Raw genomic sequence first — 127,247 nt, 5'->3', positions numbered from 1 at the left:
TTAGAGATAAAAGACGAATGGTTCGAGAGTTGAACCTTAACCATGATCTCACTGGACTAATCCCTGACTCGTTAAGATGAGCTTGTATGCCGTGGATGATTGGACCTCTTCTGACAAGTTAGGCCTACTGTCACTGACTTCTCAATGACTTTGAGAACAAATATGTGCAAGCTGTTACCATCTGTCCCGTCGTATTTATACAAGAGGACATCGAAAGCAAGGATGATCATCGTCTAGACTTAGCATGTTTGTCCTGGTTTTTGTAACTAGTGCCTCCTATAGGAAGCGCAGCTGCGTATTTTTTCGAAATGAGTGATGGTAAGCATTAATGCCGAACTTCACCCGATTTTGACCCGATGTCACTCCTTGTTTATTTCGGAGTATCTTCGAAGATCGACATGCGCAATAGAGATAATTAGGCGCAGCATACACTAAACGGAGAATAATGCCTTTGAAATAAATACTTTTGTGCCTGAAAAAACCCCAAGATATCATTTTTTAAGTTCTTGCCGTGACACTATAAAAGACGATTCACAATCATTTCGGGATGGCGCGTGATTAAAACCAAAACTTTTCCTTGCAGAAGCATACAAATGGTGTAAGAGAATATCAACATATTCTCTTGTTGGTGTGATCGGCGCATCATGCAAACTTAAAGGAAAATTTTTTTTCTTTGAAGAGAGAATATTTTTACGTTGAAATCCGCGATTTATGACCAGTAGATAGAAGATGTAATTTTTCAGTTCTTGCAGTAACACTACAAAAGACGATAAATATTTAGAAATAATTTCACAGTGGCGTCGTTACAAAAATATCTAAATAGGTGCGATCTACACATCTTGGAAACTTTGGGCAAAAAAAAAGTTATTTAGAGAGAGAGCATTTTACCATTTGAATTAGCGACCGATGCCTAAAAGAGCCACAAAATTTGCGAAGCGAGCAAGGTCCGTAGTTTAGCAGAGTCATCCTCTTCGATGGACTGATGAAAAGGTGGAATAACGGAATGACGGAATATCCTTAAAGTGCATATTACCCGAGATTTTTTTCTCTTGTTTCTTGAAGTTGGATATTTATAGAAAACGTTTCGAAGCTTTAAAATGTAAAAAGCATTTTTTTGCTATCGAAATACGCGCAATTTTCCTTCAAATTTGTCCCGGAAACTGGGACCTAGTTTATCGCCGTCGAAGTTGTTCGTGACGTCACATTGTGAACCTTTGCCGCGCAGGTCTGTTGTCGCCAAAAGGCAGTACTTCGTAGTAGATAGATAGTGCATTGAAAGGCAAAGATGTCCAGTGATTCCAATGATTCCTTTGAGTCCGACTCTTCTGAAAGTTCCATTGACTTCAAAGAATGTGGAGATGAAGTAGAAGTAGTTACAGGAGAGCACGCACCATACCGAGACGAACCGCTCGCAAGCGATGGCGAACAAGACGAAGAAGGCGAAGATGCTGACCTTGATGGACTGACGCCTTCAGTTTCGGAGGCCAGATTTGAACGTCGCGTTGCAGTCAGCGAATGGTTAGTGAATCATGTTTATCATGGCTTTTTGTGAATATTATAAAACAGCGAAACTGTAGTGTAATCATAGCTCTACCTTACCTTAGGTGCAAATGTAAACAGTGCCGTGACGAAACCTTGGCAGACGCACTAGAATTCCGTTGTTGCCTCGAGGTCACAAATGCCAGAAGACAGTTAAATTTCGATGGTTACATCGAAATCATAAGCTGCATCACGCAACACGAAGATTACAGTGCTCTGACAAACAGGACCTTGCTCTTACAAGCTGCTCTTTTAATTCGCGATCAGAATGGGAGGGCATACAGGCGACGAACTGGAGTGCATGAAAATGAGTCAGTAACGTTTTGTAGGCGAGAATGTCATATTTGATGTTGCACTGAGGTACACAATGTGACGTCACGTTACGATATCACGTGCGACTTTGGCCGCGCGATGACCGGGACAAATTTGAAGGCAAATTCCGCGTATTTTGAAAGCAAAAAAAAACAAAAATTGCTTTTTAGACTTTACCAGCACTTTTAAGGCTTTGAAACGTTTTCTAAACATATCCAACTACAAGAAACAAGAGAAAAAAAATTCGCGTCATATGCACTTTAAACACTGAATGACGGAATATCCTAAAACGCGGAATGCCTTGCTGTATGAAACAAAGGTCTCACAAAAATGGAATAAAAGTAACAAAGAAGGCTAGAGGTAAAACAGCCTAAATTACATGTAAGAAAAAAAATACCGTAAACTTGAAAAGTTCGAGAGCTAAGATGATTAAATTACAAATATCAAAACTTATATATGTCCTATAACAAAACGCGCAATGAACGCCATAGCGGCCATAGCGGCTATAGCTAACAAACCAATAGGAAATATTCACATTCTCTGTCACTGCCATTTACAGTTTAGTTTTGCCGAATGTAAATACATTTCTTCAGCTAGCCCCTATTAAATATCTTTATTATTACTGTTGTTGTTGTTATTATTATTACTATTATTATTATTATTATTATTATTATTATCATCATTATTATTATTATTATTGTTATTATTATTACTATTATGGCAGTAAAAACTTCTGGATGCCCAGATATCCTAAACAATGATTGGGCGGCAAGCCGTAACCAATCAATGCAACGACCAGAGTCCTTACAATTAAAATTCCTTTTGCAATTCCTAATTATGAAACCCTAGAAATAAAAGTCTTAGACTTAATTGCTATGTAATAAAAACCTCAGTCAAAACACTAAAGGTTCCATGCGTCACTATCGAAACGCTTAAATGTAATAAAACATCTAATACAATTATTATTATTAGTAGTAGTAGCAGTAGTCGTAGCGGTAGCGGTAGTGGTTGTGGTAGTGGTAGTAGTAGTGTTATAGTTAACATAATTATTTGTTACCATTTAATTATTGGTTAAATGTCAATGAGTCACTATATTCTTGAACCACCTTTTTCTTGTGGAACAGGGTACTCATAAATATGTGGGATGCGTCAGGTTTTCTGTCTTGCATGTGAGAGAAATATTCTGCAACACTACCTTCTGGCGTCATTATACAACCTCTAGCTGTTTTAAATCCTATAAAAATGGTGCAATATCAGTAACCACGTGCAGTCTTGGACTGTTTATTTTCTCATTTCGTTGTTTCAAAGCTCACACTTCAAAACGGAGTTGTAACATCACGAATGTGCAGAAGAAAAAGGCTAGGATTAGCAATGTACGAAAAACAGCATAGCTCTAAAACTTTCTTAACTTGCAACATTGCATCTTAAGATAGGAGAAGCAGCTTTCAAAGGTGTAATTTAATATTCGCTGACACTCTTTTCCGCATGACATAGTTTGCTCTTGTACGGCATGTTTACCTTGTTTAAATCGCCCATTTCCGAATTACCTTCAGCCTCTTTTACAGAGCGAGTCCTGGGACTCATCCTTACGTATGATGATAAGTTCTCATCGACATGCAAATTAAGCTCATTTTCACAAGAATGGTCAAGCATCAGGCCTCGTTTTGAAAAAGAGGCCAACGGTAATTCAGGAGTGGCCTCCAATCTCTACCTAGTTCTGTCCAGGACTAATGAGTTAATTTCTACAGAATGGCACCAACTGTCGGTTTACCTACATCGAAAATTCCACGTGCCTTAAATTATATCGTCACCATTAACCTGAATGACCGTCTTGATTGAGTTTATTTCTCGTTTCATAATCCAACAGAATAATCGCATGCTTACTGAGTGTATTTTTAAACTTCTTGAGAGTATCAGGCATTTCTTCAGAAATGATTAACGATTCCAAGTTTACCAGGCTTCGTTTTCCATAAAATTGAAAATAAAACACCTTCCTTCTGGAAAAAACATTTAAATGAAGCTCACAAAATAACCTATTTCGAAAATTGACTACAACCGCGGCATTTATGATTAAAAACGAATGCAAGTTCCAGTGTTGACTTCTATTCATTAATTTTTTTTGCCACGAAATAAATTCTGCAATACGCCACAGTCAGAGAAACAAAGCAAAAACCCAAAATGAAACCGACCACGATTACTATGTGCACCCAAATGATCCTCATCACTGAAAGCAATGCACTGAACACCCATATCAGCAAGACACCTGCAACGGTTCGTTTGTGAGTTACAAGTTCCTGATATCTGAGATGAAGATGGACGGCCAGGAACCTGTCTACACCTACAGCAGTTACACTGAACAAAGAAGCATACAAAATCAATCTAACTATAAAATCCATAGATTTCCGCACACTGAACGTAAGATCGTTTTGCAGCAAAAGCGCAAGTAGCTCTTCAACGTAAAACGGCTGCACCAACAAGCCAACACCAAGATCAGAAACAGTAACACTTAACAGTAATGTTTTCAAAGTCTCTGGTAAGGACGAAGTTTTCCTCATCGCATGGATTGTTAAAATGTTCAACGTTACAGCTGCGAAAGAGGAGACAACGTTCAATACAGCGTTAACAATGAGAGACGAATACAACTGTTCTTTTGTATCTGCCATTGTAGAACTGTGACTTAAGTTGAGGTCGGGCGTTCTGCTGATAAAACCAGTGAGACTGTGCGCTTCATAGACTCCGATCTTCAAGGAGACTCTAACTCTTGAATTGCATGAACCACTTTATAAAGTCTATTTTATCAGCGAAAGTAAACAAACTGCGAGTAACTGTCATGGACTAATGAATGCAACGTAAAAAAGATCAAAACGTAATCTCATCTTTATTACTTATTGAATTTCGCTTTTGACGAAGTTAACAATTGTTTAAGTTGGTAAGAACAAATGAATAAATACATTAATAAATAAATAAATAAATACGTCGAGATAGCAATATTTTTTTGTCCAAATTCAGACCTGGGATATTTCGAGCTTTCATTTAGTTTGCTGGTCGGCAACTAGAAGAAAATACTCAGCCCTTACTCTTAAATTTAGAAAAAAAATGGCTTCATCTCCTTATTCCGTGTCAATATTTGGTTGGTCAACGGTTTTACGTTTCCATTTCCGTTTGATGACACCGGTGTTACCCGCAAGCGCTGTCCTCCCTAAAACGTTCGTTAGCGATCCAATAAAATAGACAATGAACGTCGTCAACAGGCAAAGATCATCGCTACTTTGCAAATATTTCCTTTGAGTTACGAAAAGCCGGAAAATGCACTCCCGCCTCCATGTTTCCACACAAAAATACACAAAAAGATGAGATCCTGACGTTAAAATTATTGTCATTGGGTAAAAGTGATAAAACAGATTCTCATTTCTTTTATGAAAATATTCACAGGAACTCATTGGAAATGAAGTCTTAATTAATCTTGACATAAGAGGTCGGAAAACGCATCATTCGTAATCAATGACAACAACAAAATGTGCCATCGCCGTCATATCAACAATTTAGAATTAAAACCTGTGTTAGTCCTCCCTTTTGTACATAAGCATTAAAAAAAAAATGGTATTAGGAACACTATGCGTCCCTGGATTAAAAAAAAAAAAAGGCAGCCAATAAAAAAAAAATTCGTATTATATTCCATCATGAAATTGTTAATCATCTCAAAATTCTAGTTTTTCAGAAGAAATGGAAAAACCCCACGTACTTTGATTATTCAATATCTCCGTGTTGTACAAAATGTCAGTTGAAACTCAAGTAACAATGATAAACTGTAGAGCGAGACGACACGCCACGATTATTAAATGTTCATTGTTGATAAAGGTAAATAAACTGCGACCAAAAAAATGGAACATCTGGCGTTAACAGTTCGTCAGAGCATATAACTTGAGGGCTGACGTAACATCTAACTTTAGCTACTGACCAGCGCACCAACACAAGCGCTACAATCTGATTGGCTCCATCACTGCAAATCATGAATTAAACAATAGAGTGCACTATGGGCTGATAGTATCTCTCCACGGATGAACACTATCGCGTCACGTGATCAATTTAAACCAATAAGAATCGGAGAAAATTTAGTGGCGAAACCACTGAAACGAAACGACCGAAAAAGCGAAACGATTGGAAAAGAAAAAAAAAAAAACAGAAACAAACATGACCGAAACATTGGTGCGGAAGAGAACAAAAGAGATCACCGTTAGTGAAACAGGTTTTTATTTTGAGCTCTTAAAATTTCTCAAAACCAGAATATTCTTAAGAGGATAATGACTTTTGATGTCGATAAAAGGATACTTCGGCATTCAATCACTTCCGTGAGGAGATCCTCTACTGAGAAAGCCCTGAAACTATAGCCCTCTTAAAAAGCCTCGCTTCAAGAGACCATCAAAAGGCATTTAAATACAACACAAAACAAATTTACATATCTGATTATCACATTATGATGATTATGATGCACCAGTATCGCAGAGGTCAGTGGTTCGAATCCCGTACAGGCCTGATTCTTTTCAGGTCTGATTTTCGCTATTGCATAAATAGCGCTATCTACTGCGAGGATCGTGCATCATACGTATCTAATACCGCAGTTCAAAATATATGAACTTCATATATTCACCGTATCTGATTTATCACTTTCACGGGTTTCTTACGAATCAACTTAACGGCCTGCTCCCAGTTGGCTTGTTAGCTCAATTGGTGGAGCACTGCACCAGTATCGCAGAGGTCAGTGGTTCGAATTCCGTACAGGCCTGATTTTTTTCAGGTCTGATCTTCGCTATTGCATAAATAGCGCTATCTACTGCGAGGATCGTGCATCATAAGTATATCTGATTATGAAGGGCAGAAGTTAAGGGAGTTGTTTTTGGCCGTTTGAGGAGAGGCTTAAAGTTCTAAATGTGAGAGAACATCTAAAGTAAAATGTACCTTTTCCTCGACATTCCATCTTTAGCTCACTCGGCGTGGGCTTATTTTGGACGTTTCACTCGTTGCGAAATTTCTCTTGGTTATTGCTTTTGTTGTTGTTGTTTTGACGGTTGCGCTTGTCTCAGTGGTTTCAATCTAATGTGTAGGTTTAAAGTCCATTCGATTCAGTTTTGTTGATTATCATAAGAAGTTTTTACTTTTGTATTCAAGCGTGCCAAAGACATCATTACGGTAATTTATGTTTTTAATAAACAAAGCTGGTAGATCTGAGTATATAGCATTCATAGTCTGTTTATGAGCCACGTGGCCCATCAGGCCGACGCTTAACTCCGGTTCCTGTAACATAAGCGACTAGGAGTCTCTAATGTAGTATTCGTACTTCTGTTTTAAAACCAATACATGTAACAAGAAAATTACCCTTTGCTTCCGACGAAAAAGAGGTAGAAAAACATTACATCTGCATGTTATAACTTCAATTAACTTAAGCTGTCTAAGCTGACAAATTGAATACAAATATAGGTCTACATTTACATATGACCTGTAAGCAAACTACAATGACTTACAGTTTCTCTACTGTGCAAAACACATTCGTTTACTTTCGTTGCGAACTATTCATAATACTTGAAGATTGCCTCCGAAGTGCTCGGTTATTATATAGCTACCTTAAAAGTTTCTTCAGTTTTAACGACGAAATATATTTCGAAGAATGCAAATGATAGATTGCCGAATGTGTCTCATTTTCCAGCCGTATACCAAAGGGTTTAGTGACGAGTTGAAAAACAAAAGCGTTAACGTATAAATAACACTTGTATGAAATCTGGTGGTTTCTTTAATGGAAGAAAAACCCCAAATATAAACACAGTACCAGGGTAAATAACACAACAAAAACACGAGGTATATGTAGAAGGTACTGATAGCCGACCTCCTCAACTTGGCGGCGTTCATTGTCGTTCCACCCCCGTGTGTTAGTTGCAACACTTGGATTACCTTTCTGTGGCGCCTCACCGCTAAATATATTTTAAAATAAATGATTGTTGTACAAATAATACAACAGCCAAAAGTAACAGTGAGTACGATTCTTCCAGCGTATTTGAGCCAGAAATAATCCAGCACTAACAGCAATGAAAACAAGAAACTAAACGTCCATATCATCAACACCGCAGCAACAACACGCTTGTGAGTCACAAGTTCTTGATATCTGAGATGAAGGTGAATGGCCAGAAATCTGTCTGTGCTCATAGCAGTAACACCGAAAAGTGACGCACACAAGAATAAACTCGAAAAAAATTCAGTGATGTAGGTAAATATATTTAGCTCGTGGTAGATATAGTTTCCACTAGTAGCGCAAGTAATCAGCCTTGCAACATAAACAGGTTTCACCAGCAAACCAACACCAAGATCAGAAACAGCGAGACTCAGTAGGAATGTTTTCAAATTCTTTGGGAATCGTGACGTTTTCCCCATCGCATGGATCGTCAAAATGTTCAACATAATGGATGTGTAGCAAAAGAAGGAGTTCAACACGGAATTAGTGACACAAGACGAGTAATACGGGCTTTCGCTTTTCCCCATTTTATAACTGGTAGTCAGGAGGCTGGTTTGTCAGCAAGTTCACCGAGTACGCTCAGAAGAAATGGATTTCATGAGACAAACATGCTTCATCGTGAATTAATGGAGAGTTACTTCGAAAAGCCTCATGATAAACTCTGGCAAAAGCCAGGATTAATAAATAATTGGAAACCAGAGACTTATAAATAAGTTGATGCACTTGACAGCTTTGTCCGGTGCCAACGAGGAAATCGAAAGACACGCGTGCCCATGCTGAAGTGCTTTTTTTTATCTCTGTTCTTCCGACGTTATTCACTGTACTGATAAATAGCTACTTTCCTGTTATGTATTTGTGGCCCATATGGTCGATGTTTAAGCCGCCGAAACAGCGTTCGCCAATTCATTTCACGTTTTCCCATTTAATACACATCGAAAGTATATAAATTATGTGTCAATTCACATATCAGTAATCAGAGAAATCGATCTCATATCCGAGAAAAAATTTGTCATCAGACTTGGTAAAAACTAAGGTCGCCACACACGAGGGGACTAGTCCCTGCGACTAGTCCCTGCGACTAGACCGTGCGACTAGTCCGTGCGACTAGTCCGTGCGACTAGTCCGTGCGACTAGTCCGTGCGACTAGTTCCGGCGACAAGTCCGTGCGACTAGTCCGTGCGACTAGTTCCGGAGACAAGTCTTTGAAGGGTTTACACGAGGGGACCGGTAGCAGGGACTAGTCCCTTAAGGCGTTCACACGAGGGCATTCAATTGCACAAGAACATGGGGAAATTAAGAGGCAACAGATATTCCTTAGTCTGGGGCGTTACACGAAAACAATGAAAATTTGGTAACTTTTTATTATGGCACTATTAAACATCAACGCAAATGAACTACACTTATTCAGTCGGATTATTCATGCTTTTTCATGTTCCGTTTTTGTTAATTTTTTTTTTTTATTATTTTTAACAGAAACAGAGTCAAATAGGGTAAAAATTCCATCAAAACGGCTCCAAGACATCTGTATATGTTTACAAAACCAGAAATAGTTTTTTATTCTTCAGTTGTAGAAATCTAGAATTCAGGGAAAATTCATAGAAACTGCAATCTTTACAAATACCGGAAGTCACGGATCATACTGACCCATGATTGGCTTATTTACCGTTTAGTCCCAGGGACTGGTCGCACAAACAGTTCCCACGAAGGGACCAACATATGTTTCATGCGACAAGTCGCTGCGACTGGTCGCACGAATTCAAACCAGTTTGAATTCGTGCGACCAGTCGCAGGGACTAAATTTTGGTCCCTGCGACCACAGAAATGTGTAGTTCACACGAAGGGACTAGTTGCATGAAACTGGTCGCTGGGACTAGTCGCAGGGACTAGTCCCCTCGTGTGTGCCGACCTTTAGACTTAGAATTGGTAAAATGTTCGCTTTCGTCAGAAAGATAGAGGTTGTACTTAGGAGGCGGCGGCGTGTCACTTTCAGTAAGCGGAATTTTGGAAAAGAAAAAAATAACACCTCTTTACATTCGAAAATTCCGCGAGTTATGGCAGTCTAGAATGACAGCTATAGCGAATAACTGAAACGAAGCTATTAAGAGAACAACAGATTAAACATAATAACTCCTCTTTGGCGCGAATGCTCCAGCCTCCATCGACAAAAACTTTAATTTGTTTACTCTGTTAAAAGCGACAAGACCTACGTTTAGACAATTACACGAGACAAACCCAATATCGAAACCAAAAAAACTTTAACAGTAACTTTTCGCTGTTGAAGCGGACATTGAAAAACATCAATGTTCATCTTCTAGAGATCTATAAAAATGGGAAAAAACCTCATTTACAATAATCTAGCACAACAAAAAAGGGACGTAAGAAAATGCATTTTAATTAAGTACAGAAATCAGCTGTCTCTAATATTGACTGTTTCTACCGAGGTCCGGTGTTGAATTTTAATCCAAAACCTTTTGTTTTCAAGAAAAAAATTCTTCAAGGGCAAAACAAATAAGAAGGGAAAAACTGAATGTGTCTACTTCCAACAGAATGAAAGTAAAATAAATGTAAAGTCTATTTTACACAGCTTTAATTTCATCTAGAAAACTCTCCGTAACAGGGAGAGGAACAAGAACCTCGAAAACACGCAGACAGTTCATAAGCTCCTCTGCTCTTCATCTCTATGAAAAACTTTGGATATAAAAAACAAAGCACAAACAAACATTTGGCAGAAAGCACGTTTAAAGTCTACAATAATATCATCTTAAGTTTTAACAGTTCAGTTCTGACGAATGATCACATTTCGCAGCATGCAAATGATGGATTGCCAAATGTGTCTCATTTTTCAGCAGTACATTTCAGTACAGTTCACCGCCATTTCATTGCTTTGTGAAACTTGATGGACCTGAAGGGCTTGAATTAAGTTTGGGTGGCGCCGCAGAGCGAAATAAATCAAATAATAAAAAATTATAGTGCAATTAAAACAACAGCCGAAATCGAAATACTGTTATAACCACAGCAACAATACGCTTGGGAGTCACAAGTTCCTCATATCTGAGATGAAGATGAACGGCTAAAAATGCTAATGCTTTCTGGTAAGTTCCTGTCAATAAACAAGAATTAATAAATGGAAACCGTCACCATCTGTCAAGTTTTACAGTGAAACAGTATATTTGAAAGCACGAACGATCATCGTCAAAAGTTCTTCATGTCCGTGTTTTCCGTTCTCCTTTCTCGGCTATCAACCATAGAAAGGGATGTGCACGATAAGAGGACGTTTCAAAGGGAATTAGCTAAGTACTTTAAATAACATAAGTGTGAAAATTTTTCATTTAACTTAATGGAACTTAAAGACAGCCTACACTAAGTATAATGTAATGTTCACTGAAATCCATCTGCTAATAGACATATAACTAAGTAGATAAGTCTTTGACCACTATCGTTTGTTGAAAGCAAGAAATATGTATGCGATCCTCGGGTTGGTGGATGAAACATGGACAACGAAACAAGATTAAGGTTTTTGTAGTTAAAATCGACGTTTCTGCGCAATTGCGCGTAATTTTCGCGTAACGAGGACGACTGGCCGATGACATAAGTTAAAGACAAAACAAGAGCAGTTCACAGAAAAAAACACCACGCTCTTCGCAGTATGCACATGATACTTTGTCCATTGTGTCTCATACCCCAGCTGTAAACAGAACGGTTTACAGGGTTTTAGTGTACTGATGAAAATTCCAAAACGTAGTATTTGCTTCATGGATAAAAGATCTTACAACAAACGCACAGTGCCAAGGTAAATAACAAAATAAAAACACGAGGTACATGTAGAATGTACATAGGGCTGATTTCTTTATCTTCACAAAGTTCACTGCCATTTCACCCTAATGAGAGACCTGATGGACTTGAAGGGCTTAAATACGGGTCGCGTGGCGCCGTACAGCGAAACAAATTCTACAATAAAAAAACTGCAGTGTAAATAAAATTACAGCCACATGTAACAGCTATTATAATAATTCCGGCAATTTTGATCGGGATGAACCCCGTTAATGAAAGCAACTTTTTGTAAGCATCTGCTAATAGACATATAACTAAGTAGATAAGTCTTTGACCACTATCGTTTGTTGAAAGCAAGAAATATGTATGCGATCCTCGGGTTGGTGGATGAAACATGGACAACGAAACAAGATTAAGGTTTTCGTAGTTAAAATCGACGTTTCTGCGCAATTGCGCGTAATTTTCGCGTAACGAGGACGACTGGCCGATGACATAAGTTAAAGACAAAACAAGAGCAGTTCACTGAAAAAACACCACGCTCTTCGCAGTATGCAAATGATACTTTGTCCATTGTGTCTCATACCCCAGCTGTAAACAGAACGGTTTAATGATGAATTTAGATACACCAGGGTTTTAGTCTACTGATGAAAATTCCAAAACGTAGTATTTGCTTGATGGATAAAAGATCTTACAACAAACGCACAGTGCCAAGGTAAATAAAAAAAAATAAAAACACGAGGTACATGTAGAATGTACATGGGGCTGATTTCTTTATCTTCACAAAGTTCACTGCCATTTCACCCTAATGAGAGACCTGATGGACTTGAAGGGCTTAAATACGGGTCGCGTGGCGCCGTACAGCGAAATAAATTCTACAATAAAAAAACTACAGTGTAAATAAAAATACAGCCACATGTAACAGCTATTATAATAATTCCAGCAATTTTGATCGGGATGAACCCTGTTAATGAAAGCAACGTATGTAAGCATCTATTCTGTTGAAACCGCAGCAACAATATGCTTGTGAGTCACAAGTTCCCGATATCTGAGATGAAGATGAACGGCTGAAAATCTGTCTGCACTCAGAGCTGTAATATGCATGGGCTGCCGTCACCACCAAAAATACAAGGATGTCAAATAGATCAGTAATAAAGGAATCGAATGGCCAAATTATAGACAGTCTAGGTTTCCTTAACATTACATGTAATATTCCCATCGGAATATTTCATGTAATGTTAAGCAATTCAATGTTCAGCTAGTGTCTGATGTTCTGCAAAGCTATTCGACGTAACGCTACACCATTCGTGTGTACCCTGTACCATTCGACATTACGCTGAGCCATTTCATGCAACGCTACACTGTTTGTATGTGCGCTGTACCATTCTACATTACGCTGAGCCATTTCACGCAACGCTACACCATTTGTATGTACGCTGTACCATTTGACATTACGCTGAGCCATTTCACGCAACTCTACGCTGTTTGTATGTACCTGTACCCTTAAAAAACAATCAGAAAAGACCAAGATGCGATCTGATCATAATCCATTCATTGTAAAGAACTTAGTTAAAGACATCATTGAAAGTAAAGAGGATCGTGATAAAGGCCGTTACTAATTCATCTTGGCCCCAAAATCACATTAAATCCTTTAGATGCCGGCAGCTGATTCGAGTTCTTCGTAATCGTTCCGCTCTCCACATGCAGGATATTTGGCAAATATAAAAAACGACGCAACGACTTCGTTTTGATGCAGCCGACAAACAAACTCGAGGTCGGACAAAAAAAAAAGTAAACAGTCGTCAGTTGGTTACGATCGCCCTTGAAAACTGACCGCTTCTCGGAACAGATCATTCCTGACGATAAATATGCGACAATACTTTTTGCATAAATGGAGACTACTGTGTCAGTTATTCATTAAATGCTTTTTGCTGAGCGTGGGGAGAGGCATCTACGAAGAGCTTGCCGTCAAAACGTTGACTGCCTGGGTCACAATTATTCCGCCGAGTCAGTCGAACGTTCTTTCCGTCTTGAGTGGATCATCAAAGGATAGGAGACTCATCATATCGAACCCAAGATGCAGTCCTTACCAGAAATTTCCCAGAACTATATAGGTTACCTGACGGGCCTACATCAGTCATGTGCGCACAGAAATATTTGACGATTAAAATGGATTATGTAAAATAAATTACAAGAAGTAAGCTGACCATTAGAAAAAGACTTGGACACTACAAAAATAATTAATAATAATAATAATCATAATCAACGAAGAAAAACGTATTTGACGTGTAGTCGATTAACCACGTTGCGGTTTATTAACACTATTTCTTTGGATAAAAAGGAATCTCCACAGTAATTCTTGCAATGTTACAGATCATTTCTTCTTCTTTTTTTGAAGGTTTGGTGCTGAAACTTTCACTTTTCCTGGAATGTAACGCGAAAGATCGTTGTCCTAGAAATAGAGTGGAAAACTAGTGAAAATTTAAAAAAAAAGAAAAAAAGGAGAAGCACTGTCAGGGATGGTTTGCACAAAAGCTGTGAAGTGCGATTGACGCTTAGAATGCAAATAATGTGATGAATTACTTAAAGTTCAATAACATCGTTGACTGCTTCATCTACCTACTAAAGTATCCCGAGCTTTGAAATTTTTACCTTGAGACTTTTAATTAAATCTTTCTCTCGCTGGGAAGCTTCTTTGGAAAACAGAAAAGTGCCCAACGCCGTCTTGGCAGCTAAGGAAGGAAACAAAACCTGCTAAATTTATATTTGTTTTACACGAATCACAGGACGAGGTGAAATGTATCATTCTCGATTTTGTCGCCTAAAAATTCTTATAAACTTGTGTTACAAATTACTTAATAGAACTCCCTCACCGAGTAAATTCAAATCCGAGTTGGCCAAGTAAATTCAGAGAAAATTCATAGAAAATTTAGAACTGAGCATCAGCAGAATATTTTGGGAAGAAAATCCGTACAGTTTTTCTAACCTTTTCCTCGGCGAGCTGTACCTGGAGTAAGTTTCACTTTAAACCTGTCGACGAAACGGAAAAGAAAAGACAAATAAAACACACACACATCTCTTATCTGAGAATTAGATGGGGGCGGGGGGGGGGGGGGCGGGGGAGGAGGGGGCTTTTCGATCGTCATATTTTATTCAGGAGCATACCAGGATGTTTTCTTACTATAAAAGATAACTTTTCCACAGCCCTTCTGATACAGAAAGATAGACTCTGGTCAGGGCTGATCTATCACCCAAACAACTTGAGCTTAGGGTGTCTTAGAAACTTAAAGAAAAAAAGAATAGAAAAAAGAAAACCGCTGTCTTACTTGTAGTTTTGTACCGCACCGTATGGAGCACACACAGGAATTGCAAACAGCAGTAAATCTTCAGACAGCGGACAACCTGTAAGAGAATCAAGCAGCGATACAGCTTCCTGCAAAGCAACGAAAAACGCCGAAAATTAGAAAAGTTACCCAAGCATGAAGTCAACGGTAATCGGCAGAGTTTGAGTTTCTCACAATCTTGCTTAACTCAAAATATTCGGATTGGCTGTGATCAAAATATTTTTTGCGGTTATTCTGAAATGGTGAACCATAAATCACGCTTGTAAGTAAAATCGGAGTTGACTTTTGCCGCAAGTTGCTGTGAAACCGTCATGCTCAAACCAACTATTATCGAGCAATAACAGCACATTACTAAAATGAAACAGGCAAAGAATAAACCAAGTTATGAGCTGGGATGGTTAGAATTTTGAGAATCGTTTTTTAAAAAAAAAAAACCTCCAAAAAATCTCAATTGAAATTATTTCATTGCGTACTTTCGGTGCTTCGTCTTCTGCTTCGTCATCTGATACAGCCTGAAGGAAAGAAAAAAAAAACAATTCATATTAACTCGCGAAGTAACGAGAAAAGAAGTACTGCCTGGGATTTATTAAAACATAAAGAAAACAAATAAGTGAGTGAAACGCAACAAATACGCTACAAATATAAATATAAACAAATTAATAAATGAGTTTCTTCTTTACATTGTCGTAAAATGTGTAATTTATAATCACCAAACAGGGTGTCATGTCACTTTTCAAGTGCGCATGGCATTTTGTTCACGACCTCTGACTGTTAATCTCGCTAAGGCTGTAAAGTTTGATAAGGTTTGAAGTATTTACAAAATACTGAAAAGTATATAGCACAGCCGAACTGTCTACTTACAATGTCTTTTTCTTTCTCAGAATTCCCATATTTCGCATCTGAAAATAGAAAAAGCTGACTTACACTTCATTACTTTCGGTATTTTACGGTTAATTACATAAAAAAAAAAATTCATAAAAAAATGATTGTTGTACCTTCATCTTTTGGAGCACCCTCTTTGAGAGAATTGTCTTCTACACTGACTAGTTCCAAACTGCTCGTTTCACCAGCTTGTCTATCAGAAGAGTTCATCAAACCAGTCGCTGTCTCTTTACTGTCAATATCGTTACCTTCTCTATCGCCTTTATCCTGATAGACGCTTGAGTTTTGATTTGTAAAGTTTGTTTTTTTGCCTTTGTTTTCTTCCAAATCTTGCCTGGACTGGAAGCTGTTGTCCTGATCTTGGTTTTTACCGCCTCCTGTTGCAGACAGATTATTTTGATTTGAGTATTGGTCTTTGCTTGTCTGGGTTTCCCTTTTCCCTGGTTTACCGCTGGCTGGCCTGTTGACGCAACTTCCTTTACCCGCCTTCTTGTCTCTTTTCCTCTTATCAGCTTTGCTTTCTTTCGAAGGCCCAGCAGACTATAAGAGGAAAAAAACCAGCATTGTTTAAGAGGAAAAAATAAAAAAATTATCATACATCTGAAGTATTGGGAAACGGCCGTGGTGCATTAGCTCACCATAATTCATGTCAAAATGTCTCGGGTCGGTTTACGCGCAATGTTTCTCCATCATCCACTGTTCATTGCAATCACCAAACTGTCCAGGAATCAAGACGTTATATTTGGGAGTACCTTTGAAGAATTCTCATTCTATCCATGAGAGTTGTAATAGACTTGCAGTTACTTGAGGCCACAGAAAACACTACAAGCTGTAGCAGGTATGCAAGTCAAACCTCATTTTGATGCAGCCTTGCCAGTGAACCTCGTTCCGATCCAGACTCATTTCACCCTTTACAGATTACGCAAGGGTAGGATAAATTCGATACTTTTTACATGCTAAAAATCATTACCGCTAAAATCTCCATTTTCATTTGTCGTTCCTCTTCATCCTGTTCGCCGTATTTCTCTTTTATTTTCCTAAGTTTGGTCTGAAAAGTGAAAAAAGTATAAATTGCTTTAAGCAAAGCCACTAAATTCTTCTGACAGACCTTAATTAACACGGGTAATTCCTTAGATTTGTTTTTATATCGCTCCCGTTCATTTAGATAACAAAAGGGTGTAGACTTGAAATATCCAATTTTTTGTCGCTAATTTCAGGCCGGTCACGCTGGAAAATCATTCGTTAGCTTCCAAGTCTGTGAATTGTTATTAAAATCCTTAATGTTCATTATTTATCACGCTGCACAGAGTGGTCCATATTTAATGTCTGTTGTTTAAAATGAACGAGCGGAACTAGAATGAATTCATTCTAACCACTTAAATCTACTATCATGCTCAGTCAAAGAAAGTGAATCTTAAACTTTCTCTGTGACATAAATAATCAACTAAATATTCACTTCTCCTCGCCGATATTAACAGTCTAACAGGGTTGAAAAAAGTGTGTCAAACCTTTTGTCCTCTCTTAGGTGGCTGCTGCTGTTGCTGTTTTTGTTTTTGTTTTTGGTGATGGTTTTGTTGAGATTTCTGTCGATAATATTTTTAAGGATCAGAAGATATTAGAAGCTGTTTCCCAAAATACTTTCAAAGCGAAATGCGAGGTCGAGCAGATATAAATGCTCTGATATTTTGTTGAATCCCCTACCATGAATTAAAACATAGGCTAATGAAGAGGATTGACAAGGGCTCATTTTCGACATCACCATTAAAAGCAGAATGCAAACGTACCTGGTCATATTCTTCTCCTTCCTCTGTTTCTTGCTCCTCCTCATTCGCCTGCAAAGAGCCGTCTTCACCTTGTCTGACCTTCTTCTTTCGATTCTCTTTAAGATAAATTCGATTGTAATCATTAAAAATCTGTGGTGTACCTTGGTCTCGCAATAAAAAAATATGCCAATGTAAGATCAATATTGAGCACAAAGTAGCTTGGTATTGCACCTTCCCTTTTGAAAGAAAAGTGAATACACCTTAATTTTATAAAACAGTCGCCGCGTAAATCAGAAGACAAGTGACAAGTGGCTGCACTTCATTCATAATACAGATTTGTGCTCACTGCAGCGTGTCATTAAGTGAGAGTCAAGATTTACATGCGCAGGATCATGGCTAATTATTACCTCCTCTGTTTCGCTGATAGACGCTGTTTGTTTGCGGGCTGAAAAGAAAAATAATGAGGAATATTAGGCGACGTTTCGATCGCTCGAGTGCTTGAAAACTAAAACAAAAACTATAGCAAAAACCAGAGTAAGTTCAGGCCACTGATCTCAAGCGCTAGAAAAAGTGAGTGACCAGGTGACGCGCGTTTTTTTTTTTCTTTCATCTGATTGGTTGAGGAAGTGAAGCAAGTTTTCTGGACCAGCTATAAAGGTATGGAAAGGAAAGCCAATCTATTTCCTGATGAAGTTTTTGATACGATAGGCAGTTTCTTGATAAGATCACGAAAACTGGCAAACTGAAACTCGGCTATAACTTGCGCTTTCTTGCATTTTGCTATTCATGAAATGCAAGGGCGAGGAATGACATCTCAAATTCTCAAGATACTTGTTTGGTTTCCTCAGGATCAACACTTTCTCCTTCTTCACTATCTCTTCGGCTATTGCTTCTGCTTGTACCTCGCTGAAGGTGTACTCTAGAAACGAAGATAAAAGCACGATAAATTTAGAGTTAAACAATAGACTTAAACATTGCCATTGAAAATTAATCTATTAAAAATACAAACAAAACTTACTTTCCCTCCTTCGTAAGCTGTATATCGATGCTTGTATCAGGAAACAAGCTGTCTTCTTCATCATCGTCTTCTAGAGTAGCTGCCCCTTCGACAACAGAATTCGGTGGATTTTCTGCCTCGCCTTCGTCACTTGGAATGCTCAGCTCTTCCTCTCCTTCAGCATCCTATGTCAAGTTCAAAGTGTTATATCATTGGATCGTTTCCCGATATATTTGGGTGGAAAAAATGCAAACGTTACTGTGTAAACAGTCTGTGTTATAATGTAAAGCTCTCATTAGCTAGTAATCAAAACAAAACAAAAAACAAACAAAACACGGTTGCTGGGAAATCAAGCACCGTTGAAAATCTCTCGGACCTTACCTCTACTATTTCAGTATCCTCCACAGCTCTGACTTTTCTCTCGTTCAAGTGATTCTCGATGGACGTTTCATCCAGTTTAAACAAAAAACCAAAGCCCATCATGAGGTAACATGGCGGCAAGAAGTTCTTTTTGCCCCTAATCATGAAGCTTCCTGTGGTAAGGTACTCTCCTGTGGGTGCCGTCTTGGACACCTGCGAATGATGCACCCACCAGGCTGAGGTCACAATCCGTGCCTCCCACGCAGCACTGTAGGACACCGCCATGCAACCGGCTTCATTTAGGGTCTTTGGCGGGACGGGCTGACCCGTAGGGTTCTTTACTACAACACTTGTTGCACCATGGAGATCTGCGTGAACGTACACGTCTCCTGAGGAGAAAAGATATGTGATAATGATACATGACACAGAAACATGTAACTGGCCCCAAAACATATAGCCAGTGACCGAGCACGGGATACAAGCTCCTGCTGTACCTCAGAGTCAAGAGCTGAAAAATGTAACCACTGCTAACCTCGAGAAATGAGAAACAAGCTGAGAAGCGCTGAGAAGCGCTGAGAAGCGCAGAGAAGCACGTAAGCATTCACCAGGTGCACTCTCGAGAACTGTCTTGACCAACTTTGACCGCGGGCAAACACGTGACTGGCGACATTCGTAAGAAAAACTTGGGAAGTTGACAAGTTCCTAAAACAGTGTAGAAATAGAATGCAAAGTGAGCCACAACAGACCTTGTTCTAGATGTCTTTTGACCACAAGTTCGTTCTGCTGTTGGTCTCGGCCACCAATTACCAGGTAATTCTCAGAACTGATAAACCAAAGAAACTTCTCAAACCTAAAAAAACAAACGAAATATTCATTTAATTCCCATCCCAGGAGATATATATTCATGTTATCTGCATCACTAATAACACATTCTTCAACATATTATTCCCTCTCTGTCTTCTACATTCATCAAGGCTCACTTCGGCTCAAGTTATCTAATTCACGCTTCTTACAACTCGTCTGCTTATCAGAATGGTGGTGTGTATGGCCGGCCTAAATTGTGGATAACTCTTGCTGTAAAACGTTGAAGGAAAAGTAAACGCTGATTGACTGTTATGACAAACTACTTCAAAGCTGCTTTCATTCTTACCAATATGTTTTCCGAGCTTTCTTAATTCTTGTTGTAGTCTCAACTTCTTTCAAGGTTTCCTTCGTTTTTCGCTCCGCTGATTTTAACGCCTGCGGTTAATAACAGTTAGATTTATCATGGGGATTTGCAAATTAAGCAACCAACAACCTGCGACACTGGGTAACTAACCTTTTCCGATGCATCAATTGTCTTCTGTTCCTTTTTGGAAGAAAATTTCTTCTTGTCATAAAAGCTGCGACGATAAGAGTGAGGATAAGTTCTACTGCAAAACTGGGGATACCACAAAGAGATTACATACAGGACAAAAAGGTCTTTAAGACACCATCATATCAGAACAGCGACTAAAATCCGTTAAGGAATGAAATCATTTTCCCTTCTACATGAGCCGCCAGGAATGGTCGTAAACAAATAGAAATATTCTCAGTACATAACTTGCCGTACCTTCGTGCATTGGCATATGCAGATAAAGCCAAGTTGATGTCAATTTTAGTAAATTTAGAGCCCTGCAAGATGGAGAAAGTGTACATGCATAACTAACTTCACGAAGGAGCACTGGGGGTTGCAGAACTATGAGAAAAATTTTGCGTGTCGAGAAAGCACAGTGCACAGCAGTCAGAGACATACCTTGGTTTTTTTCTTCCTTTTCTTTTTTGTACTTTCATCATCTTCTTCTTCTTCATCTGAATCAGGGTCTGATTCTGAAGAGTCGTACGGATTCCTACAGAATAATGTCGCAAAATGTATGTAATCATATTCACAAAGCAAGCAAACTCGGTTTTTGAAAAGAGAAAAAGTTTCTAGAAATCCTTCGCCAAGATTTTTGGGGTTGCCTCTGCGAGACAAGGTCTCCTTTTTCTTTTGCTGTCCTCATGAAATAAAGGTAACGAGAGACATTCCTGTGCAAAGCCAAAGGGGGTAACAACGAGGACGAAATGTAACCTACGCAATTTAAAGGAGATACAGAGATGGGTAGAACAGTGGATACCTAAAACCAGTGCAATAATAAAGTTTTGAAATGGTGACTTCTTGACGCTAAGCTGTGTCTATGGCACAAAAGCCTGTGGGGCGTAGCAATCAATCAAAAGTAATTTTAATGGATCAAACACCTAAAGATCCAAACTAAAGGAAGAGAAATCAGATGACTTTCAGCAACCAGGTCTAAGAATCCCACTTAGGCACTCAAAAATGCTAGCGATCTAAACATTTGGTTAGGAGCCTACTGAAAGATGCCTAAAAAAAGATATCAGACCTGAGGTGCATGGTGATATGATTAGTTTCCAGTTTTAGTGCACCAATAGCACATGCCACAGGGTCTCCTTGTGACTGTGCCTCTTTCACAATGTTGTTGATTTCAGACCAATCAATCTGGTTTGCTATGGCGCTGTTCACGATCAGGATTGCTTTATCCACCTAAAACATATAAGAAATCATCTTTAAAAAGTTGTAGTTTTGCACTTTGGTTAACATGTTTTCATTTTCGCGATGTAGTCACTACTGACGTCATTTCCAAATACGAGTTGTACTTTGACGTAATTTCCACATACGGTTAAAATTTGATGTAGCTTGTACTTTTAAAAACATGATGTCCCACTTTAAAACAAAATAAAAAACACGTCCATAGTTCATTTCCTCCGGAATCTTCGGGTGTCAGTTGAAACGTAGGGACGGATATAAACTGTAGGTTACCCTGACAGATAATATAGTCCTTCGTGACACATTACAACTTCAACATTCCTCGTTTAGGCTAAAGATTTTATTGGGAAACAATTTTTTTTTTTTTTGGGGGGGGGGGGGAAACATCTTGATAAGATGATAAAAGGCAGGTAAAATTTTACAAACATTTCATACCGGTAACGAGAAAAGAAGAAATTCGAGCGTTGAGTTGCATTGCTAATCTTACAACGGGAAAACCACGATCTTTCTTGCCAGGACACTTTTCTTTTATTTAATACTCAATGGTTAAGCTGAAACTTTAATTGTGAAGGAAAGAGGCGCCTTGGAGAAAAATTCAAAACGGGTCAATAAATTACACAATGGCTTTAATCACAATAAATTTACAAAATCGTGTCTTTCATTTTGCTCATTATTCTTTTAATTAAATTTTTAATTTTTACAGTTTATTTTTACTCTTGATTATGAAAGATCTCTCTTAAATAACTGACATGGATTCTGACAAAGCTGTTTTCATGCAGTTGACATAAACTAGAGGCTCAGTTTCAACGGAGCAACATGTTTCGCAGAATTTCTGCGATGCCCTTTCGAACTTGTCTCATCTTCCAACAATAGATAACAGGATTTAGGGATGAATTGAGATGCAGCAGTGAACAAGTGTACATAAGAAATAGCTCTAATGTGACATTTGATCCACGAATGAAAACAGACGCAACGAAACTGCAATAGTGGGGCAGGTAACAAAACAAAAACAAAATGAGGACGTAAGAAGTATTAACTGCAGTTTTCCTTTGCTTTACATCATTTACTAATTTTTCATCATCTTGTGAAACTTGTTGTACTTGTAACGGGCGAATTTGGTTTGTAAGGCGCACCACCACGAAATAAATTCTGCAATTCGCCACAGTCAGAGAAACAAAGCAAAAACCCAGAATGAAACCGACCACGATTCCCATGTGCACCCAAATGATCCTCATCACTGAAAGCAATGCACTGAACACCCATATCAGCAAGACACCTGCAACGGTTCGTTTGTGAGCTACAAGTTCCTGATATCTCAGATGAAGATGGACGGCTAGGAACCTGTCTACACCTACAGCCGTTACACTGAACAAAGAAGCATACAAAATCAATCTAACTATAAAATCCATAGATTTCCGCACACTGGACGCAAGATCGTTTTGCAGCAAAAGCGCAAGTAGCTCTTCAACGTAAAACGGCTGCACCAGCAAGCCAACACCAAGATCAGAAACAGTAAGACTTAACAGTAATGTTTTCAAAGTCTCCGGTAAGGACGAAGTTTTCCTCATCGCATGGATTGTTAAAAGGTTCAACGTTACAGCCGCGAAAGAGGAGACAACGTTCAATACAGCGTTAACTATGAGAGACGAATAAAACTCTTCTTTTGTATCTGCCATTGTAGAACTGTGACTTAAGTTGAGGTCGGGCGTTCTGCTGCTAAAAGCAGTGAGACTGTGCGCTTCATAGACTCCGATCTTCAAGGAGACTCTAACTCTTGAATTGCATGAACCACTTTATAAAGTCTATTTTATCAGAAAAAGTAAACAAACTGCGGGTAACTGTCATGGACTAATGAATGCAACGTAAAAAAGATCAAAACGTAATCTCATCTTTATTACCTATTGAATTTCGCTTTTGACGAAGTTACCAATTGTTTAAGTTGGTAAGAACAAGGGAATAAATACATAAATAAATAAATACGACGTCGAGATAGCAATTTTTTTTTGTCCAAATTCAGAACTGGGATATTACGAGCTTTCATTTAGTTTCCTGGTCGGCAACTGGAAGAAAATACTCAGCCCTTACTCTTAAATTTAGAAAAAAAATGGCATCATCTTCTTATTCCCTGTAAATATTTGGTTGATCAGCGGTTTTACGTTTCCATTTCCGTTTAATGACACCGGTGTTACTCGCAAGCGCTGTCCTGCCTAAAAGTTCGTCAGGGATCCAATAAAAAAGACAATGAACGTCGTCAACAGGCAAAGATCATCGCTACTTTGCAAATATTTCCTTTGAGTAACGAAAAACCGGAAAATGCACTCCCGCCCCCACGTTTCCACACAAAAATACACAAAAAGATGAGATCCTGACGTTAAAATTATTGTCATTGGGTGAAAGTGATAATAAATTAATCTTGACATAAGAGGTCGGAAAACGCATCATTCGTAATGACAACAACAAAATGTCCCATCGCCGTCATTTCAACAATTTAGAATTAAAACCTGTGTTAGTCCTCCCTTCTGTACATAAGCATTAAAAAAAAATGGTATTACCAACACCATGCGTCACTGGATTAAAAAAAAAAAAAAAAAACACAGCCAATAAAAAAACTTCGTATTATATTCCATCATGAAATTGTGTTAATCATCTCAAAATTCTGATTTTTCAGAAGAAATGAAAAAACCCCATGTAGTTTGATTATTCAATATCTCCGTGTTGTACAAATGTCAGTTGAAACTCAAGTAACGATAATAAACTGTAGAGCGAGACGACACACCACCATCATTAAATGTTCCTTGTTGATAAAGGTAAATAAACTGCGACCAAAAAAATGGAACCTCTGGCGTTAACAGTTCGTCAGAGCATATAACTTGAGGGCTGACGCAACATCTAACTTCAGCTACTGACCAGCGCACCAACACAAACGCTACAATCTGATCGGCTCCATCACTGCAAATCTAATTAAACAATAGAGTGCACTATGGGCTGACAGTATCTCTCCACGGATGAACACTATCGCGTCACGTGATCAATTTAAACCAATAAGAATCGGAGAAAATTTAGTGGCGATACCACTGAAACGAAACGACCGAAAAGGCGAATCGATTGAAAAAAAAAACAAAAAACAAACAAACAAACATGACCGAAACATTGGTGCGGAGGAGAACAAAAGAGACCACCGTTAGGTGAAACAGGTTTTTATTTTGAGCTCTCGAATATTTTGGGATTACCCGATAAATTTCTTAAAACCAGAGAATTCTTTAGAGGATCACGATTTTTAATGTCGATAAAAGGATACTTCGGCGTATAATCAATTCCGCGAGGAGATCCTCTTCTGAGAAAGCCCTGAAACCCTAGCCCTCTTAAAAAAAACCTCGCTTCAAGAGACAGCTTTAAACATCAAAAGGCTTTTAAATACAACACAAAACAAATTTACATATCTGAGTATGAAGGGCAGAAGGTGAGGGAGTTGTTTTTGGCTGTTTGAGGAGAGGCTTAAAGTTCTAAATGTGAGAGAACATCTAAAGTAAAATGTACCTTTTCCTCGACATTCCATCTTTCCCTCACTCGGCGTGGGCTTATTTTGGACGTTTCACTCGTTGCGAAATTCCTCTTGGTTATTGCTTTTGTTTTTGTTGTTTTGACGGTAGCGCTTGTCTCAGTGGTTTCAATCTAATGTTTAGGTTTAAAGTCCATTCGATTCAGATTTGTTGATTATCATAAGAAGTTTTTACTTTTGTGTTCAAGCGTGCCAAAGACATCATTACGGTAATTTATGTTTTTATAAACAAAGCTAGTAGCTCCTAATATATAGCATTCATAGTCTGTTTATGAGCCACGTGGCCCATCAGGCCGACGCTTAACTCCGGTTCCTGTAACATAAGCGACTAGGAGTCTCTAATGTAGTATTCGTACTTCTGTTTTAAAACCAATACATGTAATAAGAAAATTACCCTTTGCTTCCGACGAGAAAGAGGTAGAAAAACATTACATCTGCATGTTATAACTTCAATTAACTTAAGCTGTCTAAGCTGACAAATTGAATACAAATATAGGTCTACATTTACATATGACCTGTCAGCAAACTACAAGGACTTACAGATTCTCTACTGTGCAAAACACATTCGTTTACTTTCGTTGCGAACTATTCATAATACTTGAAGATTGCCTCCGAAGTGCTCGGTTGTTATATAGCTACCTTAAAAGTTTCTTCAGTTTTAACGACGAAATATATTTCGAAGAATGCAAATGATAGATTGCCGAATGCGTCTCATTTTCCAGCAGTATACCACAGGGTTTAGAGACGAATTGAAAAACAAAAGCGTTAACGTATAAATAACACTAGTACGAAATCTGGTGATTTGTTTAACGGAAGAAAAACTCCAAATATAAACACAGTACCAGGGTAAATAACACAACAAAAACACGAGGTATATGTAGAAGGTACTGTTAGCCGACTTCCTCAACCTGGCCGCGTTCACTGTCGTTCCACCCCCGTGTGTTAGTTGCAACGCTTGGATTACGTTTCTGTGGCGCCTCACCGCTAAATATATTTTAAAGTAAATGATTGTTGTACAAATAATACAACAACAAAAAGTAACGGTGAGTACGGTTTTTCCAGCGTATTTGAGCGAGAAATAATCCAGCACTAACAGCAACGAAAACAAGAAACTAAACGTCCATATCATCAACACTGCAGCAACAACACGCTTGTGAGTCACAAGTTCTTGATATCTGAGATAAAGATGAATGGCCAGAAATCTGTCTGTGCTCAAAGCAGTAACACCGAACAGTGACGCACACAAGAATAAACTCGAAAAAAAGTCACTGATGTAGGTAAATATATTTAGCTCGGGGTAGATATAGTTTCCACTAGTAGCGCAAGTAATCAGCCTTGCAACATAAACAGGTTTCACCAGCAAACCAACACCAAGGTCAGAAACAGCGAGACTCAGCAGCAATGTTTTCAAAGTCTTTGGCAATGCTGACGTCTTCCTCATCGCATGGATCGTCAAAATGTTCAACATAATGGATGTGTAGCAAAAGAAGGAGTTCAACACGGAATTAGTGACACAAGATGAGTAATACGGGCTTTCGCTTTTCCCCATTCTATATCTGGTAGTCAGGAGGCTGATTTGTCAGCAAGTTCACCGAGTACGCTCAGAAGAAATGGATTTCATGAGACAAACATGCTTCATCGTGAATTAATGGAGAGTTACTTAGAAAAGCTTCATGATAAATTCTGGCAAAAGCCAGGATTAATAAGTAGTTGGAAACCAGAGACTTATGAATAAGTTGATGCATTTGACAGCTTCGTCCGGTGCCAACGAGGAAATCGAAAAACACGCGTGCTCCTGCTGAAGTGCTTTTTTATCCGTGTTCTTCCGACGTTATTCACTGTACAGATAAATAGCTACTTTCCTGTTATGTACCTGTGGCCCATATGGTCGATGTTTAAGCCGCCGAAACAACGTTCGCCAATTCATTTCACGTTTCCCATTTGATACACATCGAAAGTGTATCAAGACATCTGTATATATTTACAAAACTAGAAATAGTTTTTTATTCTTCAGTTGTAGAAATCTAGAATTCAGGGAAAATTCATAGAAACTGCAATGTTTACAAATACCGGAAGTCACGGATCATACTGACCCATGATTGGCTTATTTACCGTTTAGTCGTAGGGACTGGTCGCACAAACAGTTCCCACGAAGGGACAAACATATGTTTCATGCGACCAGTCGCAGGGACTAAATTTTGGTCCCTGCGACCACAGAAATGTGTAGTTCACACGAAGGGACTAGTTGCATGAAACTGGTCGCTGGGACTAGTCGCAGGGACTAGTCCCCTCGTGTGTGCCGACCTTTAGACTTAGAATTGGTAAAATGTTCGCTTTCGTCAGAAAGATAGAGGTTGTCCTTAGGAGGCGGCGGCGTGTCACTTTCAGTAAGCGGAATTTTGGAAAAGAAAAAAAATAACACCTCTTTACATTCGAAAATTCCGCGAGTTATGGCAGTCTAGAATAACAGCTGTAGCGAATAACTGAAACGAAGCTATGAAGAGAACAACATATTAAACATAATAACTCCTCTTTGGCGCGAATGCTCAAGTTCCATCGACAGAAACTTTAATTTGTTTACTCTGTTAAAAGCGACAAGACCTACGTTTTGACAATTACACGAAACAAACCCAATATCGAAACCAAAAAACTTTAACAGTAACTTTTCGCTGTTGAAGCGGACATTGAAAAACACTAATGTTCATCTTCTAGAGATCTATAAAAATGGGAAAAAACCTCATTTACAATAATCTAGCACAACAAAAAAGGGACGTAAGAAAATGCATTTCAATCAAGTACAGAAAATCAGCTGTCTCTAAAATTGACTGTTTCTACCGAGGTCAGGTGTTGAATTTTAATCCAAAACCTTTTGTTTTCAAGAAAAAAATTCTTCTAGGGCAAAACAAATAAGAAGGGAAAAACTGAATGTGTCTACTTCCGACAGAATGAAAGTAAAATAAATGTAAAGTCTATTTTTCACAGCTTTAATTTCATCTAGAAAACTCTCCGTAACAGAGAGAGAAACAAGAACCTCGAAAACACGCAGACAGTTTATAAGCTCCTCTGCTCTTCATCTCTATGAAAAACTTTGGATATAAAAATCAAAGCACAAATAAACCTTTGGCAGAAAGCACGTTTAAAGTCTACAATAATATCATCTTAAGTTTTAACAGTTCAGTTCTGACGAATGATCACATTTCGCAGCATGCAAATGATGGATTGCCAAATGTGTCTCATTTTTCAGCAGTACATTTCAGTACAGTTCACCGCCATTTCATTGCTTTGTGAAACTTGATGGACCTGAAGGCCTTGAATTAAGCTTGGGTAGCGCCGCACAGTGAAATAAATCCAATATTAAAAAATTATAGTGCAATTAAAACAACAGCCGAAATCGAAATACTGTTATAACCACAGCAACAATACGCTTGGGAGTCACAAGTTCCTGATATCTGAGATGAAGATGAACGGCTAAAAATGCTAATGCTTTCTGGTAAGTTCCTGTCAATAAACAAGAATTAATAAATGGAAACCGTCACCATCTGTCAAGTTTTACAGTGAAACAGTATATTTGAAAGCACGAACGATCATCGTCAAAAGTTCTTCATGTCCGTGTTTTCCGTTCTCCTTTCTCGGCTATCAACCATAGAAAGGGATGTGCACGATAAGAGGACGTTTCAAAGGGAATTAGCTAAGTACTTTAAATAACATAAGTGTGAAAATTTTCCATTTAACTTAATGGAACTTAAAGACAGCCTACACTAAGTATAATGCAATGTTCACTGAAATTCATCTGCTAATAGACATATAACTAAGTAAATAAGTCTTTGACCACTATCGTTTGTTGAAAGCAAGAAATATGTATGCGATCCTCGGGTTGGTGGATGAAACATGGACAACGAAACAAGATTAAGGTTTTCGTAGTTAAAATCGACGTTTCTGCGCAATTGCGCGTAATTTTCGCGTAACGAGGACGACTGGCCGATGACATAAGTTAAAGACAAAACAAGAGCAGTTCACTGAAAAAACACCACGCTCTTCGCAGTATGCAAATGATACTTTGTCCATTGTGTCTCATACCCCAGCTGTAAACAGAACGGTTTAATGATGAATTTAGATACACCAGGGTTTTAGTCTACTGATGAAAATTCCAAAACGTAGTATTTGCTTCATGGATGAAAGATCTTACAACAAACGCACAGTGCCAAGGTAAATAACAAAATAAAAACACGAGGTACATGTAGAATGTACATAGGGCTGATTTCTTTATCTTCACAAAGTTCACTGCCATTTCACCCTAATGAGACACCTGATGGACTTGAAGGGCTTAAATACGGGTCGCGTGGCGCCGTACAGCGAAATAAATTCTACAATAAAAAAACTACAGTGTAAATAAAAATACAGCCACATGTAACAGCTATTATAATAATTCCAGCAATTTTGATCGGGATGAACCATGTTAATGAAAGCAACGTATGTAAGCATCTATTCTGTTGAAACCGCAGCAACAATATGCTTGTGAGTCACAAGTTCCCGATATCTGAGATGAAGATGAACGGCTGAAAATCTGTCTGCACTCAGAGCTGTAATATGGGCTGCCGTCACCACCAAAAATACAAGGATGTCAAATAGATCAGTAATAAAGGAATCGCATGGCCAAATTATAGACAGTCTAGGTTTCCTTAACATTACATGAAATATTCCCATCGGAATATTTCATGTAATGTTAAGCAATTCAATGTTCAGCTAGAGTGTCTGATGTTCTGCAAAGCTATTCGACGTAACGCTACACCATTTGTGTGTACCCTATACCATTCGACATTACGCTGAGCCATTTCATGCAACGCTACACTGTTTGTATGTGCGCTGTACCATTCTACATTACGCTGAGCCATTTCACGCAACGCTACACCATTTGTATGTACGCTGTACCATTTGACATTACGCTGAGCCATTTCACGCAACGCTACGCTGTTTGTATGTACGCTGTACCATTCTAAATAATGCTGAGCCATTTCACACAACGCTACACCATTTGTGTACGCTGTCCCATTCCACATTACGCTGAGCCTTTTCACGCAAAGCTACACTGTTTGTATGTACGCTATACCATTCGACATAACGCTGAGTCATTTCACGCAACGCTACACCATTTGTGTGTACGCTGTACCATTCCACATTACGCCGGGCCTTTTCACGCAAAGCTAAACTGTTTGTATGTACGCTGCACCATTCGACATTACGCTGAGCCATTTCACGCAACGCTAAACCGTTTGTGCGTACGCTGTGCTACTCGATATTACCCTGAGTAATTTGACGCAACGCGACACCGTTTGTGTACTGTATTGCAAATGAGTGCTAGCCTATTCGCAATTTAGCTGGTCCATTTCACAATTTCATGTTCCAACTTGACATGGGCAACTAGACCGTTTATCATTTGGGTAAACTGTCTATAATTTGGCCATGCCATTCCTTCATTAGCTATGCTATCCTGCAGCTGATTCTTAAAATTTACTGATCTATTTGACATCCTTGTATTTTTTGGTGGTGACGGTTGCCCATACTGCAACACCCCAAAAATGATGCCCCAGCGAAGAAAATTGAAAAAGAAATCGGTGATCTTTGAAAGTGCCTTTGGTGCTCCAAAGGAAAATTGTGGTCCTGGGTCGCAAGAGACCATCAATACGATATACAGAGGCTGCACCGGTCCAACACCAAGATCAGACACAGCAAGACTCAGCAGCAATGTTTTCAACGTCTTAGGTAATTCAGACGTTTTCCTCACCGCATAGATTGTCAAAATGTTTAACATGACAGCTGTTTTGTAGTAAAAGAGGATATTCAAATGCAGGAACGCTCATCGTCTATGGTTGTTCACCTCCGTTTCATTTCCGTTCTTCTTTCGCGGCTGTCAGCCTTAGAAAGGGATTGCAACAATGTTTTCTTTTTTTTTTTACAATAAGAAGACGTTTCAACGATGTACTATTAACAGCAAAAGTGTATTTTTTTTTTTTTTTTTTTTACTTATACTGCGGGAGCTTAGGACTGGAGGGGCAGCATACACAACGTATGATATTAATGTCAATTACATCTATCTGTGCGCGAAAATTACCGGACATTTTTATTTAAAGTTCGATTTGGACCGAATCTAATTGTCTGCCAATGACCAGATGAGTGAGTAGGATATTCGACCTCCATTTCTTACTACAAAATGTGGAAATGACCACTTTCGTCAATAAACCGTTAAAATGTTCATTATAATGGCTGTGAAAGAATCGAACGAGTTGAATGTAGCAGTAACTTTACAGCATGAGTAGAGCGGATTTTCAGTGTTTCCGATTTTCAAAGAGCTTAGCTTATTTATTAGTCGTAAAGATAAGTTTGTACCCTAGAGAACTAGAACTCTTGCGTCTTAAGTTAAACCTGTTTATCAAAATGCTTCCGACAGGTTCCTGTCAATAAAAAAGAACTAACACCAGCGAGAAGAAACCGTTGCCATCTGCCATCTCGAGTGAGATGTTAAACTTCTTCAAATGTTTTACCTCTTTTCGCGAGCGATGAATAAATATGCGTAGACTTATGTTATCTTCCGGTTTCCCCCCTTACTTGAAACGTAACAAAATTTTCATTTAGACTTCGACTCAAAATAACCTTATAATTTGGATATATCAACAAAGTTGAAATGGTAAATTGGCCACCGAAACGATTACAAAAGCTGACGTTTCGAGCGTTAGTCCTTCGTCGGAACGAATAAAAATAACCTTACTCTGGCAAACTCATCAGAGCTTCCTCCTTTAACCCGAAGATTGCATACATATATTTTGCTTTTCAACAGACAAAAGCGGTCAAAGACTTGTATACCTGTATGCCAATTACCAGTTCAATGAGAAGGATATTCCAGCTCGATTTCTGAGTAGAAATTTGTTAACGTTTGATTTCATCAGTGGACCGAGTTACCTTTACTACACAGCCTCGTTTTCTATGGATATAAAAAAAACCCTGCTTTACACTAATTTAACCCAAACTGAGGAGAAAGGACTTAAATAAATGCATTTTAATAAAGCTCGGAAGATCAGCTGTCTCTAAAAGTGACTACGAAGAGCAAATGCGTTTTGCAAAGTTTACCGGGTCTGGACTAAAACATAACTTTTACCACAGGCAGCCCAAGCTCTCTTTGAGAACCACACAAGGAACACAATTTGCATATCGATTTATAAGGATTTGTATGGGATTTTCTACAAGATAGCCATAGAGATAGTTAAAAGTGAAAATATTAAATAAAAATGGCTTACCTTATTCCATACGTGTATTGCTTGCTCCTGGTGTCGTTATTTTACCGATTTCACTTGATTTAATCGGGTTTTTTAAATCCTGGTTTTCTTAAGAAGAGAAATCAAGCGAAATCGGTAAAATAACGACACCAGGAGCAAGCAACACACGTATGGAATAAGGTACGCCATTTTTATTTAATATTTTTACTTTTAACTATCTCTATGGCTATCTTGTAGAAAATCCCATACAAATCCTTATAAATCGATATGCAAATTGTGTTCCTTGTGTGGTTTTCAGAGAGCTTGGGCCGCCTGTGCTTTTACTAAATGTGAAAAACTCGATGTAACTCAAGAACCTCGAAAAACCCAGGCAGTCTATACCTTCCTCATCTTTTTATCGATATAAAAAACTTCGTGTGTAAAGAAACAATAAACGAACAAAGATTTTGCAGAAAACGTTTAAAGTTGACAATATCCTTAGCTAGAGCTCTAGCAGTTCAGTTTTGACGAGTAAAAACATTTCTTAATATGCGAAGGATAGACTTTCGAATGTGTCTCATGTTCCAGCAGTAAATTAGAGGGTTCAACGATGAATTAAGATGCGCCAGGGTTGTGGTGTACAGAAAAAAAATTTCAAACATACTATTTGGTCCATTGATGAAAAAAAAACCTAAAATAAACGCACAATATTGAGGCAAATAACAAAACAAAAACACGTAGAATGTACACAAAGCCGATTTTCTTGTCTTCGCAAAGTTGACCGCCATTTCATTGTTTTGTAAAGTTTGAAGGGCTTGAATATGGTTTGTGTGGCGCCGCACAGCGAAATGAATTTTACAACAAAAAATTGTAGTGCAAATAAAACAACAAACACCAGTAACAGCCTCTATAACTGTTTTGACAATTTCGAGCGGGAGGAAATCCATTAATGGTAGCAAAGCACTAAGAATCCATAATGTTATAACAACAGCAACAACACGCTTGTAAGTCACTAGTTCCCGATATCTGAGATGAAGGTGCACGGCTAAAAATCTGTCGGCCATCAGAGCCGAAACACCCAGAAACGAAGCAAATAAAAAGGAACGATACAAAAACTGGAAGATTTTTGAAAGTGCATTCTGCGTGTCTTCGAGAGGTGCTTTCTCAGGGGTACACGAGACCATCGTAACAACATGGAGAGGCTGCACCAATCCAAAACCAAGATCAGACACAGCAAGACTCAGCAGCAATGTTTTCAAAGTCTTTGGCAATTCCGACGTTTTTCTCATTGCGTGGATTGTTAAAATGTTTATCATAATGGCTGTGTAAGATATAAACGAGTTCAACGCAGAGTTAACCATACAGGACCAATAAAGCAGGTCGCCAGTGTTTTCCATTTTACTAGTTTCTAACTCGTTCAGGTGAGTTCGAACGATCACGGAGATATAGAACTCATTAAAATGCTCTCTGGAAACTTCCTATCAATAAATAATTATCAATTAGCGCAAACCGTTGACATTTGTCACGTTTTGCAGTAGAAGAGGATATTCTAAAGCACGAACGATCATCGTCAAACGTTGTTTACGTGCGATTTTTCTGTTCTGTTAACTTTAAAAAGGAATTTTAACAATATGAATTTACATAATAAGAAGAAAAGTACCATACGTGGGACAGGTGTAAAATTTACCCACTTGCACTACTGAAACTTGGGACAAAAGGGGCAGCATACACAAAATAACTTTTGTACTCTGTTCTGTAATGTAAAAAGGTTTTTTATATCGGTGGAAAGTTTAGAAAGCTATAAACTGTTTGCGTTTTTAGAGGTTCTTGTTTTTTCTTTCTGTGCTACAGTGAGTTTGTTAGATTTAATAAAAGCTATTTAAAGTGACATTTATGTTACTTTTATTCTGATGGCAAGTGACTTGGAGTTGTCTTCCTATTGATGTACCGATCAAAACCGTATATCCCTTGCACGCTTTACGGTCCTATGTTTTATTCTCGACCCAGAGGATTCGCTTAAATGCATTTGGGCTGTCTCCGTTTGCTTCGCTCGGAAACTCGACTTTAAAGATTGGCAGACAGAGAAAATTTCTTCGTCTGCCAACACAAGGAGTTGAATTAAAATTCAAGACTGGACCTCAATAAAAACAGTCAATTTTAGAGACAGCTGTTCTTCTGTGCTTAACGAAAGTCCTCTTCTCTTTAGGGTTACATCAATGTCGATAAGTTTCTTTTTTCCATACTCATACAAAACGAGGTTGTGTAGAAAAAGCAAATAGGTAAACTCACGAAAACAAACGTTTCTGCAATTTCCACTAAGCTTATTAAAAACAATGGCGGTCAAAACTTTTAGAGCTTTATGTTAATCACCACATCCGTAAGAGGAATATTCGAGCTCCATCTCTGAGTGGGAAATGTGGAAACGTTCGCTTTTGTCAGTGAACCGATTCATTGAATGTATTTAATCAGTAAACCATCTTGTCAGCAGGGCAAGTAGTAATCTCTCTCTGGTGTCATGGTTGCCTGACCGCTTTTCATTCAAATCAGACTAAAAACACATGCTTAAACAGTTGTCAGCTGTCCTACTTATTTTCAGATGAATTTTGACTGTTGTGTTTCTGTCAAGCGGGTTTATGGCCGTGAATCGAATCTAACCGCTTTTACGCATATCAAATACAACACACTTGGTATTGAAAGGTTCGCTCCATGAAAATTGTAAAAACTGGCTTACGTCTTCCGCAGATGAAGGCTTCCTACATCTCGTATCTCCGAACGGGAAAGCTGCTAACGACAAAGGCGGAATATATGGAACGCTCTTACGCCCGAGCCTTTTCATGAATGTTTACGATACGGTTACATATATGTTTTGTAAGTGCTTTTATTATTCTGAGTATCAATCATACTGAACATCCCGCGAAGACCTATAATTCTTTTAGAGATAACGGTGTAGTAGCCATGACAGTAACAAACAGTGTAATAGTTCATCTTCTTTCACTAGTCCAGTTTTAATAAAAATCATTCTAAAAAACTGAGTCAGCATCTTTCTAGGAAAACTTCTGCGGATCATTAATCTTTCTACTCCGAAAAGTATATCTGGCCTCTTAAAAAAGATCAAACAAAATTTACATATCCTTATGGCTTCCATTTGTCTCAGTTTACCTTCATAAAAGGAAAACAAAAAAAATTGAAAAATACGGTAACTTCGTACATTTTATCCACTATCTCTTCTTCGTGGCTTTGGCCTCAGACTAAACGAAAATATAGATACACGATTAGTCTTCAAGCGAGCGAGAAAAAGTTCCTCAAGTAGCTTTTGTTCGTAGTGGAAAAAGATTATCTCGATTTCTCTTTCCAGAATATATATAAAAAAAAACCCAGCACATTGAATAAAAAACAAATATTCGTTCCATTTTGCATAAAGTTAACTCAATTAACCTCAAAAACCCAGCTAGAATATACTTTTACATTAATATTGACACAAAAACCCTGGTGAAGGAAAAAGTTCAAAGTTCCTTCAACTTCTCAATTATTAAAACTTTTGCTTCTAATAACAAAAATGGAGAAGTAAAAATGTTTCAGAATGCTCTTTCATGGTTTACAGCCATCTTGCCTACAGCTTTATCAGTTCAGTTTTGACGAATAAACAAATTTCGCAGAATGGAAAGTATAGATTGTCGAATGTCCCTCATTACGAAGCAGTAAACAACAGGGTTTAATGATGAATTAACAAACACCAGTGTGAGAGTATACCGAAGAAAATTAGCATACGTAATATTTGGTTTACGGATAAATATATCTGCAACAAGTCCACTGCAATAAGGCAAGTAACACAACAAAAACAAAACATACACATGGCAGGTGCACAAACCCGACCTCTTTATCTTTGCAACGTTCACCGCCATTTCCCCATCGTGGACCTGAAGGGCTTGAATTTGGTTTGTGTGTCGCCGCACAGTAGAATAAATTTTTCGATAAAAAATGAAACTACAAATAAAACAAAAACCAAAAAATACAGCCACGATCTTTTTGCCAATTGACGGCCAGAGAGAAGTGATTAATGAAAGCAATGCACTAACCGCCCATACTATTGTCGCCAAAACAACAACGCGTTTGTGTGTCACAAGTTCCTGATATCTGAGGTGAAGATGAATGGCCACAAATCTCTCGGCACCCAGGGCCATAATACTCAAAAATGATGCATACCAAAAGGCACAAGACAAAAAGGAAACGACAATCTTGAGAGCAGTTGGTTCTTCAGTGCGGCAAATAACCAGGAGGTGTACGACATTAATAGGCTGCGCGCATAGGCCAACGCACAGATCAGAAACGGCAAGATTCAGCATCAATGTTTTCAAAATCTTTTGCAATGCCCACGACTTCCTCATCGCATGGATTGCCAAAATGTTCAACATAATGGCTGTGTAGGAAAAGAACAAGTTAAGAACAGCATTAGAGATACAAGACGAATGGGTCGAGAGTTGAACCTTGACCATGATCTCACTAGACTAATCCCTGACTCGTTCAGACGAGCTTGTATGCCGTGGATGATTGGACCTCTTCTGACAAGTTAGGCCTACTGTCAATGACTTCTCAATGACTTTGATAACATATATGTGGAAGCTGTTACCATCTGTCCCGTCGTATTTATACAAGAGGACATCGAAAGCAAGGATGATCATCGTCTAGACTTAGCATGTTTGTCCTGGTTTTTGTAATTACTGCCTCCTATAGGAAGCGCAGCTGCGTATTTTTTCGAAATGAGTGATGGTAAGCATTAAAGCCGAACTTCACCCGATTTTGACCCGATGTCACTTCTTGTTTATTTCGGAGTATCTTCGAAGATCGACATTCGCACTAGAGATAATTGGGCGCAGCATACACTAAAGTGAGAAGAATGCCTTTGAAATAAATACTTTTGTGCATGAAAAAACCCCAAGATGTCATTTTTTAAGTTCTTGCCGTGACACTATAAAAGACGATTCACAATCATTTCGGGATGGCGCGTGATTAAAACCAAAACTTTTCCTTGCACAAGCATACAAATGGTGTAAGAGAATATCAACATAAACTCTTGTTGGTGTGATCGGCGCATCATGCAAACTTAAAGGAAAATTTTTTTTCTTTGAAGAGAGAATATTTTTACGTTTAAATCCGCGATTTATGACCAGTAGATAGAAGATGTAATTTTTCAGTTCTTGCAGTAACACTACAAAAGATGATAAACATTTGGAAATAATTTCACAGTGGCTTCGTTACAGAAATATCTAAATAGGTGCGATCTGCACATCGTGGAAACTTTGAGCAAAAAAAAAGTTATTTAGAGAGAGAGAGAGCATTTTACCATTTGAATTAGCGACCGATGCCTAAAAGAGCCACAAAATTTGCGAAGCGAGCAAGGTCCGTAGTTTAGCAGAGTCATTCTCTTCGATGGACTGATGAAACTGTGGAATGACGGATTGGCGGAATATCCTTAAAGTGCACATTACACGAGATTTTTTTCTCTTGTTTCTTGAAGTTGGATATTTATAGAAAACGTTTCGAAGCTTTAAAAATGTAAAAAGCACTTTTTTGCTATGGAAAAACGCGCAATTTTCCTTCAAATTTGTCCCGGAAACTGGGACCTAGTTTATCGCCGTCGAAGTTATTCGTGACGTCACATTGTGTACCTTTGCCGCGCAGGTCTGTTGTCGCCAAGAGACAGTACTTCGTAGTAGATAGATAGTGCATTGAAAGGCAAAGATGTCCAGTGATTCTAATGATTCCTTTGAGTCCGACTCTTCTGAAAGGTCCATTGACTTCGAAGAATGTGGAGATGAAGTAGAAGTAGTTACAGGAGAGCACGCACCATACCGAGACGAACCGCTCGCAAGCGATGGCGAACAAGACGAAGAAAGCGAAGATGCTGACCTTGATGGACTGACGCCTTCAGTTTCGGAGGCCAGATTTGAACGTCGCGTTGCAGTCAGCGAATGGTTAGTGAATCATGTTTATCATGGCTTTTTGTGAATATTATAAAACAGCGAAACTGTAGTGTAATCATAGCTCTACCTTACCTTAGGTGCAAATGTAAACAGTGCCGTGACGAAACCTTGGCAGACTCACTAGCATTCCGTTGTTGCTGCGAGGTCACAAATGCCAGAAGACAGTTAGTTTTCGATGGTTCCATCGAAATCATAAGCTGCATCGCGCAACACGAAGATTACAGTGCTCTGACAAACAGGACCGTGCTCTTACAAGTTGCTCTTTTAATTCGCGATCAGAATGGGAGGGCATACTGGCAACGAACTGGAGTGCATGAAAATGAGTCAGTAACGTTTTGTAGGCGAGAATGTCATATTTGATGTTGCACTGAGGTACACAATGTGACGTCACGTTATGATATCACGTGCGACTTTGGCCGCGCGATGACCGGGACAAATTTGAAGGCAAATTCCGCGTATTTTGGAAGCAAAAAAAAAAAAATACTTTTTAGACTTTTCCAGCACTTTTAAGGCTACGAAATGTTTCCTATAGATATCCAACTACAAGAAACAAGAGAAAAAAATTTCGCGTCCCATGCACTTTAAACACTGAATGACAGAATATCCTAAAACGCGGAGTGCCTTGCTGTATGAAACAAAGGTCTCACAAAAATGGAATAAAAGTAACAAAGAAGGCTAGAGGTAAAACAGCCTAAATTACATGTAAGAAAAAAAATACCGTAAACTTGAAAAGTTCGAGAGCTAAGATGATTAAATTACAAATATCAAAACTTATATATGTCCTATAACAAAACGCGCAATGAACGCCATAGCGGCCATAGCGGCCATAGCTAACAAACCAATAGGAAATATTCACATTCTCTGTCACTGCCATTTACAGTTTAGTTTTGCCGAATGTAAATACATTTCTTCAGCTAGCCCCTATTAAATATCTTTATTATTACTGTTGTTGTTGTTCTTATTATTACTATTATTATTATTATTATTATTATTATTGTTATTATTATTACTATTATGGCAGTAAAAACTTCTGGATGCCCAGATATCCTAAACAATGATTGGGCGGCAAGCCGTAACCAATCAATGCAACGACCAGAGTCCTTACAATTAAAATTCCTTTTGCAATTCCTAATTATGAAACCCTAGAAATAAAAGTCTTAGACTTAATTGCTATGTAATAAAACCTCAGTCAAAACACTAAAGGTTCCATGCGTCACTATCGAAACGCTTAAATGTAATAAAACATCTAATATCATTATTATTATTATTAGTAGTAGTAGCAGTAGTCGTAGCGGTAGCGGTAATGGTTGTGGTAGTGGTAGTAGTAGTGTTATAGTTAACATAATTATTTGTTACCATTTAATTATTGGTTGAATGTCAATGAGTCACTATATTCTTGAACCACCTTTCTCTTGTGGAACAGGGTACTCATAAATATGTGGGATGCGTCAGGTTTTCTGTCTTGCATGTGAGAGAAATATTCTGCAACACTACCTTCTGGCGTCATTATACAACCTCTAGCTGTTTTAAATCCTATAAAAATGGTGCAATATCAGTAACCACGTGCAGTCTTGGACTGTTTATTTTCTCATTTCGTTGTTTCAAAGCTCACACTTCAAAACGGAGTTGTAACATCACGAATGTGCAGAAGAAAAAGGCTAGGATTAGCAATGTACGAAAAACAGCATAGCTCTAAAACTTTCTTAACTTGCAACATTGCATCTTAAGATAGGAGAAGCAGCTTTCAAAGGTGTAATTTAATATTCGCTGACACTCTTTTCCGCATGACATAGTTTGCTCTTGTACGGCATGTTTACCTTGTTTAAATCGCCCATTTCCGAATTACCTTCAGCCTCTTTTACAAAGCGAGTCCTGGGACTCATCCTTACGTATGATGATAAGTTCTCATCGACATGCAAATTAAGCTCATTTTCACAAGAATGGTCAAGCATCAGGCCTCGTTTTGAAAAAGAGGCCAACGGTAATTCAGGAGTGGCCTCCAATCTCTACCTAGTTCTGTCCAGGACTAATGAGTTAACTTCTACAGAATGGCACCAACTGTCGGTTTACCTACATCGAAAATTCCACGTGCCTTAAATTATATCGTCACCATTAACCTGAATGACCGTCTTGATCGAGTTTATTTCTCGTTTCATAATCCAACAGAATAATCGCATGCTTACTGAGTGTATTTTTAAACTTCTTGAGAGTATCAGGCATTTCTTCAGAAATGATTAACGATTCCAAGTTTACCAGGCTTCGTTTTCCATAAAATTGAAAATAAAACACCTTCCTTCTGGAAAAAACATTTAAACGAAGCTCACAAAATAACCTATTTCGAAAATTGACTACAACCGCGGCATTTATGATTAAAAACGAATGCAAGTTCCAGTGTTGACTTCTATTCATTAATTTTTTTTGCCACGAAATAAATTCTGCAATACGCCACAGTCAGGGAAACAAAGCAAAAACCCAAAATGAAACCGACCACGATTACCATGTGCACCCAAATGATCCTCATCACTGAAAGCAATGCACTGAACACCCATATCAGCAAGACACCTGCAACGGTTCGTTTGTGAGTTACAAGTTCCTGATATCTGAGATGAAGATGGACGGCCAGGAACCTGTCTACACCTACAGCAGTTACACTGAACAAAGAAGCATACAAAATCAATCTAACTTTAAAATCCATAGATTTCCGCACACTGAACGTAAGATCGTTTTGCAGCAAAAGCGCAAGTAGCTCTTCAACGTAAAACGGCTGCACCAACAAGCCAACACCAAGATCAGAAACAGTAACACTTAACAGTAATGTTTTCAAAGTCTCTGGTAAGGACGAAGTTTTCCTCATCGCATGGATTGTTAAAAGGTTCAACGTTACAGCTGCGAAAGAGGAGACAACGTTCAATACAGCGTTAACAATGAGAGACGAATGAAAGTGTTCTTTTGTATCTGCCATTGTAGAACTGTGACTTAAGTTGAGGTCGGGCGTTCTGCTGATAAAACCAGTGAGACTGTGCGCTTCATAGACTCCGATCTTCAAGGAGACTCTAACTCTTGAATTGCATGAACCACTTTATAAAGTCTATTTTATCAGCGAAAGTAAACAAACTGCAGGTAACTGTCATGGACTAATGAATGCAGCGTAAAAAAGATCAAAACGTAATCTCATCTTTATTACTTATTGAATTTCGCTTTTAACGAAGTTAACAATTGTTTAAGTTGGTAAGAACAAATGAATAAATACACAAATAAATAAATAAATAAATAAATAAATACGTCGAGATAGCAATATTTTTTTGTCCAAATTCAGACCTGGGATATTTCGAGCTTTCATTTAGTTTGCTGGTCGGCAACTAGAAGAAAATACTCAGCCCTTACTCTTAAATTTAGAAAAAAAATGGCTTCATCTCCTTATTCCGTGTCAATATTTGGTTGGTCAACGGTTTTACGTTTCCATTTCCGTTTGATGACACCGGTGTTACCCGCAAGCGCTGTCCTCCCTAAAACGTTCGTTAGCGATCCAATAAAAAAGACAATGAACGTCGTCAAAAGACAAAGATCATCGCTACTTTGCAAATATTTCCTTTGAGTAACAAAAAGCCGGAAAATGTACTCCCGCCTCCATGTTTCCACACAAAAATACACAAAAAGATGTGATCCTGACGTTAAAATTTTTGTCATTGGGTGAAAGTGACAAAACAGATTCTCATTTCTTTTATGAAAATATTCACAGGAACTCATTGGAAATGAAGTCTTAATTAATCTTGACATAAGAGGTCGGAAAACGCATCATTCGTAATCAATGACAACAACAAAATGTGCCATCGCCGTCATATCAACAATTTAGAATTAAAACCTGTGTTAGTCCTCCCTTTTGTACATAAGCATTAAAAAAAAAATGGTATTAGGAACACTATGCGTCCCTGGATTAAAAAAAAAAAAAGGCAGCCAATAAAAAAAAAATTCGTATTATATTCCATCATGAAATTGTTAATCATCTCAAAATTCTAGTTTTTCAGAAGAAATGGAAAAACCCCACGTACTTTGATTATTCAATATCTCCGTGTTGTACAAAATGTCAGTTGAAACTCAAGTAACAATGATAAACTGTAGAGCGAGACGACACGCCACGATTATTAAATGTTCATTGTTGATAAAGGTAAATAAACTGCGACCAAAAAAATGGAACATCTGGCGTTAACAGTTCGTCAGAGCATATAACTTGAGGGCTGACGTAACATCTAACTTTAGCTACTGACCAGCGCACCAACACAAGCGCTACAATCTGATTGGCTCCATCACTGCAAATCATGAATTAAACAATAGAGTGCACTATGGGCTGATAGTATCTCTCCACGGATGAACACTATCGCGTCACGTGATCAATTTAAACCAATAAGAATCGGAGAAAATTTAGTGGCGAAACCACTGAAACGAAACGACCGAAAAAGCGAAACGATTGGAAAAGAAAAAAAAAAAAACAGAAACAAACATGACCGAAACATTGGGGCGGAAGAGAACAAAAGAGATCACCGTTAGGTGAAACAGGTTTTTATTTTGAGCTCTTAAAATTTCTCAAAACCAGAATATTCTTAAGAGGATAATGACTTTTGATGTCGATAAAAGGATACTTCGGCATTCAATCACTTCCGTGAGGAGATCCTCTACTGAGAAAGCCCTGAAACTATAGCCCTCTTAAAAAACCTCGCTTCAAGAGACCATCAAAAGGCATTTAAATACAACACAAAACAAATTTACATATCTGATTATCACATTATGATGATTATGATGCACCAGTATCGCAGAGGTCAGTGGTTCCAATCCCGTACAGGCCTGATTTTTTTCAGGTCTGATTTTCGCTATTGCATAAATAGCGCTATCTACTGCGAGGATCGTGCATCATACGTATCTAATACCGCAGTTCAAAATATATGAACTTCATATATTCACTGTATCTGATTTATCACTTTCACGGGTTTCTTACGAATCAACTTAACGGCCTGCTCCCAGTTGGCTTGTTAGCTCAATTGGTGGAGCACTGCACCAGTATCGCAGAGGTCAGTGGTTCGAATCCCGTACAGGCCTGATTTTTTTCAGGTCTGATCTTCGCTATTGCATAAATAGCGCTATCTACTGCGAGGATCGTGCATCATACGTATATCTGATTATGAAGGGCAGAAGTTAAGGGAGTTGTTTTTGGCCGTTTGAGGAGAGGCTTAAAGTTCTAAATGTGAGAGAACATCTAAAGTAAAATGTACCTTTTCCTCGACATTCCATCTTTCCCTCACTCGGCGTGGGCTTATTTTGGACGTTTCACTCGTTGCGAAATTTCTCTTGGTTATTGCTTTTGTTGTTGTTGTTTTGACGGTTGCGCTTGTCTCAGTGGTTTCAATCTAATGTGTAGGTTTAAAGTCCATTCGATTCAGTTTTGTTGATTATCATAAGAAGTTTTTACTTTTGTATTCAAGCGTGCCAAAGACATAATTACGGTAATTTATGTTTTTAATAAACAAAGCTGGTAGATCTGAGTATATAGCATTCATAGTCTGTTTATGAGCCACGTGGCCCATCAGGCCGACGCTTAACTCCGGTTCCTGTAACATAAGCGACTAGGAGTCTCTAATGTAGTATTCGTACTTCTGTTTTAAAACCAATACATGTAACAAGAAAATCACCCTTTGCTTCCGACGAAAAAGAGGTAGAAAAACATTACATCTGCATGTTATAACTTCAATTAATTTAAGCTGTCTAAGCTGACAAATTGAATACAAATATAGGTCTACATTTACATATGACCTGTAAGCAAACTACAATGACTTACAGTTTCTCTACTGTGCAAAACACATTCGTTTACTTTCGTTGCGAACTATTCATAATACTTGAAGATTGCCTCCGAAGTGCTCGGTTATTATATAGCTACCTTAAAAGTTTCTTCAGTTTTAACGACGAAATATATTTCGAAGAATGCAAATGATAGATTGCCGAATGTGTCTCATTTTCCAGCCGTATACCAAAGGGTTTAGTGACGAGTTGAAAAACAAAAGCGTTAACGTATAAATAACACTTATATGAAATCTGGTGGTTTCTTTAATGGAAGAAAAACCCCAAATATAAACACAGTACCAGGGTAAATAACACAACAAAAACACGAGGTATATGTAGCAGGTACTGATAGCCGACCTCCTCAACTTGGCGGCGTTCATTGTCGTTCCACCCCCGTGTGTTAGTTGCAACACTTGGATTACCTTTCTGTGGCGCCTCACCGCTAAATATATTTTAAAATAAATGATTGTTGTACAAATAATACAACAGCCAAAAGTAACAGTGAGTACGATTCTTCCAGCGTATTTGAGCCAGAAATAATCCAGCACTAACAGCAATGAAAACAAGAAACTAAACGTCCATATCATCAACACCGCAGCAACAACACGCTTGTGAGTCACAAGTTCTTGATATCTGAGATGAAGGTGAATGGCCAGAAATCTGTCTGTGCTCATAGCAGTAACACCGAAAAGTGACGCACACAAGAATAAACTCGAAAAAAATTCAGTGATGTAGGTAAATATATTTAGCTCGTGGTAGATATAGTTTCCACTAGTAGCGCAAGTAATCAGCCTTGCAACATAAACAGGTTTCACCAGCAAACCAACACCAAGATCAGAAACAGCGAGACTCAGTAGGAATGTTTTCAAATTCTTTGGGAATCGTGACGTTTTCCTCATCGCATGGATCGTCAAAATGTTCATCATAATGGATGTGTAGCAAAAGAAGGAGTTCAACACGGAATTAGTGACACAAGACGAGTAATACGGGCTTTCGCTATTCCCCATTCTATAACTGGTAGTCAGGAGGCTGGTTTGTCAGCAAGTTCACGAAGTACGCTCAGAAGAAATGGATTTCATGAGACAAACATGCTTCATCGTGAATTAATGGAGAGTTACTTCGAAAAGCCTCATGATAAACTCTGGCAAAAGCCAGGATTAATAAATAATTGGAAACCAGAGACTTATAAATAAGTCGATGCACTTGACAGCTTTGTCCGGTGCCAACGAGGAAATCGAAAGACACGAGTGCCCATGCTGAAGTGCTTTTTTTTATCTCTGTTCTTCCGACGTTATTCACTGTACTGATAAATAGCTACTTTCCTGTTATGTATTTGTGGCCCATATGGTCGATGTTTAAGCCGCCGAAACAGCGTTCGCCAATTCATTTCACGTTTTCCCATTTAATACACATCGAAAGTATATAAATTATGTGTCAATTCACATATCAGTAATCAGAGAAATCGATCTCATATCCGAGAAAAAATTTGTCATCAGACTTGGTAAAAACTAAGGTCGGCACACACGAGGGGACTAGTCCCTGCGACTAGTCCGTGCGACTAGTCCGTGCGACTAGTCCGTGCGACTAGTTCCGGCGACAAGTCCGTGCGACTAGTCCGTGCGACTAGTTCCGGAGACAAGTCTTTGAAGGGTTTACACGAGGGGACCGGTAGCAGGGACTAGTCCCTTAAGGCGTTCACACGAGGGCATTCAATTGCACAAGAACATGGGGAAATTAAGAGGCAACAGATATTCCTTAGTCTGGGGCGTTACACGAAAACAATGAAAATTTGGTAACTTTTTATTATGGCACTATTAAACATCAACGCAAATGAACTACACTTATTCAGTCGGATTATTCATGCTTTTTCATGTTCCGTTTTTGTTAATTTTTTTTTTTTATTATTTTTAACAGAAACAGAGTCAAATAGGGTAAAAATTCCATCAAAACGGCTCCAAGACATCTGTATATGTTTACAAAACCAGAAATAGTTTTTTATTCTTCAGTTGTAGAAATCTAGAATTCAGGGAAAATTCATAGAAACTGCAATCTTTACAAATACCGGAAGTCACGGATCATACTGACCCATGATTGGCTTATTTACCGTTTAGTCCCAGGGACTGGTCGCACAAACAGTTCCCACGAAGGGACCAACATATGTTTCATGCGACAAGTCGCTGCGACTGGTCGCACGAATTCAAACCAGTTTGAATTCGTGCGACCAGTCGCAGGGACTAAATTTTGGTCCTTGCGACCACAGAAATGTGTAGTTCACACGAAGGGACTAGTTGCATGAAACTGGTCGCTGGGACTAGTCCCCTCGTGTGTGCCGACCTTTAGACTTAGAATTGGTAAAATGTTCGCTTTCGTCAGAAAGATAGAGGTTGTACTTAGGAGGCGGCGGCGTGTCACTTTCAGTAAGCGGAATTTTGGAAAAGAAAAAAATAACACCTCTTTACATTCGAAAATTCCGCGAGTTATGGCAGTCTAGAATGACAGCTGTAGCGAATAACTGAAACGAAGCTATTAAGACAACAACATATTAAACATAATAACTCCTCTTTGGCGCGAATGCTCAAGTTCCATCGACAAAAACTTTAATTTGTTTACTCTGTTAGAAGCGACATGACCTACGTTTAGACAATTACACGAGACAAACCCAATATCGAAACCAAAAAAACTTTAACAGTAACTTTTCGCTGTTGAAGCGGACATTGAAAAACATCAATGTTCATCTTCTAGAGATCTATAAAAATGGGAAAAAACCTCATTTACAATAATCTAGCACAACAAAAAAGGGACGTAAGAAAATGCATTTTAATTAAGTACAGAAATCAGCTGTCTCTAATATTGACTGTTTCTACCGAGGTCCGGTGTTGAATTTTAATCCAAAACCTTTTGTTTTCAAGAAAAAAATTCTTCAAGGGCAAAACAAATAAGAAGGGAAAAACTGAATGTGTCTACTTGCAACAGAATGAAAGTAAAATAAATGTAAAGTCTATTTTACACAGCTTTAATTTCAGCTAGAAAACTCTCCGTAACAGGGAGAGGAACAAGAACCTCGAAAACACGCAGACAGTTCATAAGCTCCTCTGCTCTTCATCTCTATGAAAAACTTTGGATATAAAAAACAAAGCACAAATAAACATTTGGCAGAAAGCACGTTTAAAGTCTACAATAATATCATCTTAAGTTTTAACAGTTCAGTTCTGACGAATGATCACATTTCGCAGCATGCAAATGATGGATTGCCAAATGTGTCTCATTTTTCAGCAGTACATTTCAGTACAGTTCACCGCCATTTCATCGTTTTGTGAAACTTGATGGACCTGAAGGGCTTGAATTAAGTTTGGGTGGCGCCGCAGAGCGAAATAAATCAAATAATAAAAAATTATAGTGCAATTAAAACAACAGCCGAAATCGAAATACTGTTATAACCACAGCAACAATACGCTTGGGAGTCACAAGTTCCTGATATCTGAGATGAAGATGAACGGCTAAAAATGCTAATGCTTTCTGGTAAGTTCCTGTCAATAAACAAGAATTAATAAATGGAAACCGTCACCATCTGTCAAGTTTTACAGTGAAACAGTATATTTGAGAGCACGAACGATCATCGTCAAAAGTTCTTCATGTCCGTGTTTTCCGTTCTCCTTTCTCGGCTATAAACCATAGAAAGGGATGTGCACGATAAGAGGACGTTTCAAAGGGAATTAGCTAAGTACTTAGTAAATAAAAATACAGCCAAATGTAAAAGCTATTATAATAATTCCAGCAATTTTGATCGGGATGAACCCCGTTAATGAAAGCAACGTATGTAAGCATCTACTCTGTTGAAACCGCAGCAACAATATGCTTGTGAGTCACAAGTTCCCGATATCTGAGATGAAGATGAACGGCTGAAAATCTGTCTGCACTCAGAGCTGTAATATGGGCTGCCGTCACCACCAAAAATACAAGGATGTCAAATAGATCAGTAATAAAGGAATCGAATGGCCAAATTATAGACAGTCTAGGTTTCCTTAACATTACATGAAATATTCCCATCGGAATATTCATGTAATGTTAAGCAATTCAATGTTCAGCTAGAGTGTCTGATGTTCTGCAAAGCTATTCGACGTAACGCTACGCCATTTGTGTGTACCCTGTACCATTCGACATTACGCTGAGCCATTTAATGCAACGCTACACTGTTTGTATGTGCGCTGTACCATTCTACATTACGCTGAGCCATTTCACGCAACGCTACACCATTTGTATGTACGCTGTACCATTTGACATTACGCTGAGCCATTTCACGCAACGCTACGCTGTTTGTATGTACCTGTACCCTTAAAAAACAATCAGAAAAGACCAAGATGCGATCTGATCATAATCCATTCATTGTAAAGAACTTAGTTAAAGACATCATTGAAAGTAAAGAGGATCGTGATAAAGGCCGTTACTAATTCATCTTGGCCCCAAAATTACGTTAAATCCTTTAGATGCCGGCAGCTGATTCGAGTTCTTCGTAATCGTTCCGCTCTCCACATGCAGGATATTTGGCAAATATAAAAAACGACGCAACGACTTCGTTTTGATGCGGCCGACAAACAAACTCGAGGTCGGACAAAAAAAAAGTAAACAGTCGTCAGTTGGTTACGATCGCCCTTGAAAACTGACCGCTTCTCGGAACAGATCATTCCTGACGATAAATATGCGACAATACTTTTTGCATAAATGGAGGCTACTGTGTCAGTTATTCATTAAATGCTTTTTGCTAAGCGTGGGGAGAGGCATCTACGAAGAGCTTGCCGTCAAAACGTTGACTGCCTGGGTCACAATTATTCCGCCGAGTCAGTCGAACGTTCTTTCCGTCTTGAGTGGATCATCAAAGGATAGGAGACTCATCATATCGAACCCAAAATGCAGTCCTTACCAGAAATTTCCCAGAACTATATAGGTTACCTGACGCGCCTACATCAGTCATGTGCGCACAGAAATATTTGACGATTAAAATGGATTATGTAAAATAAATTACAAGAAGTAAGCTGACCATCAGAAAAAGACTTGGACACTACAAAAATAATTAATAATAATAATCATAATCAACGAAGAAAAACGTATTTGACGTGTAGTCGATTAACCACGTGGCGGTTTATTAACACTATTTCTTTGGATAAAAAGGAATCTCCACAGTAATTCTTGCAATGTTACAGATCATTTCTTCTTCTTTTTTTGAAGGTTTGGTGCTGAAACTTTCACTTTTCCTGGAATGTAACGCGAAAGATCGTTGTCCTAGAAATAGAGTGGAAAACTAGTGAAAATTAAAAAAAAAAGAAAAAAAGGAGAAGCACTGTCAGGGATGGTTTGCACAAAAGCTGTGAAGTGCGATTGACGCTTAGAATGCAAATAATGTGATGAATTACTTAAAGTTCAATAACATCGTTGACTGCTTCATCTACCTACTAAAGTAACCCGAGCTTTGAAATTTTTACCTTGAGACTTTTAATTAAATCTTTCTCTCGCTGGGAAGCTTCTTTGGAAAACAGAAAAGTGCCCAACGCCGTCTTGGCAGCTAAGGAAGGAAACAAAACCTGTTAAATTTATATTTGTTTTTCACGAATCACAGGACGAGGTGAAATGTATCATTCTCGATTTTGTCGCCTAAAAATTCTTATAAACTTGAGTTACAAATTATTTAATAGAACTCCCTCACCGAGTAAATTCAAATCCGAGTTGGCCAAGTAAATTCAGAGAAAATTCATAGAAAATTTAGAACTGAGCATCAGCAGAATATTTTGGGAAGAAAATCCGTACAGTTTCTCTAACCTTTTCCTCGGCGAGCTGTACCTGGAGTAAGTTTCACTTTAAACCTGTCGAAGAAATGGAAAAGAAAAGACAAATAAAACACACACACATCACTTATCTGAGAACTAGATAGGGGGGGGGGGGGGAGGGAGGGCTCTTCGATTGTCATATTTTATTCAGGAGTATACCAGGATGTTTTCTTACCATAAAAGATAACTTTTCCACAGCCCTTCTGACACAGAAAGATAGACTCTGGTCAGGGCTGATCTATCACCCAAACAACTTGAGCTTAGGGTGTCTTAGAAACTTAAAGAAAAAAAGAATAGTAAAAAAAAAAAAAAACCGCTGTCTTACTTGTAGTTTTGTACCGCACCGTATGGAGCACACACAGGAATTGCAAACAGCAGTAAATCTTCAGACAACCTGTAAGAGAATCAAGCAGCGATACAGCTTCCTGCAAAGCAACGAAAATCGCCGAAAAGTTACCCAAGCATGACATCAACGGCAATCGGCAGAGTTTGAGTTTCTCACAATCTTGCTTAACTCAAAATATTCGGATTGACTGTGATCAAAATATTTTTTGCGGTTATTCTGAAACGGTGAATCATAAATCACGCTTGTAAGTAAAATCGGAGTTGACTTTTGTCGCAAGTTGCTGTGAAACCGTCATGCTATAACCAACCATTATCGAGTAATAACAGCACATTACTAAAATGAAACAGGCAAAGAATAAACCAAGTTATGAGCTGGGATGGTTAGAATTTTAAGAATCGTTTTTTAAAAAAAAAAACCTCCAAAAATATCTCAATTGAAATTATTTCATTGCGTACTTTCGGTGCTTCGTCTTCTGCTTCGTCATCTGATACAGCCTGAATGAACGCAAAAAAAAGATCAATTTATATTAACTCGCGAAGTAACGAGAAAAGAAGTACTGCCTGGGATTTATTAAAACATAAAGAAAACAAATAAGTGAGTGAAACGCAATAAATACGCTACAAATATAAATATAAACAAATTAATAAATGAGTTTCTTCTTTACATTGTCGTAAAATGTGTAATTTATAATCACCAAACAGGGTGTCATGTCACTTTTCAAGTTTGCATGGCATTTTGTTTACGACCTCTGACTGTTAATCTCGCTAAGGCTGTAAAGTTTGATAAGGTTTGAAGTATTTACAAAATACTGAAAAGTACATAGTACAGCCGAACTGTCTACTTACAATGTCCTTTTCTTTCTCAGAATTCGCATATTTCGCACCTGAAAATATAAAAAGCTGATTTACACTTCAGCACTTTCGGTATTTTACGGTTAATTACATAAAAAAAAAATTCATAAAAAAATGATTGTTGTACCTTCATCTTTTGGAGCACCCTCTTTGAGAGAATTGTCTTCTACACTGACTAGTTCCAAACTGCTCGCTTCACCAGCTTGTCTATCAGAAGAGTTCATCAAACCAGTCGCTGTCTCTTTACTGTCAATATCGTTACCTTCTCTATCGCCTTTATCCTGATAGACGCTTGAGTTTTGATTTGTAAAGTTTGTTTTTTTGCCTTTGTTTTCTTCCAAATCTTGCCTGGACTGGAAGCTGTTGTCCTGATCTTGGTTTTTACCGCCTCCTGTTGCAGACAGATTATTTTGATTTGAGTATTGGTCTTTCCTTGTCTGGGTTTCCCTTTTCCCTGGTTTACCGCTGGCTGGCCTGTTGGCGCAACTTCCTTTGCCCGTCTTCTTGTCTCTTTTCCTCTTATCAGCTTTGCTTTCTTTCGAAGGCCCAGCAGACTATAAGAGGAAAAAAACCAGCATTGTTTAAGAGGAAAAAATAAAAAAATTATCATACATCTGATGTATTGGGAAACGGCCGTGGTGCATTAGCTCACCATAATTCATGTCAAAATGTCTCGGGTCGGTTTACGCGCAATGTTTCTCCATCATCCACTGTTCATTGCAATCACCAAACTGTCCAGGAATCAAGACGTTATACTTGGGAGTACCTTTGAAGAATTCTCATTCTATCCATGAGAGTTGTAATAGACTTGCAGTTACTTGAGGCCACAGAAAACACTACAAGCTGTAGCAGGTATCCAAGTCAAGCCTCATTTTGATGCAGCCTTGCCAGTGAACCTCGTTCCGATCCAGACTCATTTCACCCTTTACAGATTACGCAAGGGGTAGGATAAATTCGATACTTTTTACATGCTAAAAATCATTACCGCTAAAATCTCCATTTTCATTTGTCGTTCCTCTTCATCCTGTTCGCCGTATTTCTCTTTTATTTTCCTAAGTTTGGTCTGAAAAGTGAAAAAAGTATAAATTGCTTTAAGCAAAGCCACTAAATCCTTCTGACAGGCCTTAATTAACACGGGTAATTCCTTAGATTTGTTTTTATATCGATCCCGTTCATTTAGATAACAAAAGGGTGTCGACTTGAAATATCCAATTTTTTGTCGCTAATTTCAGGCCGGTCACGCTGGAAAATCATTCGTTAGCTTCCAAGTCTGTGAATTTTTATTAAAATCCTTAATGTTCATTATTTATTACGCTGCACAGAGTGGTCCATATTCAATGTCTGTTGCTTAAAATGAACGAGCGGAACTAGAATGAATTCATTCTAACCACTTAAATCTACTATCATGCTCAGTCAAAGAAAGTGAATCTTAAACTTTCTCTGTGACATAAACAATCAACTAAATATTCAATTCTCCTCGCCGATATTAACAGTCTAACAGGGTTGAAAAAAGTGTGTCAAACCTTTTGTCCTCTCTTAGGTGGCTGCTGCTGTTGCTGTTTTTGTTTTTGTTTTTGCTGATGGTTTTTTTCAGATTTCTGTGGATAATATTTTTAAGGATCAGAAGATATTAGAAGCTGTTTCCCAAAATACTTTCAAAGCGAAATGCGAGGTCGAGCAGATATAAATCCTCTGATATTTTGTTGAATCCCCTACCATGAATTAAAACAGGCTAATGAAGAGGATTTACAAGGGCTCATTTTCAACATCACCATTAAAAACAGAATGCAAACGTACCCGGTCATATTCTTCTCCTTCCTCTGTTTCTTGCTCCTCCTCATTCGCCTGCAAAGAGCCGTCTTCACCTTGTCTGACCTTCTTCTTTCGATTCTCTCTGAGATAAATTCGATTGTAATCATTAAAAATCTGTGGTGTACCTTGGTCTCGCAATAAAAAAATATGCCAATGTAAGATCAATATTGAGCACAAAGTAGCTTGGTATCGCACCTTCCCTTTTGAAAGAAAAGTGTATAACCTTAATTTCATAAAACAGTCGCCGCGTAAATCAGAAGACAAGTGCCAAGTGGCTGCACTTTATTCATAATAGAGATTTGTGCTCACTGCAGCGTGTCATTAAGTGAGAGTCAAGATTTACATGCGCAGGATTCATGGCTAATTATTACCTCCTCTGTTTCGCTGATAGACGCTGCTTGTTTGCGGGCTGAAAAGAAAAATAATGAGGAATATTAGGCCACGTTTCGATCGCTCGAGTGCTTGAAAACTAAAACAAAAACTGTAACAAAAACCAGAGTAAGTTCAGGCCACTGATCTGAAGCGCTAGAAAAAGTGAGTGACCAGGTGACGCGCGTTTTTTTTTTTCTTTCATCTGATTGGTTGAGGAAGTGAAGCAAGTTTTCTGGACCAGCCATAAAGGTATCGAAAGGAAAGCCAATCTATTTCCTGATGAAGTTTTTGATACGATAGGCAGTTTCTTGATAAGATCACGAAAACTGGCAAACTGAAACTCGGCTATAACTTGCGCTTTCTTGCATTTTGCTATTCATGAAATGCAAGGGCGAGGAATGACATCTCAAATTCTCAAGATACTTGTTTGGTTTCCTCAGGATCAACACTTTCTCCTTCTTCACTATCTCTTCGGCTATTGCTTCTGCTTGTACCTCGCTGAAAATGTACTCTAGAAACGAAGATAAAAGCACGATAAATTTAGAGTTAAACAATAGACTTAAACATTGCCATTGAAAATTAATCTATTAAAAATACAAACAAAACTTACTTTCCCTCCTTCGTAAGCTGTATATCGATGCTTGTATCAGGAAACAAGCTGTCTTCTTCATCATCGTCTTCTAGAGTAGCTGCCCCTTCGACAGCAGAATTCGGTGGATTTTCTGCCTCGCCTTCGTCACTTGGAATGCTCAGCTCTTCCTCTCCTTCAGCATCCTATGTCAAGTTCAAAGTGTTATATCATAGGATCGTTTCCCGATATATTTGGGTGGAAAAAATGCAAACGTTACTGTGTAAACAGTCTGTGTTATAATGTAAAGCTCTCATTAGCTAGTAATCAAAACAAAACAAAAAACAAACAAAACATGGTTGCTGGGAAATCAAGCACCGTTGAAAATCTCTCGGACCTTACCTCTACTATTTCAGTATCCTCCACAACTCTGACTTTTCTCTCGTTCAAGTGATTCTCGATGGACGTTTCATCCAGTTTAAACAAGAAACCAAAGCCCATCATGAGGTAAGATGGCGGCAAGAAGTTCTTTTTGCCCCTAATCATGAAGCTTCCTGTGGTAAGGTACTCTCCTGTGGGTGCCGTCTTGGACACCTGCGAATGATGCACCCACCAGGCTGAGGTCACAATCCGTGCCTCCCACGCAGCACTGTAGGACACCGCCATGCAACCGGCTTCATTTAGGGTCTTTGGCGGGACGGGCTGACCCGTAGGGTTCTTTACTACAACACTTGTTGCACCATGGAGATCTGCGTGAACGTACACGTCTCCTGAGGAGAAAAGATGTGTGATAATGATACATGACACAGAAACATGTAACTGGCCCCAAAACATATAGCCAGTGACCGAGCACGGGATACAAGCTCCTGCTGTACCTCAGAGTCAAGAGCTGAAAAATGTAACCACTGCTAACCTCGAGAAATGAGAAACAAGCTGAGAAGCGCTGAGAAGCGCAGAGAAGCACGTAAGCATTCACCAGGTGCACTCTCGAGAACTGTCTTGACCAACTTTGACCGCGGGCAAACAAGTGACTGGCGACATTCGTAAGAAAAACTTGGGAAGTTGACAAGTTCCTAAAACAGTGTAGAAATAGAATGCAAAGTGAGCCACAACAGACCTTGTTCTAGATGCCTTTTGACCACAAGTTCGTTCTGCTGTTGGTCTCGGCCACCAATTACCAGGTAATTCTCAGAACTGATAAACCAAAGAAACTTCTCAAACCTAAAAAAACAAAAGAAATATTCATTTAATTCCCATCCCAGGAGATATATATTCATGTTATCTGCATCACTAATAACACATTCTTCAACATATTATTCCCTCTCTGTCTTCTACATTCATCAAGGCTCACTCCGGCTCAAGTTACCTAATTCACGCTTCTTACAACTCGTCTGCTTATCAGAATGGTGGTGTGTATGGCCGGCCTAAATTGTGGATAACTCTTGATGTAAAACGTTGAAGGAAAAGTAAACGCTGATTGACTGTTATGACAAACTACTTCAAAGCTGCTTTCATTCTTACCAATATGTTTTCCGTGCTTTCTTAATTCTTGTTGTAGTCTCAACTTCTTTCAAGGTTTCCTTCGTTTTTCGCTCCGCGGATTTTAACGCCTGCGGTTAATAACAGTTAGATTTATCATGGGGATTTGCAAATTAAGCAACCAACAACCTGCGACACTGGGTAACTAACCTTTTCCGATGCATCAATTGTCTTCTGTTCCTTTTTGGAGGAAAATTTCTTCTTGTCATAAAAGTTGCGACGACAAGAGTGAGGATAAGTTCTACTGCAAAACTGGGGATACCACAAAGAGATTGCATACAGGACAAAAAGGTCTTTAAGACACCATCATATCAGAACAGCGACTAAAATCCGTTAAGGAATGAAGTGTACATCCATAACTAACTTCACGAAGGAGCACTGGGGGTTGCAGAACTATGAGAAAAATTTTGCGTGTCGAGAAAGCACAGTGCACAGCAGTCAGAGACATACCTTGGTTTTTTTCTTCCTTTTCTTTTTTGTACTTTCATCATCTTCTTCTTCTTCATCTGAATCAGGGTCTGATTCTGAAGAGTCGTACGGATTCCTACAGAATAATGTCGCAAAATGTATGTAATCATATTCACAAAGCAAGCAAACTCGGTTTTTGAAAAGAGAAAAAGTTTCTAGAAATCCTTCGCCAAGATTTTTGGGGTTCCCTCTGCGAGACAAGGTCTCCTTTTTCTTTTGCTGTCCTCATGAAATAAAGGTAACGAGAGACATTCCTGTGCAAAGCCAAAGGAGGTAACAACGAGGACGAAATGTAACCTACGCAATTTAAAGAAGATACAGATATGGGTAGAACAGTGGATACCTAAAACCAGTGCAATAATAAAGTTTTGAAATGGTGACTTCTTGACGCTAAGCTGTGTCTATGGCACAAAAGCCTGTGGGGCGTAGCAATCAATCAAAAGTAATTTTAATGGAACGCACACCTAAAGATCCAAACTAAAGGAAGAGAAATCAGATGACTTTCAGCAACCAGGTCTAAGAATCCCACTTAGGCACTCAAAAATGCTAGCGATCTAAACATTTGGTTAGGAGCCTACTGAAAGATGCCTTAAAAAGATATCAGACCTGAGGTGCATGGTGATATGATTAGTTTCCAGTTTTAGTGCACCAATAGCACATGCCACAGGGTCTCCTTGTGACTGTGCCTCTTTCACAATGTTGTTGATTTCAGACCAATCAATCTGGTTTGCGATGGCACTGTTCACGATCAGGATTGCTTTATCCACCTAAAACATATAAGAAATCATCTTTAAAAAGTTGTAGTTTTGCACTTTGGTTAACATGTTTTCATTTTCGCGATGTAGTCACTACTGACGTCATTTCCAAATACGAGTTGTACTTTGACCTAATTTCCACATACGGTTAAAATTTGACGTAGCTTGTACTTTTAAAAACATGATGTCCCACTTTAAAACAAAATAACAAACACGTCCATAGTTCATTTCCTCCGGAATCTTCGCGTGTCAGTTGAAACGTAGGGACGGATATAAACTGTAGGTTCCCTGACAGATAATATAGTCCTTCGTGACACATTACAACTTCAACATTCCTCGTTTAGGCTAAAGATTTTATTGGGAAACAAATTTTTTTTTTTTTTTTGGGGGGGGGGGAAACATCTTGATAAGATGATAAAAGGCAGGTAAAGTTTTACAAACATTTCATACCGGTAACGAGAAAAGAAGAAATTCGATCGTTGAGTTGCATTGCTAATCTTACAACCGGAAAACCACGGTCTTTCTTGCCAGGACACTTTTGTTGTATTTAATACTCAATAGTTAAGCTGAAACTTTAATTGTGAAGAAAGAGGCGCCTTGGAGAAAAATTCAAAGCGGATCAATAAATTACACAATGGCTTTAATCACAATAAATTTACAAAATCGTGTCTTTCATTTTGCTCATTATTCTTTTAATTAAATTTTTAATTTTTACAGTTTATTTTTGCTCTTGATTATGAAAGATCTCTCTTAAATAACTGACATGGATTCTGACAAAGCTGCTTTCATGCAGTTGACATAAACTAGAGGCTCAGTTTCAACGGAGCAACATGTTTCGCAGAATTTCTGCGATGCCCTTTCGAACTTGTCTCATCTTCCAACAATAGATAACAGGATTTAGGGATGAATTGAGATGCAGCAGTGAACAAGTGTACATAAGAAATAGCTCTAATGTGACATTTGATCCACGAATGAAAACAGACGCAACGAAACTGCAATAGTGGGGCAGGTAACAAAACAAAAACAAAATGAGGACGTATCAAGTATTAACTGCAGTTTTCCTTTGCTTTACATCATTTACTAATTTTTCATCATCTTGTGAAACTTGTTGTACTTGTAACGGGCGAATTTGGTTTGTAAGGCGCACCACCACGAAATAAATTCTGCAATTCGCCACAGTCAGAGAAACAAAGCAAAAACCCAGAATGAAACCGACCACGATTCCCATGTGCACCCAAATGATCCTCATCACTGAAAGCAATGCACTGAACACCCATATCAGCACGACACCTGCAACGGTTCGTTTGTGAGTTACAAGTTCCTGATATCTGAGATGAAGATGGACGGCTAGGAACCTGTCTACACCTACAGCAGTTACACTGAACAAAGAAGCATACAAAATCAATCTAACTATAAAATCCATAGATTTCCGCACACTGGACGCAAGATCGTTTTGCAGCAAAAGCGCAAGTAGCTCTTCAACGTAAAACAGCTGCACCAGCAAGCCAACACCAAGATCAGAAACAGTAAGACTTAACAGTAATGTTTTCAAAGTCTCCGGTAAGGACGAAGTTTTCCTCATCGCATGGATTGTTAAAAGGTTCAACGTTACAGCTGCGAAAGAGGAGACAACGTTCAATACAGCGTTAACAATGAGAGACGAATAAAACTCTTCTTTTGTATCTGCCATTGTAGAACTGTGACTTAAGTTGAGGTCGGGCGTTCTGCTGCTAAAAGCAGTGAGACTGTGCGCTTCATAGACTCCGATCTTCAAGAAAACTCTAACTCTTGAATTGCATGAACCACTTTATAAAGTCTATTTTATCAGAAAAAGTAAACAAACTGCGGGTAACTGTCATGGACTGATGAATGCAACGTAAAAAAAATCAAAACGTAATCTCATCTTTATTACCTATTGAATTTCGCTTTTGACGAAGTTACCAATTGTTTAAGTTGGTAAGAACAAGGGAATAAATACATAAATAAATAAATACGACGTCGAGATAGCAATTTTTTTTGTCCAAATTCAGAACTGGGATATTACGAGCTTTCATTTAGTTTGCTGGTCGGCAACTAGAAGAAAATACTCAGCCCTTATTCTTAAATTTAGAAAAAAAATGGCATCATCTTCTTATTCCCTGTAAATATTTGGTTGATCAACGGTTTTACGTTTCCATTTCCGTTTAATGACACCGGTGTTACTCGCAAGCGCTGTCCTCCCTAAAAGTTCGTCAGGGATCCAATAAAAAAGACAATGAACGTCGTCAACAGGCAAAGATCATCGCTACTTTGCAAATATTTCCCTTGAGTAACGAAAAGCCGGAAAATGCACTCCCGCCCCCACGTTTCCACACAAAAATACACAAAAAGATGTGATCCTGACGTTAAAATTATTGTCATTGGGTGAAAGTGATAATTAATTAATCTTGACATAAGAGGTCGGAAAACGCATCATTCGTAATGACAACAACAAAATGTGCCATCGCCGTCATTTCAACAATTTAGAATTAAAACCTGTGTTAGTCCTCCCTTCTGTACATAAGCATTAAAAAAAAATGGTATTAGGAACACCATGCGTCACTGGATTAAAAAAAAAAAAAACACAGCCAATAAAAAAAAATTCGTATTATATTCCATCATGAAATTGTGTTAATCATCTCAAAATTCTAGTTTTTCAGAAGAAATGAAAAAACCCCATGTAGTTTGATTATTCAATATCCCCGTGTTGTATAAATGTCAGTTGAAACTCAAGTAACAATGATAAACTGTAGAGCGAGACGACACGCCACGATTATTAAATGTTCATTGTTGATAAAGGTAAATAAACTGCGACCAAAAAAATGGAACATCTGGCGTTAACAGTTCGTCAGAGCAAATAACTTGAGGGCTGACGCAACATCTAACTTTAGCTACTGACCAGCGCACCAACACAAACGCTACAATCTGATCGGCTCCATCACTGCAAATCTAATTAAACAATAGAGTGCACTATGGGCTGATAGTATCTCTCCACGGATGAACACTATCGCGTCACGTGATCAATTTAAACCAATAAGAATCGGAAAAAATTTAGTGGCGAAACCACTGAAACGAAACGAACGAAAAGGCGAATCGATTGAAAAAAAAAACAAACAAACAAACAAACATGACCGAAACATTGGTGCGGAGGAGAACAAAAGAGACCACCGTTAGGTGAAACAGGTTTTTATTTTGAGCTCTCGAATATTTTCGGATTACCCGATAAATTTCTTAAAACCAGAAAATTCTTTAGAGGATCACGATTTTTAATGTCGATAAAAGGATACTTCGGCGTATAATCAATTCCGCGAGGAGATCCTCTACTGAGAAAGCCCTGAAACCCTAACCCTCTTAAAAAACCTCGCTTCAAGAGACAGCTTTAAACATCAAAAGGCTTTTAAATACAACACAAAACAAATTTACATACATAATAAGTTAATGTTACTGTTGGATTAGGGGAGGGGTAGGTGCGCAGTTGCTCAGATACTGATGTTGTCTGTATCTGGGATACTGTGCACAAATTATAATAAGTTAAGAAGTTAGTGTTACTGTTGGATTAGGGGAGGGGTAGGTGTGCAGTTACCCAGATACTGATGCGTATTTTCTTGTTCTGTTCACTTGTTAACTACAAATAAGGCTGATTTCTTTTTTGTCATGATATTTATTAATTTTCTTTTACATTAAATATGCTAATTTAATCTCAGGCTTGTTTTTGTATATTTGTTACAGTTCTGATTTCCACCACCAATTTTTAAGAACAATTTAAGAACACCTTCAGGCTGATTTTTCACTAAGCACCCGATATATAAGAACCTGATCAGCCTGACCTCCAAAATCAGTGTTCTTATATGCGGGTGTTTACTGTATCTGAGTATGAAGGGCAGAAGGTGAGGGAGTTGTTTTTGGCCGTTTGAGGAGAGGCTTAAAGTTCTAAATGTGAGAGAACATCTAAAGTAAAATGTACCTTTTCCTCGACATTCCATCTTTCCCTCACTCGGCGTGGGCTTATTTTGAACGTTTCACTCGTTGCGAAATTCCTCTTGGTTATTGCTTTTGTTTTTGTTGTTTTGACGGTAGCGCTTGTCTCAGTGGTTTCAATCTAATGTTTAGGTTTAAAGTCCATTCGATTCAGTTTTGTTGATTATCATAAGAAGTTTTTACTTTTGTGTTCAAGCGTGCCAAAGACATCATTACGGTAATTTATGTTTTTATAAACAAAGCTGGTAGCTCCTAATATATAGCATTCATAGTCTGTTTATGAGCCACGTGGCCCATCAGGCCGACGCTTAACTCCGGTTCCCGTAACATAAGCGACTAGGAGTCTCTAATGTAGTATTCGTACTTCTGTTTTAAAACCAATACATGGAACAAGAAAATTACCCTTTGCTTCCGACGAAAAAGAGGTAGAAAAACATTACATCTGCATGTTATAACTTCAATTAACTTAAGCTGTCTAAGCTGACAAATTGAATACAAATATAGGTCTACATTTACATATGACCTGTAAGCAAACTACAATGACTTACAGTTTCTCTACTGTGCAAAACACATTCGTTTACTTTCGTTGCGAACTATTCATAATACTTGAAGATTGCCTCCGAAGTGCTCGGTTGTTATATAGCTACCTTAAATGTTTCTTCAGTTTTAACGAAGAAATATATTTCGAAGAATGCAAATGATAGATTGCCGAATGTGTCTCATTTTCCAGCAGTATACCACAGGGTTTAGAGACGAGTTGAAAAACAAAAGCGTTAACGTATAAATAACACTTGTATGAAATCTGGTGGTTTGTTTAACGGAAGAAAAACCCCAAATATAAACACAGTACCAGGGTAAATAACACAACAAAAACACGAGGTATATGTAGAAGGTACTGCTAGCCGACCTCCTCAACCTGGCCGCGTTCACTGTCGTTCCACCCCCGTGTGTTAGTTGCAACACTTGGATTACGTTTCTGTGGCGCCTCACCGCTAAATATATTTTAAAGTAAATGATTGTTGTACAAATAATACAACAACAAAAAGTAACGGTGAGTACGGTTTTTCCAGCGTATTTGAGCGAGAAAAAATCCAGCACTAACAGCAACGAAAACAAGAAACTAAATGTCCATATCATCAACACTGCAGCAACAACACGCTTGTGAGTCACAAGTTCTTGATATCTGAGATGAAGATGAATGGCCAGAAATCTGTCTGTGCTCAAAGCAGTAACACCGAAAAGTGACGCACACGAGAATAAACTCGAAAAGAAGGCAGTGATGTAGGTAAATATATTTAGCTCGTGGTAGATAAAGTTTCCACTAGTAGCGCAAGTAATCAGCCTTGCAACATAAACAGGTTTCACCAGCAAACCGACACCAAGGTCAGAAACAGCGAGACTCAGCAGCAATGTTTTCAAAGTCTTTGGCAATGCTGACGTCTTCCTCATCGCATGGATCGTCAAAATGTTCATCATAATGGATGTGTAGCAAAAGAAGGAGTTCAACACGGAATTAGTGACACAAGATGAGTAATACGGGCTTTCGCTATTCCCCATTCTATAACGGGTAGTCAGGAGGCTGATTTGTCAACAAGTTCACCGAGTACGCTCAGAAGAAATGGATTTCATGAGACAAACATGCTTCATCGTGAATTAATGGAGAGTTATTTCGAAAAGCTTCATGATAAATTCTGGCAAAAGCCAGGATTAATAAGTAGTTGGAAACCAGAGACTTATGAATAAGTTGATGCATTTGACAGCTTTGTCCGGTGCCAACGAGGAAATCGAGAAACACGCGTGCTCCTGCTGAAGTGCTTTTTTATCCGTGTTCTTCCGACGTTATTCACTGTACAGATCAATAGCTACTTTTCTGTTATGTACTTGTGGCCCATATGGTCGATGTTTAAGCCGCCGAAACAACGTTCGCCAATTCATTTCACGTTTCCCATTTAATACACATCGAAAGTGTATCAAGACACCTGTATATGTTTACAAAACTATAAATAGTTTTTTATTCTTCAGTTGTAGAAATCTAGAATTCACGGAAAATTCATAGAAACTGCAATGTTTACAAATACCGGAAGTCATGGATCATACTGACCCATGATTGGCTTATTTACCGTTTAGTCGCAGGGACTGGTCGCACAAACAGTTCCCACGAAGGGACAAACATATGCTTCATGCGACAAGTCGCTGCGACTGGTCGCACGAATTCAAACCAGTTTGAATTCGTGCGACCAGTCGCAGGGACTAAATTTTGGTCCCTGCGACCACAGAAATGTGTAGTTCACACGAAGGGACTAGTTGCATGAAACTGGTCGCTGGGACTAGTCGCAGGGACTAGTCCCCTCGTGTGTGCCGACCTTTAGACTTAGAATTGGTAAAATGTTCGCTTTCGTCAGAAAGATAGAGGTTGTCCTTAGGAGGCGGCGGCGTGTCACTTTCAGTAAGCGGAACTTTGGAAAAGAAAAAAATAACACCTCTTTACATTCGAAAATTCCGCGAGTTATGGCAGTCTAGAATGACAGCTGTAGCGAATAATTCAAACGAAGCTATGAAGAGAACAACATATTAAACATAATAACTCCTCTTTGGCGCGAATGCTCAAGTTCCATCGACAGAAACTTTAATTTGTTTACTCTGTTAAAAGCGACAAGACCTACGTTTTGACAATTACACGAAACAAACCCAATATCGAAACCAAAAAAACTTTAACAGTAACTTTTCGCTGTTGAAGCGGACATTGAAAAGCACGAATGTTCATCTTCTAGAGATCTATAAAAATGGAAAAAAACCTCATTTACAATAATCTAGCACAACAAAAAAGGGACGTAAGAAAATGCATTTCAATCAAGTACAGAAAATCAGCTGTCTCTAAAATTGACTGTTTCTACCGAGGTCAGGTGTTGAATTTTAATCCAAAACCTTTTGTTTTCAAGAAAAAAATTCTTCTAGGGCAAAACAAATAAGAAGGGAAAAACTGAATGTGTCTACTTCCTACAGAATGAAAGTAAAATAAATGTAAAGTCTATTTTTCACAGCTTTAATTTCATCTAGAAAACTCTTCGTAACAGAGAGAGAAACAAGAACCTCGAAAACACGCAGACAGTTTATAAGCTCCTCTGCTCTTCATCTCTATGAAAAACTTTGGATATAAAAAACAAAGCACAAATAAACCTTTGGCAGAAAGCACGTTTAAAGTCTACAATAATATCATCTTAAGTTTTAACAGTTCAGTTCTGACGAATGATCACATTTCGCAGCATGCAAATGATGGATTGCCAAATGTGTCTCATTTTTCAGCAGTACATTTCAGTACAGTTCACCGCCATTTCATTGCTTTGTGAAACTTGATGGACCTGAAAACCTTGAATTAAGCTTGGGTGGCGCCGCACAGCGAAATAAATCCAATAATAAAAAATTATAGTGCAATTAAAACAACAGCCGAAATCGAAATACTGTTATAACCACAGCAACAATACGCTTGGGAGTCACAAGTTCCTGATATCTGAGATGAAGATGAACGGCTAAAAATGCTAATGCTTTCTGGTAAATTCCTGTCAATAAACAAGAATTAATAAATGGAAACCGTCACCATCTGTCAAGTTTTACAGTGAAACAGTATATTTGAAAGCACGAACGATCATCGTCAAAAGTTCTTCATGTCCGTGTTTTCCGTTCTCCTTTCTCGGCTATCAACCATAGAAAGGGATGTGCACGACAAAAGGACGTTTCAAAGGGAATTAGCTAAGTACTATAAATAGCATAAGTGTGAAAATTTTCCATTTAACTTAAAGTGCGCCTAAACCCAAAAAATTTTTTTCGCTTAACGAAATAAGCTTATTTTTTGGAGTATTTCTGTGCAAAAATTTTTTAATTTGCTCAAATATTTCATTTTCTGTGCTCAGTCAAAATACGGAAAATCGGCCGCCAGCTTGCCCCACGACCGAGTTTAAAGAGGAATGGCTCTAGCGGGTAAAGTGACGTCAAATCGAGAACACGAAAGTCTGCATTTCACACATTTTCACTTGTTTGCGAAGGTTGTCGTTGATATTGTCCGAATTATGCCGATTGGGTGTGTTGTATGAGGAATGTATGAAGCGCGATACCCTCTTGCAAATTTCGCACATTGCTTCATCCTTCTACAACACATTTAGTTGGCATATTTTCGGACAATATCGACTACAACCTTCCCAAACAAGTGAAAATGTGTGAAATGCAGACTTTCGTGTTCTCGATTTGACGTCACATTACCCGCTAGAGCCATTCCTCTTTAAACTCGGTCGTGGGGCAAGATGGCGGCCGATTTTCTGTATTTTGACCGGGCACAGAAAGTTGAAGATTTGAGCAAATAAAAAAATTTTTGCACAGAAATACTCCAAAAAATACGTTTATTTCGTTAAGCGAAAAAAAAATTTGGGGTTTAGGTGCACTTTAAAGACAGCCTACACTAAGTATAATGTAATGTTCACTGAAATCCATCTGCTAATAGACATATAACTAAGTAGATAAGTCTTTGACCACTATCGTTTGTTGAAAGCAAGAAATATGTATGCGATCCTCGGGTTGGTGGATGAAACATGGACAACGAAACAAGATTAAGGTTTTAGTAGTTAAAATCGACGTTTCTGCGCAATTGCGCGTAATTTTCGCGTAACGAGGACGACTGGCCGATGACATAAGTTAAAGACAAAACAAGAGCAGTTCACAGAAAAAAACACCACGCTCTTCGCAGTATGCACATGATACTTTGTCCATTGTGTCTCATACCCCAGCTGTAAACAGAACGGTTTACAGGGTTTTAGTGTACTGATGAAAACTCCAAAACGTAGTATTTGCTTCATGGATAAAAGATCTTACAACAAACGCACAGTGCCAAGGTAAATAACAAAATAAAAACACGAGGTACATGTAGAATGTACATAGGGCTGATTTCTTTATCTTCACAAAGTTCACTGCCATTTCACCCTAATGAGAGACCTGATGGACTTGAAGGGCTTAAATACGGGTCGCGTGGCGCCGTACAGCGAAATAAATTCTACAATAAAAAAACTGCAGTGTAAATAAAATTACAGCCACATGTAACAGCTATTATAATAATTCCGGCAATTTTGATCGGGATGAACCCCGTTAATGAAAGCAACTTTTGTAAGCATCTATTCTGTTGAAACCGCAGCAACAATATGCTTGTGAGTCACAAGTTCCCGATATCTGAGATGAAGATGAACGGCTGAAAATCTGTCTGCACTCAGAGCTGTAATATGGGCTGCCGTCACCACCAAAAATACAAGGATGTCAAATAGATCAGTAATAAAGGAATCGAATGGCCAAATTATAGACAGTCTAGGTTTCCTTAACATTACATGTAATATTCCCATCGGAATATTTCATGTAATGTTAAGCAATTCAATGTTCAGCTAGTGTCTGATGTTCTGCAAAGCTATTCGACGTAACGCTACACCATTCGTGTGTACCCTGTACCATTCGACATTACGCTGAGCCATTTCATGCAACGCTACACTGTTTGTATGTGCGCTGTACCATTCTACATTACGCTGAGCCATTTCACGCAACGCTACACCATTTGTATGTACGCTGTACCATTTGACATTACGCTGAGCCATTTCACGCAACTCTACGCTGTTTGTATGTACCTGTACCCTTAAAAAACAATCAGAAAAGACCAAGATGCGATCTGATCATAATCCATTCATTGTAAAGAACTTAGTTAAAGACATCATTGAAAGTAAAGAGGATCGTGATAAAGGCCGTTACTAATTCATCTTGGCCCCAAAATCACATTAAATCCTTTAGATGCCGGCAGCTGATTCGAGTTCTTCGTAATCGTTCCGCTCTCCACATGCAGGATATTTGGCAAATATAAAAAACGACGCAACGACTTCGTTTTGATGCAGCCGACAAACAAACTCGAGGTCGGACAAAAAAAAAAGTAAACAGTCGTCAGTTGGTTACGATCGCCCTTGAAAACTGACCGCTTCTCGGAACAGATCATTCCTGACGATAAATATGCGACAATACTTTTTGCATAAATGGAGGCTACTGTGTCAGTTATTCATTAAATGCTTTTTGCTGAGCGTGGGGAGAGGCATCTACGAAGAGCTTGCCGTCAAAACGTTGACTGCCTGGGTCACAATTATTCCGCCGAGTCAGTCGAACGTTCTTTCCGTCTTGAGTGGATCATCAAAGGATAGGAGACTCATCATATCGAACCCAAGATGCAGTCCTTACCAGAAATTTCCCAGAACTATATAGGTTACCTGACGCGCCTACATCAGTCATGTGCGCACAGAAATATTTGACGATTAAAATGGATTATGTAAAATAAATTACAAGAAGTAAGCTGACCATTAGAAAAAGACTTGGACACTACAAAAATAATTAATAATAATAATAATCATAATCAACGAAGAAAAACGTATTTGACGTGTAGTCGATTAACCACGTTGCGGTTTATTAACACTATTTCTTTGGATAAAAAGGAATCTCCACAGTAATTCTTGCAATGTTACAGATCATTTCTTCTTCTTTTTTTGAAGGTTTGGTGCTGAAACTTTCACTTTTCCTGGAATGTAACGCGAAAGATCGTTGTCCTAGAAATAGAGTGGAAAACTAGTGAAAATTTAAAAAAAAAGAAAAAAAGGAGAAGCACTGTCAGGGATGGTTTGCACAAAAGCTGTGAAGTGCGATTGACGCTTAGAATGCAAATAATGTGATGAATTACTTAAAGTTCAATAACATCGTTGACTGCTTCATCTACCTACTAAAGTATCCCGAGCTTTGAAATTTTTACCTTGAGACTTTTAATTAAATCTTTCTCTCGCTGGGAAGCTTCTTTGGAAAACAGAAAAGTGCCCAACGCCGTCTTGGCAGCTAAGGAAGGAAACAAAACCTGTTAAATTTATATTTGTTTTACACGAATCACAGGACGAGGTGAAATGTATCATTCTCGATTTTGTCGCCTAAAAATTCTTATAAACTTGTGTTACAAATTACTTAATAGAACTCCCTCACCGAGTAAATTCAAATCCGAGTTGGCCAAGTAAATTCAGAGAAAATTCATAGAAAATTTAGAACTGAGCATCAGCAGAATATTTTGGGAAGAAAATCCGTACAGTTTTTCTAACCTTTTCCTCGGCGAGCTGTACCTGGAGTAAGTTTCACTTTAAACCTGTCGACGAAACGGAAAAGAAAAGACAAATAAAACACACACACATCTCTTATCTGAGAATTAGATGGGGGCGGGGGGGGGGGGGTGGCGGGGGAGGAGGGGGCTTTTCGATCGTCATATTTTATTCAGGAGCATACCAGGATGTTTTCTTACTATAAAAGATAACTTTTCCACAGCCCTTCTGATACAGAAAGATAGACTCTGGTCAGGGCTGATCTATCACCCAAACAACTTGAGCTTAGGGTGTCTTAGAAACTTAAAGAAAAAAAGAATAGAAAAAAGAAAACCGCTGTCTTACTTGTAGTTTTGTACCGCACCGTATGGAGCACACACAGGAATTGCAAACAGCAGTAAATCTTCAGACAGCGGACAACCTGTAAGAGAATCAAGCAGCGATACAGCTTCCTGCAAAGCAACGAAAAACGCCGAAAATTAGAAAAGTTACCCAAGCATGAAGTCAACGGTAATCGGCAGAGTTTGAGTTTCTCACAATCTTGCTTAACTCAAAATATTCGGATTGGCTGTGATCAAAATATTTTTTGCGGTTATTCTGAAATGGTGAACCATAAATCACGCTTGTAAGTAAAATCGGAGTTGACTTTTGCCGCAAGTTGCTGTGAAACCGTCATGCTCAAACCAACTATTATCGAGCAATAACAGCACATTACTAAAATGAAACAGGCAAAGAATAAACCAAGTTATGAGCTGGGATGGTTAGAATTTTGAGAATCGTTTTTTAAAAAAAAAAACCTCCAAAAAATCTCAATTGAAATTATTTCATTGCGTACTTTCGGTGCTTCGTCTTCTGCTTCGTCATCTGATACAGCCTGAAGGAAAGAAAAAAAAAAACAATTCATATTAACTCGCGAAGTAACGAGAAAAGAAGTACTGCCTGGGATTTATTAAAACATAAAGAAAACAAATAAGTGAGTGAAACGCAACAAATACGCTACAAATATAAATATAAACAAATTAATAAATGAGTTTCTTCTTTACATTGTCGTAAAATGTGTAATTTATAATCACCAAACAGGGTGTCATGTCACTTTTCAAGTGCGCATGGCATTTTGTTCACGACCTCTGACTGTTAATCTCGCTAAGGCTGTAAAGTTTGATAAGGTTTGAAGTATTTACAAAATACTGAAAAGTATATAGCACAGCCGAACTGTCTACTTACAATGTCTTTTTCTTTCTCAGAATTCCCATATTTCGCACCTGAAAATAGAAAAAGCTGACTTACACTTCATTACTTTCGGTATTTTACGGTTAATTACATAAAAAAAAAAATTCATAAAAAAATGATTGTTGTACCTTCATCTTTTGGAGCACCCTCTTTGAGAGAATTGTCTTCTACACTGACTAGTTCCAAACTGCTCGCTTCACCAGCTTGTCTATCAGAAGAGTTCATCAAACCAGTCGCTGTCTCTTTACTGTCAATATCGTTACCTTCTCTATCGCCTTTATCCTGATAGACGCTTGAGTTTTGATTTGTAAAGTTTGTTTTTTTGCCTTTGTTTTCTTCCAAATCTTGCCTGGACTGGAAGCTGTTGTCCTGATCTTGGTTTTTACCGCCTCCTGTTGCAGACAGATTATTTTGATTTGAGTATTGGTCTTTGCTTGTCTGGGTTTCCCTTTTCCCTGGTTTACCGCTGGCTGGCCTGTTGGCGCAACTTCCTTTACCCGCCTTCTTGTCTCTTTTCCTCTTATCAGCTTTGCTTTCTTTCGAAGGCCCAGCAGACTATAAGAGGAAAAAAACCAGCATTGTTTAAGAGGAAAAAATAAAAAAATTATCATACATCTGAAGTATTGGGAAACGGCCGTGGTGCATTAGCTCACCATAATTCATGTCAAAATGTCTCGGGTCGGTTTACGCGCAATGTTTCTCCATCATCCACTGTTCATTGCAATCACCAAACTGTCCAGGAATAAAGACGTTATACTTGGGAGTACCTTTGAAGAATTCTCATTCTATCCATGAGAGTTGTAATAGACTTGCAGTTACTTGAGGCCACAGAAAACACTACAAGCTGTAGCAGGTATGCAAGTCAAGCCTCATTTTGATGCAGCCTTGCCAGTGAACCTCGTTCCGATCCAGACTCATTTCACCCTTTACAGATTACGCAAGGGGTAGGATAAATTCGATACTTTTTACATGCTAAAAATCATTACCGCTAAAATCTCCATTTTCATTTGTCGTTCCTCTTCATCCTGTTCGCCGTATTTCTCTTTTATTTTCCTAAGTTTGGTCTGAAAAGTGAAAAAAGTATAAATTGCTTTAAGCAAAGCCACTAAATCCTTCTGACAGGCCTTAATTAGCACGGGTAATTCCTTAGATTTGTTTTTATATCGCTCCCGTTCATTTAGATAACAAAAGGGTGTAGACTTGAAATATCCAATTTTTTGTCGCTAATTTCAGGCCGGTCACGCTGGAAAATCATTCGTTAGCTTCCAAGTCTTTGAATTTTTATTAAAATCCTTAATGTTCATTATTTGTTACGCTGCACAGAGTGGTCCATATTTAATGTCTGTTGTTTAAAATGAACGAGCGGAACTAGAATGAATTCATTCTAACCACTTAAATCTACTATCATGCTCAGTCAAAGAAAGTGAATCTTAAACTTTCTCTGTGACATAAATAATCAACTAAATATTCACTTCTCCTCGCCGATATTAACAGTCTAACAGGGTTGAAAAAAGTGTGTCAAACCTTTTGTCCTCTCTTAGGCGGCTGCTGCTGTTGCTGTTTTTGTTTTTGGTGATGGTTTTGTTCAGATTTCTGTGGATAATATTTTTAAGGATCAGAAGATATTAGAAGCTGTTTCCCAAAATACTTTCAAAGCGAAATGCGAGGTCGAGCAGATATAAATGCTCTGATATTTTGTTGAATCCCCTACCATGAATTAAAACATAGGCTAATGAAGAGGATTTACAAGGGCTCATTTTCAACATCACCATTAAAAACAGAATGCAAACGTACCCGCTCATATTCTTCTCCTTCCTCTGTTTCTTGCTCCTCCTCGTTCGCCTGCAAAGAGCCGTCTTTACCTTGTCTGACCTTCTTCTTTCGATTCTCTCTGAGATAAATTCGATTGTAATCATTAAAAATCTGTGGTGTACCTTGGTCTCGCAATAAAAAAATATGCCAATGTAAGATCAATATTGAGCACAAAGTAGCTTGGTATTGCACCTTCCCTTTTGAAAGAAAAGTGAATCCACCTTAATTTTATAAAACAGTCGCCGCGTAAATCAGAAGACAAGTGACAAGTGGCTGCACTTCATTCATAATACAGATTTGTGCTCACTGCAGCGTGTCATTAAGTGAGAGTCAAGATTTACATGCGCAGGATCATGGCTAATTATTACCTCCTCTGTTTCGCTGATAGACGCTGCTTGTTTGCGGGCTGAAAAGAAAAATAATGAGGAATATTAGGCGACGATTCGATCGATCGAGTGCCTAAAAACTAAAACAAAAACTATAACAAAAACCAGAGTAAGTTCAGGCCACTGATCTGAAGCGCTAGAAAAAGTGAGTGACCAGGTGACGCGCGTTTTTTTTTTCTTTCATCTGATTGGTTGAGGAAGTGAAGCAAGTTTTCTGGACCAGCCATAAAGGTATGGAAAGGAAAGCCAATCTATTTCCTGATGAAGTTTTTGATACGATAGGCAGTTTCTTGATAAGATCACGAAAACTGGCAAACTGAAACTCGGCTATAAGTTGCGCTTTCTTGCATTTTGCTATTCATGAAATGCAAGGGCGAGGAATGACATCTCAAATTCTCAAGATACTTGTTTGGTTTCCTCAGGATCAACACTTTCTCCTTCTTCACTATCTCTTCGACTATTGCTTCTGCTTGTAACTCGCTGAAGGTGTACTCTACAAACGAAGATAAAAGCACGATAAATTTAGAGTTAAACAATAGACTTAAACATTGCCATTGAAAATTAATCTATTAAAAATACAAACAAAACTTACTTTCCCTCCTTCGTAAGCTGTATATCGATGCTTGTATCAGGAAACAAGCTGTCTTCTTCATCATCTTCTTCTAGAGTAGCTGCCCCTTCGACAGCAGAATTCGGTGGATTTTCTACCTCACCTTCGTCACTTGGAATGCTCAGCTCTTCCTCTCCTTCAGCATCCTATGGCAAGTTCAAAGTGTTATATCATTGGATCGTTTCCCGATATATTTGGGTGGAAAAAATGCAAACGTTACTGTGTAAACAGTCTGTGTTATAATGTAAAGCTCTCATTAGCTAGCAATCAAAACAAAACAAAAAACAAACAAAACATGGTTGCTGGGAAATCAAGCACCGTTGAAAATCTCTCGGACCTTACCTCTACTATTTCAGTATCCTCCACAGCTCTGACTTTTCTCTCGTTCAAGTGATTCTCGATGGACGTTTCATCCAGTTTAAACAAAAAACCAAAGCCCATCATGAGGTAACATGGCGGCAAGAAGTTCTTTTTGCCCCTAATCATGAAGCTTCCTGTGGTAAGGTACTCTCCTGTAGGTGCCGTCTTGGACACCTGCGAATGATGCACCCACCAGGCTGAGGTCACAATCCGTGCCTCCCACGCAGCACTGTAGGACACCGCCATGCAACCGGCTTCATTTAGGGTCTTTGGCGGGACGGGCTGACCCGTAGGGTTCTTTACTACAACACTTGTTGCACCATGGAGATCTGCGTGAACGTACACGTCTCCTGAGGAGAAAAGATATGTGATAATGATACATGACACAGAAACATGTAACTGGCCCCAAAACATATAGCCAGCGACCGAGCACGGGATACAAGCTCCTGCTATACCTCAGAGTCAAGAGCTGAAAAATGTGACCACTGCTAACCTCGAGAAATGAGAAACAAGCTGAGAAGCGCTGAGAAGCGCAGAGAAGCACGTAAGCATTCACCAGGCGCACTCTCGAGAACTGTCTTGACCAAGTTTGACCGCGGGCAAACACGTGACTGGCGACATTCGTAAGAAAAACTTGGGAAGTTGACAAGTTCCTAAAACAGTGTAGAAATAGAATGCAAAGTGAACCACAACAGACCTTGTTCTAGATGCCTTTTGACCACAAGTTCGTTCTGCTGTTGGTCTCGGCCACCAATTACCAGGTAATTCTCAGAACTGATAAACCAAAGAAACTTCTCAAACCTAAAAAAACAAAAGAAATATTCATTTAATTCCCATCCCAGGAGATATATATTCATGTTATCTGCATCACTAATAACACATTCTTCAACATATTATTCCCTCTCTGTCTTCTACATTCATCAAGGCTCACTCCGGCTCAAGTTATCTAATTCACGCTTCTTACAACTCGTGTGCTTATCAGAATGGTGGTGTGTATGGCCGGCCTAAATTGTGGATAACTCTTGATGTAAAACGTTGAAGGAAAAGTAAACGCTGATTGACTGTTATGACAAACTACTTCAAAGCTGCTTTCATTCTTACCAATATGTTTTCCGTGCTTTCTTAATTCTTGTTGTAGTCTCAACTTCTTTCAAGGTTTCCTTCGTTTTTCGCTCCGCTGATTTTAACGCCTGCGGTTAATAACAGTTAAATTTATCATGGGGATTTGCAAATTAAGCAACCAACAACCTGCGACACTGGGTAACTAACCTTTTCCGATGCATCAATTGTCTTCTGTTCCTTTTTGGAAGAAAATTTCTTCTTGTCATAAAAGCTGCGACGACAAGACTGAGGATAAGTTCTACTGCAAAACTGGGGATACCACAAAGAGATTGCATACAGGACAAAAAGGTCTTTAAGACACCATCATATCAGAACAGCGACTAAAATCCGTTAAGGAATGAAATCATTTTCCCTTCTACATGAGGCGCCAGGAATGGTCGTAAACAAATAGATATATTCTCAGTACATAACTTGCCGTACCTTCGTGCATTGGCATATGCAGATAAAGCCAAGTTGATGTCAATTTTAGTAAATTTAGAACCCTGCAAGATGGAGAAAGTGTACATCCATAACTAACTTCACGAAGGAGCACTGGGGGTTGCAGAACTATGAGAAAAATTTTGCGTGTCGAGAAAGCACAGTGCACAGCAGTCACAGACATACCTTGGTTTTTTTCTTCCTTTTCTTTTTTGTACTTTCATCATCTTCTTCTTCATCTGAATCAGGGTCTGATTCTGAAGAGTCGTACGGATTCCTACAGAATAATGTCGCAAAATGTATGTAATCATATTCACAAAGCAAGCAAACTCGGTTTTTGAAAAGAGAAAAAGTTTCTACAAATCCTTCGCCAAGATTTTTGGGGTTCCCTCTGCGAGACAAGGTCTCCTTTTTCTTTTGCTGTCCTCATGAAATAAAGATAACGAGAGACATTCCTGTGCAAAGCCAAAGGAGGTAACAACGAGGACGAAATGTAACCTACGCAATTTAAAGGAGATATAGAGATGGGTAGAACAGTGGATACCTAAAACCAGTGCAATAATAAAGTTTTGAAATGGTGACTTCTTGACGCTAAGCTGTGTCTATGGCACAAAAGCCTGTAGGGCGTAGCAATCAATCAAAAGTAATTTTAATGGAACGCACACCTAAAGATCCAAACTAAAGGAAGAGAAATCAGATGACTTTCAGCAACCAGGTCTAAGAATCCCACGTAGGCACTCAAAAATGCTAGCGATCTAAACATTTGGTTAGGAGCCTACTGAAAGATGCCTCAAAAAGATATCAGACCTGAGGTGCATGGTGATATGATTAGTTTCCAGTTTTAGTGCACCAATAGCACATGCCACAGGGTCTCCTTGTGACTGTGCCTCTTTCACAATGTTGTTGATTTCAGACCAATCAATCTGGTTTGCGATGGCGCTGTTCATGATCAGGATTGCTTTATCCACCTAAAACATATAAGAAATCATCTTTAAAAAGTTGTAGTTTTGCACTTTGGTTAACATGTTTTCATTTTCGCGATGTAGTCACTACTGACGTCATTTCCAAATACGAGTCTTACTTTGACGTAATTTCCACATACGGTTAAAATTTGACGTAGCTTGTACTTTTAAAAACATGATGTCCCACTTTAAAACAAAATAACAAACACGTCCATAGTTCATTTCCTCCGGAATCTTCGGGTGTCAGTTGAAACGTAGGGACGGATATAAACTGTAGGTTACCCTGACAGATAATATAGTCCTTCGTGACACATTACAACTTCAACATTCCTCGTTTAGGCTAAAGATTTTATTGAGAAACAAATTTTTTTTTTTTTTGGGGGGGGGGGGAAACATCTTGATAAGATGATAAAAGGCAGGTAAAGTTTTACAAACATTTCATACCGGTAACGAGAAAAGAAGAAATTCGAGCGTTGAGTTGCATTGCTAATCTTACAATCGGAAAACCACGGTCTTTCTTGCCAGGACACTTTTGTTGTATTTAATACTCAATAGTTAAGCTGAAACTTTAATTGTGAAGAAAGAGTCGCCTTGGAGAAAAATTCAAAACGGATCAATAAATTACACAATGGCTTTAATCACAATAAATTTACAAAATCGTGTCTTTCATTTTGCTCATTATTCTTTTAATTAAATTTTTAATTTTTACAGTTTATTTTTGCTCTTGATTATGAAAGATCTCTCTTAAATAACTGACATGGATTCTGACAAAGCTGCTTTCATACAGTTGACATAAACTAGAGGCTCAGTTTCAACGGAGCAACATGTTTCGCAGAATTTCTGCGATGCCCTTTCGAACTTGTCTCATCTTCCAACAATAGATAACAGGATTTAGGGATGAATTGAGATGCAGCAGTGAACAAGTGTACATAAGAAATAGCTCTAATGTGACATTTGATCCACGAATGAAAACAGACGCAACGAAACTGCAATAGTGGGGCAGGTAACAAAACAAAAACAAAATGAGGACGTAAGAAGTATTAACTGCAGTTTTCCTTTGCTTTACATCATTTACTAATTTTTCATCATCTTGTGAAACTTGTTGTACTTGTAACGGGCGAATTTGGTTTGTAAGGCGCACCACCACGAAATAAATTCTGCAATTCGCCACAGTCAGAGAAACAAAGCAAAAACCCAGAATGAAACCGACCACGATTCCCATGTGCACCCAAATGATCCTCATCACTGAAAGCAATGCACTGAACGCCCATATCAGCACGACACCTGCAACGGTTCGTTTGTGAGTTACAAGTTCCTGATATCTGAGATGAAGATGGACGGCTAGGAACCTGTCTACACCTACAGCAGTTACACTGAACAAAGAAGCATGCAAAATCAATCTAACTACAAAATCCATAGATTTCCGCACACTGGACGTAAGATCGTTTTGCAGCAAAAGCGCAAGTAGCTCTTCAACGTAAAACGGCTGCACCAACAAGCCAACACCAAGATCAGAAACAGTAAGACTTAACAGTAATGTTTTCAAAGTCTCTGGTAAGGACGAAGTTTTCCTCATCGCATGGATTGTTAAAAGGTTCAACGTTACAGCTGCGAAAGAGGAGACAACGTTCAATACAGCGTTAACTATGAGAGACGAATAAAACTCTTCTTTTGTATCTGCCATTGTAGAACTGTGACTTAAGTTGAGGTCGGGCGTTCTGCTGCTAAAAGCAGTGAGACTGTGCGCTTCATAGACTCCGATCTTCAAGGAGACTCTAACTCTTGAATTGCATGAACCACTTTATAAAGTCTATTTTATCAGCGAAAGTAAACAAACTGCGAGTAACTGTCATGGACTAATGAATGCAACGTAAAAAAGATCAAAACGTAATCTCATCTTTATTACTTATTGAATTTCGCTTTTGACGAAGTTAACAATTGTTTAAGTTGGTAAGAACAAATGAATAAATACATAAATAAAAAAATAAATAAATACGTCGAGATAGCAATATTTTTTTGTCCAAATTCAGACCTGGGATATTACGAGCTTTCATTTAGTTTGCTGGTCGGCAACTAGAAGAAAATACTCAGCCCTTACTCTTAAATTTCGAAAAAAAATGGCTTCATCTCCTTATTCCGTGTCAATATTTGGTTGGTCAACGGTTTTACGTTTCCATTTCCGTTTGATGACACCGGTGTTACCCGCAAGCGCTGTCCTCCCTAAAACGTTCGTTAGCGATCCAATAAAAAAGACAATGAACGTCGTCAACAGGCAAAGATCATCGCTACTTTGCAAATATTTCCTTTGAGTTACGAAAAGCCGGAAAATGCACTCCCGCCTCCATGTTTCCACACAAAAATACACAAAAAGATGAGATCCTGACGTTTAAATTTTCGTTATTGGGTGAAAGTGATAAAACAGATTCTCATTCCTTTTATGAAAATATTCACAGGAACTCATTGGAAATAAAGTCTTAATTAATCTTGACATAAGAGGTCGGAAAACGCATCATTCGTAATCAATGACAACAACAAAATGTGCCATCGCCGTCATTTCAACAATTTAAAATTAAAACCTGTGTTAGTCCTCCCTTTTGTACATAAGCATTAAAAAAAAAATGGTATTAGGAACACCATGCGTCCCTGGTTAAAAAAAAAAACGCAGCCATTAAAAAAAAAATTCGTATTATATTCCATCATGAAATTGTGTTAATCATCTCAAAATTCTAGTTTTTCAGAAGAAATGGAAAAACACCACGTACTTTGATTATTCAATATCTCCGTGTTGTACAAAATGTCAGTTGAAACTCAAGTAACAATGATAAACTGTAGAGCGAGACGACACGCCACGATTATTAAATGTTCATTGTTGATAAAGGTAAATAAACTGCGACCAAAAAAATGGAACATCTGGCGTTAACAGTTCGTCAGAGCATATAACTTGAGGGCTGACGTAACATCTAACTTTAGCTACTGACCAGCGCACCAACACAAGCGCTACAATCTGATTGGCTCCATCACTGCAAATCTAATTCAACAATAGAGTGCACTATGGGCTGCTAGTATCTCTCCACGGATGAACACTATCGCGTCACGTGATCAATTTAAACCAATAAGAATCGGAGAAAATTTAGTGGCGAAACCACTGAAAGGAAACGGTTAAAAAAAGCGAAACGATTGGAAAAAAAAAAACAACAAACAGAAACAAACATGACCGAAACATTGGTGCGGAAGAGAACAAAAGAGATCACCGTTAGGTGAAACAGGTTTTTATTTTGAGCTCTTAAAATTTCTCAAAACCAGAATATTCTTAGGAGGATAATGACTTTTGATGTCGATAAAAGGATACTTCGGCATTCAATCACTTCCGTGAGGAGATCCTCTACTGAGAAAGCCCTGAAACTATAGCCCTCTTAAAAAACCTCGCTTCAAGAGACAGCTTTAAACATCAAAAGGCATTTAAATACAACACAAAACAAATTTACATATCTGATTATCAGATACAATGAATATATGAAGTTTATATATTTTGAACTGCGGTATTAGATATGTATGATGCACGATCCTCGCAGTAGATAGCGCTATTTATGCAATAGCGAAAATCAGACCTGAAAAAAGTCAGGCCTGTACGGGATTCGAACCACTGACCTCTGCGATACTGGTGCAGCGCTCTACCAATTGAGCTAACAAGCCAACTGGGAGCAGGCCGTTAAGTTGATTCGTAATAAACCTGTGAAAGTGATAAATCAGATGCAATGAATATATGAAGTTCATATATTTTGAACTGCGGTATTAAATACGTATGATGCACCAGTATCGCAGAGGTCAGTGGTTCGAATCCCGTACAGGCCTGATTTTTTTCAGGTCTGATTTTCGCTATTGCATAAATAGCGCTATCTACTGCGAGGATCGTGCATCATACGTATCTAATACCGCAGTTCAAAATATATGAACTTCATATATTCATTGTATCTGATTTATCACTTTCAAGGGTTTATTAGGAATCAACTTAACGGCCTGCTCCCAGTTGGCTTGTTAGCTCAATTGGTAGAGCGCTGCACCAGTATCGCAGAGGTCAGTGGTTCGAATCCCTTACAGGCCTGATTTTTTTCAGGTCTGATCTTCGCTATTGCATAAATAGCGCTATCTACTGCGAGGATCGTGCATCATACGTATATCTGATTATGAAGGGCAGAAGTGAAGGGAGTTGTTTTTGGCCGTTTGAGGAGAGGCTTAAAGTTCTAAATGTGAGAGAACATCGAAAGTAAAATGTACCTTTTCCTCGACATTCCATCTTTCCTTCACTCGGCGTGGGCTTATTTTGGACGTTTCACTCGTTGCGAAATTTCTCTTGGTTATTGCTTTTGTTGTTGTTGTGTTGACGGTTGCGCTTGTCTCAGTGGTTTCAATCTAATGTTTAGGTTTAAAGTCCATTCGATTCAGTTTTGTTGATTATCATAAGAAGTTTTTACTTTTGTATTCAAGCCTGCCAAAGACATAATTACGGTAATTTATGTTTTTAATAAACAAAGCTGGTAGATCTGAGTATATAGCATTCATAGTCTGTTTATGAGCCACGTGGCCCATCAGGCCGACGCTTAACTCCGGTTCCTGTAACATAAGCGACTACGAGTCTCTAATGTAGTATTCGTACTTCTGTTTTAAAACCAATACATGTAACAAGAAAATTACCCTTTGCTTCCGACGAAAAAGAGGTAGAAAAACATTACATCTGCATGTTATAACTTCAATTAACTTAAGCTGTCTAAGCTGTCTAAGCTGACAAATTGAATACAAATATAGGTCTACATTTACATATGACCTGTAAGCAAACTACAATGACTTACAGTTTCTCTACTGTGCAAAACACATTCGTTTACTTTCGTTGCGAACTATTCATAATACTTGAAGATTGCCTCCGAAGTGCTCGGTTGTTATATAGCTACCTTAAAAGTTTCTTCAGTTTTAACGACGAAATATATTTCGAAGAATGCAAATGATAGATTGCCGAATGTGTCTCATTTTCCAGCCGTATACCAAAGGGTTTAGTGACGAGTTGAAAAACAAAAGCGTTAACGTATAAATAACACTTGTATGAAATCTGGTGGTTTCTTTAATGGAAGAAAAACCCCAAATATAAACACAGTACCAGGGTAAATAACACAACAAAAACACGAGGTATATGTAGAAGGTACTGATAGCCGACCTCCTCAACTTGGCGGCGTTCATTGTCGTTCCACCCCCGTGTGTTAGTTGCAACACTTGGATTACCTTTCTGTGGCGCCTCACCGCTAAATATATTTTAAAATAAATGATTGTTGTACAAATAATACAACAGCCAAAAGTAACAGTGAGTACGATTCTTCCAGCGTATTTGAGCCAGAAATAATCCAGCACTAACAGCAATGAAAACAAGAAACTAAACGTCCATATCATCAACACCGCAGCAACAACACGCTTGTGAGTCACAAGTTCTTGATATCTGAGATGAAGGTGAATGGCCAGAAATCTGTCTGTGCTCATAGCAGTAACACCGAAAAGTGACGCACACAAGAATAAACTCGAAAAAAATTCAGTGATGTAGGTAAATATATTTAGCTCGTGGTAGATATAGTTTCCACTAGTAGCGCAAGTAATCAGCCTTGCAACATAAACAGGTTTCACCAGCAAACCAACACCAAGATCAGAAACAGCGAGACTCAGTAGGAATGTTTTCAAAGTCTTTGGCAATCCTGACGTTTTCGTCATCGCATGGATCGTCAAAATGTTCATCATAATGGATGTGTAGCAAAAGAAGGAGTTCAACACGGAATTAGTGACACAAGACGAGTAATACGGGCTTTCGCTATTCCCCATTCTATATCTGGTAGTCAGGAGGCTGGTTTGTCAGCAAGTTCACGAAGTACGCTCAGAAGAAATGGATTTCATGAGACAAACATGCTTCATCGTGAATTAATGGAGAGTTACTTCGAAAAGCCTCGTGATAAACTCTGGCAAAAGCCAGGATTAATAAATAATTGGAAACCAGAGACTTATAAATAAGTTGATGCATTTGACAGCTTTGTCCGGTGCCAACGAGGAAATCGAAAGACACGCGTGCCCATGCTGAAATGCTTTTTTTTATCTCTGTTCTTCCGACGTTATTCACTGTACTGATAAATAGCTACTTTCGTGTTATGTACTTGTGGCCCATATGGTCGATGTTTAAGCCGTTCAAAAGTTCTTCATGTCCGTGTTTTCCGTTCTCCTTTCTCGGCTATCAACCATAGAAAGGGATGTGCACGATAAGAGGACGTTTCAAAGGGAATTAGCTAAGTACTATAAATAGCATAAGTGTGAAAATTTTCCATTTAACTTAAAGACAGCCTACACTAAGTATGATGTAATGTTCACTGACATCTATCTGCTAATAGACATATAGCTAAGTAGATAAGTCTTTGACCACTATCGTTTGTTGAAAGCAAGAAATATGTATGCGATCCTCGGGTTGGTGGATGAAACATGGACAACGAAACAAGATTAAGGTTTTTGTAGTTAAAATCGACGTTTCTGCGCAATTGCGCGTAATTTTCGCGTAACGAGGACGACTGGCCGATGACATAAGTTAAAGACAAAACAAGAGCAGTTCACTGAAAAAACACCACGCTCTTCGCAGTATGCAAATGATACTTTGTCCATTGTGTCTCATACCCCAGCTGTAAACAGAACGGTTTAATGATGAATTTAGATACACCAGGGTTTTGGTGTACTGATGAAAATTCCAAAACGTAGTATTTGCTTCATGGATAAAAGATCTTACAACAAACGCACAGTGCCAAGGTAAATAACAAAATAAAAACACGAGGTACATGTAGAATGTACATAGGGCTGATTTCTTTATCTTCACAAAGTTCACTGCCATTTCACCATAATGAGACACCTGATGGACTTGAAGGGCTTAAATACGGTTCGTGTGGCGCCGTACAGCGAAATAAATTCTACAATAAAAAAACTGCACTGTAAATAAAAATACAACCAAATGTAAAAGCTATTATAATAATTCCAGCAATTTTGATCGGGATGAACCCCGTTAATGAAAGCAACGTATGTAAGCATCTACTCTGTTGAAACCGCAGCAACAATATGCTTGTGAGTCACAAGTTCCCGATATCTGAGATGAAGATGAACGGCTGAAAATCTGTCTGCACTCAGAGCTGTAATATGGGCTGCCGTCACCACCAAAAATACAAGGATGTCAAATAGATCAGTAATAAAGGAATCGAATGGCCAAATTATAGACAGTCTAGGTTTCCTTAACATTACATGAAATATTCCCATCGGAATATTTCATGTAATGTTAAGCAATTCAATGTTCAGCTATTCGACGTAACGCTACACCATTTGTGTGTACCCTGTACCATTCGACATTACCCTGAGCCATTTCATGCAACGCTACACTGTTTGTATGTGCGCTGTACCATTCTACATTACGCTGAGCCATTTCACGCAACGCTACACCATTTGTATGTACGCTGTACCATTTGACATTACGCTGAGCCATTTCACGCAACGCTACGCTGTTTGTATGTACCTATACCCTTAAAAAACAATCAGAAAAGACCAAGATGCGATCTGATCATAATCCATTCATTGTAAAGAACTTAGTTAAAGACATCATTGAAAGTAAAGAGAATCGTGATAAAGGCCGTTACTAATTCATCTTGGCCCCAAAATCACATTAAATCCTTTTGATGCCGGCGGCAGCTGATTCGAGTTCTTCGTAATCGTTTCGCTCTCCACATGCAGGATATTTGGCAAATATAAAAAACGACGCAACGACTTCGTTTTGATGCTGCCGACAAACAAACTCGAGGTTCGGACAAAAAAAAAGTAAACAGTCGTCAGTTGGTTACGATCGCCCTTGAAAACTGACCGCTTCTAGGAACAGATCATTCTTGACGACAAATATGCGATAATACTTTTTGTATAAATGGAGGCTACTGTGTCAGTTATTCATTAAATGCTTTTTGCTAAGCGTGGGGAGAGGCATCTACGAAGAGCTTGCCGTCAAAACGTTGACTGCCTGGGTCACAATTATTCCGCCGAGTCAGTCGAACGTTCTTTCCGTCTTGAGTGGATCATCAAATGATAGGAGACTCATCATATCGAACCCAGGATGCAGTCTTTACCAGAAATTGCCCAGAACTATATAGGTTACCTGACGCGCTTACATCAATCATGTGCGCACAGAAATATTTGACGATTAAAATGGATTATGTAAAATAAATTACAAGAAGTAAGCTGACCATTAGAAAAAGACTTGGACACTACAAAAATAATTAATAATAATAATAATAATAATCATAATCAACGAAGAAAAACGTATTTGACGTGTAGTCGATTAACCACGTGGCGGTTTATTAACACTATTTCTTTGGATAAAAAGGAATCTCCACAGTAATTCTTGCAATGTTACAGATCATTTCTTCTTCTTTTTTTGAAGGTTTGGTGCTGAAACTTTCACTTTTCCTGGAATGTAACGCGAAAGATCGTTGTCCTAGAAATAGAGTGGAAAACTAATGAAAATTTAAAAAAAAAGAAAAAAAGGAGAAGCACTGTCAGGGATGGTTTGCACAAAAAGCTGTGAAGTGCGATTGACGCTTAGAATGCAAATAATGTGATGAATTACTTAAAGTTCAATAACATCGTTGACTGCTTCATCTACCTACTAAAGTATCCCGAGCTTTGAAATTTTTACCTTGAGACTTTTAATTAAATCTTTCTCTCGCTGGGAAGCTTCTTTGGAAAACAGAAAAGTGCCCAACGCCGTCTTGGCAGCTAAGGAAGGAAACAAAACCTGTTAAATTTATATTTGTTTTTCACGAATCACAGGACGAGGTGAAATGTATCATTCTCGATTTTGTCGCCTAAAAATTCTTATAAACTTGAGTTACAAATTATTTAATAGAACTCCCTCACCGAGTAAATTCAAATCCGAGTTGGCCATAGAAAATTTAAAACTGAGCATCAGCAGAATATTTTGGGAAGAAAATCCGTACAGTTTTTCTAACCTTTTCCTCGGCGAGCTGTACCTGGAGTAAGTTTCACTTTAAACCTGTCGAAGAAATGGAAAAGAAAAGACAAATAAAACACACACACATCACTTATCTGAGAACTAGATAGGGGGGGGGGGGAGGGAGGGCTCTTCGATCGTCATATTTTATTCAGGAGTATACCAGGATGTTTTCTTACTATAAAAGATAACTTTTCCAAAGCCCTTCTGACACAGAAAGATAGACTTTGGTCAGGGCTGATCTATCACCCAAACAACTTGAGTTTAGGGTGTCTTAGAAACTTAAAGAAAAAAAGAATAGTAAAAAAAAAAAAAAAACCGCTGTCTTACTTGTAGTTTTGTACCGCACCGTATGGAGCACACACAGGAATTGCAAACAGCAGTAAATCTTCAGACAGCGGACAACCTGTAAGAGAATCAAGCAGCGATACAGCTTCCTGCAAAGCAACGAAAATCGCCGAAAAGTTACCCAAGCATGACATCAACGGCAATCGGCAGAGTTTGAGTTTCTCACAATCTTGCTTAACTCAAAATATTCGGATTGACTGTGATCAAAATATTTTTTGCGGTTATTCTGAAACGGTGAATCATAAATCACGCTTGTAAGTAAAATCGGAGTTGACTTTTGTCGCAAGTTGCTGTGAAACCGTCATGCTATAACCAACCATTATCGAGTAATAACAGCACATTACTAAAATGAAACAGGCAAAGAATAAACCAAGTTATGAGCTGGGATGGTTAGAATTTTAAGAATCGTTTTTAAAAAAAAAAAAACCTCCAAAAAAATCTCAATTGAAATTATTTCATTGCGTACTTTCGGTGCTTCGTCTTCTGCTTCGTCATCTGATACAGCCTGAATGAACGCAAAAAAAAGATCAATTTATATTAACTCGCGAAGTAACGAGAAAAGAAGTACTGCCTGGGATTTATTAAAACATAAAGAAAACAAATAAGTGAGTGAAACGCAATAAATACGCTACAAATATAAATATAAACAAATTAATAAATGAGTTTCTTCTTTACATTGTCGTAAAATGTGTAATTTATAATCACCAAACAGGGTGTCATGTCACTTTTCAAGTTTGCATGGCATTTTGTTTACGACCTCTGACTGTTAATCTCGCTAAGGCTGTAAAGTTTGATAAGGTTTGAAGTATTTACAAAATACTGAAAAGTACATAGTACAGCCGAACTGTCTACTTACAATGTCCTTTTCTTTCTCAGAATTCGCATATTTCGCACCTGAAAATAGAAAAAGCTGATTTACACTTCAGCACTTTCGGTATTTTACGGTTAATTACATAAAAAAAAAATTCATAAAAAAATGATTGTTGTACCTTCATCTTTTGGAGCACCCTCTTTGAGAGAATTGTCTTCTACACTGACTAGTTCCAAACTGCTCGCTTCACCAGCTTGTCTATCAGAAGAGTTCATCAAACCAGTCGCTGTCTCTTTACTGTCAATATCGTTACCTTCTCTATCGCCTTTATCCTGATAGACGCTTGAGTTTTGATTTGTAAAGTTTGTTTTGTTGCCTTTGTTTTCTTCCAAATCTTGCCTGGACTGGAAGCTGTTGTCCTGATCTTGGTTTTTACCGCCTCCTGTTGCAGACAGATTATTTTGATTTGAGTATTGGTCTTTGCTTGTCGGGGTTTCCCTTTTCCCTGGTTTACCGCTGGCTGGCCTGTTGGCGCAACTTCCTTTGCCCGCCTTCTTGTCTCTTTTCCTCTTATCAGCTTTGCTTTCTTTCGAAGGCCCAGCAGACTATAGGAGGAAAAAAACCAGCATTGTTTAAGAGGAAAAAATAAAAAAACTATCATACATCTGAAGTATTGGGAAACGGCCGTGGTGCATTAGCTCACCATAATTCATGTCAAAATGTCTCGGGTCGGTTTACGCGCAATGTTTCTCCATCATCCACTGTTCATTGCAATCACCAAACTGTCCAGGAATCAAGACGTTATACTTGGGAGTACCTTTGAAGAATTCTCATTCTATCCATGAGAGTTGTAATAGACTTGCAGTTACTTGAGGCCACAGAAAACACTACAAGCTGTAGCAGGTATCCAAGTCAAGCCTCATTTTGATGCAGCCTTGCCAGTGAACCTCGTTCCGATCCAGACTCATTTCACCCTTTACAGATTACGCAAGGGGTAGGATAAATTCGATACTTTTTACATGCTAAAAATCATTACCGCTAAAATCTCCATTTTCATTTGTCGTTCCTCTTCATCCTGTTCGCCGTATTTCTCTTTTATTTTCCTAAGTTTGGTCTGAAAAGTGAAAAAAGTATAAATTGCTTTAAGCAAAGCCACTAAATCCTTCTGACAGGCCTTAATTAACACGGGTAATTCCTTAGATTTGTTTTTATATCGCTCCCGTTCATTTAGATAACAAAAGGGTGTAGACTTGAAATATCCAATTTTTTGTCGCTAATTTCAGGCCGGTCACGCTGGAAAATCATTCGTTAGCTTCAAGTCTGTGAATTTTTATTAAAATCCTTAATGTTCATTATTTATTACGCTGCACAGAGTGGTCCATATTTAATGTCTGTTGTTTAAAATGAACGAGCGGAACTAGAATGAAATCATTCTAACCACTTAAATCTACTATCATGCTCAGTCAAAGAAAGTGAATCTTAAACTTTCTCTGTGACATAAATAATCAACTAAATATTCACTTCTCCTCGCCGACATTAACAGTCTAACAGGGTTGAAAAAAGTGTGTCAAACCTTTTGTCCTCTCTTAGGTGGCTGCTGCTGTTGCTGTTTTTGTTTTTGTTTTTGCTGATGGTTTTGTTCAGATTTCTGTGGATGATATTTTTAAGGATCAGAAGATATTAGAAGCTGTTTCCCAAAATACTTTCAAAGCGAAATGCGAGGTCGAGCAGATATAAATGCTCTGATATTTTGCTGAATCCCCTACCATGAATTAAAACATAGGCTAATGAAGAGGATTTACAAGGGCTCATTTTGGACATCACCATTAAAAGCAGAATGCAAACGTACCTGGTCATATTCTTCTCCTTCCTCTGTTTCTTGCTCCTCCTCATTCGCCTGCAAAGAGCCGTCTTCACCTTGTCTGACCTTCTTCTTTCGATTCTCTCTAAGATAAATTCGATTGTAATCATTAAAAATCTGTGGTGTACCTTGGTCTCGCAATAAAAAAATATGCCAATGTAAGATCAATATTGAGCACAAAGTAGCTTGGTATTGCACCTTCCCTTTTGAAGGAAAAGTGAATACACCTTAATTTTATAAAACAGTCGCCGCGTAAATCAGAAGACAAGTGACAAGTGGCTGCACTTCATTCATAATACAGATTTGTGCTCACTGCAGCGTGTCATTAAGTGAGAGTCTAGATTTACATGCGCAGGATCATGGCTAATTATTACCTCCTCTGTTTCGCTGATAGACGCTGTTTGTTTGCGGGCTGAAAAGAAAAATAATGAGGAATATTAGGCCACGTTTCGATCGCTCGAGTGCTTGAAAACTAAAACAAAAACTGTAACAAAAACCAGAGTAAGTTCAGGCCATTGCTCTGAAGCGCTAGAAAAAGTGAGTGACCAGGTGACGCGCGTTTCTTTTTCTTTCATCTGATTGGTTGAGGAAGTGAAGCAAGTTTTCTGGACCAGCCATAAAGGTATGGAAAGGAAAGCCAATCTATTTCCTGATGAAGTTTTTGATACGATAGGCAGTTTCTTGATAAGATCACGAAAACTGGCAAACTGAAACTCGGCTATAAGTTGCGCTTTCTTGCATTTTGCTATTCATGAAATGCAAGGGCGAGGAATGACATCTCAAATTCTCAAGATACTTGTTTGGTTTCCTCAGGATCAACACTTTCTCCTTCTTCACTATCTCTTCGGCTATTGCTTCTGCTTGTACCTCGCTGAAGGTGTACTCTAGAAACGAAGATAAAAGCACGATAAATTTAGAGTTAAACAATAGACTTAAACATTGCCATTGAAAATTAATCTATTAAAAATACAAACAAAACTTACTTTCCCTCCTTCGTAAGCTGTATATCGATGCTTGTATCAGGAAACAAGCTGTCTTCTTCATCATCGTCTTCTAGAGTAGCTGCCCCTTCGACAGCAGAATTCGGTGGATTTTCTGCCTCGCCTTCGTCACTTGGAATGCTCAGCTCTTCCTCTCCTTCGGCATCCTATGTCAAGTTCAAAGTGTTATATCATTGGATCGTTTCCCGATATATTTGGGTGGAAAAAATGCAAACGTTACTGTGTAAACAGTCTGTGTTATAATGTAAAGCTCTCATTAGCTAGTAATCAAAACAAAACAAAAAACAAACAAAACATGGTTGCTGGAAAATCAAGCACCGTTGAAAATCTCTTGGACCTTACCTCTACTATTTCAGTATCCTCCACAGCTCTGACTTTTCTCTCGTTCAAGTGATTCTCGATGGACGTTTCATCCAGTTTAAACAAAAAACCAAAGCCCATCATGAGGTAACATGGCGGCAAGAAGTTCTTTTTGCCCCTAATCATGAAGCTTCCTGTGGTAAGGTACTCTCCTGTAGGTGCCGTCTTGGACACCTGCGAATGATGCACCCACCAGGCTGAGGTCACAATCCGTGCCTCCCATGCAGCACTGTAGGACACTGCCATGCAACCGGCTTCATTTAGGGTCTTTGGCGGGACGAGCTGACCCGTGGGGTTCTTTACTACAACACTTGTTGCACCATGGAGATCTGCGTGAACGTACACGTCTCCTGAGGAGAAAAGATATGTGATAATGATACATGACACAGAAACATGTAACTGGCCCCAAAACATATAGCCAGTGACCGAGCACGGGATACAAGCTCCTGCTGTACCTCAGAGTCAAGAGCTGAAAAATGTAACCACTGCTAACCTCGAGAAATTAGAAACAAGCTGACAAGCGCTGAGAAGCGCAGAGAAGCACGTAAGCATTCACCAGGCGCACTCTCGAGAACTGTCTTGACCAAGTTTGACCGCGGGCAAACACGTGACTGGCGACATTCGTAAGAAAAACTTGGGAAGTTGACAAGTTCCTAAAACAGTGTAGAAATAGAATGCAAAGTGAGCCACAACAGACCTTGTTCTAGATGCCTTTTGACCACAAGTTCGTTCTGCTGTTGGTCTCGGCCACCAATTACCAGGTAATTCTCAGAACTGATAAACCAAAGAAACTTCTCAAACCTAAAAAAACAAAAGAAATATTCATTTAATTCCCATCCCAGGAGATATATATTCATGTTATCTGCATCACTAATAACACATTCTTCAACATATTATTCCCTCTCTGTCTTCTACATTCATCAAGGCTCACTCCGGCTCAAGTTACCTAATTCACGCTTCTTACAACTCGTCTGCTTATCAGAATGGTGGTGTGTATGGCCGGCCTAAATTGTGGATAACTCTTGCTGTAAAACGTTGAAGGAAAAGTAAACGCTGATTGACTGTTATGACAAACTACTTCAAAGCTGCTTGCATTCTTACCAATATGTTTTCCGTGCTTTCTTAATTCTTGTTGTAGTCTCAACTTCTTTCAAGGTTTCCTTCGTTTTTCGCTCCGCTGATTTTAACGCCTGCGGTTAATAACAGTTAGATTTATCATGGGGATTTGCAAATTAAGCAACCAACAACCTGCGACACTGGGTAACTAACCTTTTCCGATGCATCAATTGTCTTCTGTTCCTTTTTGGAGGAAAATTTCTTCTTGTCATAAAAGCTGCGACGACAAGAGTGAGGATAAGTTCTACTGCAAAACTGGGGATACCACAAAGAGATTACATACAGGACAAAAAGGTCTTTAAGACACCATCATATCAGAACAGCGACTAAAATCCGTTAAGGAATGAAATCATTTTACCTTCTACATGAGGCGCCAGGAATGGTCGTAAACAAATAGATATATTCTCAGTACATAACTTGCCGTACCTTCGTGCATTGGCATATGCAGATAAAGCCAAGTTGATGTCAATTTTAGTAAATTTAGAACCCTGCAAGATGGAGAAAGTGTACATCCATAACTAACTTCACGAAGGAGCACTGGGGGTTGCAGAACTATGAGAAAAATTTTGCGTGTCGAGAAAGCACAGTGCACAGCAGTCACAGACATACCTTGGTTTTTTTCTTCCTTTTCTTTTTTGTACTTTCATCATCTTCTTCTTCTTCTTCATCTGAATCAGGGTCTGATTCCGAAGAGTCGTACGGATTCCTACAGAATAATGTCGCAAAATGTATGTAATCATATTCACAAAGCAAGCAAACTCGGTTTTTGAAAAGACAAAAAGTTTCTAGAAATCCTTCGCCAAGATTTTTGGGGTTCCCTCTGCGAGACAAGGTCTCCTTTTTCTTTTGCTGTCCTCATGAAATAAAGGTAACGAGAGACATTCCTGTGCAAAGCCAAAGGAGGTAACAACGAGGACGAAATGTAACCTACGCAATTTAAAGAAGATATAGAGATGGGTAGAACAGTGGATACCTAAAACCAGTGCAATAATAAAGTTTTGAAATGGTGACTTCTTGACGCTAAGCTGTGTCTATGGCACAAAAGCCTGTGGGGCGTAGCAATCAATCAAAAGTAATTTTAATGGAACGCACACCTAAAGATCCAAACTAAAGGAAGAGAAATCAGATGACTTTCAGCAACCAGGTCTAAGAATCCCACGTAGGCACTCAAAAATGCTAGCGATCTAAACATTTGGTTAGGAGCCTACTGAAAGATGCCTCAAAAAGATATCAGACCTGAGGTGCATGGTGATATGATTAGTTTCCAGTTTTAGTGCACCAATAGCACATGCCACAGGGTCTCCTTGTGACTGTGCCTCTTTCACAATGTTGTTGATTTCAGACCAATCAATCTGGTTTGCGATGGCGCTGTTCACGATCAGGATTGCTTTATCCACCTAAAACATATAAGAAATCATCTTTAAAAAGTTGTAGTTTTGCACTTTGGTTAACATGTTTAACTCGCGATGTAGTCGCTACTGACGTCATTTCCAAATACGAGTTGTACTTTGACGTAATTTCCACATACGGTTGTAATTTGATGTAGCCTGTACTTTTAAAAACATGATGTCCCACTTTAAAACAAAATAACAAACACGTCCATAGTTCATTTCCTCCGGAATCTTCGGGTGTCAGTTGAAACGTAGGGACGGATATAAACTGTAGGTTACCCTGACAGATAATATAGTCCTTCGTGACACATTACAACTTCAACATTCCTCGTTTAGGCTAAAGATTTTATTGGGAAACAATTTTTTTTTTTTTTGGGGGGGGGGGGGGGAAACATCTTGATAAGATGATAAAAGGCAGGTAAAATTTTACAAACATTTCATACCGGTAACGAGAAAAGAAGAAATTCGAGCGTTGAGTTGCATTGCTAATCTTACAACCGGAAAACCACGATCTTTCTTGCCAGGACACTTTTCTTTTATTTAATACTCAATGGTTAAGCTGAAACTTTAATTGTGAAGGAAAGAGGCGCCTTGGAGAAAAATTCAAAACGGGTCAATAAATTACACAATGGCTTTAATCACAATAAATTTACAAAATCGTGTCTTTCATTTTGCTCATTATTCTTTTAATTAAATTTTTAATTTTTACAGTTTATTTTTACTCTTGATTATGAAAGATCTCTCTTAAATAACTGACATGGATTCTGACAAAGCTGCTTTCATGCAGTTGACATAAACTAGAGGCTCAGTTTCAACGGAGCAACATGTTTCGCAGAATTTCTGCGATGCCCTTTCGAACTTGTCTCATCTTCCAACAATAGATAACAGGATTTAGGGATGAATTGAGATGCAGCAGTGAACAAGTGTACATAAGAAATAGCTCTAATGTGACATTTGATCCACGAATGAAAACAGACGCAACGAAACTGCAATAGTGGGGCAGGTAACAAAACAAAAACAAAATGAGGACGTAAGAAGTATTAACTGCAGTTTTCCTTTGCTTTACATCATTTACTAATTTTTCATCATCTTGTGAAACTTGTTGTACTTGTAACGGGCGAATTTGGTTTGAAAGGCGCACCACCACGAAATAAATTCTGCAATTCGCCACAGTCAGAGAAACAAAGCAAAAACCCAAAATGAAACCGACCACGATTCCCATGTGCACCCAAATGATCCTCATCACTGAAAGCAATGCACTGAACACCCATATCAGCAAGACACCTGCAACGGTTCGTTTGTGAGTTACAAGTTCCTGATATCTCAGATGAAGATGGACGGCTAGGAACCTGTCTACACCTACAGCAGTTACACTGAACAAAGAAGCATACAAAATCAATCTAACTATAAAATCCATAGATTTCCGCACACTGGACGCAAGATCGTTTTGCAGCAAAAGCGCAAGTAGCTCTTCAACGTAAAACGGCTGCACCAGCAAGCCAACACCAAGATCAGAAACAGTAAGACTTAACAGTAATGTTTTCAAAGTCTCCGGTAAGGACGAAGTTTTCCTCATCGCATGGATTGTTAAAAGGTTCAACGTTACAGCTGCGAAAGAGGAGGCAACGTTCAATACAGCGTTAACTATGAGAGACGAATAAAACTGTCCTTTTGTATCTGCTATTGTAGAACTGTGACTTTAGTTGAGGTCGGGCGTTCTGCTACTAAAAGCAGTGAGACTGTGCGCTTCATAGACTCCGATCTTCAAGGAGACTCTAACTCTTGAATTGCATGAACCACTTTATAAAGTCTATTTTATCAGAAAAAGTAAACAAACTGCGGGTAACTGTCATGGACTAATGAATGCAACGTAAAAAAGATCAAAACGTAATCTCATCTTTATTACCTATTGAATTTCGCTTTTGACGAAGTTACCAATTGTTTAAGTTGGTAAGAACAAACGAATAAATATATAAATAAATAAATACGACGTCGAGATAGCAATTTTTTTTGTCCAAATTCAGAACTGGGATATTACGAGCTTTCGTTTTAGTTTGCTGGTCGGCAACTAGAAGAAAATACTCAGCCCTTACTCTTAAGTTTAGAAAAAAAATGGCTTCATCTTCTTATTCCGTGTAAATATTTGGTTGGTCAACGGTTTTACGTTTCCATTTCCGTTTAATGACACCGGTGTTACTCGCAAGCGCTGTCCTCCCTAAAAGTTCGTCAGGGATCCAATAAAAAAGACAATGAACGTCGTCAACAGGCAAAGATCATAGCTACTTTGCAAATATTTCCTTTGAGTAACGAAAAGCCGGAAAATGTACTCCCGCCTCCATGTTTCAAAACAAAAATACACAAAAAGATGAGATCCTGACGTTAAAAATTATTGTCATTGGGTAAAAGTGATAAAACAGATTCTCATTTCCTTTATGAAAATATTCACAGGAACTCATTGGAAATGAAGTCTTAATTAATCTTGCGATAAGAGGTCGGAAAACGCATCATTCGTAATCAATGACAACAACAAAATGTGCCATCGCCGTCATTTCAACAATTTAGAATTAAAACCTGTGTTAGTCCTCCCTTCTGTATATAAGCATTAAAAAAAATGGTATTAGGAACACCATGCGTCACTGGATTAAAAAAAAAAAAACACAGCCAATAAAAAAAAATTCGTATTATATTCCATCATGAAATTGTGTTAATCATCTCAAAATTCTAATTTTTCAGAAGAAATGAAAAAACCCCATGTAGTTTGATTATTCAATATCTCCGTGTTGTATAAATGTCAGTTGAAACTCAAGTAACGATGATAAACTGTAGAGCGAGACGAGAGGCCACGATTATTAAATGTTCCTTGTTGATAAAGGTAAATAAACTGCGACCAAAAAAATGGAACATCTGGCGTTAACAGTTCGTCAGAGCAAATAACTTGAGGGCTGACGCAACATCTAACTTTAGCTACTGACCAGCGCACCAACACAAACGCTACAATCTGATCGGCTCCATCACTGCAAATCTAATTAAACAATAGAGTACACTATGGGCTGATAGTATCTCTCCACGGATGAACACTATCGCGTCACGTGATCAATTTAAACCAAGAAGAATCGGAGAAAATTTAGTGGCGAAACCACTGAAACGAAACGACCGAAAAGGCGAATCGATTGAAAAAAAAAAACAAACAAACAAACAAACATGACCGAAACATTGGTGCGGAGGAGAACAAAAGAGACCACCGTTAGGTGAAACAGGTTTTTATTTTGAGCTCTCGAATATTTTCGGATTACCCGATAAATTTCTTAAAACCAGAAAATTCTTTGGAGGATCACGATTTTTAATGTCGATAAAAGGATACTTCGGCGTATAATCAATTCCGCGAGGAGATCCTCTACTGAGAAAGCCCTGAAACCCTAGCCCTCTTAAAAAACCTCGCTTCAAGAGACAGCTTTAAACATCAAAAGGCTTTTAAATACAACACAAAACAAATTTACATATCTGAGTATGAAGGGCAGAAGGTGAGGGAGTTGTTTTTGGCCGTTTGAGGAGAGGCTTAAAGTTCTAAATGTGAGAGAACATCTAAAGTAAAATGTACCTTTTCCTCGACATTCCATCTTTCCCTCACTCGGCGTGGGCTTATTTTGGACGTTTCACTCGTTGCGAAATTCCTCTTGGTTATTGTTTTTGTTTTTGTTGTTTTGACGGTAGCGCTTGTCTCAGTGGTTTCAATCTAATGTTTAGGTTTAAAGTCCATTCGATTCAGTTTTGTTGATTATCATAAGAAGTTTTTACTTTTGTGTTCAAGCGTGCCAAAGACATCATTACGGTAATTCATGTTTTTATAAACAAAGCTGGTAGCTCCTAATATATAGCATTCATGGTCTGTTTATGAGCCACGTGGCCCATCAGGCCGACGCTTAACTCCGGTTCCCGTAACATAAGCGACTAGGAGTCTCTAATGTAGTATTCGTACTTCTGTTTTAAAACCAATACATGTAACAAGAAAATTACCCTTTGCTTCCGACGAAAAAGAGGTAGAAAAACATTACATCTGCATGTTATAACTTGAATTAACTTAAGCTGTCTAAGCTGACAAATTGAATACAAATATAGGTCTACATTTACATATGACCTGTAAGCAAACTACAATGACTTACAGTTTCTCTACTGTGCAAAACACATTCGTTTACTTTCGTTGCGAACTATTCATAATACTTGAAGATTGCCTCCGAAGTGCTCGGTTGTTATATAGCTACCTTAAAAGTTTCTTCAGTTTTAACGACGAAATATATTTCGAAGAATGCAAATGATAGATTGCCGAATGTGTCTCATTTTCCAGCCGTATACCAAAGGGTTTAGTGACGAGTTGAAAAACAAAAGCGTTAACGTATAAATAACACTTGTATGAAATCTGGTGGTTTCTTTAATGGAAGAAAAACCCCAAATATAAACACAGTACCAGGGTAAATAACACAACAAAAACACGAGGTATATGTAGAAGGTACTGATAGCCGACCTCCTCAACTTGGCGGCGTTCATTGTCGTTCCACCCCCGTGTGTTAGTTGCAACACTTGGATTACCTTTCTGTGGCGCCTCACCGCTAAATATATTTTAAAATAAATGATTGTTGTACAAATAATACAACAGCCAAAAGTAACAGTGAGTACGATTCTTCCAGCGTATTTGAGCCAGAAATAATCCAGCACTAACAGCAATGAAAACAAGAAACTAAACGTCCATATCATCAACACTGCAGCAACAACACGCTTGTGAGTCACAAGTTCTTGATATCTGAGATGAAGATGAATGGCCAGAAATCTGTCTGTGCTCAAAGCAGTAACACCGAAAAGTGACGCACACGAGAATAAACCCGAAAAGAAGGCAGTGATGTAGGTAAATATATTTAGCTCGTGGTAGATAAAGTTTCCACTAGTAGCGCAAGTAATCAGCCTTGCAACATAAACAGGTTTCACCAGCAAACCGACACCAAGGTCAGAAACAGCGAGACTCAGCAGCAACGTTTTCAAAGTCTTTGGCAATGCTGACGTCTTCCTCATCGCATGGATCGTCAAAATGTTCATCATAATGGATGTGTAGCAAAAGAAGGAGTTCAACACGGAGTTAGTGACACAAGATGAGTAATACGGGCTTTCGCTTTTCCCCATTCTATATCTGGTAGTCAGGAGGCTGGTTTGTCAGCAAGTTCACGAAGTACGCTCAGAAGAAATGGATTTCATGCGACAAACATGCTTCATCGTGAATTAATGGAGAGTTACTTAGAAAAGCTTCATGATAAATTCTGGCAAAAGCCAGGATTAATAAGTAGTTGGAAACCAGAGACTTATGAATAAGTTGATGCATTTGACAGCTTTGTCCGGTGCCAACGAGGAAATTGAAAAATACGCGTGCTCCTGCTGAAGTGCTTTTTTATCCGTGTTCTTCCGACGTTATTCACTGTACTGATAAATAGCTACTTTCCTGTTATGTACTTGTGGCCCATATGGTCGATGTTTAAGCCGCCGAAACGTTCGCCAATTAATTTCACGTTTCCCATTTAATACACATCGAAAGTATATAAATTATGTGTCAATTTACATATCAGTGATCTGATAAATCGATCTCATATCCGAGAAAAAATTTGTCATCAGACTTGGTAAAAGCTAAGGTCGGCACACACGAGGGGACATGTCCCTGCGACTAGTCCGTGCGACAAGTCCGTGCGACAAGTCCGTGCGACAAGTCCGGGCGACAAGTCCGTGCGACTAGTCCGTGGGACTAGTCCGTGCGACAAGTTCCTGCGACAAGTCTTTGAAGGGTTTACACGAGGGGAGCGATAGCAGGGACTAGTCCCTTAAGGCGTCCACACGAAGGCACTCAATTGCACAAGAACATGGGGAAATTAAGAGGCAAAAGATATTCCTTAGTCTGGGGCGTTACACGAAAACAGTGAAAATTTGGTAACTTTTCATTATAGCACTATTAAACATCAACACAAATGAACTACACTTATTCAGTCGGATTATTCATGCTTTTACGTGTTCCGTTTTTGCTTTTTTTTTAATTTTATTTTTAACAGACAGAGTCAAATAGGGTAAAAATTCCATCAAAACGGCTCCAAGACATCTGTATATGTTTACAAAACTAGAAATAGTTTTTTATTCCTCAGTTGTAGAAATCTAGAATTCAGGCAAAATTCATAGAAACTGCAATCTTTACAAATACCGGAAGTCACGGATCATACTGACCCATGATTGGCTTATTTACCGTTTAGTCGCAGGGACTGGTCGCACAAACAGTTCCCACGAAGGGACAAACATATGTTTCATGCGACAAGTCCCTGCGACTGGTCGCAGGAATTCAAACCAGTGCGACCAGTTGCAGGGACTAAATTTTGGTCCCTGCGACCACAGAAATGTGTAGTTCACACGAAGGGGCTAGTTGCATGAAACTGGTCGCTGGGACTAGTCGCAGGGACTAGTCCCCTCGTGTGTGCCGACCTTTAGACTTAGAATTGGTAAAATGTTTGCTTTCGTCAGAAAGATAGAGGTTGTCCTTAGGAGGCGGCGGCGTGTCACTTTCAGTAAGCGGAATTTTGGAAAAGAAAAAAAATAACACCTCTTTACATTCGAAAATTCCGCGAGTTATGGCAGTCTAGAATGACAGCTGTAGCGAATAACTGAAACGAAGCTATGAAGAGAACAACATATTAAACATAATAACTCCTCTTTGGCGCGAATGCTCAAGTTCCATCGACAAAAACTTTAATTTGTTTACTCTGTTAAAAGCGACAAGACCTACGTTTTGACAATTACACGAAACAAACCCAATTTCGAAACCAAAAAAACTTTAACAGTAACTTTTCGCTGTTGAAGCGGACATTGAAAAACACCAATGTTCATCTTCTAGAGATCTATAAAAATGGGAAAAAACCTCATTTACAATAATCTAGCACAACAAAAAAGGGACGTAAGAAAATGCATTTCAATTAAGTACAGAAAATCAGCTGTCTCTAAAATTGACTGTTTCTACCGAGGTCAGGTATTGAATTTTAATCCAAACCTTTTGTTTTCAAGAAAAAAATTCCTCTAGGGCAAAACAAATAAGAAGGGAAAAACTGAATGTGTCTACTTCCGACAGAATGAAAGTAAAATAAATGTAAAGTCTATTTTTCACAGCTTTAATTTCATCTAGAAAACTCTCCGTAACAGAGAGAGAAACAAGAACCTCGAAAACACGCAGACAGTTTATAAGCTCCTCTGCTCTTCATCTCTAGGAAAAACTTTGGATATAAAAAACAAAGCACAAATAAACCTTTGGCAGAAAGCACGTTTAAAGTCTACAATAATATCATCTTAAGTTTTAACAGTTCAGTTCTGACGAATGATCACATTTCGCAGCATGCAAATGATGGATTGCCAAATGTGTCTCATTTTTCAGCAGTACATTTCAGTACAGTTCACCGCCATTTCATTGTTTTGTGAAACTTGATGGACCTGAAGGCCTTGAATTAAGCTTGAGTGGCGCCGCACAGCGAAATAAATCCTATAATAAAAAATTATAGTGCAATTAAAACAACAGCCGAAATCGAAATACTGTTATAACCACAGCAACAATACGCTTGGGAGTCACAAGTTCCTGATATCTGAGATGAAGATGAACGGCTAAAAATGCTAATGCTTTCTGGTAAGTTCCTGTCAATAAACAAGAATTAATAAATGGAAACCGTCACCATCTGTCAAGTTTTACAGTGAAACAGTATATTTGAAAGAACGAACGATCATCGTCAAAAGTTCTTCATGTCCGTGTTTTCCGTTCTCCTTTCTCAGCTATCAACCATAGAAAGGGATGTGCACGATAAGAGGACGTTTCAAAGGGAATTAGCTAAGTACTTTAAATAGCATAAGTGTGAAAATTTTTCATTTAACTTAATGGAACTTAAAGACAGCCTACACTAAGTATAATGTAATGTTCACTGAAATCCATCTGCTAATAGACATATAACTAAGTAGATAAGTCTTTGACCACTATCGTTTGTTGAAAGCAAGAAATATGTATGCGATCCTCGGGTTGGTGGATGAAACATGGACAACGAAACAAGATTAAGGTTTTTAGTAGTTAAAATCGACGTTTCTGCGCAATTGCGCGTAATTTTCGAGTAACGAGGACGACTGGCCGATGACATAAGTTAAAGACAAAACAAGAGCAGTTCACAGAAAAAAACACCACGCTCTTCGCAGTATGCACATGATACTTTGTCCATTGTGTCTCATACCCCAGCTGTAAACAGAACGGTTTACAGGGTTTTAGTGTACTGATGAAAATTCCAAAACGTAGTATTTGCTTCATGGATAAAAGATCTTACAACAAACGCACAGTGCCAAGGTAAATAACAAAATAAAAACACGAGGTACATGTAGAATGTACATAGGGCTGATTTCTTTATCTTCACAAAGTTCACTGCCATTTCACCCTAATGAGACACCTGATGGACTTGAAGGGCTTAAATACGGGTCGCGTGGCGCCGTACAGCGAAATAAATTCTACAATAAAAAAACTACAGTGTAAATGAAATACAGCCACATGCAACAGCTATTATAATAATTCCAGCAATTTTGATCGGGATGAACCCCGTTAATGAAAGCAATGTATGTAAGCATCTATTCTGTTGAAACCGCAGCGACAATATGCTTGTGAGTCACAAGTTTCCGATATCTGAGATGAAGATGAACGGCTGAAAATCTGTCTGCACTCAGAGCTGTAATATGGGCTGCCGTCACCACCAAAAATACAAGGATGTCAAATAGATCAGTAATAAAGGAATCGCATGACCAAATTATAGACAGTCTAGGTTTCCTTCATGAAAAAGAACACCCTAAACATAAATAGTTTAGCCAAATGATAAACGGTCTAGTTGCCCGTGTCGAGTTGGAACATGAAATTGTGAAATGGACCAGCTAAATTGCGTATAGCCTAGCACTCATTTGCAATACAGTACACAAACGGTGTAGCGTTGCGTCAAATGACTCAGGGTAATATCGAGTAGCACAGCGTACGCACAAACGGTGTAGCGTTGCGTGAAACTGATGGCTTAGTGTTATGTCGAATGGTACAGCGTACATACAAACAGTGTAGCTTTGCGTGAAAAGGCTCAGCGTAATGTGGAATGGTACAGCGTACACACAAATGGCGTAGCGTTGCGTGAAATGACTCAGCGTTATGTCGAATGGTATCGCGTACATACAAACAGTGTGGCGTTGCGTGAAATGGCTCAGCGTAATGTGAAATGGTACAGCGTACATACAAATGGTGTTGCGTTGCGTGAAATGGCTCAGCGTAATGTCAAATGCAGCGCAGAGCAACCAGATGGATATTAAAGGAAAGACTGCACGAATCCTCTTACAAAGAACGCTTAATTAAGTTGAATATGTTGCCTCTTTGTTACGACCGAGAGATCAAAGACTTAATATTTTTTTATAACTGTCTGTACGGAATATCGCCTATTGACGTTAACAACTTTGTTAATTTTGTTCCCCACAACCGCACAAGAAACTGTTTTAATCCGGAATTACTGCTGAAAACTCAGTCCTGTAAAACATCTTTATTTAAGGCCTCATATTTTAATAGAATTACAAAACTGTGGAATATTATGTGTAAAGTAGCTCCTCCGTCTTCCTTAGGTACTCTTTCATCCTTTAAGAACTTTGTCACTAATCACTATTTTAATTTATTAGCAAATGTTTTCGATATTGACCAACCGTGTACCTGGTCAGTGTTTATAGACTGTTCCTGCCATAGAACTCATTCGCACTGACTTAAAACTTTGTAATATTTATTTATTTTTTTATTCTGTAGGGAGTTTCCTTGCATGGGTACTCACGTCCCGTTCGTTACTCCCTTTTGGCAATTTTTTTTGTACGTGTAACTTCTCGTTTATTACTTTTGTAACTCAGTAGAATGCCAATAAAATTATTTAAAAAAAAAAAAAAAAAAAAATGGTACAGCGTACATACAAACAGTGTAGCGTTGCGTGAAATGGCTCAGCTTAGTGTCGAATCGTACAGCGTACACACAAATGGCGTAGCGTTACGTCCAATAGCTTTGCAGAACATCATACACTCTAGCTGAACATTGAATTGCTTAGCATTACATGAAATATTCCGATGTCGTGGCCAATCATCGAGCTTGCTTGTGGCGTGACGTGAAAGCTATCTCGCCGAAACCATCAAAAATACAAACTGCAAATGGAACAGCGATCTGCTGGGGGGGGGGGGGGACCATGGCGTCATCGAATGTGAACGTGTAGTCGCTATGTTGAAGAGTCTTCACTTCGCCTTGCCGTAAAGCAGAGGCAATTGGGTAACTTTCTCCTCTTTTCTTTTCCCTGCCGATATTGCGTTTATTCGTTGTCGTTCCAAAAAGTGTGTCGGGAAATTCTGATATATGAAAAAATTTGTCCCGTAGCGTACATTTACGCAACACGACTTGCATATCAGTTTTTAGCTACTCCAACTTTAGATGCCGATATCTACGCAACCAATCAGAACATCGAAAAAGCCTGACACTCTTTAGTTGATTGATGCCTTGTGAATGAGACTGTGCAGCCATTTTGCTCGTGCTGCAGCATCCGATATCCGATTAATTCAATAGAAGAACATTCGGTCGTTTCACGCCTTACCAGCTCTTGACACTTCCTTCGAAGAAAAGTCTCTTAAATTATATTTTTATGGTAATCTGCATCTAGCAAGCTTTCTCCTGACATAAAGTTTGCTCGGATTTTAGTGAAACTAGCGCGCGTACGAATTTTTTCCCGAAGGACCCCCGCGAAGGTAGGAAGTAACCTTAAGTATATCTCAGATATTTTCAGCAGCCGTTATTAATTACGCCGATTTTATTTTTCGTGAATTGTGAAAGGACCGTTCTCCCCCTTCCCTTTACCACCCTCTTTTATGACGGAGCGTTTTCTTACTAATTTTAAGGCAGACCAACCTCATCAAGTAAGGTATGTATGTGCTCAAAACCACTTGACTCGGAAAAAAGGTTGCATTGGCAAACAATACATGTTTTATTGAAAAATTTCAGAACAGATCAAGCCGGGATATCAGTTTTCTTACCATAGCGTCCAAGACACACAAAATCCAATTTCTCACGTACTCTTGCAATGTTCAAAGAGCCTTTGCATTTAGACTCTCAGTGAAAAGTAAGCGCGAGTCAGAAAAGAAAAACAGATCTCGGCAATCGACATTTAATGCACGTCAGAACACTACTGTAACACCACTTCTGTAAACATTGAGGCTGGCAAACCGTGGTAGAATCCAGTCTCGTTGCTATTTTAATTAACGCTCCCATGAACGACAACGAATAAATGCAATATCGGCAGGGAAAAACAGAGAACTTACCGAATTGCCTCTGCTTTACGGAAAGGCGAAGTGAAGACTCTTAAACATGTGATGGTTTCGCGCAAGTCTGCACATTCGATGACATCATTCCCCCAGCAGATCGCTGTTTCATTTTCGGCTTGTCTTTTTGGTGGTTTCGGCGAGATAGTCTCCATGTCACGCCACAAGCAAGATCGACGATTGGCCACAACATCGGAATATTTCATGTAATGTTAAGCAATTCAATGTTCAGCTAGAGTGTCTGATGTTCTGCAAAGCTATTCGACGTAACGCTACACCATTTGTGTGTATCCTGTACCATTCGACATTACGCTGAGCCATTTCATGCAACGCTACACTGTTTGTATGTGCGCTGTACCGTTCTACATTACGCTGAGCCATTTCACGCAACGCTACACCATTTGTATGTACGCTGTACCATTTGACATTACGCTGAGCCATTTCACGCAACGCTACGCTGTTTGTATGTACGCTGTACCATTCTAAATAACGCTGAGCCATTTCACGCAACGCTACATCATTTGTGTGTACGCTGTACCATTCCACTTTACGCTGAGCCTTTTCACGCAAAGCTACACTGTTTGTATGTACGCTATACCATTCGACATAACGCTGAGTCATTTCACGCAACGCTACACCATTTGTGTGTACCCTGTACCATTCCACATTACGCCGGGCCTTTTCACGCAAAGCTACACTGTTTATATGTACCCTGTACCATTCGACATTACGCTGAGCCATTTCACGCAACGCTACACCGTTTGTGCGTACGCTGTGCTACTCGATATTACCCTGAGTCATTTGACGCAACGCTACACCGCTTGTGTACTGTATTGCAAATGAGTGCTAGGCTATACGCAATTTAGCTGGTCCATTTCACAATTTCATGTTCCAACCTGACATGGCCAACTAGACCGTTTATTATTTGGCTAACCTGTCTATAATTTGGCCATGCCATTCCTTTATTAGCTATGCCATCCTGCAGCTGATTCTTAATCATCTTTGTATTTACTGATCTATTTGACATCCTTGTATTTTTGGTGGTGACGGTTGCCCATACTGCAACACCCAAAAATGATGAACAAGAGGAAAAAAATTGAAAAAGAAATCGGTGATCTTTGAAAGTGCCTTTGGTGCTCCAAAGGAAAATTGTGGTCCTGGGTCGCAAGAGACCATCAATACGATATACAGAGGCTGCACCGGTCCAACACCAAAATCAGACCCAGCCAGACTCAGCAGCAATGTTTTCAACGTCTTAGGTAATTCAGACGTTTTCCTCATCGCATAGATTGTTAAAATGTTTAACATGATAGCTTTGTAAGATGTGAACGAGTTCAAAACAGAATTCACGATACAGGGCGAATAGAACGCGTTTTCACCTTCTTCCATTTTCAGAGTCCAGTCTCTGGCTTGTTACGAGTCACAGAGATAAAGAACTCTTACAATTTTTGCTAAACCCTTTTATTAGAATGCTTTATGACAGGCTCCCGCCCATACAGAAGAATTATCAAGTGGAAACCATTGCCATCTGCCACGTTTTGTAGTAAAAGAGAATATTCAAATGCACGAACGTTCATCCTCTATGGTTGTTCACCTCTGTTTCATTTCCGTTCTTCTTTCGCGGCTCTCAGCCTTAGAAAGGGATTGCAACAATGTTTTTTTTTTTTTTTTTTACAATAAGAAGACGTTTCAACGATGTACCATTAACAGCAAAAGTGTATTTTTTTTACTTGTACTACGGGAGCTTAGGACTGGAGGGGCAACATACACAACGTACGTTATTAATGTCAATTACATCTATCTCTACACGAAAATTACCGGACATTTTTATTTAAAGTTCGATTTGGACCGAATCTAATTGTCTGCCAAAGACCACATGAGTGAGTAGGATATTCGACCTCTATTTCTTACTGCAAAATGTAGAAATGACCACTTTCGTCAATAAACCGTTAAAATGTTCATCATAATGGCTGTGAAAGAATCGAACAAGTTCAATGCAGCATTAACGTTACAGGATGAGTAGAGCGGGTTTTCAGTGTTTCCGATTTTCAAAGAGCTTAGCTTATTTATTACTTGTAAAGATGACTTTGTACCCTAGAGAACTAGAACTCTTGCGTCTTAAGTTAAACCTGTTTATCAAATTGCTTTCGACAGGTTCCTGTCAATAAAACCAGCGAGAAGAAACCGTTGCCATCTGCCATCTCGAGTAAGATGTTACACTTCTTCAAATGTTTTATCTCTTTTCGCGAGCGATGAATAAATATGCGTAGATTTATCTCATCTTCCGGTTTCCCCCCTTACTTGAAACGTAACAAAATTTTCATTAAGACTTCGACTTCGACTCAAAATAACCTTACTCTGGCAAACTCATCAGAGCTTCGTCCTTTAACCCGAAGATTGCATACATATATTTTGCTTTTCAAGAGACAATAGCGGTCAAAGACTTGTATACTTGTATGCCAATTACAAGTTCAATGAGAAGGATATTCGAGCTCGATTTCTGAGTAGAAATCTGTTAACGTTTGATTTCATCAGTGGACCGAGTTACCTTTACAACACTGCCTCGTTTTCTATGGATATATAAAAAACCCTGCTTTACACTAATTTAACCCAAACTGAGGAGAAAGGACTTAAACAAATGCATTTTAATAAAGCTCGGAAGATCAGCTGTCTCTAAAAGTGACTACGAAGAGCAAATGCGTTTTGCAGAGTTTCCCGGGTCTGGACTAAAACATAACTTTTACTAAATGTGAAAAACTCGATGTAACTCAAGAGCCTCGAAAAACCCAGGCAGTCTATACCTTCCTCATCTTTTTATCGATATAAAAAACTTCGTGTGTAAACAAACAATAAACAAAGATTTTGCAGAAAACGTTTAAAGTTGACAATACCTTTAGCTAGAGCTCTAGCAGTTCAGTTTTGACGAGTAAAAACATTTCTTAATATGCAAAGGATAGACTTTCGAATGTGTCTCATGTTCCAGCAGTAAATTAGAGGGTTCAACGATGAATTAAGATGCGCCAGGGTTGTGGTGCACATAAAAAAAATTTCAAACATACTATTTGGTCCATTAATGAAAAAAAAACCTAAAATAAACGCACAATATTGAGGCAAATAACAAAACAAAAACACATAGAATGTACACAAACCCGATTTCCTTGTCTTCGCAAAGTTCACCGCCATTTCATTGTTTTGTAAAGTTTGAAGGGCTTGAATATGGTTTGTGTGGCGCCGCACAGCGAAATGAATTTTACAACAAAAAATTGTAGTGCAAATAAAACAACAAACACCAGTAACAGCCTCTATAACTGTTTTGACAATTTCGAGCGGGAGGAAATCCATTAATGGTAGCAAAGCACTAAGAATCCATAATGTTATAACAACAGCAACAACACGCTGGTAAGTCACTAGTTCCCGATATCTAAGATGAAGGTGAACGGCTAAAAATCTGTCGGCCATCAGAGCCGAAACACCCAGAAACGAAGCAAATAAAAAGGAACGATACAAAAACTGGAAGATTTTTGAAAGTGCATTCTGCGTGTCTTTGAGAGGTGCTTTCTCAGGGGTACACGAGACCATCGTAACAACATGGAGAGGCTGCACCAATCCAAGACCAAGATCAGACACAGCAAGACTCAGCAGCAATGTTTTCAAAGTCTTTGGCAATTCCGACGTTTTTCTCATTGCGTGGATTGTTAAAATGTTTATCATGATGGTTGTGTAAGGTATGAACGAGTTCAACGCAGAGTTAACCACACAGGACCAATAAAGCAGGTTGCTAGTGTTTTCCATTTTACTAGTTTCTAACTCCTTCAGGTGAGTTCGAACGATCACGGAGATATAGAACTCATTAAAATGCTCTCTGGAAACTTCCTATCAATAAATAATTATCAATTAGCGCAAACCGTTGACATTTGTCACGTTTTGTAGTAGAAGAGGAAATTCTAGAGCACGAACGATCATCGTCAAACGTTGTTTATGTGCAATTTTTCTGTTCTGTTAACCTTAAAAAGGAATTTTAATATGAATTTGCATAATAAGAAGAAAAGTACCATACATGGGACAGGTGTAAAATTTACCCACTTGCACTACTGAAACTTGGGACAAAAGGGGCAGCATACACAAAATAACTTTTGTACTCTGTTCTGTAATGTAAAAACGTTTCTTATATCGATGGAAAGTTTAGAAAGCTATAAACTGTTTGCGTTTTTAGAGGTTCTTGTTTTTTCTTTCTGTGCTACAGTGAGTTTGTTAGATTTAATAAAAGGTATTTAAAGTTACATTTATGTTACTTTCATTCTGATGGCAAGTGACTTGGAGTTGTCTTCCTATTGATGTACCGATCAAAACCGTATATCCCTTGCACGCTTTACGGTCCTATGTTTTATTCTCGACCCAGAGGATTCGCTTAAATGCATTCGGGCTGTCTCCGTTTGCTTCGCTCGGAAACTCGACTTTAAAGATTGTTTTGCCCCAAAAAGAAAATTTCTTTGTCTCCCAACACAAAGAGTTGAATTAAAATTCAAGACTGGACCTCAATAAAAACAGTCAATTTTAGAGACAGCTGTTCTTCTGTTCTTAACGAAAGTCCTCTTCTCTTTAGGGTTACATCAATGTCGATAAGTTTCTTTTTTCCATAATCATACAAAACGAGGTTGTGTAGTAAAAGCAAATAGGTAAACTCACGAAAACAAACGTTTCTACAATTTCCACTAAGCATTTAAAAAAAAAATGGCGGTCAAAACTTTTAGAGCTGTATGTTTAAATCACCAGATCCGTAAGAGGAATATTCGAGCTCCATCTCTGAGTGGGAAATGTGGAAACGTTCGCTTTTGTCAGTGAACCGATTCATTGAATGTATTTAATGAGTAAACCATCTTGTCAGCAGGGCAAGTAGTAATCTCTCTCGGGCGTCATTGTTGCCTGACCGCTTTTCATTCAAATCAGACTAAAAACACATGCTTAAACAGTTGTCAGCTGTCCTACTTGTTTTCACATGAATTTTGACTGTTGTGTTTCTGTCAAGCGGGTTTATGGCCGTGAATCGAATCTAACCGCTTTTACGCATATCAAATACAACACACTTGGTATTGAAAGGTTCGCTCCAAGAAAAATGTAAAAAATGGCTTACGTCTTCCGCAGATGAAGGCTTCCTACATCTCGTATCTCCGCACAGGAAAGCTGCTAACGACAAAGGCGGAATATATGGAACGCTCTTTCGCCCGAGCTTCTTCATAAATGTTTACGATACGGTTACATACAAGTTTTATAAGTGCTTTTATTATTCTGAGTATCAATCATACTCAACATCCCGCGAAGACCTTTAATGCTTTTAGAGATAACGGTGTAGTAGCCATGTCAGTAACAAACATTGTAATACGTATATGTAATACGTATATAATACGTATATTCAAAATATATGAACTTCATATATTCATTGTAACCAAACATTGTAATAGTTCATCTTCTTTCACAAGTTCAGTTTTAATAAAAATCATTCTAAGCTCTCAGTCAGCGTCTTCCTGGGAAACCTTTAGCGGATCATTGATCTTTCTACTCCGAAAAGTATATCTGGCCTCTTACAAAAAATCAAACAAAATTTACATATCCTTATGGCTTCCATCTGTCTCAGTTTACCTTCATAAAAGGAAAACAAAAAAATTGAAAAACACGGCAACTTCGTACATTTTATCCACTATCTCTTCTTCGTGGCTTTGGCCTCAGACTAAACGAAAATATAGATACACAATTAGTCTTCAAGCGAGCGAGAAAAACTTCCTCAAGTAGCTTTTGTTCGTAGTGGAAAAAGATTATCTCGATTTCTCTTTCTAGCTGTTTTAAATCCTATAAAAATGGTGCAATATCAGTAACCACGTGCAGTCTTGGACTGTTTATTTTCTCATTTCGTTGTTTCAAAGCTCACACTTCAAAACGGAGTTGTAACATCACGAATGTGCAGAAGAAAAAGGCTAGGATTAGCAATGTACGAAAAACAGCATAGCTCTAAAACTTTCTTAACTTGCAACATTGCATCTTAAGATAGGAGAAGCAGCTTTCAAAGGTGTAATTTAATATTCGCTGACACTCTTTTCCGCATGACATAGTTTGCTCTTGTACGGCATGTTTACCTTGTTTATACCGCCCATTTCCGAATTACCTTCAGCCTCTTTTACAAAGCGAGTCCTCGGACTCATCCTTACGTATGATGATAAGTTCTCATCGACATGCAAATTAAGCTCATTTTCACAAGAATGGTCAAGCATCAGGCCTCGTTTTGAAAAAGAGGCCAACGGTAATTCAGGAGTGGCCTCCAATCTCTACCTAGTTCTGTCCAGGACTAATGAGTTAATTTCTACAGAATGGCACCAACTGTCGGTTTACCTACATCGAAAATTCGACGTGCCTTAAATTATATCGTCACCATTAACCTGAATGACCGTCTTGATCGAGTTTATTTCTCGTTTCATAATCCAACAGAATAATCGCATGCTTACTGAGTGTATTTTCAAACTTCTTGAGAGTATCAGGCATTTCTTCAGAAATGATTAACGATTCCAAGTTCACCAGGCTTCGCTTTCCATAAAAATGAAAATAAAACACCTTCCTTCTGGAAAAAACATTTAAATGAAGCTCACAAAATAACCTATTTCGAAAATTGACTACAACCGCGGCATTTACGATTAAAAACGAATGCAAGTTCCAGTGTTGACCTCTATTCATTAATTTTTTTTACCACGAAATAAATTCTGCAATACGCCACACTCAGAGAAACAAAGCAAAAACCCAAAATGAAACCGACCACGATTCCCATGTGCACCCAAATGATCCTCATCACTGAAAGCAATGCACTGAACACCCATATCAGCAAGACACCTGCAACGGTTCGTTTGTGAGTTACAAGTTCCTGATATCTCAGATGAAGATGGACGGCTAGGAACCTGTCTACACCTACAGCAGTTACACTGAACAAAGAAGCATACAAAATCAATCTAACTATAAAATCCATAGATTTCCGCACACTGAACGTAAGATCGTTTTGCAGCAAAAGGGCAAGTAGCTCTTCAACGTAAAATATATGAAAATCATATATTTTGAACTGCGGTATTTGATATATTTATTCTATCTTATCTTCTATCTTCTATCTTATTCTATATATTTATTCTTTGATATATTTATTCTATTTGAACTGCGGTATTTGATATATTTATTCTATCTCATTTATCACTTTCACGGGTTCATTACGAATCAACTTAACGGCCTGCTCTCAGTTGGCTTGTTAGCTCAATTGGTTAGAGCGCTGCACTAGTATCGCAGAGGTCAGTGGTTCGAGTCCCGTACAGGCCTGATTTTTTTCAGGTCTGAATTTCGCTATTGCTTAAATAGCGCTATCTACTGCGAGGATCGTGCATCATACGTATCAAATACCGCAGTTCAAAATATATGATTTTCATATATTTATTCTATCTCATTTATCACTTTCACGGGCTCATTACGAATCAACTTAACGGCCTGCTCTCAGTTGGCTTGTTAGCTCAATTGGTTAGAGCGCTGCACTAGTATCGCAGAGGTCAGTGGTTCGAGTCCCGTACAGGCCTGATTTTTTTCAGGTCTGAATTTCGCTATTGCTTAAATAGCGCTATCTACTGCGAGGATCGTGCATCATACGTATCAAATACCGCAGTTCAAAATATATGATTTTCATATATTTATTCTATCTCATTTATCACTTTCACGGGTTCATTGAGTCCTTAAGTGTGACGTCACGTTACCATGGCGCTAAAAAATGCAGTTCTAAACAAAATATCTTATGCGAGCGCTTTGGACACGCTTCCTTTGTTTTGAATGTCTAAAGCTTTAATTATCCAGTGTAATCCCACAAAAGACAGTAAAAAAAAAACAGGAAAGGTTAAAGGGTCATCCAAGGGATCAACTTGTGTTTAAGAAGTGTAAAGGACGCGGGTCAAACGGGAAAAATGGTTTACTGTTTTGCTCCTACATGTGGCCATTCGTCGGAGGGCAACACTTGCAAGTTCTTTGCTTTTCCAAGCGCTACAAAGCAGAACGACGAGTACAAGAGATGGATTCGACTCATAAGGTATGAACTGATATTCAAAAAGAATTCCTTAATCGGTGAGAATTTGATGAATTACGTGATTTTAAGTGAGATTTACGGACTCTATTCAGGTGAAGAGTTGACATCAGGACATGAGGGAGAATCATCGAATACTGAATTATAGAAGCTTCAGCTAGTTGTCTTTTTAACGGTCGCTTTGTATTTTCCGTAGCCAAAACCTTAAATCTGAGTGCTTCATCGTGTTTTTGGAATTTAGATACATTTAAAACCAATGTAGATCTGCTATGTAACGTGCTTGATCGATTCACGAAATGTTTCGCGTCGCTTCGCGATTTTGCCTTCGCTGGTTGTGGAACGGCTATGTTGTTGACAACAGAATCACTAAATCGGGTGTTTTGTTATTAACAGAAGAGAAGATCGAGAGCCCAGCAAGTACTCAAGAGTATGTAGCTGCCATTTTAGGAATGGTCAGAAAGCCAATGGTCCTGAAGTGTTTGAACGCAATAAGCATAAGTTATTTACTGAACAAAGGGGTCCACCGCCGAAGAAAATAAAGAATACTGAATCAAAGGTAGAGTCTCTTTCACAGATGATAGAATTTGCCCGAAAAAATGAACAGCCATTAGTAGCTGACACAGAAGAAAACCTGCAAACAACACAGGAGATTATCCTGGAAGCAGAGCTTGACTTTGCCAACAGGGAGCTAAAGGAACTTAACCAAACTGTCCAGTATAAGAGGAACAAGTACACTGTGTCTGCGCTTGAGGGAGATGTAGTACGAATGGAGACAGGTCTTCCAACCAAAGAAGTCTTTAATATTGTTGTAAAGCATGCTCTTAGATTTAAAGATAGCGTGAACTATTTTGCTGGATGGAAGGTAGAATCCATCAATTTTGAGGATCAAATTTTTATCACTTTAATGAAAGTACGACAGAACTACACACAGCTTCACCTAGCCCAATTGTTTCATTGTAGTGTGGCCACAATTTCTAACATTGTTATAACATTCACTCATGTTTTGCATGAAATTTTGTTTGATGACCTAATGACGTCGATTCCATCCCGGGAAAAAAACAAGATCTCTGCACCCTCCTCTTTCAGGCAATTTGAATCCTGTCGGATTGTTATAGACTGCACAGATATTGAGGTTGCTGCACCGGGATTGATGAGTCAGCAAAATGCGACCTATTCATCATACAGAGGAATGAATTCCTTTAAGGTAATAGTTGGTGTTGCACCAAATGGAGTCATTACTTATGTCAGTCGGCTGTATCCAGGTTCTATTTCAGACAAGGCCATTGTGCAACAGTCTGGACTCCTTAATCACTTGACAGCTGGAGATATGATTCTGGCGGACAAGGGTTTCCTTATCCAGGATGTTGTACCACATGGTGTCTGTGTCAATATCCCACCTTTTCTGAATAATGGAACTTTCACAGAGAGTGAGGTCAAGAAAACAAAAGCCATAGCTAAAGCACGGATTCATGTCGAAAGAGCCAATGCTAGGCTGAAAGACTTCAAAAATTTTAGGCTTCATTCCTTCGTATTTGCGCTGCTATGCTGACATTTTGTTTCAGTTATGTGCAGCACTTGTAAATTTGCAATTTCCTCTCATCAAAGAGGGATGTGAAGATATGGTTTTTGAGTAGTTTTATGCTTGAAGACTACATTGGACAGTTTTTTAATAATTATTGTTGTTCAAATAGAAATAAAATAATTTGTAGACTGAGGCTTACTTAGAAGAAAATACAGCTAGAGGGGTGGGGGCATTCTAATAGTAACAGTAAAGGGATGATTTTACCTCCTAGGGATTACAATATTTATCATCTGGTACAGCCTGGGTGTACATAGGGTGTCAAATTAGATCACTGCGAGAATTCTTTCATCATGTTTAGGAGAACAGAAGTTAAAAGAAGTTTTGACATATGTTTTACAATGGATGTCTTTTTGGGGATAAAAATAAAAGCAAGTACTGCCCACAGTTACCCTTAAGGGGTCTTTCTGAACATTTCCCATGAGCATCCCATCACTTTTATATGGGAGTTTCCCTTCCCCCCAGGAAAACAACATTAAATGATGTACAATTTTTCCATGTCTTTTAAATAATACCATGTTATCCTTGTGTTTATTAATAAAAATGCAAATATATGTATAGCCTGTTACCACAACTCCCTCACACCAAACTAGTAGTGGTAGGTCAATTTGAGGACTGAAAACCGACGAGTATCATTATTTTTTAAAACAAATCGTTCATTAACAAGCCTTTTTTTATTTCACTACTAGAGAAAATCACGCCCTCGTGTTCATTTGGGCAACAAAAACAGTCTAAAACTTAATCTTGACATTTGGCATTCAAAGGATAAAGGAAGAGAGCTAGACCATAATTAGCAAATTACAATTCTCCTTCCACTATTCTAGGGAATATATTATCAAAATAGAATTAGGTCAAGACAGGAATGTTTGCCACCCATTCTTCATCTCTTTCTATTTTTACAATAGCTATATCCTTTGTGGTCCATACCACAAAATAACAAAACCTCCTACGTGAGAAGTACATTTCTCCCTGGACCTGGTGCCAATAAACATGGTCTTTTTTCAAGGCGTAGCCCTGTCCACTTCTACATTTTCCAAGGCAAAATGTTGCTGACTCCACTGCCTCTGCTACTGTTAGGTTCCGTTCCGTGTACGGACACTTCACCTCAAGAACAGTTCCTTCATCAATGATACCATCTGGAGATGCACCAAGAATTCCAGATGAATGAAACCAGATTCCAGTTCCTTTCACTGCCAACCCTGTTTTCAGGGTGAATGCTTTGACGGCTTCCTCTTCATTATTTACTCCCCATTGCACTGCCTTTACCCTTGATAGGTCGTACTCCCCGAGAAGACGTTTAATAAGTGAAGGAGTGATCCTCTTTGCCTTTAGGACAGAGCCGAGTTACTGGCTGTAAGGCGGCCCCTTCTCGCCAAAAACCAGGCCGGGTTGTCTCGCTGGCCAGCAGTTAATTCGCTAACCCTTAAAATGTCCGTTTCTTGTAATCTGGAAAGGCGAACCAAACAGTCCAGCTGCTGCTGACGCCCAGTGGCTTGAAGAAACTCGTCAGAGAAAATAATTTCTTCTATGGTTGGAAAAGGAAGCTGGTTAGCAATAGGTGGCTCAGGGCTGATTAGCCAGCAGAGCCCCGTAAACCGCCCATATTCCTTCAGGTCTTCGTACAACGCGCAACGGTCAGCTTGTGTAGGCTTTCTCGACAGAGCAGAATACCTTTTAGGCGGGAGGAACATTTCTGTGACCGCTTGAGTTGAAAGTGATGTATTTGACTTTCGTTTCCGCCACTGGCATTCGACGTCGGTTCGGCTCAGTTTGTGAATACCGTGAATAAAGAGGGCTGCTGCGTGACTGCATTTAAACACGCCTCTTGGACATTCACACTCGGTTGATTTTATTTCATGTTCTTCATCCAAATAAATCTGCAAGATGTCAAGATTAATGGCATTTAGTTCGGCAAATAGAAACGGTTTTTTCGGCAAGATGCTACTAGTAAAAGATCGATGATGCAAAGAATAACAACTCACCGTCACTTTATAAACCTTTTGTTTCATGCTTGCGTGTACTTCTCCTCGTAAAACACCCTGCTGGTAAGTGAATGCTTGAATGTGATCTGACTTAAAGTGGTTTTCCCCCTTTTTTATAGATTTCTTTTCTTCTGAGAAGAAAGAAAAAAGCGAAGCGATGGATAATGTCGCCATTTTGAATCGAATGGGCGCTTGTTTGGAACTGAGATTTTTAGCACCATGGAAACGTGACGTCACCGCTTAAGGACTCTATTACGAATCAACTTAACGACCTGCTCTCAGTTGGCTTGTTAGCTCAATTGGTTAGAGCGCTGCACTAGTATCGCAGAGGTCAGTGGTTCGAGTCCCGTACAGGCCTGATTTTTTTCAGGTCTGAATTTCGCTATTGCTTAAATAGCGCTATCTACTGCGAGGATCGTGCATCATACGTATCAAATACCGCAGTTCAAAATATATGATTTTCATATATTTATTCTATCTCATTTATCACTTTCACGGGTTCATTACGAATCAACTTAACGGCCTGCTCTCATTTGGCTTGTTAGCTCAATTGGTTAGAGCGCTGCACTAGTATCGCAGAGGTCAGTGGTTCGAGTCCCGTACAGGCCTGATTTTTTTCAGGTCTGAATTTCGCTATTGCTTAAATAGCGCTATCTACTGCGAGGATCGTGCATCATACGTATCTTCTAGCTATGATCACTTTTTATGGCTACTTTAGGAGAAATTTCGGGTTTGTTTCCTTGATAGGGTCTTGACAGTATTATAATTTATTTCATTTCTATTTTTCTACGATAAAAGATTTAAATCGCCAGAGGGATGCCATTGAGAAAACTGGAATAGTAGTTAATGGAAGATGCTTTAAAGTTAAATTTCCAGGTTATTTGTGTGTGCCAATCTTGACTCTTTATATTTTTTTTATCTTATTATTTTTTATTTTTGCAATGTTTTTATGTTACATGTCTAGCTACGTGATAGTAATTATTGAATCCATTTTATGCTTGGCAGTGTTAGAAAATATCTGGGAAAGTATAACATTTGAGATCTTTGGTGTAGCTATTTTAACTTCAACTTCTTGTTATCTTCTTGTCTTTTTTCATGACAGTTACTCTTGATTACAAAACACTGATAATGCTGCTCAAGCAAAGAGCTGGTGATGCCAAAAAATATATCAATGAACTTTGCAAGCAAGGATTGGACACAGAGTGCTGTGTATTCTGCAAAGTTATTAAGGTAGGTTAATATACCTGCAATGCTAAATGACATGCATCATAGTGGAATTATACAATAACACAAGACATATTCAGCCTACTGGTATTTGTTATGCAATTTATTTATAATCAATTAGTGAGAGCTTCCTTTTCATTCATGGTCAATATAGGGAAGTGTTGTCTATCCTTTCTGGTTCACACAGGCTGAAGTCCAGGCATTCAGAGTAATACCAGAGCACTTCTGGGATTTATAACATACTTAGCTTTTCATTCATGGTCAATATTGGGAAGTGTTGTCTATCCTTTCTGGTTCACCCAGGCTGAAGTCCCCGCATTCAGTGTAATGCCTGGGATATATAACATACATAGCTTTTCATTCATGGTCAATATAGGGAAGTGTTGTCTATCCTTTCTGGTTCACCCAGGCTGAAGTCCTGGCATTCAGTGTAATGCCTGAGCGCTTCTGGGATATACAACATACTTAGCTTTTCATTCATGGTCAATATAGGGAAGTGTTGTCTATCCTTTCTGGTTCACCCAGGCTGAAGTCCTGGCATTCAGTGTAATGCCTGAGCGCTTCTGGGATATACAACATACTGAACTTTTTATTCATGATCAATATAGGGAAGTGTTGTCTATCCTTTCTGGTTTACCCAGGCTGAAGTCCTGGCATTCAGAAAAATGCCTGAGTGCTTCTGGGATATACAACATACTTAGCTTTTCATTCATGGTCAATATAGGGAAGTGTTGTGTATCCTTTCTGGTCCACCCAGGCTGAAGTCCTGGCATTCAGTGTAATGCCTGAGTGCTTCTGGGATATATAACTTACATAGCTTTTCATTCATGGTCAATATAGGGAAGTGTTGTCTATCCTTTCTGGTCCACCCAGGCTGAAGTCCTGGCATTCAGAAAAATGCCTGAGTGCTTCTGGGATATACAACATACTTAGCTTTTCATTCATGGTCAATATAGGGAAGTGTTGTGTATCCTTTCTGGTCCACCCAGGCTGAAGTCCTGGCATTCAGTGTAATGCCTGAGTGCTTCTGGGATATATAACTTACATAGCATTTCATTCATGGTCAATATAGGGAAGTGTTGTCTATCCTTTCTGGTCCACCCAGGCTGAAGTCCTGGCATTCAGTGTAATGCCTGAGTGCTTCTGGGATATACAACATACATAGCTTTTCTTTCATGGTCAATATAGGGAAGTGTTGTCTATCCTTTCTGGTCCACCCAGGCTGAAGTCCTGGCATTCAGTGTAATGCCTGAGCGCTTCTGGGATATATAACTTAAATAGTTTTTCATTCATGGTCAATATAGGGAAGTGTTGTCTATCCTTTCTGGTTCACCCAGGCTGAAGTCCTGGCATTGACTGTAATGCCTGAGCACTTCTGGGATATATAACAAAGTTTCACATAGCTTTTCATTCCTGGTCATTATAGGGAAGTGTTGTCTATCCTTTCTGGTTCACCCAGGCTGAAGTCCTGGCATTCAGTGTAATGCCTGAGCACTTCTGGGATATACAACATACTGAGCTTTTTATTCATGGTCAATATAGGGAAGTGTTGTCTATCCTTTCTGGTTCACCCAGGCTGAAGTCCTGGCATTCAGAGTAATGCCTGAGTGCTTCTGGGATATATAACATACTTAGGTTTTCATTCATTGTCAATATAGGGAAGTGTTGTCTATCCTTTCTGGTCCACCCAGGCTGAAGTCCTGGCATTCAGTGTAATGCCTGAGTGCTTCTGGGATATACAACATACATAGCTTTTCATTCATGGTCAATATAGGGAAGTGTTGTCTATCCTTTCTGGTCCACCCAGGCTGAAGTCCTGGCATTCAGTGTAATGCCTGAGCGCTTCTGGGATATATAACTTACATAGCTTTTCATTCATGGTCAATATAGGGAAGTGTTGTCTATCCTTTCTGGTTCACCCAGGCTGAAGTCCTGGCATTCAGTGTAATCCCTGAGCACTTCTGGGATATACAACATACTGAGCTTTTTATTCATGGTCAATATAGGGAAGTGTTGTCTATCCTTTCTGGTTCACCCAGGCTGAAGTCCTGGCATTCAGAGTAATGCCTGAGCGCTTCTGGGATATATAACATACTTAGCTTTTCATTCATTGTCAATATAGGGAAGTGTTGTCTATCCTTTCTGGTCCACCCATATTGAAGTCCTGGCATTCAGTGTAATGCCTGAGCGCTTCTGGGATATACAACATACTTAGCTTTTCATTCATGGTCAATATAGGGAAGTGTTGTCTATCCTTTCTGGTTCACCCAGGCTGAAGTCCTGGCATTCAGTGTAATGCCTGAGCGCTTCTGGGATATACAACATACTTAGCTTTTCATTCATGGTCAATATAGGGAAGTGTTGTCTATCCTTTCTGGTTCACCCAGGCTGAAGTCCTGGCATTCAGAGTAATGCCTGAGCGCTTCTGGGATATATAACATACTTAGCTTTTCATTCATTGTCAATATAGGGAAGTGTTGTCTATCCTTTCTGGTCCACCCATATTGAAGTCCTGGCATTCAGTGTAATGCCTGAGCGCTTCTGGGATATACAACATACTTAGCTTTTCATTCATGGTCAATATAGGGAAGTGTTGTCTATCCTTTCTGGTTCACCCAGGCTGAAGTCCTGGCATTCAGTGTAATGCCTGAGCGCTTCTGGGATATACAACATACTTAGCTTTTCATTCATGGTCAATACAGGGAAGTGTTGTCTATCCTTTCTGGTTCACCCAGGCTGAAGTCCTGGCATTCAGTGTAATGCCTGAGCGCTTCTGGGATATACAACATACTTTAAGTTTTTTCATTCATGGTCAATACGGGGAAGTGTTGTTTATCTTTTCTGGTTCACCCAGGCTGAGTGGAAGTTTTGCTATTCACAGTAATCCCTTAGTGCTTCTGGGATACCTAACATTCTTATTTTCTTTGACATTCACAGGTTAATCAAGGGAAGTGTTGTCTCTCGGCCTTACTGGTTCACCAGGCTGAAGTCCTGGCATTCAGTTTAATGCCTGAGCGCCTCTGAGATATTTGACTTACTTAGCTTTTCATTGATGGTTAATATAGGGAAGTATTGTCTATCCTTTCTGGTTCACCCAGGCTGAAGTCCTGGCATTCAGTGTAATGCCTGAGCGCTTCTGGGATATACAGCATACTTTAAGTTTTTCATTCATGGTCAATACGGGGAAGTGTTGTTTATCTTTTCTGGTTCACCCAGGCTGAACGGAAGTTCTGCTATTCACAGTAATCCCTTAGTGCTTCTGGGATACCTAACATTCTTATTTTCTTTGACATTCACAGGTTAATCTAGGGAAGTGTGGTCTATCGGCCTTACTGGTTCACCCAGGCTGAAGTCTTGGCATTCAGTTTAATGCCTGAGCGCCTCTGAGATATTTGACTTACTTAGCTTTTCATTGATGGTTAATATAGGAAAGTATTGTCTATCCTTTCTGGTTCACCCAGGCTGAAGTTCTGGCATTCAGAGGTTTTCTGGCATATATAATGTGAAGAAATTCTTGTGACGCAAACTTTTCTGTTATTTGAGCTCTTCACCTATATCTACAGCAGAGCGACAGGAATAAATAGTCGTTTGAGACAAAAATTTGGAAAACAGCTTCATTTACTGTTAAAAGTCGCCCTGCAAACCGCGACGGGAAGAGAACATCAAACCAAAAAATGCTGCCAAAAAAACTCAATAAATAACACAAGGCAAAACACTGCTGGTACATTTCTTTGCGAAGCTAGATCGTGAAACTCTGATGCGACGTTTTTGTAGGGCGTAAACACACGACGACGATTGATTTCCTGACAAACTGGTTAATATGAGATAATATAAAGTATGAAACAACACGAAGTAACGCGCACAGCCTCAAGTGATCGATATACCGTATTTCCTTGAATAAGTGCCCACCCCTTGGCCATTCAAACTTGTAACTCTGAATAAGCGCGACACCGGAACCCTTTCTTTTTCAGCTTTCATAACATTTTAAACTTTTACTACCTTAGATGAATATGTTGGGAGAGATTCTTGCTTTAAGAGTTATATTACGCCGATGTATTATCTTTCCTTTTTATATGGCTGGCTTCGCAAGCGGTGCAAGATGCAGCGAATTCTGTGAGCTGATTGGCTATTAACCCTTGCTTATTTTTCGTTTTCTGCGGTGGCCAGCGTTGCAGCCATTTTGTCTTTGTGTAACCTGCAGGCAAGCTCTCGCTTGGCTCTTATCGCTTGGCTCAGGTTTGAGTTTTCCTGCTTGGTCAATAACGCATTACTGGATCTACCGCGCTCTATGTTAATTTCCAAACCACTCTAGCGCACAGCGCTTGACTCAGTATTTAAAGTTGGTTTTTCGGAAAAAGTCAACGTCCCACCCCTCTCAAGAAGCTTTTAGAATATAAAAATTCAAGGACTTTCTAAGGATTGGTTAAATTCATTGGGGGACTTGCCCTGAAATTAACAGACTTGCAAGACAGTACGAACCCTGTTAAAGTTCAAGGGAGTTTAAACTTGTTCGTTACGTGTCATTAAACGAAAGTTGGTCTTTGTCTGTTTAAAAGCTTTGTCAGCTTGTTCAACATCTATCTTGATTTGAAAACAATTATTATTACCCCCGGTCTCTGTTTATTCACGATTTTAATCATCGTTGCGGAGGAGGTAGCGCAAAGAGATTTTCAACACCAGTGCGTTAATCACATCGTACCTATAATGTCTAATCTCTCGCAACTATCTAGAGGATTCCGGCACCAATATAGGTCATATGAAGGCCAGTGACAAAGAATCTTATGTGTACTGCATAAATATCGTTTAAAAAAACTGGAACAGTGTGTAAACTATAAATGCGACATAAAATATCAGTGAGAAAAAGCCGCCATGTATTGTGGACTCTGCGTTAAACAGCAAAAGAAATTATAGGTTGTAATACGCCGAGTTTATTCCCAATAACTGGTAACCGGATGCTCAAAAATTACAGCACCAAGCGTCAGCTGTCAAAGATTCCGAACACAGCGGAAAAAAAGTCGTCGGTTCTGGAATTTACTTTGTTTCCGATCCGAAAACAAAAATCTGGTAAAATTGATTAGAAAACAAAACACTCAGGCAGCCAGTTAAATGTCGTAGTAAATAAGCGTCGCAGCCTATGTCAGTATTAATGAAGTTAACTAAATCCGCAAGCGTTGACTAAGAAATGTTTCTTCGACGTGACTGTAACTGCCGCAACACACTCCGGGCGAGCGCTTTGTCTTGTCACTATTTTTAAGCGCCGGCCATGTACACTTTTTTCGGATACGGCTTCTTTAATTACCTTTTCACGCCATAGGATGATGACATGATTGTGTAAAAGTTGACGCCTCTATCAGATTAGGAGCGAAATACGATCAAAAATTTTACCCAAGCAAGCCACTGGTATCCAGTAGAGAATGCGGACTAAAAGTACGGATTCTCTGCTGGATACCTAGACTTTTTTTGGTTGCTAACGGCGTGAGGCTCGTTATGAGGGAGAGTTACTTCGAAAAGCCTCATGATAAACTCTGGCAAAAGCCAGGATTAATAAGTAGTTGGAAACCAGAGACTTATAAATAAGTTGATGCACTTGACAGCTTTGTCCGGTGCCAACGAGGAAATCGAAAGACACGCGTGCCCATGCTGAAGTGCTTTTTTTATCTCTGTTCTTCCGACGGTATTCACAGTACTGATAAATAGCTACTTTCCTGTTATGTATTTGTGGCCCATATGGTCGATGTTTAAGCCGCCGAAACAACGTTCGCCAATCATTTCACGTTTTCCCATTTAATACACATCGAAAGTATATAAATTATGTGTCAATTCACATATCAGTGATCAGAGAAATCGATCTCATATCCGAGAAAAAATTTGTCATCAGACTTGCTAAAAACTAAGGTCGGCACACACGAGGGGACTAATCCCTGCGACTAGTCCGTGCGACTAGTTCCGGCGACAAGTCTTTGAAGGGTTTACACGAAGGGACCGGTAGCAGGGACTGGTCCCTTAAGGCGTTCACACGAGGGCACTCAATTGCACAAGAACATGGGGAAATTAAGAGGCAAAAGATATTCCTTAGTCTGGGGCGTTACACGAAAACAATGAAAATTTGGTAACTTTTTATTATGGCACTATTAAACATCAACGCAAATGAACTACACTTATTCAGTCGGATTAATCATGCTTTTTCGTGTTCTGTTTTTGTTAATTTTTTTTTAAATATTTTTAACAGACACAGAGTCAAATAGGGTAAAAATTCCATCAAAACGGCTCCAAGACATCTGTATATGTTTACAAAACTAGAAATAGTTTTTTATTCCTCAGTTGTAGAAATCTAGAATTCAGGCAAAATTCATAGAAACTGCAATGTTTACAAAAACCGAAAGTCACGGATCATACTGACCCATGATTGGCTTATTTACCGTTTAGTCGCAGGGACTGGTCGCACAAACAGTTCACACGAAGGGACCAACATATGTTTCATGCGACAAGTCCCTGCGACTGGTCGCAGGAATTCAAACCAGTTTGAATTCGTGCGACCAGTAGCAGGGACTAAATTTTGGTCCCTGCGACCACAGAAATGTGTAGTTCACACGAAGGGACTAGTTGCATGAAACTGGTCGCTGGGACTAGTCGCAGGGACTAGTCCCTTCGTGTGTGCCGACCTTTAGACTTAGAATTGGTAAAATGTTCGCTTTCGTCAGAAAGATAGAGGTGGTACTTAGGAGGCGGCGGCGTGTCACTTTCAGTAAGCGGAACTTTGGAAAAGAAAAAAAATAACACCTCTTTACATTCGAAAATTCCGCGAGTTATGGCAGTCTAGAATGACAGCTGTAGCGAATAACTGAAACGAAGCTATGAAGAGAACAACATATTAAACATAATAACTCCTCTTTGGCGCGAATGCTCAAGTTCCATCGACAGAAACTTTAATTTGTTTACTCTGTTAAAAGCGACAAGACCTACGTTTTGACAATTACACGAAACAAACCCAATATCGAAACCAAAAAAACTTTAACAGTAACTTTTCGCTGTTGAAGCGGACATTGAAAAACACCAATGTTCATCTTCTAGAGATCTATAAAAATGGGAAAAAACCTCATTTACAATAATCTAGCACAACAAAAAAGGGACGTAAGAAAATGCATTTCAATCAAGTACAGAAAATCAGCTGTCTCTAAAATTGACTGTTTCTACCGAGGTCAGGTGTTGAATTTTAATCCAAAACCATTTGTTTTCAAAAAAAAAATTCTTCTAGGGCAAAACAAATAAGAAGGGAAAAACTGAATGTGTCTACTTCCGACAGAATGAAAGTAAAATAAATGTAAAGTCTATTTTTCACAGCTTTAATTTCATCTAGAAAACTCTCCGTAACAGAGAGAGAAACAAGAACCTCGAAAACACGCAGACAGTTTATAAGCTCCTCTGCTCTTCATCTCTAGGAAAAACTTTGGATATAAAAAACAAAGTACAAATAAACCTTTGGCAGAAAGCACGTTTAAAGTCTACAATAATATCATCTTAAGTTTTAACAGTTCAGTTCTGACGAATGATCACATTTCGCAGCATGCAAATGATGGATTGCCAAATGTGTCTCATTTTTCAGCAGTACATTTCAGTACAGTTCACCGCCATTTCATTGCTTTGTGAAACTTGATGGACCTGAAGGCCTTGAATTAAGCTTGGGTGGCGCCGCACAGCGAAATAAATCCTATAATAAAAAATTATAGTGCAATTAAAACAACAGCCGAAATCGAAATACTGTTATAACCACAGCAACAATACGCTTGGGAGTCACAAGTTCCTGATATCTGAGATGAAGATGAACGGCTAAAAATGCTAATGCTTTCTGGTAAGTTCCTGTCAATAAACAAGAATTAATAAATGGAAACCGTCACATCTGTCAAGTTTTACAGTGAAACAGTATATTTGAAAGCACGAACGATCATCGTCAAAAGTTCTTCATGTCCGTGTTTTCCGTTCTCCTTTCTCGGCTATCAACCATAGAAAGGGATGTGCACGATAAGAGGACGTTTCAAAGGGAATTAGCTAAGTACTTTAAATAGCATAGGTGTGAAAATTTTTCATTTAACTTAATGGAACTTAAAGACAGCCTACACTAAGTATAATGTAATGTTCACTGAAATCCATCTGCTAATAGACATATAACTAAGTAAATAAGTCTTTGACCACTATCGTTTGTTGAAAGCAAGAAATATGTATGCGATCCTCGGGTTGGTGGATGAAACATCGACAACGAAACAAGATTAAGGTTTTCGTAGTTAAAATCGACGTTTCTGCGCAATTGCGCGTAATTTTCGCGTAACGAGGACGACTGGCCGATGACATAAATTAAAGAAAAAACAAGAGCAGTTCACTGAAAAAACACCACGCTCTTCGCAGTATGCAAATGATACTTTGTCCATTGTGTCTCATACCCCAGCTGTAAACAGAACGGTTCAATGATGAATTTAGGTACACCAGGGTTTTAGTGTACTGATGAAAATTCCAAAACGTAGAATTTGGTTCATGGATAAAAGATCTTCCAACAAACGCACAGTGCCAAAGTAAATAACAAAATAAAAACACCAGGTACATGTAGAATGTACATAGGGCTGATTTCTTTATCTTCACAAAGTTCACTGCCATTTCACCATAATGAGACACTTGATGGACTTGAAGGGCTTAAATACGGGTCGCGTGGCGCCGTACAGCGAAATAAATTCTACAATAAAAAAACTGCACTGTAAATAAAAATACAGCCACATGTAACAGCTATTATAATAATTCCAGCAATTTTGATCGGGATGAACCCCGTTAATGAAAGCAACGGATGTAAGCATCTATTCTGTTAAAACCGCAGCAACAATATGCTTGTGAGTCACAAGTTCCCGGTATCTGAGATGAAGATGAACGGCTGAAAATCTGTCTGCACTCAGAGCTGTAATATGGGCTGCCGTCACCACCAAAAATACAAGGATGTCAAATAGATCAGTAATAAAGGAATCGAATGGCCAAATTATAGACAGTCTAGGTTTCCTTCATGAAAAAGAACACCCTAAACATAAATAGTTTAGCCAAATGATCAACGGTCTAGTTGCCCGTGTCGAGTTGAAACATGAAATTGTGAAACAGACCAGCTAAATTGTGTATAGCCCAGCACTCATTTGCAATACAGTACACAAATGGTGTAGCGTTGCGTCAAATGACTCAGGGTAATATCGAGTAGCACAGCGTAAGCACAAACGGTGTAGCGTTGCGTGAAACTGATGGCTTAGTGTAATGTCGAATGGTACAGCGTACATACAAACAGTGTAGCTTTGCGTGAAAAGGCTCAGCGTACACACAAATGGCGTAGCGTTGCGTGAAATGACTCAGCGTTATGTCGAATGGTATCGCGTACATACAAACAGTGTAGCGTTGCGTGAAATGGCTCAGCGTAATGTCAAATGGTACAGCGTACATACAAATGGTGTTGCGTTGCGTGAAATGGCTCAGCGTAATGTAGAATGGTACAGCGTACATACAAACAGTGTAGCGTTGCGTGAAATGGCTCAGCTTAATGTCGAATCGTACAGCGTACACACAAATGGCGTAGCGTTACGTCGAATAGCTTTGCAGAACATCAGACACTCTAGCTGAACATTGAATTGCTTAGCATTACATGAAATATTCCGATGTTGTGGCCAATCGTCGAGCTTGCTTGTGGCGTGACGTGAAGGCTATCTCGCCGAAACCACCAAAAATACAAACTGCAAATGGAACAGCGATCTGCTGGGGGGCATGGCGTCATCGAATGTGAAGGTGTAGTCGCTATGTTGAAGAGTTTTCACTTCGCCTTGCCGTAAAGCAGAGGCAATTCGGTAACTTTCTCCTCTTTTCTTTTCCCTGCCGATATTGCGTTTATTCGTTGTCGTTCCAAAAAGTGTGTCGGGAAATTCTGATATTTGAAAAAATTTGTCCCGTAGCGTACATTTACGCAACACGGCTTGCATATCAGTTTTTAGCTACTCCAACTTTAGATGCCGATATCTACGCAACCAATCAGAACATCGAAAAAGCCTGACACTCTTTTGTTGATTGATGCCTTGTGAATGAGACTGTGCAGCCATTTTGCTCGTGCTGCAGCATCCGATATCCGATTAATTCAATAGAAGAACATTCGGTCGTTTCACGCCTTACCAGCTCTTGACACTTCCTTCAAAGAAAAGTCTCTTAAATTATATTTTTATGGTAATCTGCATTTATCAAGCTTTCTCCTGACATAAAGTTTGCTCGGATTTTAGTGAAACTAGCGCGCGTACGAATTTTTTCCCGAAGGACACCCGCGAAGGTAGGAAGTAATCTTAAGTATATCTAAGATATTTTCAGCAGCCGTTATTAATTAAGCCGATTTTATTTTTCGTGAATTGTGAAAGGACCGTTCTCCCCCTTCCCTTTACCACCCTCTTTTATGACGGAGCGTTTTCTTACTAATTTTAAGGCAGACCAACCTCATCAAGTAAGGTATGTATGTGCTCAAAACCATTTGACTCGGAAAAACGGTTGCATTGGCAAACAATACATGTTTTATTGAAAAATTTCAGAACAGATCAAGCCGGGATATCAGTTTTCTTACCATAGCGTCCAAGACACACAAAATCCAATTTCTCACGTACTCTTGCAATGTTCAAAGAGCCTTTGCATTTAGACTCTCAGTGAAAAGTAAGCGCGAGTCAGAAAAGAAAAACAGATCTCGGCAATCGACATTTAATGCACGTCAGAACACTACTGTAACACCACTTCTGTAAACATTGAGGCTGGCAAACCGTGGTAGAATCCAGTCTCGTTGCTATTTTAATTAACGCTCCCATGAACGACAACGACTAAATGCAATATCGGTAGGGAAAAACAGAGAACTTACCGAATTGCCTCTGCTTTACGGAAAGGCGAAGTGAAGACTCTTAAACATGTGATGGTTTCGCGCAAGTCTTCACATTCGATGACATCATTCCCCCAGCAGATCGCTGTTTCATTTTCGGCTTGTCTTTTTGGTGGTTTCGGCGAGATAGTCTCCATGTCACGCCACAAGCAAGATCGACGATTGGCCACAACATCGGAATATTTCATGTAATGTTAAGCAATTCAATGTTCAGCTAGAGTGTCTGATGTTCTGCAAAGCTATTCGACGTAACGCTACACCATTTGTGTGTACCCTGTACCATTCGACATTACGCTGAGCCATTTCATGCAACGCTACACTGTTTGTATGTGCGCTGTACCGTTCTACATTACGCTGAGCCATTTCACGCAACGCTACACCATTTGTATGTACGCTGTACCATTTGACATTACGCTGAGCCATTTCACGCAACGCTACGCTGTTTGTATGTACGCTGTACCATTCTAAATAAAGCTGAGCCATTTCACGCAACGCTACACCATTTGTGTGTACGCTGTACCATTCCACTTTACGCTGAGCCTTTTCACGCAAAGCTACACTGTTTGTATCTACGCTATACCATTCGACATAACGCTGAGTCATTTCACGCAACGCTACACCATTTGTGTGTACGCTGTACCATTCCACATTACGCCGGGCCTTTTCACGCAAAGCTACACTGTTTATATGTACCCTGTACCATTCGACATTACGCTGAGCCATTTCACGCAACGCTACACCGTTTGTGCGTACGCTGTGCTACTCGATATTACCCTGAGTCATTTGACGCAACGCTACACCGTTTGTGTACTGTATTGCAAGTGAGTGCTAGGCTATTCGCAATTTAGCTGGTCCATTTCACAATTTCATGTTCCAACTTGACATGGGCAACTAGACCGTTTATCATTTGGGTAAACTGTCTATAATTTGGCCATGCCATTCCTTTGTTAGCTATGTTATCCTGCAGCTGATTCTTAAAATTTACTGATCTATTTGACATCCTTGTATTTTTTGGTGGTGACGGCTGCCCATACTGCAACACCCCAAAAATGATGCCCCAGCGAAGAAAATTGAAAAAGAAATCGGTGATCTTTGAAAGTGCCTTTGGTGCTCCAAAGGAAAATTGTGGTCCTGGGTCGCAAGAGACTATCAATACGATATACAGAGGCTGCACCGGTCCAACACCAAGATCAGACACAGCAAGACTCAGCAGCAATGTTTTCAACGTCTTAGGTAATTCAGACGTTTTCTTCACCGCATAGATTGTCAAAATGTTTAACATGACAGCTGTTTTGTAGTAAAAGAGGATATTCAAATGCAGGAACGCTCATCGTCTATGGTTGTTCACCTCTGTTTCATTTCCGTTCTTCTTTCGCGGCTGTCAGCCTTAGAAAGGGATTGTA

At 38.8% G+C, this 127,247-nt stretch overlaps 8 protein-coding genes, 1 long non-coding RNA gene and 3 pseudogenes across 12 annotated transcripts; 4 read left to right on the top strand and 8 right to left on the bottom strand.

The window, feature by feature from the left end:
* Positions 1–1,205: 1,205 nt before the first annotated feature.
* On the top strand, positions 1,206–1,996 carry LOC148729657 (uncharacterized). Its single transcript, XM_088762469.1, has 2 exons — positions 1,206–1,518; positions 1,605–1,996. The coding sequence occupies exons 1-2, from the start codon at positions 1,286–1,288 to the stop codon at positions 1,885–1,887; spliced, it is 516 nt and encodes a 171-aa protein (XP_088618595.1). The 5' UTR covers positions 1,206–1,285; the 3' UTR covers positions 1,888–1,996.
* An 11,916-nt stretch (positions 1,997–13,912) lies between these two features.
* LOC148729656 (ribosome quality control complex subunit NEMF-like) lies at positions 13,913–25,290 on the bottom strand. The gene is made up of 22 exons (XM_088763073.1): positions 25,264–25,290; positions 25,067–25,201; positions 21,366–21,526; positions 20,741–20,834; positions 20,558–20,619; positions 20,285–20,348; positions 20,117–20,205; positions 19,713–19,816; positions 18,988–19,355; positions 18,628–18,791; positions 18,441–18,528; positions 18,017–18,054; positions 17,631–17,727; positions 17,355–17,429; positions 16,817–16,894; positions 15,960–16,386; positions 15,826–15,863; positions 15,438–15,476; positions 14,947–15,053; positions 14,607–14,650; positions 14,273–14,352; positions 13,913–14,072 (listed from the first exon to the last, which is right to left on the bottom strand). The coding sequence occupies exons 1-22, from the start codon at positions 25,288–25,290 to the stop codon at positions 13,995–13,997; spliced, it is 2,457 nt and encodes an 818-aa protein (XP_088619199.1). The 3' UTR covers positions 13,913–13,994.
* On the bottom strand, positions 25,196–27,212 carry LOC148729655 (adenosine receptor A3-like). Its single transcript, XM_088762765.1, has one exon. It carries the CDS (start codon positions 26,635–26,637, stop codon positions 25,747–25,749), a length of 891 nt encoding a protein of 296 aa, XP_088618891.1. The 5' UTR covers positions 26,638–27,212; the 3' UTR covers positions 25,196–25,746.
* Positions 27,213–37,623: 10,411 nt separating this feature from the next.
* LOC148729654 (uncharacterized) lies at positions 37,624–39,209 on the top strand. The gene is made up of 2 exons (XM_088762768.1): positions 37,624–38,307; positions 38,394–39,209. The coding sequence occupies exons 1-2, from the start codon at positions 38,075–38,077 to the stop codon at positions 38,674–38,676; spliced, it is 516 nt and encodes a 171-aa protein (XP_088618894.1). The 5' UTR covers positions 37,624–38,074; the 3' UTR covers positions 38,677–39,209.
* A 10,041-nt stretch (positions 39,210–49,250) lies between these two features.
* Positions 49,251–60,671, bottom strand: LOC148729653 (ribosome quality control complex subunit NEMF-like; annotated as a pseudogene).
* Positions 60,672–60,883: 212 nt separating this feature from the next.
* Positions 60,884–62,766, bottom strand: LOC148729652 (adenosine receptor A3-like). The gene has a single exon (XM_088726180.1). It carries the CDS (start codon positions 62,226–62,228, stop codon positions 61,338–61,340), a length of 891 nt encoding a protein of 296 aa, XP_088582306.1. The 5' UTR covers positions 62,229–62,766; the 3' UTR covers positions 60,884–61,337.
* Positions 62,767–66,365: 3,599 nt separating this feature from the next.
* LOC148729651 (ribosome quality control complex subunit NEMF-like) lies at positions 66,366–80,568 on the bottom strand. Its single transcript, XM_088725177.1, has 22 exons — positions 80,071–80,568; positions 79,405–79,491; positions 74,558–74,718; positions 73,937–74,027; positions 73,754–73,815; positions 73,481–73,544; positions 73,313–73,401; positions 72,909–73,012; positions 72,194–72,561; positions 71,834–71,997; positions 71,647–71,734; positions 71,224–71,261; positions 70,838–70,934; positions 70,568–70,636; positions 70,030–70,107; positions 69,172–69,598; positions 69,038–69,075; positions 68,649–68,687; positions 68,159–68,265; positions 67,817–67,860; positions 67,483–67,562; positions 66,366–67,282 (listed from the first exon to the last, which is right to left on the bottom strand). The coding sequence occupies exons 1-22, from the start codon at positions 80,566–80,568 to the stop codon at positions 67,205–67,207; spliced, it is 2,871 nt and encodes a 956-aa protein (XP_088581303.1). The 3' UTR covers positions 66,366–67,204.
* A 2,508-nt stretch (positions 80,569–83,076) lies between these two features.
* LOC148729650 (ribosome quality control complex subunit NEMF-like) lies at positions 83,077–94,474 on the bottom strand. Its single transcript, XM_088725176.1, has 22 exons — positions 94,448–94,474; positions 94,251–94,385; positions 90,498–90,658; positions 89,871–89,967; positions 89,688–89,749; positions 89,415–89,478; positions 89,247–89,335; positions 88,843–88,946; positions 88,128–88,495; positions 87,768–87,931; positions 87,581–87,668; positions 87,159–87,196; positions 86,773–86,869; positions 86,497–86,571; positions 85,960–86,037; positions 85,102–85,528; positions 84,969–85,006; positions 84,579–84,617; positions 84,095–84,201; positions 83,763–83,806; positions 83,450–83,529; positions 83,077–83,248 (listed from the first exon to the last, which is right to left on the bottom strand). Exons 1-22 carry the CDS (start codon positions 94,472–94,474, stop codon positions 83,171–83,173), a joined length of 2,460 nt encoding a protein of 819 aa, XP_088581302.1. The 3' UTR covers positions 83,077–83,170.
* Positions 94,475–94,729: 255 nt separating this feature from the next.
* Positions 94,730–97,001, bottom strand: LOC148729649 (melanocortin receptor 4-like). The gene has a single exon (XM_088762766.1). The coding sequence runs from the start codon at positions 95,819–95,821 to the stop codon at positions 94,931–94,933; it is 891 nt and encodes a 296-aa protein (XP_088618892.1). The 5' UTR covers positions 95,822–97,001; the 3' UTR covers positions 94,730–94,930.
* A 13,004-nt stretch (positions 97,002–110,005) lies between these two features.
* LOC148729648 (uncharacterized) lies at positions 110,006–111,856 on the top strand (annotated as a pseudogene). Its single transcript, XR_015989048.1, has 2 exons — positions 110,006–110,147; positions 110,535–111,856. The product of XR_015989048.1 is annotated as an uncharacterized LOC148729648 (transcript).
* A 364-nt stretch (positions 111,857–112,220) lies between these two features.
* Positions 112,221–114,317, bottom strand: LOC148729647 (uncharacterized; annotated as a pseudogene). The gene is made up of 2 exons (XR_015988569.1): positions 113,703–114,317; positions 112,221–113,597 (listed from the first exon to the last, which is right to left on the bottom strand). The product of XR_015988569.1 is annotated as an uncharacterized LOC148729647 (transcript).
* Positions 114,318–114,393: 76 nt separating this feature from the next.
* Positions 114,394–118,526, top strand: LOC148729646 (uncharacterized). Of its 2 annotated transcripts, XR_015988571.1 has the most exons (3): positions 114,394–114,578; positions 114,805–114,932; positions 117,864–118,526. It is a non-coding gene; the product is annotated as an uncharacterized LOC148729646 (long non-coding RNA). The 2 variants fall into 2 exon arrangements; XR_015988570.1 differs by having other exon boundaries at positions 114,397–114,932.
* Positions 118,527–127,247: the final 8,721 nt, after the last annotated feature.

Source organism: Stylophora pistillata, chromosome 6, assembly GCF_964205215.1.
Source record: "Stylophora pistillata chromosome 6, jaStyPist1.2, whole genome shotgun sequence".
In the NCBI taxonomy this organism is placed as follows: Eukaryota; Metazoa; Cnidaria; class Anthozoa; order Scleractinia; family Pocilloporidae; genus Stylophora; species Stylophora pistillata.
This window is presented reverse-complemented; position numbering and strand designations above follow the sequence as displayed.

Excerpts from the sequence above, each read along its gene's own strand:
- LOC148729657 (XM_088762469.1), top strand. The coding sequence starts at position 1,286 with ATGTCCAGTGATTCCAATGATTCCTTTGAGTCCGACTCTTCTGAAAGT. Across the intron at positions 1,519-1,604 it reads CGCGTTGCAGTCAGCGAATG|GTGCAAATGTAAACAGTGCC; the intron begins GTTAGTGAATCA and ends ACCTTACCTTAG.
- LOC148729656 (XM_088763073.1), bottom strand. The coding sequence starts at position 25,290 with ATGTCTTTGGCACGCTTGAACACAAAA. Across the intron at positions 25,202-25,263 it reads TGGCACGCTTGAACACAAAA|ATTGAAACCACTGAGACAAG; the intron begins GTAAAAACTTCT and ends CCTAAACATTAG. Across the intron at positions 20,349-20,557 it reads GCATATGCCAATGCACGAAG|CTTTTATGACAAGAAGAAAT; the intron begins GTACGGCAAGTT and ends TTATCGTCGCAG.
- LOC148729655 (XM_088762765.1), bottom strand. The coding sequence starts at position 26,637 with ATGGGGAAAAGCGAAAGCCCGTATTACTCATCTTGTGTCACTAATTCC.
- LOC148729654 (XM_088762768.1), top strand. The coding sequence starts at position 38,075 with ATGTCCAGTGATTCTAATGATTCCTTTGAGTCCGACTCTTCTGAAAGG. Across the intron at positions 38,308-38,393 it reads CGCGTTGCAGTCAGCGAATG|GTGCAAATGTAAACAGTGCC; the intron begins GTTAGTGAATCA and ends ACCTTACCTTAG.
- LOC148729652 (XM_088726180.1), bottom strand. The coding sequence starts at position 62,228 with ATGGGGAATAGCGAAAGCCCGTATTACTCATCTTGTGTCACTAATTCC.
- LOC148729651 (XM_088725177.1), bottom strand. The coding sequence starts at position 80,568 with ATGGGGAATAGCGAAAGCCCGTATTACTCGTCTTGTGTCACTAATTCC. Across the intron at positions 68,688-69,037 it reads CTGAGAAAGAAAAAGACATT|GCTGTATCAGATGACGAAGC; the intron begins GTAAGTAGACAG and ends TCTTTCCTTCAG. Across the intron at positions 68,266-68,648 it reads CAGAAGACGAAGCACCGAAA|GAAGCTGTATCGCTGCTTGA; the intron begins GTACGCAATGAA and ends GTTGCTTTGCAG.
- LOC148729650 (XM_088725176.1), bottom strand. The coding sequence starts at position 94,474 with ATGTCTTTGGCACGCTTGAACACAAAA. Across the intron at positions 89,479-89,687 it reads GCATATGCCAATGCACGAAG|CTTTTATGACAAGAAGAAAT; the intron begins GTACGGCAAGTT and ends TTGTCGTCGCAG. Across the intron at positions 83,807-84,094 it reads GGTGCGGTACAAAACTACAA|GTTTAAAGTGAAACTTACTC; the intron begins GTAAGACAGCGG and ends TTTCTTCGACAG.
- LOC148729649 (XM_088762766.1), bottom strand. The coding sequence starts at position 95,821 with ATGGGGAAAAGCGAAAGCCCGTATTACTCATCTTGTGTCACTAACTCC.